Source organism: Seriola dumerili, unplaced genomic scaffold (genome assembly GCF_002260705.1).
Source record: "Seriola dumerili isolate Sdu_G_001 unplaced genomic scaffold, Sdu_1.0 BDQW01000068.1, whole genome shotgun sequence".
NCBI lineage: Eukaryota > Metazoa > Chordata > Actinopteri > Carangiformes > Carangidae > Seriola > Seriola dumerili.
In genome coordinates this window covers 10,741,198-10,878,119 of record NW_019174323.1, presented here as the reverse complement: position 1 = coordinate 10,878,119, position 136,922 = coordinate 10,741,198, and the positions used below count along the sequence as shown (strand labels likewise).

The window sequence follows — 136,922 nt, the reverse complement described above, 5'->3', positions numbered from 1 at the left end:
ACTTTTTATGCCTTACTATACTATGACCTTTTTATGCCTTAATATTCTATGCTGTTTTTGTGACTTTTTATGCCTTACTATACTATGATGTTTTTTTGACTTTTTATGCCTTACTATACTATGACCTTTTTATGCCTTACTATACTATGCTGTTTTTTGACTTTTTATGCCTCACTATACTATGACCTTTTTATGACTTTTTATGCCTTACTATACTATGCTGTTTTTATGACTTTTTATGACTTACTATACTATGACCTTTTTATGCCTTACTATACTATGCTGTTTTTATGACTTTTTATGCCTTACTATACTATGACGTTTTTATGACTTTTTATGCCTTACTATAATATGACCTTTTTAGGACTTTTTATGCCTTATTATACTATGACGTTTTCATGCCTTACTATACTATGACCTTTTTATGACTTTTTATGCCTTACTATACTATGCTGTTTTTATGACTTTTTATGACTTACTATACTATGACCTTTTTATGCCTTACTATACTATGCTGTTTTTATGACTTTTTATGCCTTACTATACTATGACGTTTTTATGACTTTTTATGCCTTACTATAATATGACCTTTTTAGGATTTTTCATGCCTTACTATACTATGACCTTTTTATGCCTTACTATACTATGCTGTTTTAATGATTTTTTATGCCTTACTATACTATGACCTTTTTAGGATTTTTTGTCTTACAATACTATGACCTTTTTATGCCTTACTATACTATGACCTTTTATGCCTTGCTATACTATGACTTTTTATGCCTTAATATACTATGACCTTTTTATGCCTTTTTATGCCTTACTATACTATGACCTTTTTATGACTTTTTATGCCTTACTATACTATGATCTTTTTATGACTTTTTATGCCTTACTATACTATGACTTTTTATGCTTTACTATATGTATTGATGTTTTTATGACTTTTTGTGCCTTACTATACTATGACCTTTTCATGTCTTACTACACTATGCCATTTTTGTGACTGTTTATGCCTTACTATAATATGACCTTTTTATGACTTTTAATGCCTTGCTATACTATGACCTTTTTAGGACTTTTTATGCCTTATTATACTATGACGTTTTCATGCCTTACTATACTATGCTTATACTATGACCTTTTTAGGACTTTTTATGCCTTATTATACTATGACGTTTTCATGCCTTACTATACTATGCTGTTTATATGGCTTTTTATGCCTTACTATGCTATGACCTTTTTATGACTTTTTATGCCTTACTATACTATGACCTTTTTATGCCTTACTATACTATGACCTTTTTATGCCTTACTATACTATGACCTTTTTATGGCTTTTTAAGCTTTAGTATACTATGACCTTCTTATGCCTTACTATACTATGCCGTTTTATGACTTTTTATGCCTTACTATACTATGACTTTTTAATGCTTTACTATATTATGCCATTTTTATGACTTTTTATACCTTATCATACTATGACGTTTTTTATGACTTTTTATGCCTTACTATACTATGACCTTTTTATGACTTTTTATGCTTTACTATACTATGATGTTTTTATGATTTTTTATGCCTTACTATACTTATGACATATATGTCCTTTTATCAAGAGTGATGTTACCATATGTGTCACTTATCATTATGACAGACATACATCCTCTGGATATATAAAGTTTATAATATACATGAAATACTCATCGTAAAATGCAACTTCTTTAAAACAACATTCTTATTAAAATTCTATAGGTTTGTATATGATTTTCTTAGTAATTTCTTATTTTATTCAATCATACATGCCTATCTTCTATATTTACATATAGAATATGAACATATACTGACAGGCTTTGGGATGGATATATATTTATGTAAGATACGTCTATAATTTAAACAGACAAACTAAAATACATGTTTCTATTAGCTAGACATATATGTCAATATATGTTATTGTTCCAATTTCCAACAGGTTTTATATGTAATTTTTACATATAGGCTGTACTTTAAATACATATATGATTTTACTTCATATGTACAGTACATATATTTCATACATTGAAATACAACACATGTACATGTATTACATTTGTGTATGGGCATTCTGTTTGGTTGACGGCATTAAAAAGTCTTTTTGTTTTGGAGGGTAGGTGGGGTTGTTGGATCCCTACCAATGTTGAGACCAAAACTACACCCTTGCAACCAACATTTGAGTTTTGATGTATATTTGATGTGTGAACAGGGTTTGTCTCACCACTTCGGTCGGCGGCCCCTCCCCTCATGATTCTGGCCACGATTACAGCTCCCGTTGCCTCGTCTCTCCGAATAGTCGCTCCCTGGTAGGAAAGACACGAAAATAAATCAGATTTCCAAACACAGATCTCATCTTCAGTTCGCTGAGTTGATACAATCCACTGATAGACTGGTAAAAGCTGCTCCTTTTGTGCCAGTTGGTGGCTTTTGCTGGGAAAAAAAAAAAAAATCAATAACCTATTAAGAGTAAATTACAAAACTCTGTGACTAGAGATTCTGATACCTCATCATCGAGATCACTTCGTTGTTTGTGCTGGTAGGCTGATACGCTAGTGATCATTTGGTTACATTTCTTATTAGTGTATCATACAGTAAGGTTATGCAACCTACTTCCTTACTTTCTGACACTGGGTTTCAGCTCCATCAGTTTTAGTCAAGAGACTTTTCCTTGGTAAGTTAACAGGGATATTTTAACATTTTGGGCAATACACTTATTCTTTATTCTTGCCGAGAGCTTAGTTTAGCATAAAGAATAGAAGCAGGGAGAAATGGTCAATGGCCAAACAAGGTATCATGTATAGATTGTGAGCCACTACACTGGGTTGGATTATATTTGATCTCCACATGATGTAAAATAACTGATGCATTATATCATATCAGTCCCACATGTGACATGTAAAAAATCAAACAGGTAGTGTGTGAGGCTGTGACAGAACAGTGAAAGAAAAGTAGTTCAAATCACTGGAATTACAGTTTACATTCTGTCACCCCTCAGTCTAACTGAACTATTACATTTAGCTTTCTGATGTAAGCCAGTTGCTGCAAAACTGGTGGCTCTTCAGCAGGTGCTTCTGGCAAGTTAACACCAAATCTATTTTTCGTCCTCTGCTTGAAGGATTTCCTTTAGCAGGGTTTTTATAGCATCCCACAGTGACAAATTCACACCCCAGAGCTCTCTGAAGCCTCAAAGCTGCTCCATTAAAGTAAATCCAGTTTTAAAACCCACATGAAGGCATAAGAAAAGTAGCTTCTGATGGTCTGAGGAGCTATTATTTTGCCATGTCTTCAGGTCTGAGGCGACTCACCAGGGGTTCCTTGTTCTTCACCAGGCGGACGATCTTCACCGACTCTTCCTCCAGGTCGTCGTCCAGATCCTCTGGCAGCGGTGGCAGAATCGGGTCAAAGTTCTTTTGGGCCACCGTGTCGTGGGCTGACAGCACTGCCTGCAGGAACAATTTACAAAGAGAAACACCGATAAATGCAAAAGTTAGATAAGATTTAAATAACCAAACAACAACGTACATAAAGAAAAGGAGGGATAACATCTCCTTCACTGATTGATTTTACAAATGAGTGTTCAGGTTTCACAAGCGTCATCTCTTCCCGCTCCCCAGAAAGCCAATAACTTGAACATAATCACTTGATAAGAATAATTAGGGGTTCAGACAGCTCTGACACTGCTGTTATGAAATAGATGATAGGAAATCAGAGCAATTCAGACTGAAAGTGCAGAGAAGCAGTGGCATTTAAGATAGTGAACCACAGAGGGAATGAGAGGGTGTCTGGGTTGGAAGCAAAAGAGACACTTCTGAGCACTTATCAGCTGCTCGATGTGCGATGGAAGACACAATAAATGTGTGAGAGTCTACCTTGAGGTGAGGAGTGCTCAGCAAGAGAAGCAGCTCTCTCTCATCGTCCTCCAGTGGCCCATTCTGAAGCTCCTCTGCCAGCTGAAGATGTGAATCAGAAAATCTCTTAAGTTGCTTAAAATATTTCAAAATGTTGTCCCACATATCCTCATAAAACAAATCTAATTAAATACCAAGTAATTTCTAAAGTAGAGTATTGTTTCATATTCAGATTTAGTTTGGAGTTGATATTTGAGAAAAGGTTGCACCTACGTCCTCTGCCAGATAGGAGGCGCTGTGTAGAACGGGAGTCGGGCTCTGTTTCTCATACTGCTTCAGTTTCTCATGGATCTGTAATGAAACAACAAATTAGCTACAACCGATTATTGTATTATGAAGGGTCGTTTGAGTCCATTGAACAATTGCATTTTCCTTTTACTTAATATTTGTTAGATCTTTTATTGATAAATAATCTTTTTTATATTTATGATTAATTTACCCAATATAAACTAATGCTGTATGATGTGTGTTTTGCACAACAATGAAAGTGAAGATGTATCTAAGTGAAAAATGTCAATTACATTTCTTTTGTAAAAAAAATAGAAATCGTTTCTTTTGTCAAAAAAATAGAAATCATAAATATGAAGAAGTCACTTCTCCTCAGATGTATCTGCTGTACCTTCATGAGGTAACCAAGGCTTTTCTCACTGAAGACATCTTTGAGGAAGACCAGGTCCTCCTTATGGTTGGCATCTGGGTGGAGCTGAGAGGTGAGCAGGGCCAGAGTCTCATGCAGCCCTATGAATCATATAAAACCAGTCATGTATTAATCACCCATTCAAACACCTGTTGTCTATCAAGAACTAAACCAATGGCTAATGTAATGCAATTTGCTGTATGATGTCAATTTGCCTCAACCTAATACCAATATTAGAGTTAAATACTGAGATTATACCTTTTGTCATGTAAACAGATGTGGTAATCTCACAGAAAATTTTGTTAAGCTTCTTTAATACTCTCAGTTCAAGCTCTAGTAATGTATGCTTGATATTATAGCATGTCCATTATTTATAAGTATATATAAAGCATCAGAGAGAATGAACAAGTAGCTTGAGCATATGTTTGGTCGTACCTGTGCTTGCAGACACGATGGGCATGGCTTCAATCATTCAGAGGAGGGTGCAGAGGGGGGAGAGCAGGGAGGGAGGGAAAGCAAAGCTGGTAAATTCTCTTAAATTCTCTTCTCTACTTGTTGGCCACAGTGATAAATCCCAGACGTAACTGAGAATGGGGGAAAAAAAAAACATAACACTCTGTATTAGGGATGAGATATGCATTTTTTTTTTTTTTTTTAAAAAAAGGGGGATAAATCTAAGGTTTCCTATAAATTATGATTTTATTCTAGTTTCTATTCTACAGATTGCTGAGATTAATCTAAAACTACACAGGCTTGAAATAATAGTATGGAGTATGGTTCTTTTTATTTGCACTATAGTTACATTTGAGACAGAAATTTTAAAGATAGTACAAATCATTTCCATGCTGGTAGGTGCAACAAGATGTTCAAAGACTATAAAAGCAAATATCTGATCTCTTGTGCTGCTCATAGGGAGAAGGGTGAGGTTACAAAAATAGGTTTTAGTACCTTGGTGGTCACTGACTGCAGTATATTATTTCTCATTTAAAATTATGTCAAAATGTAAATATATTTTGAAAGGGGACCCGACCAGCCATGCTTTGACAGTGATGAATCAACTCATTACTGTGCTGAAGTTTCCGTATGATAACAGCCGCTCTCATTACTGAGGCATAAAGCATTCATTTTATTTCATACTGTGTGACTGTCAAGAGGAAAGTGAGGTCAGATAATACTGACCACAATAGGATCCCTCTCTGTGCACAACTCAAGAGTCTTGCAGATAATTAGTTTAATTAAATGGTGTTTGAGTTGTGTCACATTATTCACTTCAGTACTGTGGTGCTGCATGCAGTGAAGCATGTAGCTTCAAGCTGCCATCAATACCAGATTTTCATTACCATTATGTTTTGTTCAGAGCTTATTTTCATTAGGATCTTAGCCTCAAAATCACTCATGTACTATTGTTAGTCTCTGCTCATATTGTCTCGGCTCAAGGTTTCCCATTTCATCTCCAAACAACACATTTCTCACCACCCTGCTCATTAACTTCCCAGTAAAGACGTGGTTTAAAGTTTTACTAGAAAAATATTAAGACTTGCTATGTGTTACTGTGACACCAGCAGTTACAAACCATTATTACTGTTCATCACAGGCAACAATGTAAAATATTTAGAACTGGTAAATAGAGCTAAGATTAGTCCACACAAATGACAGAAAACACTGCAATTGCAAAAATTTTTGACTAAAAAGGGGCTACTTGTAAGTTTTGCTATTGCTACATAATCAACATTAGCATTAAAAACTGTTTACTCTCCAGTCTAAAAGAAACGTTGTGAGTTCAGCATCAATCCTCATTCCTTTACTCGCCAAGGGCTGTCTCCAATGATGGAAAGCAAACCTCTTGTTTTGCTCCCATTTCTATCATTTCCTTTCTTCTACTGAAGTTAGCATGCTAACCAGCTCTAGTGCCAGTCTGGCCAAACTGTCTCGCCATTTTCTGAGACAGAGTCACTGTAGGCTGCCCTGAAGAAGTAGCGCTGGTCGGAGGACGCATTATAACCTCTTGTGCTGTAAACACAACGATGGCTGAAGATCTTGGCAAGACTGTTAAGTAAACAGTTGTTAATGCTAACACTGGCTATGTAGCAATAGCAAAATTCACAAAATCATTTCAGATAAGGAAAATAGACAATGCATGATCATTCAGATCAAAGTGGCATAGTAGAGACAGTATATTTGAATTGAATATTATTGTTGTATGGCAACTATAACAAACACACTTGCTGCCTTTGTATGCAAATTAAATATCTTCTTTGGGTTCGAGACAAAACAAGCAATCTGAAGACATCACCTTGGGATCTGCGAAACTAATGAGCATTTTTCTTACATTTTTTCTGATACTTTATAAACTAAACAACTCACTGAAAACAAAGTTGACAGATTAATTAACAATGAAAATAATCAGTAGTTAGAACCCTACCAGTGGTTTAATAAAAGCCTCAGTGTGAATGTTTATTACTTTAGCTTACTATTTATAATTTGGAAGACAACTTGACTTTGCTAGTCCCTTACAAAATATTCCAGATGTTTCACAAATGAAGGGCACAATCTTGATTTAAATTAAATCATGAACAACATTACATTGTTCTGTGTACGTCAACTAGGATTTTCTATGTTATCTATATTCTATGTCCAGAAGGGAACACATTTAGGCAGACTAAAATGTGCCACTAAAAGGGTATCTAATATTATAACTATCCTTTATACATGAGAGGGAATAGCACTTTTCCTCCACAGCTGTCAGTATCAAGTCACTGTGTGCACTAGTTAGATCATCAACCAGACTCTTAATTAACAGTCTCTACAGAAGAACGTCAGGTGCACAGCCCACCTGCTGTATACCTGCTTTAACCTTCTGGAACTACAGGCTGTGTAGGTGGGAGGCCGAAACACCAGGCTTGAGCACTACTAACACACATCTGTGGGAGGGTCGCAGTAATAAGATGCCAGGTGAATATAACAGTGGTGAGTGTGTGTGTATGCTCAGGCTTCATCCTACACACTATCTGCAGGATGAAGGACATTCATGCAGAGCAGTTATCCATCACATCCATCTTTACCAGCAAAACAGTATTAACTCTATCTAGGTACACAGAGCAGAACTGGAGGTACAGCTGTATAAAATCCACTATTAAATCCAATCAAAAGTCCAACCCCCACACTCGCATTGGTAAAAACAAAAGCAATAGCAACAAGCAGTGTATCTTGGTTTTTTGGTTTTTTTCTATATCTTAACCTTCCCTGCATAGCTTCACATGGCTCCTCAGCCAACTCTCCTAAGGTAAGGACCACATTTGTGTATCCAATAACTGGAAGGACTGGAAAAGGTACTCCATTAATGGGCAAGGACAAAACACTGATTAAAAAAGAAAAATATGAAGTAGTTGGAGACACATACAAATTACTTGACTCGAAGCAGAAATCTGCGTGGAGTCAACATGGTGGCTTATGAAAGTGAAAGTCTGTGTTTTTCACTGTGGGGGCAACATTTCCTCTTGAGTAGGAAATTACAAACCAATCCTGCAGCAGTGTTTTCTGACAAAGAAGGTATATCAGTCTGGCTCATTGTTAGACATCCACAGTTTCAACAAACATGTCAACAAACAGTTGGCTAAGTAGCTCTCGTCAGATTTATTCACCGTTAAGACAGATGAATGGAGACATCTATAGGCCTCATGAAACTTCCATGTCAATGCTGATTATTTTTACAAAAATCACTTGTAGCCAGAGACTTTCTCCTTTGGCATCTCAAAGTTTTTAAAAAACAATCACTACTTTATCGTTTTTCCGTCATCTTGTGTCGTATATTCTGCCATTTCTCTCAAAAACAGCAATTTACAATTGTCTCACAGTGATTATTTGTCATTTTCTGTCACTTGATTGTCACATTTTCCCCAGGGTGGGCTGGTAAAAACATACCAGCTGCCAAGGAAATTTCTAGTTTGGAAAAACACTGATTGAAGACAGGATGGCAACATGCCAAAGTGGCAATTAGAATAAGCAGCCAGACCACAAACAGATCTTTGCTTAACTGATGACAAGTGTTTATAAAGTACAGGTTGGACCCATGTGTAAAATGTTATAATGTAATGCATTTAATTGTGTCTCAGACTGCTGAGTGGTGATGAAAAACAACCTCTTTAAGCTGCTCTAAAAGAGCTATTACACATGATAATTGGCTATCTGTGTGCTCAAAGTTGCTGTTGTGGTCCATCAGCAACACATGGATGCTGATGGCATCATTAAACGCGAGAATTAAATTATCTTCCATGCAACTGACTGGAGAATGAACTGGCCATATTCATCCATTTGCATCACTTTGTCATTTAAAGGAATAGTTAGACATTTTGTGACATACACTTTTTCTTTTTTTCTTGCCAAGAGTTAATGAGAAGATCAAAACCTCTGTTAAATATGAAGCCACAGCCAGCAACCCGTTAGCTTAGCATAAAGGCTGGAAACAGTGGGAAAGAGGTCCCTTGGACCATGGTATTTACAGTATTTACAGTGGCTTTGATCTTTTCATCTAACTCTCAACAAGAACACAAATAAATGTATTTCCCAAAATGTAAAACTATTCCTTTACTGTCTTGTAATTTGGCTTCTGTGTTTTTCTGCTGCACTTCAGTAAATACACACGTTAACAGAGAGACCAGTATCACCAGTGTCTTCCAATCTACACATCTTGTCTACTCTGGATCACTGCTGGAGTGTGACACGACCTCTGACCTCTTCCTATGAGTGACCCTCAATCAAGCATTGATAATAATACCCCCCAGATTGATTCAGTCTAATGCTGCACCACCATCAGCATGCCTGTCCCTTCATTCACTCACTCAGCAGGGCATTGACCACGTAGCACTTTTAAAAAAAAAATCAATTCTGCACATCATCAGACGAGAAATCCACACACTTCACCAACCCTACTGATTTATACAGCTTCAACTAACTAAACAAGCCAAAGTGGTAATATTTATGCATGTTTCTCTATCTATCTTGTCTCTGTATCAGCAGGATGTCCATGAAACTAAACAAACAGATTCACAACAAAGGCATTGCAGATGAGTTTGTAAAACTGTGACCAGATAGTGGGACTGCTGCCATTAGATCTATTAAATCATTCAATTTCACATAATGAATTATTATTTTAAAAAAAGGTTAAAAGAGAGGTGAAGAAAGCTGAAAGAACATTTTTATATAGGCTATATCTTTGCGTCTTAAAAAAAGGCACAAAATATATTCGCTTTATGTGTTATACAGTTAGTTGGTCATCCAGAAAACTTTAAGCCAATTTTTTCTCTCAACTTCACCACTTCTGTAATTACTGCTCCAAGTGTCCTTGAATTGTCATTAAATGTTTGTTTTCATGCATTTTCCTGGTGTTCAAATGAAATTCTAGTGTGTATTTTGCTATCTGTTGGCCATCAAACAAGCCCAGTCCACTGAGAAAACTTCAAACCATAAAGCGAGCAGTTCAGGGGTAAAACATCCTCTCGCTCATCCTCTGTGCTGACCCTGCTTTGATTCAGCTCTCCTCCCCTGCACACTTGGCCCACGTTCCTGACCTTCTTTCTCTCCATCTCTTCCTCCCTCCACACTCTCTCTCTCTAATCACAAGAGGCTGAGAGGAGATTAAATCCAACATCTTTCCGCATTTTTTTTCCCTCTCTCTCTCTCTCTCTCTCTCTCACAGAGTCTACCAGTGTTATACTTAAGGTTCCCACCGGCCATATGGCGGTATTATCTAGCCTCCTTGATTTAAGACGGCAGCGCTCGCGGCTGTGTGCATCACCGAAGATTTCAATGAACACAATGGCGCAGATAAGAGAGGACTGGTAGATTAGGGGAGAAACTGAATAGCAGCAAAGATGACAGACCGATAAGAAGAAAATAACAACTTGTATTTTTAGCAAAAAGAACTCTAACACAAATAAAAATTGAAGACTGAAGCAGTTCATTGATTAAGTGATTTACAGAAAATTAATTGATGGCATTTTCAATAACCCATTTATCAGGTTAAGTAATTCATCCAATAAAAAAGGGACAAATGTGTGGAGGCTCCAGTTTCTCTAATGTGATGATTTGCAGATTTCTCTCCATCTCATAGTATTACAAACCAAATCCTTGTGAGGTTTTTCATTGTTGAGACAAAATAAATAACTAGGAAATGTGTCCTTGGTCTTTGGGAAGATCTGATAGGCCTTTTTGGAAACTTTTAGGGTCACATCGGCAGACTGAAACCCCCTCACTAACTTTAGAATAAATTAACTGTAATGTGGTCTTTCAATTAGATATCTTCACGCAGAAGTATTATTTCTGTGATGCACAATTCAGTTGTTGATATTATTAGACAAGGACAACACTAGTCCTTCAAAGATTTTAATCAAATATATAATTCATTTAATTGAGTTTAATGTGTTTGAAGACATCATCAGTGCTGAGCTTTTTTTTAGCTTGACATTTTGGGAAATAATCTTGTACTTTCTTGCTGAGAGTTTGATGAGAAGATCAATACCACTATAATGGCCATTACATATGAAGCTACACCTAGCAGCTAACCCAGTTAGCTTGGCACAAACATTGGAAACAGGGAGAAACAGCTAACCTGGCTCTGTCCAAATGTAACAAAACCCACCTCATGGCACATCTAAAGCTCGAAAATTAACAAGTTATATCTCGTTTATTAAATTTGTACAAAAGCCAAAAGTGTAAGAATGACATTTTGCTGTTTACAAGGGGTTCTGTGCACGACTATTTTTGGCTGAAAGCAGTTGCTAGGCAGTTAGCGAAGACTTGAAGTTGCTGCTCCAAAAATAGCGAATTGTCGGTTTCTGTACATGTTAAACCAAGAAGATATAACATGTTTACATGTTTTGCTTTGAACAGAGCCAGGCTAACTGCCCCCCCCCCTCCATTTTTTTTTTTTCCAGTGTTTATGCTAAGCTAAACCTTTCATCCTGGTGTCAGCCCACAGTATGAGCAGGATAGCCGTATAGCAAGTTTGTAGACAACCTAATTACTTTTACCTGCATGATCTTAACTCTGGTTTATTAATGTAGTTTATAGTTTGCCCCTTTACAGCATTTGCATACAGATTTTATTTAAAAATGAATAATTCATCATTTGTTGACTCCGGTTGGCAAGTTTTCCTTTAAATCACCTTGCCTTGTCAAATTAACGGAGGGAGTGAGGGAGCTGCTCAAGGACACATCAACAAACCGGGTGTCTGTTTATGTTCTAATAATTAACACTTAAATATTACACAGAAAACTATTATTAAGAGTTTTGACCTTGGGGTAATCACTTGATCTGCAGGGTCTCCATCGCAGCATGGTACAACTGTCAGCTGTGTGTTCTTTATTGTTGTGTTATTGGTTTTTATCATTTTCTAATCAGGGTTTTCCCCCTGGCTTCTGGTGCTCAATCATGACAACATTCCACGTCTCTTCTTCATATTGATCAGATGTTCTGTATCATGGAGCACTGAGGTTTGTGATTGATAGTCAAATCCTCACTGAATCATCCCTTATATGCTTTGACTGTGTTTTACACTGGTTAACTTTGTCCATGGAGGCTCTCTGGCTCTTTGTCAACCATACAACATACAGCCACGAAACTTTACAGGTGTGTAGTTAAAATCATGGGTGCAATCCCATTAATATTGAGTACTCATGTAATGTAGTGGTGACTACCAAGTGCTCATGGGTTGGAATGTCAACATGTTGATGGGTGTCGCCGATGGTGTCATCCCATTGCAAGATGGTCTTCAGTTCATCCTACTGCTAAACTAGGCATTAACACAATCTACAGTCAAGCGTGCTACTTTCTTACACTGACACTGTGTATGCAGAGCTAAACGTCACTGTCCTCCCTCCTCACACACACAAACATGCACGTACGCCACCTGTTTGCCAGACTCATTTGCTGTTGGACGGGTCCCGAGAGGGAGACAGAGAGGGGCGAGGTCGCCAACACACTGCTGATGCCATCTGCCCACCGCTCTGCGTGCTTTTGCGCGCGCGCGTGCGTGTGTGCGTGTGTGCGTGTGTGCGTGTGTGTGTGTGTGTGTGTGTGTGGTCCATCCACCACCTATGATGCCACCCACATGGCTGATCTGACATGTTTGAATATGACAGATTTAATTCCAATATCCGTTAGGGGAAAAAAAAAAAAAAAGTTGCATGTTGTACATTTCCCAGTAGGATTACGATCTATGCTGTAGTAACGCCACAAAAGATTTACAGAGCATCTCTCATTTCAAAAATTAAACACTTTCTATTCTCCTTCTACAAAGTAAAAAAAAAAAAAATTATATATATAGCAAAATCATCCAGAATGTCTGCATCTCAAAAAAAGACATTTATGAAATGAAATGTAAAAAAAATGTAAAAAAAAAAAAAAAAAAGGGAAACAAGAAGAGAAATATCCATCACAACTTGTCAGAGCCCAAAGTGATATCTTTAAAAAGGTCTTGTTTTGCTCAATCAAAAGTCCTAAAATCAAAGAAAGCTAATTCTCTCATTCCAGAAGCTGGAACGTGATTGTGAGTCTTTTTTTGGCTGTTTTCACAAAAAGATTGAAAGAATGAATCAATTAAAAAAAATAGTTGTCCATTATTTTCTTATGATCAACTAATCGTTGCTGCTCTAATCCCAAATCAAGGACCTCTGTTTTATGATAACATGATAAAATAATTCTTACATAGGTAATTCTGTCAATCACACTGTAAAGTTACTCTTCACTTCCATGCAGTGACCTTGAGATTCAGTTTAGATTTCAATTGTGCTTGAATAAATGCTAGAAATAACATAAAAATGTAGTGCAGAGGAGGTCAGGAGCCAGACGGCTCTTAAGAGGCTTATGAGAAGAACATCACTTCAAAACACCTTCAACACGCCCACTCTCAGACACAGCAGGATAAAGGATCACTTCTAGGGTTGAGAGATTGAATTTGGCTCCCTGTCTGAGGAAAGGAATCCCATATTTGTGTGTGCAGACAGGCCAATGTCTCTTTTTACAAGGCAAACAAGAATTTCAACAGCCAAAACATGTTTGGCTTATCATGATCATGTTGATAAAGTGCCAATCAGGCTGGTAGGAGGGCCAAGCCTTAGAGGCTTTTGACTGATGGCTAATGTTAAACTCCCTCTGAACTCATAATGATATGTGTAAATGCACAGAAAAACAGGGTTTAAGAGGGGACAATCCTGGCCACAAACATGTGAAAGGCTCCCACGCTCCACACATGGGAGCAAGACACCCAGACTCAGAGGCGCAGAGTGACTAAAAACGATGCAACCACATCGTCCATGGGCAATTTGCACCTCTTTGTATCTTTTTGTCTCTTTGAATTCATTTTTGTTCCTCTTTAATGTAGATTTAGTGTCTCTTTGACATTGTTTTTCACATCTTTGTAGTCATTTTTTGTCTCTTTGTGGTCATATAGCATCTCTTTGAGGCCACTGCATCTCTTGTAGTCGTTTAGCACCTTCATGTTGTTGTTTTGCATCCGTTTGTGATATTTTTGAATATCTCTGTGGTCGCTTTGCAGTTATTGAGCATTTTGTGTCTCTTTGTCATCTTTTTGCATCTTTTTGTGGTCACTTTGTGTCTCTTTGAAGTCGTTTGCTTGACTTTACAACCAGACATGGTAATAGTCCCTTCAGACAGAAGCTCTGGCCCAGGGCATTGAGAACACCGACTACAAAATGCCTGCCTACAAACAGTCATCTTACCAATCAATTCATCTGTTGCACTTACATAACAAATTCATTCTCACCTAAAAACACTGAAGCATAATCATAAAAATGAGCTGGGTGTCTAGACATAAGACATCCCTGTGTCCCCTGTCTGGGTTTAGAGACACTGGTGCACATTTTTCCTTGCGACTTTGTTTACTAAAAAACCACAGTGCATGACCCTGACCTTCACTGAATGTCTTTGGCTCTCCTGCTTCTTCTAAAAGCCAATAAAGCCATAAAACAGAGCCTGCCCTGCCCTGCAGCAAAGCATGACCAAGTCACAGCTAAAGGCCTGTCCTGTCAGCCAACCTCTGGCTGAGGTCACCAAGCACTGTGATCTGTTAATATTGATCAGCTTCCCCCTAACACAATGGTCATTTCTAGTCATTTAATTGGCTCATACGGTCTAAGATGGTGTACATCCACATGCAATAGTCTCTTCTATCACAGTTTAATGTAGTGTTGGAGTTGGCAATCAATCTCAGGTGAGACACACACCTCATTAACATGCAGCACAGTCAGGCTTCCACATGGTTTACTCAGACACAAAAACTGGAACGCTCAATTCATAAAAAGCCTTTAAAAAAACACACTAATTTCATAGAGCTTATGGACAAAACAGAGTAAGGTTGATTAGTCTAAATAAGAGTAAATTAACTGATATTTTGCTCTCTATCAGACAGACACACACACGTAAATACACACTGAAAAAAAACAGAGTTAAGTCAGTGCACATGAGAGAATATCCTTACCTTGTTGAGGCTTCGCTCAGCCTCAGCGTGCGTGTTTCTCTCTGTTGTCTGCCCCTCTCTAAGCCCGACACCGCTTCTGTTACAACACCAGCCTGCCTCCTTTTGTGTTTTCTCCTTCCCCTTTCTCTCTGTGTTTCTCTCCGTCTCCAGCTGACTGCCACACACCAGGTTTTATTTCTCCGCCTCGTCCAATCTAACGCTCAATGAGTCTCCCCTTCCCCCTCTGTCAGTCACTTCGCTCTCGCCCTCACTCGCTCGCTCTGTCCGCGCTGCCTTCAAGTGCTCCTCGTAAAACTCCAGTGTCCAAGATTCACGTACCATAGAGCGCAAGAGACATTAATTGGAAATGAGAAAGAGAAAATTTGTAGTAGGCAAGGATTGTTTCCTACAGCCCCTTGGGTCCCCAGGTCCAATGTGTCACTTGGCATTTGTTAAAAAAAAAAAAAAGTATACATTTTCTACATTTACCCCACAAAAATAAAGTATGAAATAAGGTGGGTCTTGCATTAGTAGCCTACACAACCCTGTGATCCCCTTGTAAAAAAAAACAAACAAACAGTTATTTGTTGTTTGCTGGCACTTTGGTTATTTAGTCAAATTATCTTCACTTGGTGGATATTCCTAAAAAAAAAGGGGCTAGGGGGTGGATGTCAATAGGGGCCCAACAGCAAATTTGGTTCCCTGACATGTTAATCCAGCCATGGTTTATGATCACTGTTGAGTGTTAGTTTAAAGTAGTTTTAAGTCGTTTCCTACATGATTTCGCTACAACTGAGAACTGAACAAAAAGTGGATATAGGGGCCGATCATATACACTACTTTTTACACAAAATAAAAAACATATAGGCTATGAAAGCCCAGGAAAAGCCAAATGATATGTCAAATTACTTTACTAGCTCACTTTTTGTATATGTCAAAGTTTTCACTTAGTATCAGTAGAGGTGAAACTGTTCTTGCAATTTTGACTTTGTATCTCACAATTTTGATTTTATGGAATGTCTGAATCTTAACTTATTTCATGTAATATGACTTAGTGTCTCATAATACTCACTTAATATTTTACTTACCACAATTAATTTTTCTACCACAATTTTTCATCAGATTTTTCTTTTCCTGGCAGAAATTAGCCTCCATACAGACTATGACCTAATGTAAAAACATTTAATATAGGGCTATTGTTGTTAAAGAAATAAAAGTGTAATTGAACTAATATTCCCTGTTTATTCAACTAAGAACAACTGCCGAGAAAAAAAAATCGTCCTCTAATTTTTGAACTTTTTCACCATCATCACATAGAATTCATTCTTTGATCGTTCACTTGGACTGTTTTTGCACAATTTCTGACAGTCCTTGAAGGTAGCACTGTGAGCACACATGCTGCAAGCTGCATGCCTGGTGGGTCCGCCCCTCTCAAATCCATCCATTGCTATTCATCCCCTCCCTCCATGTCTGTGTCTCTCAGTGAATGGTACAGCGCATGTTTTGGCTGATGGTCAGAGACGTCTTGTGGGGGAGAAAAGTGTCATCAACATCAACAATGACTCATGAACCACAACACACAAACACACTGGTCACAGCGCTTTACACGCCCCCCCCTCTCCCTATTGTTTCCAATCTTCTACACACTTGTCCACTTATCCACCCCTTTCTGCCTTTTTCACTTTCTTGTGTCCCTTTGCTGGTCGGCCTAGATGTGCAAGCCGAGACCAAGCAAGAGACCTTGATGTGTTCAGACAGAGTGAGAGGATGAGCAGAATCATTGCTGCTGCCCTGTGATCACAGTCTCAATTTGTGTCTCTCTGTGTGATTAGATGGATGATGACAAAGCATTTCATCTTAGCTCAGTGGGTCAGATCCAGTAGCTGGGGATCAGAGTCCTCTCTGTGATGAGAGAGTGGATTACACCAGTGGGAGCTTCAGTCTTGTGATGACAGATCCTCCTGTGATATGTGCACCGTCGCACCGTCCCATGACAGATAGGGCAGATCTTTGTTTAATCAAATGAAACGTTCAGTATCAGAGGCTTAATCTAATCTAAAGGGCATAAAATCTGTAATTTTAATGTGAAACCTCATAACATTAAGAGTCCAATCATTACACTTTTGCTAAACAAAAACACAGACACACAATGATGGTAATAGCAGTTTCAATATTTAACTTTCTTCCAGTCAAAATTTACAAAAATTACAAAAAGATACAAAACAAACTATTAATCATAGACACAGCATTTACAAGTTTTCATTCACTTGGTTCAATTATTGAAAAAGTCTCATATTAGTTACATTAAATCATGTCTAAGATTTTGTTTTACACAAATAGATACATTTAAATTAAGGTTAAGTCTGTATGTGACACAAAATATATATTTTTCTTTTACAAACTATCTTGGTTGATTTGTTCAAGGTCTGTCATTGTTAGTTTGTTGACCCGTGATGTTATTTCAATAATGAGGTTTCAGTCTTGAAATGTGATCCAGTCCAATCTCTGGTGTAGAGGTGACATCAAATGTCAGAGTCAGCGGCTTGTGCGTTTTCCTGCTGGAAGATCACAATGATTTTCAACAATTATATTATATAAAAAACAGACAGTGTAAGTCGGGTCCTGAACAAAACCATGCTACATAATGTCAAAAAAGTTGTGAATTGTCTCTAAGACTGTGGCTAAAAACTTTTTTAAACTTGAGTAAAAATATACTTAAATCAGACTTCATGACTTCCATGTTGTACAGGATCTTTACAGCTCAGCATGTCAGAGTGAAATCCATCGAGTCCTGCCCGCCCCCGACACATTCACTTGTTTATTGTCATTCTGGACTCACCGTGTATGTGGGATTTCTGAAGAACACAGAGCTGTCCTCCCCAATGGGTTCAAACTGCTGGGAAACGAAGCAATGAAATGCATCAACAACTGAACACATGCCGTATATATATGTAAACACACATGCAAAAATGAAACAGCCCCACTCACTCAAAGATTTCAGTGCCTTGACATCTACTCTGATAGAAGTAGTCCACTTAGATATTTCATTTCAGACTTTTACTTGCACATTTTCAACAGTCAGGCCATGTAATTATTCATGTCGCCAGATATCGAACAGTAAACATTGCATAACATTTTGACAAGCGTCTCCATGGCTACCTGTGCGCTCGGAGCAGCTGCTTGTGCAGGAGTGACGTCGACATCGTCTGTCTCTGAGCCATATGCTGGGTTCTCAAAAGCCTCCTACAATGGCCACAGGGAAGACAAATTCATAACAGTTTAAGGGAGTTGAGGATCATCACAGAACAAAACAAATAAAACTCTCAAGGGTTATACCAGTAAAACCTGAAGAGCTGCATTTGAGTATTTTATTATCCAATTAATTTTTCATTCTCAGCATTTTCTTCCACGTGCTTTGATAATTTAGAATAAAAAGCCTTGAGTTATTAGATGAATAAAAGCAACTTCAACTAAATGATGGATGTAAAACCAACCTTGTTGGCATTTGCAGGTTTGTTTGCAGATGTTGTGGGCTCATCCACAACCTGAACTTCATCCGTATACATGGGATTATCAATGTTCTCCTGAGGAGGGAAAGACAGGATCACAAGACTGGGCAAAGCCAAATTTGTCAAAATTTAAAATTCCGCTTTAGTGATGTGCTACATTGGATCAATGTCATGTTTCTGCATTATGTTTTTAACGTTTCCGTAAGCAAACTACTTAGTAGTGATGAAATTACGTTAAGTTTATATTAAATATATCAACATTAATTTGGAAAATATAGCAGCAAAATGTTACCATGCAGCATGTCAAATATATGCAGACATTAAGCAAAAGAAGGTGCAGTGTGAGCAGAGTCAATGCAGTCCACAGGCGAGCAGCCATTTGTGTTTATTGACCTTGTTTGCTCCACCAGGAGCAGCGGTGGCCGTCACCATGCTGCTGGAGGCGGGTTGTTCTCCAGCCACATATGCCGGGTTCTCAAAACTCTTTCCTCCCTCCGTGTCCACCATGGACACAGACATAGAGGGAACCTGGCATCAGACAACAAGTACACAGAGCAAGTAAATAAACATATGAGACCTCAACAGCTGAAATGGATTGACTTGAATGGTCGTTGTGTTACTGACCGCTTCTGAATTCACTCTTGTTTCACTGGCTTCTGCCTCCGGTGCATTTTGAGTGAAGCCATTCCTGAGAACCATCATCACACAAGCAGTATATCATTTAGCTGTAACAAATTGCTGTAAATAACATACTAACACATCCTGACAACTGCACAGGAAAACATATTTCAGCAATAATTTTATTAGTCTTATTTTGTAGTAGTAGATATTACTACTTCAAAAAACTGTGAACATGTCATTCAGATATTACATTTCTGACAGCAGTAACCATCTATTGTATGTTTTCTTTTCTGGCTCCATCTCACCTTAAGCTTGCCAGGGTGGGCATTGATGGCATACTGGGCATACTGGGCATACTGGGCATACTGGGCATACTGGGCAGGTTATTCCGTAGCGTCTCCAGCAGGTTAGACTTCTTCCTGGCAGCATAGACCAGGGCGACTAGCAGAACCACAATCAGCACTGTCACCCCGATGGCTATTCCAACTGAGACGGAGAGAAATGGACAGAGGAGGGGCGAAAGGCAGCTTATTAATAATACGTTTTTATAATATAATTTAGTATTTCTGGCTATAAAATCAAATATACTTGAGGAGGCGACCACGTCGAATATGTTTGTCTGGCAGTAATCTCCTTTCCATTCTGGAGGACATCTGTGAACCAAAACACAAACATTAGAGTTGTTACATTTCAAAAAAACGCTCTCACTTGTTAACTGAACTGATGCATTTGTCTGTCTTTTTACAATAAATTTGTTATGATTGCCCCGGAGGTTTCTGTCTTTGTGATGTTTTCCAGTTCATTTTCAATTTCTGGTTGTAAAGACTCAATAAATAAATAAATATAAAACTTACTTGCAGAGAGCCTTGTTGTCATCAAAGTAGCAGGTGCCTCCATTTTGACATTGACACGGTGGTGGCATGGTAGGCGGTGGATCAAACCCTGAAATATTTAAGATGAACAATTGTTTTAACTTAGAGAATGATTTTTCATGTCCTGTAGCAGATATATTCTAATCATTGGGTTGAAGATTGGGATATAAGTTTAGAAGAATATTGATAGATTTATGACTCTCTGGCTCCTTCCTTCCACAGATTCCTTTCTGAAATTTCAATACAGGAAGCTTCATGTTTTTATGAGACATTCTTAGGAAAAAGGTGTTTTCTTTTTACCAGCATCACATTCAGTGTTACTGCCGGAGACGAAGCTGGTGCCCTCGGGGCAGGCGCAGGTGTAACCTCCCGGTCGCAGCAAACACAGGTGGCTGCAGGTTCCCTTACATGGATTCTTCACTGCAGAGACAAGAAAAGTTGTTAATTCTTCCATTTCAACAACGTAAAGAGCATGACGTACTGACATATTTCACTGTTAGGTTTTAAAGTTTAAAATTTAAAATGGTAATCTGAAAAGACTGGGGATCATGGTTGGCTTCCTGCAGTTACATTTTCAAAATCAAAAGCAATAATCCAGTGATGAATGCAAAAATGCAGAAAGGATTAGGGTGACACCCTATATGCATTACTCCACAAGATGAATACAGAGCAGTTTGCGTGAATATGTGCTGTGGGTGAGTGAGCAGCTTACTGGCTATGGAGTTGTATCTCTGCTGCTGGTACACAGAGACCTGGGTCAGCCAGGGCCCAGCAGTCAGCAGCTTGGTCTTGGCTCCGCGGCCAAACTTGTCCTGCTTGAACACCTCGCCTTTCTCCTGAGTGCCCCAGTAAACATGGTCCTCGAACACACTCACACTGAAGGGGTTTCTCACATCTACACAAGGTGCAACAAAAAGTCTGGTTTACTGCCAGATGAACAAACTCCCATTTCAATATTCTACATTACTAATCCACAGTTCAAACACGTTGGTATCTGAGGTCACACATGAACATATTTTTTCCCAAATAATTTCTCATCTCATCTCAGGCTTCTTTGATGACCGTCCTTCCTAATCCTCACCTATGTAGACGGCAGTTCTACGTTCCTCTCCTGAAGGCAGAACGGACTCGATGCGGCTTTCCTTGGAGTCGGACCAGTAAATTCTGTCACCGTTGGTGAAGTCGATTGACAGGCCAGTGGGCCAACCCAGGCCGTCTGCCACAAGGACTTTCCTCTCCTGACCGTCCAGCCAAGAACACTCAATCTTGGCTGTTTCCCCGCGGTCTGCCCAGTACAACATCCTGCAGAGACACAGCACATATTAGAGCACTGGTCTCTGAGATGTGATGAGTTATACAGTAGGCCCTTCTTTTAACGTTTTCCATACAGCAGTGTTGCAGCTAAATGCTCCATTATTTCTGCTGTGGTTTATAATTGCACTTAGAAAAATAGAGAAAATATAAAATGTCAACCATATGTCACCATTTTCACTTCAGAAAAAATGATAAATGTTTCAAGGGAAATGATTTCCAACAAATTGAACTAGGTGTGTAATTTGAGGATGTACAAATTGAGCAACACAAAGTGACAAAAACTAAATAAACTGCCTCAAAATCAATTAATGCCCTAAACTACTGCGATCTGTAAAACAGTTCCTTGAAGTCAGGTGTTGTAGCCCTGACTGTCTTACCCCAGTCGTGGGTTGACGGCCACAGCAGATGGGTGACCCAGCTCAGTCTTGACTAGGTGCTTCCTGTAGCGTCCATCCAACATGGCCACCTCTAACCTCTTCACCCTGGAGTCTGCCCAGTAAAGGTTTCTAAAATGAGAAGGAATACATTATATGCTTCGACACATGCAAGCTCTCTGTCAAGAAGCTGTATTTGTAAAAGACAGTATGGTAGTATAGTGCTCACTACAAGTGCTTTACCCCTTTACTTATAATGTGGTCCTTTTATATATTTGATTATAGGTTTTAATTGGTATTACATTCATGTGAATGAAAAAAAAATATTGTCACTGATAAACTATGATTAATCTCAAGCGCCAGAGCAGTGAAGGTACTTCAGTAAGGTCAGTGAAAACGCACCTGCCCACCCAGTCCACAGCGATGCCGTCTGGTCTGGTGATGTACTTGATGCCAAGGTCAACAGCGGCACCTATGTTGTTACTGCCATCATCCACTGAAGGTATGAATGCTCTCTTAATGGCACCTGGCAGAGAGTCCTTACCGGCCACAGTGAAGTACACCATACCTGAGTAAGTGCAGGGACATCATCAAACAAGATGTAAGATTTGTCATCAGTTGTCTTTCTTTTGTCTTTCTCTGCAGTATCTTGTATTAATCTGTGTGTGTCTTACTGAATCCAGTATTGTTGTGGTCCCAGTCATAATCCAGAGCCATGATATGCTCCTCTTCTTGGAGGAAGTCATGGTAGGCCTCTGTCTGCAGGTTGAACCTCCGGATACGAATGTTCTCTGGCAGAAGCAGAAGGGGAGTCGCTCCTGAGGGAGACATGCGCATTTACACTTCACCCGTATTTGGCATTTTGCTGCATTTCTTCTAACTACAGCGACTTATAACTAAATGGAAAAGAAAAGTTCAATCTTGCAGTTCAGAAACATTTCATAGAGACATTTCAATGGAGACATTGACAGGTTGGATTAAACCTGAGATTTTTTTTTTTTGAGAGTAGTAAGACCATGGAGACCTGCATCTTCATTTTTCTTTCGGTATTTTGGTATTTATTTTCAGTATGCTAACTAGATTCACCAGCACATTATTAATGAGTCACCGACAGAAGTTTGTTGCTCGCACTTCCTCCAAATGAGGTCAAAAACTCTATTTCACTGAGCCATCTACCTAGGTCTACTTAGGTGAAAGATTGTTCTCACCCATGGCCTCGCACATGTTGCCGTCGCCCACTTTCCTGTATCCGGGGGCGCACTCACAGTCGTAGCTGCCCTTGGTGTTCTTACAGACCTGAGGACAGGTGGCGTACACTTCACACTCATTGATGTCTGAAAGGGAAAAGTGTGAGTAAGGTCATGTTTCCCTGCTCTGCAGATTTGATGGGCATGGTTTGATGGTTTTACCCACCAGGTCCTCAACTGCAATAGTGATGTTTTTAGAGAAATGCTGATCATGTGTTCATCCATGTGCAGTCGTATGTGTGTGTCTGATTGAAAGAAAAGGAGGAGCACTCTCAAAAGCCCTAAGGGTGTGTGTGTGTGTGTGTGTGTGTGTGCGTGTGTACCTAGGCAGGTGTAGGTGCTGTCTGGGTCCACTCTGTATCCAGGTCGGCAGGAACAGATGAAGCCGGTGCCGTTCAGGTTGGTGCACTCGTGCTCGCACAGCTTCTCCTCACAGTTGCGATCGTGGCCAAAATCTGGAGTCGGACAACACAGAGCGCGCTCGCTGACACATTTCAAACAGCTTCTAGCAATTTAAGACCTACTTACACATGTTTACATGGGCAGAATAATTCAGTTATTGACCATAATCCAATTACCTGTTAAATAAATAAATAGACCATAAATAAGCCAACCCTCAAAAACTATGACAGAATGGAATTAAACCCAAAATGCATTATAGATAAATTATGAGAAAATATCTTGTAATTCTGAGGTATGGATCTCCTTATTACGAGATCCCACAATTATGACATTCATATCCATCCATTATCATTATGAGAAAATTATCTCAAAGTGGGAGATTCGTCATAATTGCGAGATCCATACCTCATAATTACAAGATCTTGACTCATAATTATGAGACACCAAGTCATAATTGGGCTCCAGATAAGCAGGGGAAAATGGAAGGATGGATGGTCATAATTACACCATATGGAAGTCGAAATAAGAAGTAAAGTCTCCAATTTCTTTTTCTTTGGTGAGTTGAACACGCTTCCATACAAGACCCCATGTTCACATTATCGTACTTATGCACTACTTAATGTCATAGTTATGAAATCTTTTTTGTTTGTTTGTTTTTAACATGCTGCTGCAGTCTTGAGATTTGATCTGATCAGGTTTATATTTGCTATTATCTGCATAAACATTGAATTACTGAACAAAAACATCTTTAATCCCTGCTTAAAAATGTTGAAGACGAAGTTATCTGTAATTTTGACTCATTAGGGGAAAACTGTCACATGTTTGTCATCCACAAGGATGTATTTTCAATATTTAATAACTGATGTTGAACAAAGGACATGGCCAGAGGTTGAATTAGTGTTCTGTCGTGCTACTCACTGCAGCCTAACTCGTCAGTGCGGTCCCCACAGTTGTCATTGTGGTCACATACGTATGGCAGAGCCACACAGTGTCCGTTGGTGCATTTAAACTCTTCCAGTGTGCAGGGCGGCAGCGTGGGCTCGCGGCCTGAGAAAGACACAATCAGAACGAGTCATCAGCACAAGTATGCAGGGACGGTTGAGTGGGTATACACCCCCTCTGTGGAAACATGTCCGCCTCCACTGATTTCAGAGCTTTCTCCACAGTGTCGGTCTTCACTAACTAACTGTCAAACAACAACAACAACACACAAATAAAAGACTGTGAATTGACTGCCTACCAGATTAAACACCCACAAGCATACACATACACACATGCACACATACATGTGGACTGACATATGTGTACATACAGGAATTTTCTTACACGGTCAAGTACTCAAATTCAGGCACATACATATAAACTAACATGACAATATACTGTGTAATATCCACTAAATTACTAATTGAACTGAAGACTTCTTCTCCATATCTTCCCCTGTATCTTCACTGAGTCCTCTGTGGAATTGAATGAGCAAGCCAATGTCCACCTCCGCTCTGAACCTAACTATTTAATCTCCTCTCAAAATAATTTTCTCTGATTGATGTTTAAGCTGATTGCGTAACAATGACATAAAACAGACTATTTTCCTTATCCCTTGTATGTTTCAGGCTTTTGTGTCCTGTGCAGAAACAGATCTCATTTTGGAATCTCCCATTTCAGTGGCCTGAGAGAGGAAGGTTCAGGAGGCATTAGTGTTGTTGGGACTAATCCTCGGTGAGCCCAGAAACTGATGATTAGTGGTGCATTTGCTGAACCTGAACTTGTTACAAATCTGATTATGGCTTCATTTAAAACAGGGGGAAAGAGCCTTTTTATTATCAAAAACACAACAACAGCATTGTCCTGAAACTGAACTTAAGGTATTGCATTATAGAGGCACAATGTTTCTATGGACAATATATATGTGTATGTTTATCCGTGTCAGTGTGCATATTTGCATTTTGCTTGTTTTTGTGTGTTTATGGTTCTATTCAGTCCCTTTCTCAAATTTCTTACTTACTATCTGATTTGTTTAGCTGTATGTCAGTATCGATGCAATTGTCCTCTGCGCTGTCTTTAAGTTTACTGAGAACAAATGATAACTGGATTCAAATTCCTTGTATGTGTCAACATATTTGTCCAATAAAGTTGATTCTGATCCGTCTGAAACGACAACATCTGAATGCTTAAGTGATTCAGTCAACACCCTCTGCACTTCAGAAAGATTTAAGAAGCTGATTGATGGAGAAACGAGGATGTTAACATACAAATTACCTATTATGTGAATTTAGCACTGGCAATGCGTAAGGTGGAATATTTCTATCAAACTATACAGATTGTAATGTGCGTGTTAGCGCCGTACAGAGTTCTTCTCCCTCGTCGCTGCCGTCTCCACAGTCGTCCTTCTTGTTGCACATCAGGCCAGAGTAGATGCAGTAGCCGTTAGCACAGCGGAACCTGGACGGCATCTCACAGGTGATATTCACTGGTCAAACAAACACAAATCTGCGTTGGTACCAAAATCAAAAGGGGATAAAATATTAAAAACACACGACTACTATTAATTGTTTTCTGTTAACATCTTCAAGATTTAATGAGGGGAAGCACTGCCAGAGCTGCTATTGTCTAGATGCGCTGGTCACTTCACTGTATTTCAAAAAAATCTGCAAAATATTTGTCAGTTCATTGGTTAGGATTGGGGTTGCAATTGTAATGTGATTAAAGGGATGAATGATGATGACAATGAAATACTAAAGAAAGAAAACAAACTCACAGCATAAACTGAGCTGTTCGTCGGAGCGGTCACCGCAGTCGTCGGTGCCATCACACACCCAGCCCTGGCTCACACACAGACGGTTCGCACACTGGAACTGGCTCTGAGGGCACCATCGGCCTCCTGGGTAACGAGTAGCTGTCGGGGTGGAGAGAATTAGGTTACGTATTGAAGTCAACTGTTGGTATATTTTCACTTTCAGAAGATCTGTGGATTCGCTTTGTTTTCAGCATTTTGCACAACGAACCGGGAACTGAATTTTTCCTCCTCTTCTCTCTGATTCACGTACAAACATTCAGAGCTGGGAGCTGACCAGTAAAACCAGTGTGATGCTTACTGAATAAGATCCTATCCAATTGTTCCTCTTGATTATGGGAACATTTTACTCGCAAATCTTTTTGCTGTGATATGGGCTGTGACACTCCGAGTGCGAAAGGCAAACAAACCAACAGAGAGGTTTTGAAACTGTTTAACCATGTTATATACAGACCACATTTCTGGGAGTTGAAACAACAGATTTTGACTAAAACTATCAGTTTTAAATTACATACATACATTAAATTACATTTTCTAGAACTATTTTGTGCTTCAGCTGCTGCACTGCGCTGTAGTGAAGTGTGGTTAAATGCAATTTTACAGCTTAAAGGACAGTTGTAATGGATATTTTTGGTGTTGTTCAATTCCAGGTTGACATCTAAATAAGATGACTGGGTAAAACAGTTTAAAACCTGCGTGTAGCTTCTATAGTTGCATTTTTAGACTGTTTTGTGATTAAGTTACTTTACCCTTTAATAATTAAAAACTCAGGACATGCAGACACACACAAAAACAACATAGGAGTGCACTAAAACACTGCAGGGGCAGGGCAGTTTGCCACTTGTTTTCATGTTGTTTACTTACGACAGCTGGTCTCATCTGACAGGTCCTGACAATCAGGCCGGCCGTCACACTGCAGGGCAGCGGGGATACAGTGACCCGAGTCACATTGGAACAAACCTGGACGACACGTCTGCAACTCTGGAAGAGAGCCAGGACGTTCACATGAGTGTGTTTGGTTTATGACAGAGAACATTTCGAGGGAGTGAGTTTGTGTGCAGCGGCACGCTCACCACAATCTCGTTCATCTGAGTTGTCCCCGCAGTCGTTGTCATGGTCACACACCCAGTTTCCAGGGATGCACTGTGCGTTGTCACATCGATACTCACTTTCAGAGCAAGGCCTTGGCTCTATAGACCATAACGACCATCACAGAGACAGATATATCTTCAGTATGAGATCAGACTGAGGTGTTACTGTTTACACACCGCACACACACTCAGACTATAAAAAGTCACAGTTCTTTAAGATGATTTAAACCTACAGTCTGGGGTCTTTTCAGGACACAGTGCATAGTATGAGTAAAACTGCATAAACAGTAAGGTTAGATTAGCATTAACAAACATGACATAGATGAAGTTGTTTCCACAAGTTTTTACAAGGCAAACCTGATTAAACCAATCCAATTTTGTAACTCACGGCAGTTCCTCTCGTCTGAGCCGTCACCGCAGTCGTTGGTGCCATCACACTGCCAGCGGATGGGAACACAGCGGTGGTTGTCACATCGGAAATCTCCCAGAGGGTCACAGGTCACCGCCTCTGTTAGAGGGGCAAGGTCAGAAAGAGAAGGATTTAAAGGTTAATTCAACAGGTGGTCAATGGGCAAGCGTGCTGTGACTGCATGCTGGTATTTAAGATTTAAAACACACTGAAACAGAACAATGAACTGAATCACTGATTCACTTAATGAGCAAAAAACAAGATACATTTCCATTAAAAAAAGGTACGGTTACTAGTGTCCTCTTCCACTACATGCTACATCCTTATCTGTTTGCTTAGATGTAGTGTTGTAGTGCTTACTCTGGATAACATCACTTTAACATGGCGTGCTGGTCGACATCTTACACCTATTTGGTTTTGAAACCAAATCTCACAAGACACAACAAGTATATAATATAAATGGTACAAATGTATTTATCTACATTCTTAGCAAATCTCCAATTTCTCTTTCAAAAACTGCAACACAGTACAAAGCTCCTGCAGAAAAAATCTACATCTCTGTTCATACTGAAGAAATGTCGGTCCCTGACCCGGACTACATCTGACATGGACTCAACTGGTGCAGTCTTTGCTGCAGCCTTGCCTTCACATAACAACACGTCTGCCAACACTGACCACAGCCTTCCTCGTCGCTGTTGTCGATGCAGTCGTTGGTGCCGTCGCAGCGGGCCCACTGAGGAACGCAGCGGTAGTTTGTCTTGCAGGAGAATTCAGTGTCAGCGTCGCACTTGTAGTCCGGACCCACTGGACAGAGGAGGAGACAGACGGACACGAGGGAAGAAGTGAGAATGGTGAGATTGATCGTTTATGCCACATAAATTTAGAAAAATCAGTATGTGTAATCCAACATCATTAATTCACTTGGTCTACACTGATTACAGAAGATTAAAAAACAGATAAATCTATGTTTGATTAAACTCTGTTCCTCCACAGTGCGCTGCTTTCATCAGTTACAGCAGTGCCTTCCTTTTTTGTCCTTATTATGGACACAAGTCAAAGAGAAATCAGAAACATTGTCCTGTGATCTGCAGTGTGACAGGTTCAATTCCTGCCACAGCCCTGAAGACATCATACCTCTCTCCGGGCTCATGTGGAATCATCAGCCTAAATAATGAACTGTATAATGTTCCCAAATTGCCATCTCCGAATATCCCACTTACTGCAGGTTTCATAGGGTTCATCAGATCCGTCTCCACAGTCGTCCTGTGCGTCACACACGTAGCTCGATGGCAGGCAGCGCCCATTGGCACACTGGAACTGTCCCGGTCGACAGGTTCTCTGGGCACAGGTCTCTGGGTCCTCGTCGCTGCCGTCTGAACAGTCATTTACTCCATCGCAGTGCCAGGACACAGGGATGCACTTCTTGTCTTTGCACTGGAACTGGTTTTCCTGGCATCGGTGGTCACCTGCAGGGACAGACTGCCGCTTGACTAGAGTTTGAAAACTGAACATTTTACTTTAAGTGTGAGGGCCTCTCCTGAGATTAAGCCTGGCAATTGCCTGAATTTTTAACCAGTAACTGTAGTATTTCCAAAAAAAACAATCCAGCCAGACCAAAAATTGCCACAAAAGAATTGGAACAACTTATCCTGTAGTTTGCCAATGCATTTTAATGTCCAAGTGAATCATTTAAATCTTTTATTTTTGTACGCTAAAGCAAAAAAAAAAAAAAAAAAAAGAGAAAAGTTAATTCTCATACTGCAGAGAGCGGCATCCTCGTCTGAGCTGTCAGGGCAGTCTGAGTCGCCGTCGCAGAGGAAGCCGGGGTAGGTACAGTTACCGTCTTGACACTGGAACTGGCCGGCGGGGCAGTAACGGGGAGGGCAGGTCTGAGGTTCATCTGAGCCGTCGCCGCAATCTGACTGGCCGTCACACTTCCACCATATGGGAACACACCTAAAAACAACAAAAGCTTGTTAGCAAAAGCAGATTAGCTTATATAAAATAAATGTAAAATTCATCTGCAATAGGTTTTTTTAAATAATTTTATTTCATTGCATCTTAAACTTGTTTCACAACCGTTCGTCTTTAATATTATTCCTTTCTCTGGATCAGGAAAAAGCATCTGGACTGCAATTTCTGTATGCATTATTATTTTTGTGTTAATTTACAATATTTAACAGATACAGTTTAAGTATTATAAGAAAGATTCAGCTTAAAAACAGTACCACTGAGAATTGTGAAGACTGTGAAAGGGAACACAAATGATTTTATATCAAACTGACTTCTCATTGTCCCCACAGCGGAACTGTGTACTGGAGCAGTCAGCGACACACTGGACCTTAAAGCCCACAGAGAGGCCGATGAAGTGATCTGGACACTGGCAGGAAGCTTGCTGCCCACCAGGTGCGATCAGACACAGATGACTGCAGGTCAGGTGGTGGGAGGAGCAGGGGTTGTCACCTGGGAAATAAGATCATTATAAAATAACATTTTGAGCTGTGGTGTATTGTGATCATTGGAATATAAACACATACAGATCTAATTTACATACTTCGAGGCTGCCTGTAGGGGTGGTAGACGTGAATGTCATAGGGCCGATGTGTGTTGTTCCCCATGACTGTGCGCTGCTCGCCAGTGTACTTGTGGGCCTTCTCCACAGTGTATGTGTTCCAGTCAGTCCAGTAAACCCAGTCCTCAAACAGGGAAACAGCAAAGACATGAGGAAGAGTACCAGCAATGGCCCGGTGTCTGTTCTGGCCGTCCATATCTGCAAAGCTGGGGGTTGATACAGTGAAGAGTCAGTACAGACTGTAGGCATTTCACTTGTACTCTTATCCAGAGAAATGTCGGCTTCAGGAATTCAGAGCCTTGTTGAAGCATTTATATTTAATATGGACTCCTGTCTGAATCTCTTAACTCACTCTAAGAAGTTAAGGTGGGAATCAGCAAAGAAGATCTTGTTGGTGGTGTAGTCTATGGTCAGAGCATTAGGCCACTCCAGCTTGGTTGTGATAATGGCACTGACATTGCTTCCGTCCATGCCAACTCTGCCAATATATGCTGCGTCACCCCAGTCAGTCCAGTACAGCCATCTGGGGAAAAAAGGAGGAGTCAAAGGAGACAGGGGACAGAAGGGAAAAATGTCAAACAAACAAACTGTGGAGGCTATATTTGGTGTAAAGACAAGCCACAAGAGCTTCTGTGTGCGTGCGTGCGTGCGTGCGTGCGTGTGTGTGTGTGTGTTAGTACCCATATTTAGGGTTGACGGCTACAGCACGAGGTCGACTGATAATATAAGTTGTATTTCCATCTGTGAAGTCCCCTGACAGTAGCCTCTTCTGGTAGCGCCCATCCAGCTCCATCACATGAACTGAGCTGTAATAACCATCCACCCAGTACAACTTCCTGCAGAGGACACAAGGAGTTTCCATTAACATCTCTGCAGCCTTGTTCTGGTGATCATTACTCTTAACAACAGTGTTTACAAAAGGGTTGATATTTCTTAAAGGTGCAATATTCTCCTGCAAATTTAAAATCAGTATTAAAGTTAAATGATATATTATTTATAAACAAGAACATCTTTAATGATTGAAGTTCCTCCCACTTCACACACCTGCCCACCCAGTCCAGTGCCAGGCCTTCAGCTCCTCTGACGTCATCATCCACCAGTGTCTCCCTGTCAGTCCCGTCAAAACGCATCCTCTCGATCTTTCCTGCTCCGGCATCCAACCAATAAAGCCTCCTCTCATAGTGATCAAAATCTAACGCCATCACATTGGATAGTCCCTGCAGGACTACACTCAACTGTGACCCGTCAGTGGTCAAATTGCGGATGTAGTAGCGGTTACTATACAACACGTATGGGGCAATGCCACTGTTCTGACGACAGGTGCGTCCGTCTGCTTCGCGGATGTACCCCGGGGCACATTTGCAGTGGTAAGAGCCGACAGAGTTCTCACAGATCTGGCTGCAGACGGCTGGTGTGCTGAGACACTCGTTGAGGTCCTCACAGGCTTTGCCATCTGGCATGAGTCGGTAGCCCGGGTTGCAGGAGCAGTAGTAACCGGTGAGGGTGTCGGTGCAGATCTGGGCACACTTGTGGACCGAAGGGTTGCGGCACTCATTGATTCCTAACATATCGAGGAAAGAAAGAAGACGAAGTGGAGTTACGCATCTCTACTTTTTGTCACTGTATAATGAACTGAATATCTTTGGGTTTTGAACTGTTGTGAAACAAAACAAAACAAAACATTTAAAGATGTTGGACATTTTTCTCAATCGTATGATATTTTAGCAAATAAACAATTAAATATTAAATGTTAAGTTAAAATTATATTAAAAAATGATCTAAAAAAAAACAAAAAAAACATGAAAATAATAATTATCTGGTGCCATTAAGTACCATAAAAATGTGGGGTAAATGTGTATATTCATATATTCTAACACTTTTTAGAACTTTGATATTTGTGCTATTAATTGAAATTCCAATATCCAACAATAATATGTTAGAGATAAATTTAAGGATAGTGAATAATCTCTGCTGGTTTGGAAAGAAAGCTTTAGTTTGTCTCCACTTAATTAAAACAATAAAACATGTGAGAGAGATGCTGCTCTTCCACTGGACTCATAATAATTTACATCAATAAACAATGCTACATCTGTGCATGTCTCTCACCACAGCCTTTTTCGTCGCTGTTGTCTTGGCAGTCCTTCTGTCCGTTGCACACCTTGTTGCTGTCGATGCACTCGCCTGACTTGCACATATACTGCTGGGGAGCACAGGTGGGCTGGGGCGTGGTGCACAAGCTCTCCGCCTCATCTGAGCCGTCCATACAGTCGCTCTCCCCGTCGCAGGTGAAGGAGGCGGAGATGCAGGCTCCGTTACCGCAGGTGAACTGGCTGGTGCCGCATGTGTCGTAGGTACAGCCCAATTCATCACTGCCGTCCCCGCAGTCGTTCACACGGTCACAGCTGGGGAGGAGGAGTAGTTCATTATTCAGTGACAAGTCAATGAGTGCCCGGACTGGGGAAGAAATGTGTTTTAATTATAACTTTATTCACTCACACATCATTTCTACTTACTGATAGGGGAGAAGGATGCAAAGTCCATTGGAACAGGCAAACTCGTTCATATGGCAGGTCCGATTGGGGCAGTTCTGGAGCTCATCGGCCGCATTGGCGCAATCTTTCTCCCCATCACACACAAAGCTTGAGGGTATACAGCGTGGGTGGCCGGGGTGCCAGGTTGGGCAGGTGAACTGGTTGGAACTGCAGGTGCGTTGTCCTGCAGGGGACAGAGAGAGGATGAGAAGGGTCAGTGGGGTCTATATATACCATAAACATATGCAAAATGACACATGAAGCCATAAAGATTTCAAAAGCATGATTTTCTAGCCTCTACCACATCACACTAAATAAACACGTCTCAGTGCTATCTCACCACACTGTAGTTCAGGAGCCTCGTCACTGCTGTCCCAGCAGTCATTGTTGCCATCACACACCATTGACTGGGGGATGCAGTTCCCATTGGTACAAGTGAACTGGCTGGGGCTGCATGTCTTGATCTGATCCTCTGCACAGGAACAGACAAAGAGCCACTGAGTGATTTATGCTAATCATAGACCACTGATGTTAATAAACAGACATGTCATCATACTCCTGATTGCTACATTTAACTTACAGTAAAACATACAACTGAATATATTTAGCTTAAGACGATTATTGTCTGTTCATGAAATACTGAGCAGTAAATATCAGAATAGATATTGTTACATAGCTGCTATTAAATACTTAGCACTACTTATTACTTTCTGAACTTGACTGGTTTCCCTGATCCAGAAAATGACAGGATCAGGGAAACCAGCATTAACACTACACTCTTTATGCAATTTTGACTGTTAGTAAAGTAAAAAATAAAAAGGACAAAATTTTACTTAAAGATGTTCTCCAATGCGATGGCTTCACATCATACAAAATCATACTGCCCATATATGAATAGTGACAAGAAAGTCAAAATCTCCTTCCATCACCAAATGAGTCCACAAACAAAGCTGCAAAGACAGTGAATCTGCTCTCTGAATGTAACTTGTACCTGAAATATCAAATGAAACTGCAGAGAACTCACCACAGGAGGGAGGTTCATCTGTCCCATCACTGCAGTCTCTGATGGAATCACACACCCAAGAGTGAGGGATACACTTCCCTCCATCGCAGCGGAACTGGTTCGGAGAACAGGTACGATCCGCTATAGTAGAGTAACACACAAATACAATTTCATAGCTTGAGACTCAGCTGGTATCACCTAAACGTCTTACCAGGAAGTCTCTCGTTCTCTCTCTCTCTCTCACTCAGCAGAGAGACAAATGCTGAGTGTTCAACTTACCGCAGAAGAGAGGATTCTCATCGCTGTTGTCTCCGCAGTTGTTGTAGCCATCACACAGACTTTCAGGGTAGATGCAGATGTTGGTGCTGTCACACTTCACCTGGCCAGCAGGACACGTCCTGTCGGCTGGAGAGGGCCAAGGAGGACACAAGATCACAGACACAGGGTTAGTGACAGTTCTCTGACTCTAGATACATGCCTCTTATTTAGCAACACAGGGTCACATCTGGAAGGTGCCTAGCACAACTGTAATATTCAACTATCAGCTGATGAGAACTGTGGTTACGGAGGAAGAGGAGATGGTCACTCATGCAGAGGAACCACTGTATCGAGAGTTAAATCAGAAGGACTTAAAAACCTTTATTCCAATCTTGCTGTTGCAACATGTATAGAGTAAATATCTCATCCTCCGCCATAATCAATTCATCAGTTAATGAATCAATCAGCCTGATCATTACTCACGGCAGTTAATCTCATCAGAGGTGGCGTTGTCTCTGCAGTCGTTGTGGCCATCGCAGACAAAGGCTGCGCTGATGCAGCGTCCGCTGGCGCAGCTGAACTCAGTGGCGGGGTTACAGGTGGGGAAGGGGCAGCCCTGTTCATCACTGTTGTCACCACAGTCGTCTGTGTAGTCACAGGTGTAGCTGAGCGGCACGCAGCGCCCGCTGTCGCAGGTGAAGTCTATAGCTGAGCAGGTGTGGAAGGCTGTGGAGGAGGAATGACAGACTCTCTTTATGTACTGTTGAATAAGATTACATTCAAGCAGCAGAGGTTAAAGCCAACAACAGAATGTGTGTCCCCTTCCAAAGTTGACATTGTAGACCCATCTTTATGTGATAGAGGAGTTTAAAAATGCATAAATAACTTTCTATGTGCAACATTTTTAATTACTTTCATCTGTCCGCTCAAAATGGCAACGATACAGGGTTCAAAGTCTCATTTCTTACCACACACTCTCTCCAGCTCGTCCGAGTTGTCATGGCAGTCATCGTAGCCGTCACACTTCCAGCGTGCTGAGATGCAGTTACCGTTGAGACAGGTGAACTGCTCTGGCTGACAGCGTTTCCCTGTGTCCTGGATACAGTCTTTGCCGTTGTTTGCCAGGTACCAATTTCCCAGATGAGGACACTGGCACTCTGGGCCCGTTGGACCTACAGGGAAGATTAAAGGGAGGGAGGGGTTGTCTTTTTATTTAGTAGCGCTGTATGTCTCTTTATATTATTTAGTCTTAGTGAGCAATTCACTGCCACCCACGTTTTCACTTACCGGAAACACAGATATGACTGCAGCCTCCGTTGAACTGCTGACAGGAGCTGGAGCAGCTCTCCTGCTTGGATGCAGCATAAACGTGGATGTCATTTGGTCGGTACTGCAGGTCTTGAGCCAGCACTGCAAAACCAGAGCCATCATCCTTTCCAGCCCTAAAGACGGCTCTCTCAGTCCAGTCGGTCCAGAAAATGTCCTGCTTGAAGACAGTCAAGGCGTACGGGTACAGGACACCCTGCACAATCACTTGTCGGTTCGCACCAGTCAGAGTAGCCCGCTCGATCTTGTCTCTGAAGAAGAAGAAGAAGAAGAAGAAGAAGAAGAAGAAGAAGAAGAAGAAGAAGAAGAAGAAGAAGGGAGCGTGGAAAGAAGTTGTCAAAACAATCTGAGCAGTACGGGATCTGCTACAAAACATTATATATAAAAGACTTAACATACAATGAGGCATCAGCCCAGTAGAGCATCCTTTCCTCGTAATCCAGAGACAGGCCGTTGGGTGTTGTCAGGCTGCTGTTGATGATAGTGGTCCGGAAGTTTCCACCAAGTGTGGCCCTTTCAATCTTAGCTGGGCTGCCCCAGTCAGTCCAGTAGAGGTAACTAGGCAGAGAGAAAAGAGAGAGAGAAGTGAGGAAAGGGACAGCTACCTCAAAAACATCTCTAATCTGGAGATATTTGATAGTGAAATGAAGGTCAGTCACTTTTACCCATAGCAGGGGTCGACAATGATGCCTCTTGGGCGGTTTGCATGCGCGATGATGGAGCGATTCATCCCATTCACCCCAATGGACTGGACATTACGCCTATAGTAATCAGTGAAGTACAGACGCTTGTTGACCCAATCATACGCCAATCCCTCTGGATCATCCAAATCTGTGCGGTATAACAAAGAGGAGAGGATATTGAAATAATAAGAGACAAAATCAAGAAGGGAGATCATGAAGGAAAATGAAAAAGACTGGGCGAGAGAGGAGAGTAAGGACAAAACAATATAGCCAGAAATAAAACAGCAATGCTCAACTCACTTGCTGCTATAATGACAGGCGGGCTGGTGATGGATGTTGTAGTGATGTACCCAATCCTGCTTCGACCGATCCCCATATACTGAGCGAAGAAAATTCGCCTCTCCTTGAAGTCATAATCCAACGCCATCAGGTTGTAGCCCAAGTTCACTGTTGGATAGGGAGTGCTGTGATCCGCAGGGTCTAACCTCAGGCTATTCATCGTGTAGTCTGTGGTGAAAACTAGATACTCATCTTGCCCGTAACCGCATGTTACTCCGTTACTAAGGAGTGACCCATGTGCACAACCACATTTAGGTTTCTCCTGGCCTGGAATGGCGAAACAGAGCTGCTGGCAGCGTCCGTTGTCTTCTTGACATGGGTTGAAGCCCACCTGGTTGGCAGATGTGGGCTGGACGTGAGAATCAAAGACGGTGACGTCCATCAGCTCATCGAGACTGTCCCGAATGACCTGGCGACATTGTAAATAATGATTTTGTTATTGGTGGCATAAGCATAGAATATAATAGCAAGATTACAAAACGTCCTGAACTGAGTCGTACTGCTGTCAAAAGAAGTATTGACCGATCATTATTGGTGCTCACTGCAGTTCATTGGTCAGTGGTTCATACATTCCAAGCAAATGCACCAACAACCATCCATCATGTTATTCTTTAACCATATTAAATCAGTGTTAACTGCTATTGCACGTTTTCATTTAATTGTAAATTGAGTATCTTTGGCCATGGTCAGACAAAACAAGTCATGTCATGTCATTACCATGGATTGTAGGATTTTGTAACAGAGTAACAGAGTAGGCCAAACAGTGAATTGATTATATGAGGAAATAATCTGTCGATATAATATTTATTGTTATCCAAATCATTTAGTTAATTCTAAGGAATACGGCTAATTCTTTTTTAAGATGATTTAAATCTTACCTCTGGCTGGTCGGTATTGGCTGGGTCTTTACTGGCCTGGAAGAGCTTCCCAAGCCTTTTGTCCACCCACAGCATGTAGTTCCCAAATATAGCCATTCCTGTCGGAGATGGATATCGGCTCCCATACCTGACAATCTGCCTCTGTGTGCCATCTACCGCCATGCGGGAGATCATATCAAGAGCATCATCTGTCCAGTAGAGGAAGTCATTAGTGTAATCAACAGTTAGGCCCCGAGGTGATGCCAGGCTCTCTGATGCCAACACTGTGCGGTTGGTGCCATCCAGCAGAGCTCGCTCAATCTTGGGCGTTTGGCCACCGTCGGTCCAGAAGAGGTAGCGAAGCTTGGGGCTGACAGCCACGTCACGGGGCTGGTCCTGGGAGGACTTGAGGAGAATCATTCTGTAGGTGGTGTTGATGGCCAGCACCTCCAGGAAGGTCTCGCTTTCAAAGGCATTGCTGAAGTATAAGTTACCTGAAGAAGTGAAAGGAGAAATGGAAAAGAAGAGAATGGTAATGTCAGTGCAATCAGAGATAGATACACAGCTGAAGGGATGGTTGGATGGTTGAGCGGCTTCATACCTGCAACCCAGTCTACAGCGAGGCCCTGGATGCCTCCTCTTCCAACGCCTGAGTTAATGACAGTCCTATAACTCCCTCCATCTGTTTTTGCCTGGAAGATGCCCCTGTACGAGGTGGAAGTGGCGTTATCAGTCCAGTACATGAAGCCAGATTCAATATGGAGGTCCAGCTTGCCCTTAATGGAGTAGGAAGCTGCAAAAGAGAAATAATGTTACTTGTAGTAACTGATAATTTGGTACGTATAGCCAGCAATTAACAGAAAAAGGCTGAAGAATATGAAGCCAACATACATCCACCAACAGGCACCATGGCCTCAGAGTGGTCTGAGCTGTTTATGTGGAAGCCACGGATGTGCTTTTGGGTGGTAACGATGGCGAAGGATTCATACTGTTCACAGCGGGAGCCATCTTGAGAGGGGAAAAATCCTGATGTGCAGGCACAGGTCTTTTGATTGTCTGGTTTGGGCAGACAGAGGTGTGGGCAGCCACCATTGTTGGAACTGCAGGCATTAGTGGTCCCTGCAGAGTCTGAGGTGGGAGAGAGAAAGAGAGTGGTGGAGGTGAGCATTACTGGGTGATATGAAACCATATCAACATAATGCAAGTGGACAACTGAGCAACACTTAAACAAGGGATTTGTATTATCTATTTGTATATTTATTTATTTAGCATCTGCATACATTATTGTGCACAGTCTTAGAGGATTTAAAGGTATTAATTTCTCTATTTACCACTGTCCTATCAATTTGTTTTTTCCTATTAGTAAATAAGTAGATAATATTAAATTTTTGAGAAAGAACTATGAGGACTGTAATGGTAAAAAGCCTTTTCAACACAAGCTACACTCAAAAGATGAGATACAAGTGGTGCTCGATACTGCTGTGTGCTGTCCTTGAGGAGGACACTGAGCTCCTATTCGCTCACTCACTGGCAATAATTACCTGTTGCATAATGAACAGTCTGGATGAAAATACCAAAAAGCTACAGAACAGACGCCTCTGGATTAAATTAAAAACCAGCGAATCCACATACTGTCTCTGGCGTGCACTTTGAGAGCACGCAGGCCGGACATGCCACTCCTCATCACCACCATATTGGCACCGGTGTCCTTGTCCACCCGCTCAATGACCTCATAGTCCAGGTCGGTGTAGTAGAGGTGGTTCTGGTAGATTGTCAGCCCCCACGGATGGGACAGACCGCTGACCACCGTCACCCGGCTTACTCCGTCCATGGTGCCACTTTCGATCTGGGGAAAAAAAGGAAGGAGAGCAAAGAGGAAGAGGTTGTTGAGAGCAGTTAAATCAGGGTCATGATGAAGATTAAACTTAAGGCAAAATATTTCAACAAGAGGTGACATAACAATATGAACAAAAAACTTTTCTGACATCACAACTTTTTGCACAGTGTCAGTTTGGTAAAACTATAGCAGAAAAGAAGAGGCAGGTAAACTTTTTCACAAATAAAACTGTCCGCACATACCACCCCTGAGCCCGCCACACCCCAGTACAGTTTCCTGGCGGTGATGTCAGCAGTGATGAAGCCTATGTTCCCCATGTTGTTGCCTGTGTAGAGGTTCCTGAGGTTGCCTCCGTCCATGTCAGCGCTGCCAACCTTTGGAGGAACTCCATTGTCAGACCCTTTGTCTGTCCAAAACAATTTCCTGGGGAGGGAGAGTGTAAAAGTGAGAAACGACTGAAGAGATTTAAGCCATTGCAAAATAGATGAGTCATTCCTTATGCTGTATGGACCAAGTATCAAAGGTTTTCAATCTAGCCGTGTGAATAAATCTATTGAAAATACACAGGAAAAAAAAAATCTCCTCTTGTTCTGCTGGATTATTTTTACCAACCAGATAAAGATTTTAAGATACAAACACAAATTGTGTAGTTATTTACTCATTTTTGACTGTATTACATATCACTGTTTATGGCTTTGGGTGGGTTATTTATATTGATACTATATTGATTGATTATATTGCTCGCGTCTTTCCAGTGTCAGCAAATTCATACGAATGAACAAATACTGATCATTATCATCTGAGACACAGAAGTGCGATGATAATAATCTAAACAATCTGAATAGTTTTTACATTAATGGATTATAGTTTCTCGTATTTTATATTTTGTTCAAGGGCATCCTTGAAAAAGAGAGCTTGCTCTCAATGGCCTTCCCTGTATAAATAAAGGTTTGAATGAATGAATGATAATACAGTATGTCTGGCTGGAAGACCCACAGAAACTCACGTCATGATTTTCTCCTTTCATTTTGTCTATGTCATTGAATTCAAATAAAACAACACATACTCCATAGGTTTCTTTTGTCAGTGAAAAGATGCTTTACCCTCGGGCTGGATCCAGAGCTATTCCAATGGGTTCTCCTGCTCCCTCCGGTTTACCAGTGGAGGTGATGATCGTCTTCCTATAGTGTTGATTTCCATCCACACGAATAACCTAAGTGAATTGTTCATTTTTGTTTATTCATTTGCACAATAACAGAGGAAAAATAGAAGTTAAGTGATAAGACACTGACAAGAGGTTAAAATTAAAAATGTAAAATATGACATGCATTTAAAGAAGCTTTATAAATAAATATTAAATAATTACAGCTTTTTTAATTTAATCTAGCCTTCATTGCTTCAACTATCTGAGAATAGTTGAAGCAATGCTGGGCTCTGTTTTTGTCTCAAAAGGTGCTTACCTCTATGGTTTTGACAGTGGGATTGGTGTAAAACATTGACCGGCCTAACCAATCAAAAGCCAGACCAGATGGTGAGCCGATGAAAGCAGCTGGAGCAAACTCAGACCTGTTGGTACCGCTGGTTTTCACTCGCCATATAGAACCCTGATGTTAAAGCAAAACCAGACGCCATGCATCAAAGAAAGTCTCGTAGAAACTGTAGATACTCAAGTAATATAGAAATACCCCAGCAAGAAAAAAAAGGCAAGGCATTCTGCAAAGCCTAACCTTTTTCTTCTACTTTTATGCTATTCAAGTATAACATATTCAGTTGGCTGTAATAACACATATAAATCAAGAGTTATCCTTTTATCACAGTAAATTCATTCTGTGATAAAAACATCTATCCAATTATCAATTTAAGACCCCCACTCACAGTACTCTGCACCCAATAGACAAACTGCTCCTGGTCATCAAAGTCGATGTCCCGCCCTTGGCTGATGCCGGACACAGGGGCCATTGCGTTGTTGGAAGGGTCAGCGGGGTCCAGGGGAATCCCAAAAATCACTGAATCTCTCACCACCATCAAGAAGGGGGTGTCATCTAGAACAAAACAGGAGAGCACACGATGAGAGGAACACAACACTCACACAGAGAGAAGTACGGTATTATACTTCAACAGAAACACTACAAAAGTCAAATCTAAAAAAAATGAATATTCATCCACACAAAAAATAAAAAGCTACTGTTAAACACCCACCTTTGATACAGGTGCGTTTATCAGCATCCAGCTTCCAGCCCGACTGACAGTGGCAGGTGTAGTACCTGGGTCTCAGGCCTGACAGCAGGCACAGCTGACTGCACAGGTGTTCTCTGCACGGGTTGATGGCTAAACACACGACAACAATGTCACCTTCAATCAGACCTAATGTGACAGTTGACATACTATTTCAACATACTATCCCATTCCATTTGTCATTTAGTATAACTGTTCTCTACCTGCACTGCACCAACACGCAACATTTTCATACACTTAAGAAAACTAACAGTGTGCAAGTTAGATTTGCTGTTTAATGGGAAATTACCTGTGGGTTGTTTGATGGGATGGTCCATAACAATGCCCATGGGTTGGTAGACATTGTTCATCAGAGTGGTGATGTTTCCACCGTGAAACTTGTTGGTGCTCATCACTTTGCTGGTGTAGCGCTCCGACCAGTAGATGGTGTCCTCAAAGACGGTCATACCATGAGGGTGCTGGAGAACCTGGAGTGAGGTGGGCATGCTTTATTCTAAGCTCAAGGGCTCCTTTTCTGCATCACCCTGACTTACAGTATTTATCTCTCTTTCTATTTATTCTTTCTATTTTGATGAATGATTTCTCACCTTTTGTTTTTTTTCTTAAATAACGGAATCAAACTAAACCTACCATGTCACTTGCCATGACCTGATGGCGGTTGTTGCCATTATAGTCACAGTAGTCAATATACTTGAGGTAGGCATCAGCAAAGTAGACCCTGCGCGTGGTGTAGTCCAGGGCCAGGCCATTGGGCCAGTAGAGCTTAGTGCTGACAATGACTCGTCTCATGGCTCCATCCATGTCGGCCCGCTCGATCCTGGGGTTCTGGCCCCAGTCTGACCAGAACATCAGGTTGGTGCTGGGAGGAATGAGAGTTTATTATGTTTTGTGACTGGATGTGCAGGGGGCTCAAAGGTGTTGAAAGATGTCATTTTAAAAGAGTTATGGAGCTAAACATTCAGTAGAAAATAAAAAGCAAAGCCATGTCTTACTAGTTGCGGGGATCCAGAACCAGCCCGCGGGGGCTGGTAACATTCTTAGTGAGGAGGACTTTGCGGAAGCGACCATCTAGAGTGGACACCTCAATGTTCTCCATGACAGAGTCGGTCCAATAAAGGTTTCGACCCACCCAGTCCACAGCTATGCTCTCTGGTACCATGAGACCAGTGGAGAATACCTAGAATTACAGAGACATTGAAAACACATTATTTTGAAAATATCGCACAGTTTTGATTTGATGCATCTGTACGATCATTTCTCTCACTTCTCGTCTGTCGGTGCCGTTCTGGTGGGCGCTCCATATCTTTTTCTGCGAGGCATCGGCCCAGTAGATTCTGGAAGTCAGGCGATCAAAGTCTACAGTCACGATGCTCGAACCGCTGATCACTGGAACAATCTGGGGCGGTCTCATCTTGATCCGGTTGGCGATGATCTGGCTACGCTTGGCAACCAGAAGTACAGCTGCTACTGGGTCTAAGCGCAGAATATCTCGTTTCATACCAACATCTTATCCAACATCTTCAGCTTTGTTCACATTTCATACTTCACTTTAAGTTCCTGTATATGCTGCATTCTAAGGCTTTTTTGATCCAAGCAATTAATTGACACTATTTCTTTTGTATCACAAAGCAAAAAACGGACATGTTTCTATTCATAAACATCCAGAATATTACTGAAAACACTATTTTCCCGATATATTACAACAATTCAGTATTGTTTAATTGCAGCTTTATTTGTAATCTGATGCTTGTTGCTTACTTGTAGCTTTGCAGGTGCGTCCATCAGGCTCTAGGAAGTAACCATCCGAGCAGTAGCACCTGAAGCTTCCTCTCTCGTTGTAGCACTGCTGGCTGCAGAAACCGGGGATCAGACACTCGTTGATGTCCTCACAGGTCTTGGAGTCGTTGAGTTGCAATCCTGGTGGACACGTGCACTGAGCCCCAAAAGGTCCTTGGACACAGCCATGACTGCAGCCCCCGTTGTTCAGTGCACAGTCATCTTGGTCTTTGTGAAATGACATAACAGTGAGTTAGTGGTATTTAATTTTAGTAGTAATGTCTGTCAGTTTAGTTCAGTGGTGCTTTGTCCATGTTTTTTTTGTCTTTTTTTGCAACAATTCTTTTTATACATTTACTTGCACTGTGTGTGGTAATGTCCTAAAAACATAGTGTGGTATTTATATAGATAGATACTTTATTTATCCCCTAGGTGAAATTCATTTATTAGTTTGATATGTTTTTCTCTGATATTGTCTTGTTTTTGAAATTATAATGTTAAAATTATTATTTGCTGAGTCTTTACTTAATCAACAGTACTATTATTTATTCAGAGTAATAAAGGTATTGGAAATTTAAAAAGTTTTAATATTCTAATATGAAAGAATATTAATAAATAGCTGCTCCAAATACCCGACGGCAATAGACAGATATAGATGGATAGAGTTTCAAAATATCATTATTTTGTTATTCTGCCAAATAAAACTCACTGCAGATAGGTGACTCATCTGCTCCATTGGGGCAGTCCCTCTGGCCGTTGCACACCTTGTCCATGCTGATGCACACCTGGTCAGTGGGGCACTGCCACTGTCCAGATGGACAAGTAAATGGAGGGGTGGGGCAGTTCTGTTCATCACTCATGTCCCGGCAGTCGTTGTCGCCATCACACAACCAACTTGTCGGGATGCACATCTTGTTGGCGCACTGGAAGTAGTTGGGTCTGCAGGTGGTAGGAGGGCAGGAGTTGTGTTCATCGGATCCATCCTCACAGTCTGGATGGCCGTCACACTCCCACTCGTCGGGTATGCAGAAACCATCGGTCTGGCACTGGAATTCATCATTGTGGCAGAGGCCTGGACCTCGAGTGGCTGTAGGGACAACACACATTCAAAAATGACTGAAACTGCATTGGCTCTCTCTGGGAAATTTCAGTAACTCAGCAACAGAAAGCTGAGACACTGAGCATCAAGACAGAGGTGTAATATGTAATAATTTGCATTTTCATTGATTCACTGCAATGACCAACATTAAAATGAAAATAAAATGTATTATTATTAATAAACCTGACAGACAGAAATGGGGCAATCAATCTAATTACATTGCTAATGAACACAATTGGCATAATTCATTTTATAATATCTATCTTATGTCAGTGTTGCCAGCTTACGACAGTCTCGTTCATCAGAATGGTCCCTGCAGTCAAACACTCCGTCACACTGATATCTCGAATGGACACACTGGTCCCCGCTGGCACAGGCAAACTCATAGGACTCGCAGGAAAACTCTTAAAGTGACAAAACATAAACATGAACATCTATTGCGGAACACAAAAATGAATCTATGTGGCTCAATAAGGAGGTGTTCTGGACAGTAAACAGTAGGGTTACAGTGATTCCTACCACAGTTCTTCTCATCAGATCCATCAAGACAGTCCTGGTCTCCATCACAGACATAGGAGTTGTAGATACAGCGGTGGTCAGGACACAGGAAGTAGGAAGGTGGGCATGTGGTGATGGTTGAATCTGCCGGTCACAGATAGGGCAGTTGATATATGTATGATATTTGTATGTGCAGCATTACATGAGATACAATCTGACAATGTGACAGACAGACAGACTCAAACTTACTGCAGTTGTGTTCATCAGAGCCATCACCACAGTCATTGTCACCGTCACACAACCATGTTGTAGAAATACACCTGTTGTTATCGCAGGTAAAGTAGCTGGCTGCGCAGGTGGTAGGGACACGAGTGGGACAGTTTATTTCATCCGAACCGTCGCCACAGTCGTCCATGCCATCACAACGCCAGCTGGACATGATGCAATGCTTGTTGTTGCAGGTGAACGCTCGTGGAGAGCAGGTTGCTCCTGGTAAAGACATATGAGGAAGGCAGTTTGATTAATACAATTGATACATAATTTCCTTCCAATATTCCACAAATACACACATTTAAACATATATATATATATATATATATATATATATATATATATATATATATATATATATATATATATATATATATATATATATATATATATATATATATATATATATATATATATATATATATATAGTATGTACTGTATATTCACCTGTATCTGTGCAGTTGGTCTCATCTGTCTTATCTATGCAATCAGCAATCCCATCACAGCGGTAGGAGTTGGGCCTACAACGTCCTTCATCACACTCAAATGCATTGTCACCACAGATGTTGTCAGGTGGGATAACAGAATCATCCTTGATGCAGTCCCTCTGATTGGCTTGAAGTTTCATGCCATACGGACAGCCACACACTCGGCTGTAGGAGGGAGTCGGGAAACAGAAGTGGCTGCAGTGCCCATTGGGCACCATATTGCACCGGCTGGTGAAGGCTGTCAGGAGGATGATGAAGAAGCAGTCAGCGGGTTTAGAGATTATCATATTTGGCTGAGTCACTGCTCAACTATTGCCCTGGCCCTGCAGTCAGTGTTTATTCTGGTTTGAGAATACAATATGGATCATCATTCTCTTCCAGCTCCTCACCTGCTAGCAGTCAACTCCCCTTGGCCCTGTACACAACTGTACATATACACAATTATCTAAACTGCCTTTACTTACCACTCTACATCAGTTACTGTAGGACTGGAGTGTTAAACATTTTGCCGACTCCACTGGCTTCCTCTGTGTGAACTTACTGCTGTGAAGGTCAGCTGTGTAGGCCTTAACATTCATGATGCCAGTAACTCCTTGTCTGATCATAATGTTTCCTCCTCCATCCCTCTTCCTCATCTCGAATATCCCTCTGGTCCGTGTATCAGACACATACAAGTAGTCTACATGACAAAAATAGATGGTTAAGATAAAAGGTACTAAAAACTAATCCACATTCACAAAATACAATAAATGAGCATGAGCTGCATAACAATCATTTTAGAACATGCACATTAAGTGGCTTATTAAATTTCATTAGTGTCCTGTGTTGAATGTGCACATAAACGTATACTAAATACTATAAACTAATTTTAAAAAGTGTGTGTATAGGTACTTTGCACAGCATTCCCATATGACAGAAATAAGAGGTTCTAGATAGGATACAATGATGTCATGATATCATCAATGAAATCAAATAACCCTGTGTTCACCACTGTTTTAGTCTGAATGAAAATATTCTCACAAATAAGACAGTTGGGTTTTAAGGTGTCAAAGATGCAGATAAACCTGCATATCATATACAATTTGAATAATGTGCATGTGTGATATAAGTGCACTTGAGTACGTGGGAGTCATGAGGAGAGGCTAAGAAACCCACCTGAATAAATGGTCAAAGAGTACGGCTGAGTGATCTGGCCGATGTTGGTAAACGTCTGTCTGTCAAGGCCTTCAATGCCAATGTGACCAATCTGGTCCAAGAGGGAATCCACCCAGTAAAGCCTGTCCATGCTGTCAAAGGCCCATCACGAGCAATTCATCAGTGGGTATAAAGGTATAATACATTTTAATATTTTATCCCTTGAATCGTTTGCAGAAATCCATTAATAATGCTGCATGTCATCCCTATGCTTACATATAGTCCACAGTAAGCCCATATGGCCACCCCAGTGTTGTGTTGACCAGAGGAACAGCATTGCTGCCATCAGTGAAGCCTTTCATGATGACCGCTGGACGGTACCAGTCAGACCAGAACAAGTAGCTGTCAGCATTTGATTAGACACACAAGAGGACAGATCTGTTTATTGTCATCACTTTTAACCTTGATGTCATTTTATGGATTATAACCTCATCACGGAGCCTGAATGTATTCAACTGTATTCAACCGATACATTTGAGCACTCACCCGGCACTAGGATGCACTGCAATTCCCTTCGGGTTTCTCAATCCAGTCACAATGTCTCGCCTGGATTTGTCTGTGACTCTGAAGGCCGCCACTGACTTGTAGGTGCTTGTGGTCCAAAATAAAACCTTGGAAGTCCAGTCGTAAGCCATGGCATCGACTGTTCCCACTCTGTAGCCTGTCAAAATCTGCTGGACTGAGAACGCGTAAAGAAAATCAATACACTGAGGTGTGACACAAAGGATTCTGAACAGCGCTTTGAAAGACAAAATGTAAGGTACTGATTATATCCTATGTGTAAAAAATACACGCAGTTCTTCATTACATGAATGAATAATAAAAACTCACCGGTGCCATTGAGGTTCGACTTGTAGACAAGACCTCTAGACCTGTCGTTGTAGAAAATGGCCTCCTCGTTGCCGTCAAACTCAACAGCAGAGCCAGAGAAAGAAGTTCCGAGCCCTGTGAGGGGCAGGGTGATGTCCTCCTGGAGGGACAAGTTCAGTGGGATTCCCCGCACCCCAAGAGAGGTCGCCATCAACAAGTAGTCCTTCACCTCTGTTTAGAGGGTGAGTGGCAGTGGTTACTCACAGATAATCAGACTCTCTAAACAATTTAATCATAAATTCCTGCCTGTTTTTGTTGTTAGTAAGTAAATGAGAGGGAAATATATGTTATAGTAATGTGATGCAAATTTACAAGTCATAACAATTTTAAGAATAATTTTGGTAATGACAAGGTATGCATGACTTAATTTGTAGGCCAAACTGTACATGACCCCAGACATCATAGCTTCAACTTGATTAAGCAGCTGTTTAAAATACCTATCTTTAATGAAATACAATAAAATCGTGTTGGGTGAACAATAATGTAAATGTCACTGTTTGACTGAATTGTCAGAGGATCCGAAAGCAGAACATGTAAAATGTTATTTAACATCCCAACTGTAAAAATCTTTTTTTGCCCTCGATCAAAGGGAACTCACTAAAGCAGGTCCGACGATCAGGCTGCAGGTCGTAACCATGGCGACACTTGCAGCGGAAGCCCAGACCTTCATTGTCAGAGCGGTGACTCAAGACACAAATGTGCTGGCAGCCACCGTTGTGTCTGCCGCAAGGGTTCATCACTGTAAGACAGGACAGACGTGACAGGAAATCACTGTCATTTTTCAGCTGGGTGTAGTATTAGTTTGTAAGACTGGGAGATCTTGGAGTTTCAAAAAAAAAGACATAAAATTTCTTTTTAAATGGAGGATGGTTAAACGTGCACTTCCTTACCAACAGGTTGCAGGACAGGATGTGAGACCACAACATGTCCCGGTCTCTTTGCGGTACGATAAATGAGTGCTGGGTTGCTGCCGTTGAACCGGTTGGCTCTCACCACACCCATCTTGGTCCAGTCAGTGAAGAATACGTGGTTTTCAAACACAGCCATTCCAAAGGGATGGGGAGCCTGGGTTCCCCCATTGAGGACTATTTTCCTGGGAAAGAACGACACCACAGAATGGCCATCAAAGACAGCACAACAGAGATGCATCAGTGTTTCCTTCAACAGAGAAAATATTCAATGACTGATAACATTTTCAGCACAACTTTTACCTGTCCAAACCGTTGTAGGTGACAGTCTCCACAGTGTCAAAGTGGCTGTCGGACCAGTAGACCCTCTGAGTGACAATATCAAGGGTAATTCCTGTTGGAGTGCCGAGTCTGTTCCTCACCAGCTCGAAGCGATTACTGCCATCCATGAAGGCACGCTCGAGCTTCATTTGCTCACTGGAAATCCCCATGTCTGTGAAGAACATATAGCTGCAAACAAACAAAAAAATACAGGCTTGAATGCATGCTATACAGTCCAAGCTACATGATGCAAGGTCAAGTGGATGTAAAAACTCTAGGAGTAATAGAAATACAGAGTTCTTTAACAGGATTCATTTGAAATGTTGTAGTGTTGCCTCTGATTTATTTTGTATTTGATCATAAAGTGGCTTTAGCTGATGAACTTAAATAATAATGGCAACTTGCCACAAATGCTAAAAAAGAATACTAATATTAATTTTACTATCCATACTTACATAAATTACATACAGTGTTACATAGCATTAAAAAAAAGCATTTAAACCCACCCCATTGTCGGGTCCAGGGCGAGGCCATGAGGTGACTGCAGGTTTTCAGCTACCAGTGTTACCCGGTTCCCTCCATCGAATTCGCACATGTCGATGCGCTCCACCATTGCCTCTAAGACATAGAGTTTAAAGTTGACCCAGTCCACAGCAAGGTTCTGGACATTATGGACTGCAGCAGTCAGAACCTCCTTAATGTTATCCCCATTATAGTTGGCAGAATATACCTGGCAAAAGAAAGAAAGGGTTTGGGGTGAATGGGTTTTTTTTCTCCCCAACTCAACTGCTACCTTAGCACCCTTGAGAACCAGCAAATGGTTTTAATGTTGTGGATGATCTGTGTAAAGTGGTGAAGTTCACGTAGACAAGTACCATGTGTTTGCATTCATATAAAGAAGCTATGACAAAAGTGAAGGAAAAAGAAATCAAGACTGACCTTTTTGGTATATGTATCACTCCAGAAGACGGTGTCACTGTGCCAGTTGTAGGCTACCCCAACAGCGTAACCTTTCCCCTGGGACGGCACCAAAGTTCTGACAAAACGTCCATGTATATCGGCCATCATCACCTCACCCCCGTTTGTGAAAATGAGCTGTGGCATTCCAGCTGGAAAACAAAAATACCCAACCTCAGCAGTGAAGTTACAGTTATCTTACATAATTGATACAGTTGTAAAAAAAAAAAATTACATTTATGTTTTTGTATGCTTACGTGTCAGATATCAGAGATTGCAGAGTGATATTTAAGATAGGTCTCCTTAACTATGTCATGATGATCTTTCAAACACCCTACAGTTCGTAGTAACACATATGCATTGTATGAAGTACTGTGTGATGTGTGACTCACTATACCTGACACATTGGCTTTGCACACATGACCCTGCTCCAAGAAGTATCCATCAGCACAGCTACAGTGGTGTGTCCCGGGACGATCTTCACACAGCTGGTCACAGATCCCCCAGATCTGACAGTCATTATAGTCTGGACAATAAAACAAGCAGCCATTTTATATGTTTCAGGCATTAGGATGAGGATAACTACTAGTAATTTGCGACCAGAGTACCGTGAAATTAAATCAGTAATTTTACCCATTCAAGGCTGACTTATGGTAAAAGCTAAAATAAAAAAGACTGAGACCATTTGATCAAGTGCTCTTCTCTTTTCATCACTTCCCAGTGAGAGGACAAACTTAATGTTTAAGAAGCTTTTCCACCAAACGTAGATTATATGATATATGGCACTTACCTACACAGGAACGACTGTCATTGGCTACAATGAAACCATCAGGGCAGTAGCAAGCTCCACCTTCAGGAGACGGGTGGCAGAGGTACTCACAGCTCAATGTGGAGCACTGATCCAGGCCTGTGTGTAAAAAAGAAATAAACCAACATCATAGTCAAAGCTCAGTCAGGTCATTTAATGTTTCTACTTGTGATCATCGTCTAGGCAGCCTGTCTGCCAGAACTTTATTATCAGAATCGTGACCAGCATTATAGGCATCATCAACTGAAAATGATCAGAGAGAAAAGTTCATGTTAAAACAGATGTGTGTAGAGCCCGACATATAGAGTACACTATACTGTACACAGTATATGTAGCTATATATATAAAAGCATGAGTGATATGATGGTTGTCAGGGTTGTGTTGGAGTTACAGAAAGAGAAAATGATGGGGTCATTGTTTATTAACTTTCCAGCAATGCATTTCACAAACTAGTTGGCAACTCACCCTTGAGACACCACCTGATTCTGAATCATCACCATGCATCTTTTTTTCACATTATGTACCAATAGATCTGTGATAGGCCAGTATTGGCCGATAAATTCGGGGCTTGGGCTCTGGGATGAGGGCAGTGATTAAAAAGGCAAAAGATAGCTGACTTCTGAGGAAGGTTTATGAGTATGATACACTATAATGTCCTAAACCCTTGCACCTACATTTATAGCCCTATGAAAGTGATGAAGCATCCTACATTTTGACCAGATCTCACAACATTTAATGTAGTCCATATGTATTCAGTTCAGTTTGTTTCTTCAGATCAGGCTACTGTCACATAATTAGTAGTATAAAGTATAAACCGGCACACACAGCAGCATTGCAGCAGGTTTTTTGTGGTTTAGTGTGGAACTTGTATGTGTAGATTTCTCAAATCCATATGAAGAATTTACACTGGTGTGACTTACTGCAGGTTTTCTGTGCGGTGGAGTTGGTCTCATCTGTTCCTCCAGGACAGTCGAGTTTGTCATCACACACTTTGCCCACTGGTATACACACTGTTGAGCCCGGGCATCCCCACTCACCAGGGTAACAGTCTCGAGAGTTACTATCTAAAAACCCCAGAAACTTAGATTAGAAATATTTCCACATGCTACCTTTTGAATGATGCAAATAATGTAAAAAAAAGTTTGGTATTTTAAGAACAAGTTTTCTCACCACATCCTTTTTCATCACTGTAGTCCCCACAGTCATTGAACTTGTCGCACACCCAGTGCTGAGGGATACAACGACCACTGGAACATGTGAACTCATTGCCGCTACAGCTCTGGTACGCTAATGAATAAATAGACAGTAGAACTCACATTTATTTAGTCTTACCCATCTTGCCATAAACTGCAACTTAATTGTGGGCCTATCTAATATGAATGTCACAACAATATCTAAACTGTTGAGTTGCACCTCTGTTAAAACGCTTGTGTCAATGCAGTGTCATCCTTACCACAGCCTTGTTCATCACTGTTGTCCCCACAGTCATCCCAGTGGTCACATACGAAGGAATGTGGAATACAGTAGCCATTTGCACACTGATACTGGTGGATGGGACAGTGCTGAGAGGCTGAAAATAAAACACAGTGACTGCATTTACAACAGGACAAACATTCTGTTTACTATTAAAACCCCACTGGGAATAAAACAGCTTCTAACTAAAACTGAAGCAACCACAACCTGTGCAACAGCAGAACAAGCTTCAAATTCCTGCGTCACCAAAATCACCAAGAAGAAATTTTAAAAAGAACCAGATACTGAGGCTTCAGCACTTTTAGCTACAATATTTCTGCCACCATAAAAACAACAAACAGCTCAGCTAACCTTAACCACAAAGAAAAGGAACAGAACAAGACCTGCAGCCTTATCTACCTAATGCGGTTTAATACAACAGTCCTGCAAAAAATCCTCCTATCATGGAGGTTATAATGTTCAGTTTGGTTGAAATTGTTTTAGAGGTGTTGATTCAAACTTGGAAAATGGTTTAAAATATGTATTTATGTTTTATAATATTTTAGAAATTTTGTGAGCAGGATAAAAGGTCCTTTAGGAATCTGGAGATCTATAGATCAGTTTAGCACAGTAAATGCATTTCAACCATATCATCTTCATGTACAAATATTTACATATAGAGGAAAATGTAATTGATTATTTTTCTGCTGTTTATCTGGCACAAAATATTGTTTACAGTGTCTCCACAACCGTCACTGCCAGTGACAAACTGAGGTTTGCTGTGAGTCTCATCTACTCACTGCAGTTGAATTCATCAGAGCCGTCTCTGCAGTTCTGTAGCCCATTGCAGTGCTGGGAGTTGTTATAACAGGCCCCGTTAGCACACGTCTTCTCAGTGCATGGTGGATAGTCTGCGAAAAAAAACAAAAAAACACAAACTTACTTTAATGCCAATAAAATGGTTCCAATTAAACAAATAACCCTCAAGTTAAAAATGATCTGACATTATGAATCAGTACAATGATTTCTGGACTGTAAAGTACAGCACGCTCAGTTCCCAGTAGATGTAAAAGTCTTACTGCAGTTGTTCTCATCAGAGTTGTCCATGCAGTCCGTCACATGGTCACATCTGTATTTGCTGGGGATACACTGGCCCTCCTGGCATGTGAACTGGTCTGAGCTGCATGTTCGTCCACCTGAACCAACAAGAACATGTGAGTGCGTATTTATTTTTAAATACTACATTGCAGGACAATTACAACTTGTAATTGGGTACTGGGCAATTTCAGTTAAGGAATGCAAGACATTTTACATGTTAGTTAATGGTACTATTGATATTTATGTGTTTTCTCCTAAATGACTAAGAAGAAAAATCTCATAGAATTTGAGACAGTTGTTTACTTTGTGGTTGTTTGCAGTTTTGCTTTATTTGAATTAGACGAATTGTAAGTGTCATTTGAACTCCATGCATAGTGACAGGCTCAAGCTTTATACAGGTGTGATGTAGCCACCAAGTGGTTCTACTCGTCATTACTGCACATGAGCAGGCAGCCCTGTGTCCTCTGTGATGATACTTCAGCTTCTGAATAATATGCTCATACATGCCCTTCTCTGAATTACATTTCAGGACATATTTAGAAAAAACACACGCACAAAGTGGGTTAATAGTCAACATCATCCCAAAGAAAACAGCCACATCATTTCAGTTTTTTTAGTCCTTACAGTGAGTAAGGAAACAATCAGTCTGCATACCACAGGTTCTTTGTTCATCTGAGCCATCGATGCAGTCTTCCTCCCCATCGCAGACAAATCCAAGTGAAATGCATTCACCGCTCGTCACACACTTAAATTCCTGTGAGGTGCATGATGGAGGTGCTGCCAGAGAGAACAGAACAACTGAAGAGTTTACACATAAGTAATAGTGCTTTTGGCTCTAAGTATGGGGTTGGTTTTATGTGTATGTACAATTTTTTTCTTTGTTGCGTTATGCTGCCAAACTTTATTTTCCCCAGTTAATTAATACATGTCTATGGGGTGGATTTACAATATCAAACACACTGGAAACACTGGGTTCTTATAAAGGCTTTGCTTTGTACTGTTTGTGTTTTCAGGGACTGGTTGTAATACTTACGACAGTTCAGCTCATCTGAGTCATCTGTGCAATCTTTAGTTCCATCACACCTCCAGGCTATGTCAATGCATTGTCCACTGGTGCACTGAAACTCACCACTGCTACAGCTTCCTGCAGAAAACACACACGGAGGCAGAAACGTCTATCATCATTCATCTTTTTATGGGAGTAACGTGGCCTCGTCCTGTAAAAGTCTCTGCAGGAGAGGTCATTTGTGCATTTAATATAGTTTAAAGTACTTTCAATGATGGTTACAATGCACTTGTGAATGTCTGATATCCACGTCACTTAAGTGAAAAGAATTTTACTGTATTTTACTGTTTCCTTGACAAATGAGTTACCATGTTTATGACAGCTGTAGCGCCTAAAAACATGTGATTTGGCTTTTAAAGGATGGTTAATTCTTCACCATGAATGGACAAACTATCTTATGACCTTGGAGTATGCAGCCAAGCATTTGAAATATATAATTGATGTCTGAATCAGCGTACAGATGTGTACTTTGTATCGTATGTGCAACCATAACATTTCAGTAAAATGCAATTTAATTTCCTTGTGAAGACCCCCCCCCCCTCCCAAAAAAAAAGTCAGATTTTTTTTCTGTATTTTTTACAGCCAAATAAAACTTTTCATGGGCTACCAAACAATGTTAAATAACACTGGCATTATTTCAGGATTTCCTTCAAAATGCCAATACAGTTTAGGAGATAAACTGTTACCTTATACTCACTGTACAATATCTTAACATCACATGTCAGTGTATATGTTTCAATGTCAAAAGGAATGGTTTTAAAACAGCTAGAATTATCAATAATTAATGATTCATGATTTTTATTAATGTGAAACTTTCACAGTGTTTGTCAAACTACTCATTAAGTGTGAATCTCTGATACATTACAGCAATGATCAAAGATTGAATCCATTTAAACACATTTTGGTCAAAATCACACTGTGAGGATGCAAAAACCCCAAAATCCCACTAATCATTACTAATCATTACCTAGTACACATATTCTTCTTGCATCATTTGCATCCCCCTAAAACTTTAACAGATTGGTTACTAGAAAACGCATTGCTTTGAAATCAAGAGTATATACATACCTTGAGCAAGTTGAATTCCTTGAGACAGCAGAAGAAAAGACAGAAGATGAAGACCTCTAAAGCCCATAATTGAATTCTCAGCCTTCCTCCTTAGTTCTCTTGTGGTCATGTGTTAGTCTGACAAAGTGTGTACACACATGCTAAATCTGCACCCCGACTCTGTTAAGACAAGTGAGCTGGAGGAAGACTGTGCCTTTGGGATTGAGATGTATGACCCAGAGCAACCAGCAGACCAATAATGTGAGATGGAGTACTACAGCTTTTTATGGCTTGCTCCTTTACATAAACTTCATCTAAGATTAACTTTTACCTGTTGGTATGTTGTCTACATCAGCAAGAAAGAGTAACTACTAATTTCTGTGTAACAGTGTTGGAGGAAGGTACCACTCTGTGGTTGAAACCAGAGGTAATAAAGACAACATAGTGCCTTTTTTAATTTAATTTATCCACAAATAAAATATCAGTTCATTCCAGCACAAATGACTTGCAGTATTTACTAAATAACCTGATAAAAATAAAACCCTACTGTGGCTGAGTTTTTCTTTTCAGATCCAATTCTGTTTTTCACCAGCCCCTCATCAGGTCTTCACCTTCTATGAAGCACATTTAAGAACAGCAGGCACATACAGAAAGCTATATGTACTATACAGCAAGAATGTGGTATTATGGGCGAGTGTGACACCTTTTTAATGAATTACACCAAATACAATATGCCTACAATAAATATTATTGATAGTACTTTTGGGGGGGTGGGGGGTGGTCCATAGCAGTAAATTAGTACAGGGTTGTACTATACAAGTACTTCTTTTATTGTGCATTGACTATATTTTTCATATAAATGTGGCATAGGTATTTTTGCACAACCACGTGGGTATCTTTATAATTGCTTTATTTAACTCACACAAATGGGTAGGTTTCGATACGTACGTCTACATCCTTTTTAAGCAGAACAATAAAATGATCAGCATTAAAGGTGGTGTGTGCAGCATTTTATTATCAAATCACTGCCGCATTACTGAGACTTTATCATATTTACAATCATCAGTTGAACTGATGACTGGCAGCTTCTACTGGCTTCTTTATTGCATTTTACAGTGTGTGGCCTTGCAACACCAATATTGCTTAATTAGTTTATAGTACTGAATATTGCTTTTCAACAAAAAACAGGTGGTCGCTGTTCTTCCAGCAGAAATGAAACTAAAGATTTATGAATATCTACCAGTGGCAAATGCTGGATGAGTGAAAGCCCTGTTGAAAAGTCTTTCCTGTCACATTCATCCTCCTCAGTAGAGTGAAAGAAAATTGTAGAGAAGCTACAGTTACAGCTCAATAATGTGTGGACCATCTGCTCTGGCAAGAAGCACATCAGCAATTCAACAAGTCAGATGTTAACTTCCTGCAACACAGATGATCTGCTCCTTACAACCATGTGTTTCCAGTCACTGCAGCCTAAAATCGTGTTTTCCTGGCTGATACACCTGCTGTGCATGTAGCCACTGGTTACCTGTTGCATATTAATGAGAAACTATATTAAGGTACTATTTTTTTTAGAACAGACACATTTGTAGATCAACAGTTATGTAGGATATATTTGTCCTTAACCTAAAAAAATTACTCACCAAAGCGTATCAGCAGACTTGAGGACAGTTCAGCGATTTACAAACCATTATTTTGTAAATCAAATATATATCTGTGCCCTGTGATAGACCGGCTCAACTCTCTGAGCAGCCCACTTCTTCGTGACAACCTGGACGCTACAGTGACAAGGTATCAGAAGGTAATGACAGTCCATCTGCGCCGGTGCTAGCTGGTTAGCATGCTAACTTAAAGTAGAAGAAAAGAAATGACAGAAACAGACACAAAACAAGAGAGTTGTTTTCCACAACTGGAAATAGCTCTTGGCGAGTAAAAGAATGAAGTTTGATGCTGAACTCTCAACATTTCTTCTACACCGATAAGTAAACAGCTTTTAATGCTAACATTGGCTATGTAGCAGTGGTGTGCTGTCACGGCAAGCAAGGGAAGCAGTGCTTACCCAGCTAAAGCTAAAAATAGATTCATTAGATATGAATCAATTAAACCGATACTGATGAAGAAGCGATATCTCTTCTTACACCTGGTCTCACAACAGCTTTCTGTCCTATAAAGGATTTGTTGCCTGTCTACATTCATCATGTCATTTACTGCCCTCCCGTGGTGGCTGCAGGATATTGTCTCTGAAAGCTAGCTTGACTTCCAGCCGTTGTAACTATCGATTCTGTCATTTTCGTGGATGTGACTGTGTCCCATTGATAAGGGCTGGGGCTTGTCAAGCAGAGAACACATGTTGATAATCCTGTAATCTTTGACTGGTGACTAGATACAGCCGAAGTTTGCTCGTCAAACTGTCCTGACCAGGTCCTTGACTCAGCTTCTATCATTCTGAGATCAGTTATGATATTGCATGCATTATATGCATGGCAGATGTGTGTGGAAACTAAACATGGCAGCAGTAACATGTAAACAGCAAATTGCAGTGATTAATCACCTCTGAGCGTAAGTAAGTTTGAGACAGAATACTGTTACACAAGTAGTATGGTTCCTTTCAGGAATAGCTCAGTATATAGGTTGTGTAAGTAGAGAGAGAGAGAGAGAGAGAGAGAGAGAGAGAGAGAGAGAGAGAGAGAGAGAGAGAGAAAACATGATGCTTGTGACTGGAGCAGAGTTGGCTAGTTGTAGTTCCTTAGCAGTTAGCAGAATAGCTCTGGATTTACAGTGTGATGTATGTGCACTTTGGGCTGTTCTATAACTGAGACTACAACTGCAACTCCTCAAAACTGAAATTCCCTTGTCTCCTGTGTCCTTCCCAACTTAAGTCTAGGTGAGGCAGTCAAATGCATTGTTACTGGAGTGTCACTGTCAGTTAATGGTAAATATTTTTCATAGAAGTAGTTTTTCTTTTTATTAATTTTTTTTAGGTTTTTTTGGTGTTTCTTTATTTGTATATTTGTATACTTGTATGAATCGATTGCTTGGAATCTCTACTTGTTTAAAGATAACTGCTCTCTCCTGAGAGGGGTGGGATGTTGGGAGGGGTGGGATGCTGGGAGGGATACATGGGGAGTAAATGGAAAAAAAGGTTGGATTTACTTTTGTTAATATGTAATCGACTTGTGAAACTACATCCAATAAAGAAAATTATCAAAAAAAAAAAAAAAAAGAAGTAGTTGTAGATATTTTCCCTCCATACTGCACATTTGACATTTTTACTGTCAGCTCGGAGGAATAATCCTAACACTTGTTAAGCCAGGAAGGTGAAAGGTGAAGATGTCCAGAGCAGCAAGATGAAGGAGAGAGACTTTCAGCACCGGAAAAATAGGCAGCGCAAAATCATGAGACAGGACAGGCCCTGAATTTAAGAGGGATTTGCTACTGCTACTGTCATGAAAAGGAATGTGTCAGTCGGTTCATATACTTTACAGTAGCGTAGTAAACAGCTGAATTGCACACTGAGTTTGGGGGCTCTTAGCTCTACTTGCCTATCTGTAAAAGTCCCTGCACACCACTATGTAGCAATAACAAAATGTACAAATAGCTCCTTTGAAAGGACACTCTAAATGTCTATTTCTTTTAGGTGTTTACCTTTGTTTAATAATAAACTTTATTTGTATAGTAACAAGTTCAGAGTGCTTCACAGACATAGAAGAAAGAAAAAAGTGTTGCTATCAAAATGGACCATGTGTCATTGAAAAATAAATCCTTCAAACCATTATGCATTGTATTGTCTCAGCCGTTTTCATCTCTTGCATACAGTAACTGTTTTGAAAGTGTTTCCGTTATTTTAACTTTGGCTCCCTCCAGTGGTAGTACCAAAAACAATATCCGGCAGCACTTAAATTACTGCATTTGCCTTACTGTGTGTAAATCAAGAATATCCACGGTCTCAGGATTGAAATGTTTTGATCATTACTGTAACATAACTGTCAGTTCAACATTTAACACCGACCTGCCATCTCAGTTTTTATTTTCTTCAGTGAAAGAATCCATGAAAAATTATAAGTGGTGGAAAGTCTTTTATTTTAAAATATGGTTCCATGTATTTAAACAGTTTATAATTAAATATCATATGATATTATGAGTGAAAAAGGAAAACTAATACAATACATTACATAGTTAAATATTTCTAAGTATTGCTATTTTATCCATGCTGAATAAAAGCTTGGTATCAATCAGTCATGACAGAAGTTAAACATAAACAAAATATACTCAGTCATACAAAACAGAACATCAAACAATTTCATTGCAGAAAACATTTTACACAAATTACACTCAAATATCTAGAGGGACCTAACAGGTCCTGATTTGGAGGAAGAACTTATAAAGTTTTATTAAAAGAAACTCGTCTCATTCCCAAAAGCATGTTCAACATAGCATTAGACATAAACTAGACTCATCACAAACCTGAAATGTTTTACATGCAAAACAAATATTTGTAAATTCATAGACGAGAGAGACATTAGAATTGGCATCCCATAGCCTCTCATTTCAGAGTATCGAGCTCTAGTTCAAGGCCATTTAACAATTGTTAAATAAGTAAAATTTCAACTGACTGACAATAAAAAATATTGAGAAATCTTTGAAAAGACCCACAATGTATCTCATATCCCAAAAGTTCACAAAGATTGGTCATGGAAAGACAGGAATGATTTATAACAACTTATAATTGGTCAGAATAGGGTTGAGACTATACAGGTCAATGTAGTGAAAGGACAAAACTGCCCTACAGTACAATCATATTCAATACACATTTCTTCAGCCATTGCATAAGGCCTATGCAGCCATTTTTGGGGAAAACAAGAAGTCCAACAGGTTTTCCAACAAAACTTCCAACACTGTAGAATAAACCATCATGGTTCCTCAATAGTTCGAACGTCTTCCATCGTCGTGCACGTAGTAAGGGTTGGTCTGGCCCTGAGCATATGGGTTGACCTGAGCTCGATTCTGGGCATATGGGTTCTGGGCTCGTGCCTGACTATAGAGGCTGCTCTGAGGACGAGACTGAGTGTATGGGTTCATGTCATCCTGGTCGTCATAGAGCCGCTATAATGCAAAGAAAAAATTATAAATTGTAAAATCAATCATGTATATCCCTGATTTCCTCTTCTTTAACCCTGCTGAATGTTTTCATTATTTTGGCTCTTTCTGTTCCATGAACTAAAACTCTTTAAGGAAATTGCTTTTACATTTTATACTTCTTCAAACTATCCCTACTACTTTCCCACATTGCTGCTCTTTGTACATCAAACACACACAGAAGCATACTCACCGGGTTCCTTCCCATAGGGGTCGTGTTTTGCCGACTGTTGCTTCGAATCATCTCCAGATTGGTCCTGCTGTCCCAGCTGCTGGTGGTTGTGGCCCGTGGGATTCTAGGCACCCCAGCACTGCCAAAGGCTGACCCATTAATTGAGGGTGCCTGGCTGTTGGGCAAGCTGCTGTTACTGTTAACCAATGGTGCCTTGGCAGGCAAGTGACTGACATAATTCCCAGTGTCTGCATTTTTGTTCTTCTTAGAGCTCTTCTTTGAGGGTCTAACAAGATAAAAGAATATATTAGTGTCTAATGTTACTGTTACCACATTCATGTAATATAGTCCCTATCTAGCATTTGTATATGGGTGTTTCTTCATGTCAAACTATTCACAAAATGTGTTTGTGTCTAAAATAAAGTGACAGATTTAAAACACCAGGCTGCACTGCCACAATAAAAAAAGCTTCATAGTTAATGTATCTGGTTACATAAAGGTTAATCTGTAACATGAGTGAGAGAGAAACATGGCACAGACATGGCAGAGGCAATAATGAATGATTTAGGGTGGGTGAATGAACAGATAAGAATCTCACTTGAGTGCCAGTACAGGAAGAAGAATGAGTGTGATAAGCAGCAGTCCCCCGAGCACGGAGCCAACGATTACCAGCAACAGCTGCCATGCTAACAAGACACAACACAACGAGAAGGAAGTTAATAGCAATGCCACGCTATTAAAATAACAACTTTCCTGAGATACTTTCTTCAAAGACAAACCCTATCTATAAGCTGCAGGCTTGTAATAAACACATACTTCATACTCACATTCATTGCAGTTGAAACCAGAATAACCAAATGGACACCTGAAAGACAGGAATGGTTCATTTCTCAATTTGATTTAAACCAACACTTTCTACAAACACGGGGGGGTGGGGGGCATGTTAGGAGCACTTACTTCTCACAGCTGAGAGAATCTTTTGCTTTTTGCCCACTGGGACAAGCTGCAAAAGTAGACAACAATGAAGTAGTTTGTAGTTTTGTAAAAGTAAGATTATCATATAAGACACACACACACACGCACGCACACACACACACACTTTATCTGTCTCCCACTCACTAAATGCCCTTACCAATACATATTCTGTTACTGAAGTCCGTCTTTATGTAGTTTGTGTGACAGTTACACTTAAAAGATCCATTGTCTGTTGTGCAATTTGTACTGCTCCTATCACAGGGATTCTTGGTGCACAGGTCTTCCTCTTTAAAGGAAGGAAACACAAAAAGATTGCATCAGTAAATCGAACTCATGTATGTATAGTTACACAAAAATGCACAAAACAAAATAACAATATGATATGAAATGAAGACTGAAATGCACACTACGCTGATAGCAGTTGAGAAATAATATTATCAGTGAGATGTCACTCAGTGATACTCTGCACGCATAAGACCACTGCAGGATCCTATTGGTCACCTTACCTAACAGATAGACAGATAGACAGAGACAGAGAGATAGATAGATAGATAGATAGATAGATAGATAGATAGATAGATAGATAGATAGATAGATAGATAGATAGATAGATAGATGGATAGATAGATAGATAGATTTGTTGTTTTACCTGCAAAATATCAGTATGTGTAATAAACTTACCTGTGAAAACTGCACCTGCCAGTTGACAAGCTGAACACTGAGTAGCTTCTACCATCTTACTTTGAACATCACTTGTTTTGATGTTAGAATTTGCGCTGAAGATGATCTCTACAGATGCAGTGAGCCCCTTCTCTGACCCAACTTTGCTCTGTTTACGTGGCCTATATGGACAAAACTCACACTTATGATTATATTCTGCAATTACTGAGTGCAATGTGGTGTAAACATACTTTAGAAGTACGGTCCTTGATAGGTAAACAAAGAGATGATAAACAGCATTGTCATTCTGTGACTTACTGGATTTCCAGCACTGTAGAATTAGAGTAACCACCCAATGTCTTGTAAAAAGATGACAGCTGTGTTGTGGAAAGAAAATACCATTTTGTTTAGGTAATCATCTGACTGGGAATGAACAGGCATCTTACATCAATTTCATTTCTGAGATCATTCTGCTTTGATAGGTATTGTGTAGTGACATTCATCACCACATACACCAGGATTATTACCTCTATAAGTGTATCACAAGTGACTTAGACAAAAAAATGACTTATAAAACTTCACAAACGGTGTTTTTGCATATGCTTGTCTTCACAAACAGTGTTTTCACATTGAAATACCAAATGTCTTAATTGGACAAAATAGGGGAAGACTTATTTATCATTTCTTAACTCCTCCATGATACACCTGCCATACAGCTACTCTTTGCTGTTGCACCAGATAAACCCAATGTGTGGAAATCATGGATAAATATATGTAGACTACCTCATAAGGTAGATAAAGGGTATAAAAACATACAAGCAATGGGAATGCCTTGTATTCCAAGCAGAGAGTTTACAAAAATGTCAACAAAACCAGATGAGAAGAGGAGATAACCGATCGCTTACCTCATGAATAATGGTTTGTGAAGCATTTTTAAATGCTGCTGATTGCTTGTTTTTCATGTCTTCATCATATTCTAATGTAAGCAGGGTTAGTTGTCCAGGGAAAACTTTGGCTGAAATAGCAAAACATCATCTTAAGAAATATGTATATACTTTCCTGTGATAACTATTTATTAAAAAGAACAGTTCCACGATTTGGGAAATGTGCATATTTGCTTTCTTGCCGAGAGTTAGATGAAAACATCAATCATTTTCAAATCTGTCCACTAGGTACAGCAACAGCAAGGAAGCAGTTGGCTTAGCATTAAGACTGGAAATGCACGGTAATCACAAGACTTCAGGAAGTCACTGTCCAGGATGTACCCCCAGTCCAAGATGTCCTGGACATAACACCCATAAAAAAACACAATGTACTGTTATGACTATAGTTCTTTATATAACATGTTAATTAGTTAACTTTAGGGGGGGCTAGTTTGCACCTTTGGACAGATCCACATGAGCAATCACCCCTCATTCTGAGTCTTTATGCTAAACTAAGCTAACACCTTATATTTACCAACAGAACATTGGGCTTGTCATTTAACTCTCAGTAGAAATGTAACTTTAAATATTTTGTGAAATGTTGGTATTCTACAGTTGATTATAATTTTAACTGACCTGATACTACTAGACTCTAATGAAACAAATTACAAACAGTTTCTTACAGTGTCTCTAGGCCTTCAAAGATTCAACAGAGGACAATATACAGGCTAAACCTTTGTATTAATGGGTTTTCCTTAAGTCACTTTCTCGTGGATTAACAATGTCACAATGGTGGTATGCAACCAAATACTTACCATTCTCACAACTGTTGCTTTCATAATTGTAGTTATCACCAGGCAAGCACAAGCATACAAAGGTTTCGTTGGCACGAACCCCACAGGTGCTCCCTTGGCCACATGGGTTTTTATCACAAGGATCTTTGAAGTTAAAGGAAAACAACGACACCACACACACACACACACACACACACACACACACACACCAATATAAGCATTTACAGCATAATGTAATCAACTAAAACCAATGTACGACAGAATACAGAGGAAATACACCTGGAATTACCTGGCTTCATAGTTGTCGTGGGTGCCGCCGTTGTGGTAACACGTGTGGTCGTTGTTGCTGCAGGTGCCGTCGTTGTGGTTGGAGCCGTGGTCGTTGTTGTTGCAGGTGCCGGCGTTGTGGTTGGAGCCGTGGTCGTTGTTGTTGCAGGTCCTGGCGTTGTGTTTGGAGCCGTGGTCGTTGTTGTTGCAGGTGCCGGCGTTGTGGTTGGAGCCGTGGTCGTTGTTGTTGCAGGTGCTGGCGTTGTGGTTGGAGTCGTGGTCGTTGTTGTTGCAGGTCCTGGCGTTGTGGTTGGAGCCGTGGCCGTTGTTGTTCCAGGTGCCGGCGTTGTGGTTGGAGCCGTGGCCGTTGTTGTTCCAGGTGCCGGCGTTGTGGTTGGAGCCGTGGCCGTTGTTGTTCCAGGTGCCGGCGTTGTGGTTGGAGCCGTGGCCGTTGTTGTTCCAGGTGCCGGCGTTGTGGTTGGAGCCGTGGCCGTTGTTGTTCCAGGTGCCGGCGTTGTGGTTGGAGCCGTGGCCGTTGTTGTTCCAGGTGCCGGCGTTGTGGTTGGAGTCGTGGTCGTTGTTGTAGGTGCCGGCGTTGTGGTTGAACCACCCGAACCTGTTGCCGTTGTTGGAGAATGTTCCAGCGTTGTGGATGAAACGGGCATAATCAAATTAGACAACAAAGAAAACCAACTCCGCTATAACAATCTAATCTATTTAGCAGATCCCCTGATCTGGCAAGATTATATATGAGATACAAGGGGAAAGGATAACAACATATTAAAAATTTGTCACTTTTTCAAATTAGCCTTCCTTGATAATACAACCTTATCTCTATCACATTATTAACAAAAGCCGGTATCAGTCATGGTCAAACGATACGCCTGATAGAATTACATACAGCTTTATGATACAGCAACATGATTTATGGGTTGACGGGCAGAGAGTCTTCTTTACCTGAAGATAAAAAGTACTAATCAGGGCACTGAGAGTTACATTTTAAAGGGTGGCTGGTGAACGAGGCGTGGCACAGCCATATTTTTTACTGACAACCTGAAATCCAGCTCTTCATTGTATAAAAGGAATTTGGGTTATCATATGTTTAGTTTTGTAACAGCCTGAAACAGAAGAATAATCAGTCCACTAGTTTCATTGTTATTAAAGTTATTATCATAATCATTATATTATTAAATTAGATGAACTCCCTTCCGCCCATAAACAATATCCTAGATTCTGTAAGGCTCTCAGGAAAGTCTGTGTCAAATCCAGAAGCAGTTTATTAGTGAGTGCCATGAAACATAAATATATATTTTTTTTATTTATTATTACATTTATGGAAGATCTAAATGAAAACAGGTCAAAACAAAGACATAAATTGAAATACAATACATATTGTTATCCGTTTTTCCATTTTATGGTGACAAATTTGATACAAAACAAGGGGAGAGAAAGGTCTTTTACTGTAATTACATCAATTCATATGAACCCCCAAAACTAAAAATAACAGGTTCTACGTGTGCCCTTTAAAGTTCACTTAAACCTCATTTAGGTTTCAATCCTTTTAAGTATTAACCAGACCCAGACTAGAGGATCTAGTCTCGATCTGGATTCTTCCTTGACTGGAATAGCTTTCTAAAGGAAGGTAGGGTAACAACAGGGTCATAAAGTAAGGTCAGATTGTCTGCATCAATACACTAGTCAAATATTTACATTTGCTTGTGTGTGAACCAAACCAATCCAGATGTTAAAAAAAAAGGCTGTACAGCCGAGCTTGAGGAAATTATGCAAATTGTGCCTTTATTCTAACTGTTGGTTCATAGATAATTGGATATCTGGTTTTTGAATTTGTTTGGAAACAATAAGGTAACAAAAAAAACTGTAAACAACAAGCTTGAGAGATTGAATACACTTTCAACAGACAAAGAACTGAAGGCAGCAATGCCTAGGTTTCATCTTCCATCAAAATCTCCTTTTTATCAGCTGCTTATTAAAAACTTTCTAAACAATCAACTGTGTGGAAAATATCTTTGCTTTGGGTAGAAACTTACTGAAGCCTAAAATTCAATAAAATTTTAAAATTTTATGACGCACTCTGGATTTCTTATAATTCTCTCTCACATACTTGATAATTGAACTTACTATTATCTGAGCTACCCCCTCTATCAGAGTCTAACAACTTATGAAGATTTTTAACATGTGTAGGTTTTAAAGGTAATATTAAAATAATAACTTACCAAAACAGGCTACAACTAGCCAGAGGAAAGACAGGAGTTTGAATTTTCCAGCCATTGAAAAAGAACTTGAGGATAAAACTTCACCACAAGAAAGAAAACCGTGAGGGTTTTGAGTGGAAGTGGCTTTAGTGCCCTCAAAACTTTAAATGATGAGGGCTCAGGTGTCCTCCGCTGTTAGTTTTGATCATTAGCCACTCCTCCGAGGGCAGGACTGTCTGCTAAAGTATGTTTCCTGCCCAGAAAAGAACACTGCCATTTATCTTTATGTAATTGATTTTATCTGTCAGTTTGTGTGTTTTTGTTAATGGCTGGAAAGTGTGTCACAGAAATCAGAGCTATAGAAAGTCCGGACACTTTGGACAAATTTCATCTATTCAAAGAAAAGAAGTGTTGGCCATATTAAACATTTGACAAATGGTCTCTGGGATGCACAGTCTGAAATTATCCCAGCAACCACTTAACTGAATCTTCAGAGCTCCTCTTAAAATTACACAGGGGGCATGTGACAATACTAAAATAATTTTTTTGTTGGCCAACCTCAAACTGAACAGGGTTCATAGGCTGTGATGACCGCTAAAGACAGGCTTTGGATTGATTTTCTCTCTGATTTTCAATATGTACCTGAAATAATATTGACAAATGAAGTGTTGTTGCATTTAGTGTAATAATTCATTTATTATAAGGTAAGTAATCTTAGCTAACTATGAAAAAAATAAGTAAAGTAAACAGGTAAGGCTGCAACTAATGATTATTTTCATGATCCATTAATCTCCTCATTTTGGGGATTCATTGATTAATCATTTGACCTATAAATGTCTGAAAATATTTAAAACTTCATGTCCAAATTTGGCCCAAGGTGATATCTTCAAATGTTCTTCTGATTTACAGTATGAAACCCTAACATTTACAGTTTATTATAACATAAGACAAAGAAGAGCTCCTTACAACTGAGAAGCAGCAACCACTAAATATTTGGCATTTTTGCTATAAAAAAGATATTAAAATGGTTAATGGATTATCAAAATAGTTGCAGCTTATTAGTCTGTTGATTGACTCATCGATTGATTGTTTTACAGCTTTACAAGCTGAGGTCAGATAACATCCTAACTTCTTATATGGTACAGTTGACCATCTGAAGACTTGCAATCCACAACCTGGAATTGAAATATAATCAATAAACCATACATTCATCATCCAGATTGAAACATACAGATTAAAACCTGCACATTTGTTCATAATGTTTAGAGTTCTGCTTTACTTGAAATCTCATGACTCCCAAACTAAACTGATAGTTATTTATGGACTGTGTTCGTCCTAAAATGATTATTTTTGCTTTCTTAATATAGAGTTTCCACTCTTTACATCATTTGAGTATGAAGCTTGTAAAATGGTTCTTGAAACCCAACGTTCTGATACCAAAGTTGTGGAAAAACACAAGAAGGAAGCAATGGTGTCTGCCAGTAAGAAGTCAGTGATAAGAGTAATTACATATGTAGACCATGTTGTGGATTTGCAATGTGCCTGGGTCAAACCAAAGGGCTAATGTCAACTCAAGTCAAGACTGTGACTTCCATCTACTCCCTGTCAGAGTTGGAAAGACACCAGTATGTTAAATTAGGTGGGAGCTTTACAGCAGGGGGAAGAGTTCACTGACAGAAGTTATTATCATTGTCCTATATAAAGCGCAGCACATCACGCTGGCACGGAGTGATGTCACATAAACATTTTTCCTGGGACTTATCTCCATAGCTGGGAACATGTAAAACAGAATTGGAGGTTTTCTATGACAAAAATGAAAAAGAAAAATACTAATGACAAACAATGTGTATTAACTTGCTTTATTCATACAGCACTGCTGTTTGTCATTATAACAATGTTCAGTTTCCTTCTAAGGTACGTAGCATAGTTTCCTGTGTACATCTTGGGGTTAGACTTTATAAGTTACTGAGAGGGGCAGTAATGAAAAATGGGAACAAAGGCTACATTCCTTGCTAGTGTTTTTTAATGAATTTATGGCAGTTCCACCGGCCATCATGTCACCCCGGGACCAGCTCTGCAAACACGATTTCTCCACAGGCCCACTTAAAACATGACTGTGTCCACACAACACAACTAAAGAAGACGTTTCCATGAAGCCTAATACTAGCATGAACGAGTCTAAACATGTTTCAGAAAGTGATTCAGTCCACTGACAACAGTGTTATTGGAAACTAGGTGGCCAATAAAATGGGGTGGGATGAAGGATCAGGTGACCTTTGATTTAAAAACGTCATAAAATGTGAGATAATGCAATCCTGGTGTAAACAGTAAAACAGTAAAAAGAAAAAAAGATATATATATATATATATATATATATATATATATGTGTGTGTTGTGGTGCTTTAAATTGTCATTTTAAGAAAATAAGTCATAATTTGACATAATGTTTTTAGATTTAATGTTTAATGAGAACTTTGAGATATCATCCCTCCAACATCCAAAAATTCTATTACTTCCAAATTGACCTTAATCCCAGTTACTTATCTGAATTGACACATGAATCAACTCTTACGCCACTTGAGCGTCATCATGGGTGTCAGTGGAAAAATGACATAACTTAAAGATAAAATATCTTTTAACTAAAAGTGAAGTAACACAGCAAACAGAGGTGTCTATGCTGGTAACAACAGCAAAAACAAAAAACAAACCCAAATGTGTGAACTAGATTAATAACAACACATCTGATAACTCAATTTTGGGCATCAATGCAAATTAGCAAAACTAATAATAACATATTTTTAGCATATTGAATAACATATTGTCTGTTTTAGGCTTCCATCAATACTATGCTGGCATTTCTGACCATTAAAAACACAGCTTTTTCAAAAATGTGTTCAAATGAACTCTGGATTAGAACCTGCTGTCACTCTCTAATGGACTGAAAAGTATCTTTATACATTAACTAGCATTGGACAAAAACTACTGTATATCTTAATTATTTAGGTTTTAGGTTTGTTTAACATCAGTAATAAATAGGCCTAAAGTTTCAATAATGATAAGCTAAGAAACACATAAGACTTATTCTTGATCTGAATGTCAAACTCTTGAAATATATATTTCAATAGATGTAATTTACAAATTGAAAATAATTTAAAAAAAAACCTGTTCCTCAAGTAAAACAACATACAGTGGGGTCCAAAAGAAAGACTCACTCTATATAAATAAATTTAATTTTACATAGTTAATTACACACTATTAAGCTGATAACTGCTCACTCCGCAACAAAATTATATTGATAAAAATTTTTTCCAAATACTAATTCTTAACTTTTGAATTGGGTTTAGTTTATTATCACATTTGTTCCAAAGGAGGTAAATGTTCAAATAGAGATACATCAATTATTCCCCAGCTTCATTTTTCCCTCCCAGGTTTTATGGACACGTCGCTGTGAGCAATAACTGCCTCTGTGTCCACTTGCTAACTGTAAGTCCAAAGTCACTTACCGTTCATTGCCACCATTAACCCCACCCGACATGCTGTTCCTGGCAATGGCAGTTGGGATTAGAACTTGATGTTCATGAGGGGGTCAAGAGGGGAAGTGAAACTCTGTCTAACATGTTGCTCCAAATTCTCCCCCTAGGTTGAGCTCTAATGACTCTAAAGGCCATTGCCTATGATATCCTTCATACTCAGTGACTCCTTAGGCTCTGATGGGAAGTATCTACATTTATTATGTTTCCTCACTCATTTATTCAACTGTATGTTGACACAACATTACTACTATTACTTAGAATGTCTCCTCATCTATGCTTGAACGATTACATTATGAAAGCAACTGAAATAAGACAAGAAGCCATGATTTGCATAAATATTTACTACTGACCTGAAAAACAGGTTGTGTCTGTCTATTGCCAGACAAGAATGTCAGTACTGGACAATTCTGAAAAAAGCCCAAACTATGTTCACTGTTTTTTTTTTTTTTTATAAACAATATCTCACTTTCTACAATATCTGTGCATGGCAACTACAGAATGGTTAAGATTAGGGAAAGATTGTGGTTATATTAGCAAGTAAACTACAGTTTAGGCATAATTCACGTCAGGAAATTAAAGCTCTTGGTTAAGGTTAATGAAAATTTATGGTTATGGGCTGATTATAACTTATCTGATAGTGATGTTTGGGTCGGGAGCTACAGACAACAGTTTACTCCTTTTAATTTGAGGCTATTGAGACGTGTATTCACAAACTACGACAGTTAAAGCTGCTTATCTGATCCATATAAGAGCCAATGGCCGTAAGAGCAGTGAAACACTCTAGCATCTCTTAAGTCTCTTGGAAACAGGTTTTTCACAGCCGTCAGACGTCAACAGCATGAAGTCGGTGTGAAAGCAAAAGAATCTTGTTGACACTGCATTTAACTCTGACATCCCAGCACCCATTAACAAGGCCATTTGTACGATATGCCAATAATTCTGGGGAAATGTTTGTTTTTTAAAGTCAATGTAACTGTCAATGTTCCTCAAGGAAAACAGCTCCATCCTCTGGCAACAAGGCCTTGTGTCTAAATTACAGGATGACTGAGCGAATTGTGCTAAAAACATATTCTCCCTGGACAGATCACATGACAAATTGTAAACTGGATTCATTCACAGGGGGATCAAGGTGCATCCATTGCAAGCATGCCTGCATAAAACTCAGATTGTTAAACTACAAACCTCTCATTTGGCACAGCATGTTTATTGTGCTGCTGCACCATCCTGCCTGTTTACTCCTGTATTCTCAAGTAGTGTGAGAAGTCAATCAAAACAAACAATGCAAACAAAGGAAACTGGGGTTTTCCTCCTAACTTCAGGCTATTTGGATGTGCACTCATACAGTAGCAGGATGCAACAGTTGATATTATACTGTCAAAGAATCACACCATCACAGTCAAAAATAATGCAAAAGTAAGCAATTACCTTTACTCGTACTGTGCTGTAGTACAATTTTAAGAGTACTGGTGTTAGTTTGTAGTTTTGTAGATTGTAAAGCTCTTTGAGGAAAATTTGTGCATTGGGATAGATAAAAAAAATTACTCAATCTTTACTTTTGATATAATCTACTGCTTTGAAACATTTTGAGTGCAGGACTTTTGTTATTTTCAGATTGTAGCACTGTTGCTTTAATAAAATCTGGCTACACCTCACCACACCAGTGGCCTCCTGGCTTTCTAACACTATGATTCACCTGGACAACCAGCCCTTTCAAATCAGGGTCATGTACAACAAAGCAGCAGAAACTGGAAAACACATATCTATCTGGGCATCTTTCAGCCATTACTGACAAAGCTGAAGGTTGACTCTTGTAGGAACTTTCAGTGCTTTTACAAAGAAAACCACACACACCATGTACTTTTTTTTGTAACAAAAAGTTTTTATTGGCTTCTCTAATCCGTTCATCATCTCAATAACAGGTACAGCCTGGGAAATCATATCACAAGGGGTCTAGAACAAATAAGACAAAGGAATGGGGAGGCTTCTGCTACAAAATTTGGTATTGAGGTGACAGAAAAAAAGCCATACAAAAATGTCTTTATCATGCATACTGGAGAAAAACTCAAAAAAAAATTGAGAACACACATTTTTAGTGTTTTTGTACATTTTTGTAAACAATATCCTTCTAGAGATCATATCAAAACACATTATGGCAAGTAACAAAAATAAGGGATATAACATGAGAAAATGAATGTTCTATGAGGCATCTAGAATGCAACACTGCTTGGCGTGGATGTTTTTACAGAAAAAAAAAAAAATACATTTGCATTTTGAGTCATTCGCTCTATAATTGTAAACACAGGCAGTGTTAAATGATTATACAATATGTCGAACCTATACTACAAATATTTCCACTACATACATGAAACGCGTGTCCCTGCTTTCTTACGCTTTAGTGATATGAGGTATATTTAGGTCAATCTTATTGTCTTTTTTTTCTCTCCTTTAAAAGCATAGTGTGTGTTTGGAGTGAAGTGGCTGGTCAGTCAGTCTTTGTTCCCTGTGATCTGAGCAGCTTCAAAGTCTCTTGGCTGTGGAGCTCACAGACATAGGAAAAGGAAAAAGGGGGGGGGGGGGGGGGGGGTCTCACAGGAAATCAACTAAATTAAATATCAACCCTGGCTGCCGGGATAGAATGGCTTTAGCCACGGAAGACAAAGAAGGCCATTGTTTATTCTTGTGAGTGCAGGGCTGCAATTTGGGGAGGGAAGGTGGGTATAACTTCAGTTGCTGAGCTGTTTTTTTTTTTTGAAGCAGTTTCTTGCAATTACTAAAACAGTGGGGTTAAAAAAAAATCATTAAAAATAAGAGGAGGGAAAGGGGTAGGGGTGTAGGTCCGGTGATTACATGCCAAAAAAATATCTGCTACTGAGTTCTGTTGTGGCTAGTGGAGAATAAATAAAAGGGTTTGGGTATGCATCCAACATACCCATGGGATTAAAGATATAAGGGTTCCAGCATGTCAGCCCGTCTCTCAAAACACTTAAATACAAAGAGGTACTCTCAAAATATTGTATAACAAAATTATGGCAAATCATCTTTTTACAACATCACCCGACAAACCGTAAGAAAAAAATCCCCCGCCCCTCCCCCTCTCTTCTACCCTTGAGAAAAAGCAACAAAATACATTTAAATGCCCATGGTCATGCCTAGTCAACCCCTATCAAACCCCAATAAACAATAATCCGGCCCTCCCCTTCCTCCCTCCCAGTCACCCACCCACCATCCATGCCTGCCTCCCTCCCTCCTTCCCACCCACCCACCCCTCCCTCCCGACCCCCATTCACAGTTTTCTCCTCTTAAAATAATATTAATAATCATTAGCATAATACTCACGTATCACATATGCAAATTGAATGGGTTGTTGTTGTTTCCAATGATGATTTGTTTAAAAAGTGCTTGTTTGATTTCATTGACACAAAAAGGAACAGCAAGGAGTGGAGCAGAAAAGTGGTGACTTGTTTTTTTTCTGTTTTTTGTTTTTTTTAAAAAGAAAAAGAAAAAGAAATCACTTCAGCAACATCATGTTAAAAGATCACGGATTGGTGTGCATTGCATTCTGAGACAACCATGACAGAGCTGGGTAGAAGTTTGTCTAAGCTGTCTTTTGTACTGGCCACTGGCGGGCACAACCAGAGGAGTGCATGATTAGACAGGCGTCAACAACTGACACTGTGTGCCGATAAAACAAGTCAGTTATGTTCAAGCATCCTCTTCACCTCAGAACATGCTGTGTGCGCACCATGGGCTGAACTCCACTAAAATTTGCACTACCTCGTGTACACATGTGGCTCTCAAAAGAAATGTGGATGTCTTCACATTGACACAACAGTACCATAATCTCGACAAAGCTACACGCAGTAGAAACCAAACATGATCATGTATTGTAATTTGTTGTTCTGACGAGTTAAAAAAACAACAACATAAAAACAAAATCAAAGCTTTGTAGTCTCAAAGTACACCTGTAAAAACTGTGCTAATTGCATCTCATAATACAAAGTCTTATTACACAATTTTGCCTATTTTCCTGAGTTAAAACGTTTCTTGTAACAGACAATATATATTTTTTTGCCATTTGAATTCTGGGCCTTTCCCTGCCACAAATGTTATTATTATTGAAGTTATCAACATTATTCATTATTACTTTACAATGAATGGTATGATGATTGGTAAAACACAAGGGTTCAGGAAAGAAGTAGAAGAAAAAAAAAATCAAGCAAGTTTATAGCTACCCTCTAAATGTTTTAAATTACATTTAAATCTACGGTACGTTCATATCAAAATCACTACTCTTAAACAAAAATTAAGCGACTAAATACATAATAAAAATGAGAATATTTAAAAAAAAAAAAAAAGAAAAAAAAAAGAAAAAAAAAGAAAAATTGCATTTGAGGCCATGGAAGACCCTCCCTGGTCATTTTTGTATTAACATTTAATGGCAGTGTTTAAAAAACAAAACTTTGCTACAAGAACAAAATTAGGATGGGTATAGGGACTGTATGGACAGTAACAGAACAGCCCCCACTGGATTCACCTTGTTTGACCCTTATCTGAAACTTTGGCTTGTCGGGGTTTTTGATCCTGTACTCACTGGCTCACTGACGTCAGCTAACAAACTGGTATACCCTGAGAATTCTGACACTGGAGTCCGTATTCGGTGGTCGACCTCTGCCCCAGGATCACTGCCATAGCTCAGAGGGGTCCGGCGCCCTGACTTGAACTGGGAGCCAAAGGCCTGGGCGAAGTTCTCAATCTGGTATGTGGTTTCTTTAGGGGGGTTCAGTGGGGACAGGTCTGGGTAGCTGGAACCGTTGGTGGGTGCAGCGCTGCCTCCAGCCTTGGGCTGCTGCCCCTTGGAACCCTCTGCCGGGGCAGTCAGGTCCTGGGGAGGTAGGTTGAAGGCGCCGGGGGAGTGCTGCTTCTCCAACTGCTCAGTCAGCTCCTGAGATGGAGTCAGCTGCTGGTGGCTGGTAGATTCCAAGCTGAGGTGGTAGCCTGCCTGGGAGGGCGAGCCGACGAGCATGCCATAGTGGGACTTTGAGGAGGACGAGGAGGAGGTTGATGAAGGGGCGGCGATGGGCAATGGGGAGGAGACAGCAGGTGGGTAGCCGCAATCCAGAGGGGATGTGGTGTACACGTGTTTGTCAGAGAACAGGGGCCCTGTGGGACTGGAGCTGCTAGACAGGAGTGGGAAAGGCCCTGTTGGGCCAAGGCTGGGGAAGGGTCCACTATGGCTAGTGCGCTCCAGGGCCTGCAGAAGGAATTTTGAGTACTCGCTCATCACTGCTGTCTTATCACCACCATTGGGCGAGTCATCCTCCAACTCTGGGGTAACAGGGGCTGCTGGTTGGAGGTCAACATGGTGTGGATGGTCTGACAGGTCGAAAGTCACGTCATGGTGGTGTGTCCCCTCTGGCTTATGGCTATAATGGTCCAGCAGGCTTTGCAGTACCTCATCTGGAATGCCCGACTTGTCATGCTTGAGTTCCAAAGGCGACGAGTCCAGCATGGCCAGTGTGGGCTCGGGCCCCAGGGAGCCCTGGATTACACTACTGCCCTGGGTTGCCATGTGCAGTGAGCCAGCTCCATAGTCACTGTTAACTGCATGGAGGTAGCGCCGCTTTTTCACAAACTGCATTGCATCATCGTAGTTGCTGCTGGTGGTGGGCCCCTGCTTGTTGCCCCCGGCTCCCTGGAGTAGACCCATGTTGTCAAGGCCAGAACCCTCCACATGATCCATGGAGCCAGGCTTCTGGCCCAACAGTTTTTGTCCATCAGCACTGTCTTCCAGAGAGAGGAGACCCTTGTCAAGACCCTTGCGGCCAGCTTTTTTAAAGACCAATTTGGGAGTACGTCCCTGCATGCTGGGGCCAGAGCCTGAGGGGTGCTCCATGCTGAAGTCCTGCAGGCCCAGGTCACGGGCCATCCCCCCAGAGGATGAGGCTGCTGCCAATGATGCTGAGGCATTCTTCTTCCTCTTGCGCTCACCGCCCTCACCGTTTTTGGACTTGGCCCTCTTGCGTCCGGAGGTGGTAGAGTTTCCCTGAGTGAGTGAATAGCTGCCCTGGCCAAGCTCCGCTTCGCTGAGCTCCAGCATGCTTGGGTCCAGGCCCTTCTTTATGGCTTCTCCACAAGTCCGTTTGTGCTTCAGTAACCGGTCTGTTCTAGAGAAAAACTAAAAGTAGGCAGAGGGATGACAGACAAAAGAGAGAAGTATGAGCTTAGTTCCCACTGGATGGACTGCATTTGTTTCAAAATATTATTTTCTTATCTTAAAAACAGAAGAAGTAAGGCAGAGGTAATTGGCTAGTTTATATGACTGCATTTCATGTGAACATTATATTCCTTGACCTTGTCTGACACAAGAAATTACACTGAGTCTGGTCTTTAAAAGGGACTTTGGGTGTGGTAAGTACAAAAATACAAAATTAAGACTGTTTACATGCTAATGATGATAATGACTCAGATACCATTCAATAAAAGGACCATTTAAAAGCCATCAAAATGAAATACAATAGCGACAGGAAAGATATTTTAAAAATACAAGAAAGCGGTGGGAAGCTTCTTAGTAAACAAACTATGTTGCCTACTTGTTGGCAGGTATCGCAGCGATATGGCTTTTCGCCACTGTGTGTCCTCTTGTGTCGCTCCATATGGTACTTCTGGATAAATCGCATATTACACTGGTCACAGCTAAAAGGCTTCTCTCCTGCAAAAGTCAGCAGTGACAGTATTAGTGCATCTCTCCAGTTTCTATAAAGTGATGAACTGCAGACAAGTGAAGGCATTCGTTCCAAAACACTTCCGTTAACTACATATCCAAGTACAGAAACTCACCACTGTGGATCTTCTCATGCCGCTGGAGCAGGTACTTCTGAATGAAGCTCATGTTACACTGACTGCACCGGAAAGGCCTCTCACCTGTGCGATCAAGAGTACAACCATCCGCTCACCACATTAATATGCACCCAGCCTGTCACATAACTATGTTCACCACATGGTCACAATGACAAGGAGCCTGTGGCATTTTGTCAAGTGCATGGTTCATGAATACACATACATAAACATACATAAATAATTCCCATGTGTAAATTGTACTAAATACTTTAGACGACACAGAATGTTTGTCAGATAAAATTACACTAGGAAGAAATAAGGACAAAACAAAAAAATTTAATAAATTGAGGCTGTAAAAAAGCTGAATTTTCCTTTAAATCACTTATGAGTTCAAATTCAAAGAACCACATGAGGAATTCCCAGCAAAGAGAATGACTAAGACATCCAGAAATACATGAGTAATCACTGAGTCATCCCCGGCTTTAGTGATTGTCTGGTTTAAATAAATTCCCACTGAAGCACTGACGGGGAGATCAGTAAGACTCACAAAGAGTGCAGTTGCTTTGTTACCTGAAATTGATTTTGTTCTGAGAGTGTTATGTTTATTAATGATAAATCTTATTTGTATTTCCTCTGTCAAACTTTGGCAACATAGCCATATCCCCACTTGCATATTCAGATTCCCTCCAAAAAGATATGGGACTGAATATTTCATAAAAAATTGTCAGCTGCATTAAAGTCTGACACAACATTGTGTTATATAGAAGAAAGAAGCAGACACTGTCTCGGTATCTGCTCTGCTTTTCACTTAACATGTTATGTGTGTATCTTACATCAATTTATATTTTTTGCCATAAAAGCTCTGATCAGCAAAGGAAGTTTAACTGTGGAAAGCCTAAGGAAAAGAGTAAAGCACTAACAAGCAGCGAAAGTCTCTCACCTGTGTGTATAAGCACGTGTCTGCGCAAGTGGTAGGAGCTGCGGAAGGCAGCATTACAGTGCTCACAGATATGTGGTTTTGAGTTGGGGGACAGGCAGGCTCCATCTGCATCCAACATCATGGCCTAGAAGGAGAAAACCATGAGTACAAGTGGTACAAGTAACATTTTGTTGACCTTCTGTTAGCATAAATGTGCAGATATTTTTCAGCCACACAACACATATTTTTCTGGTGTGCTGAAGGGGAGCAGGAAAACAGAAGAGATTAACCTTTGCAGCATCGTTGCGTTTCCTTCGGGCTTTGCCTCCCTGCCCATCCCCGTTGCTCCTCCGCCCTCTTCGACCTGCGGACTCTTTTGGATCTTTACCTGGTCTTCCAGGCATCTAAGAACAAAGAACAGAGTATGTATACCAGTCTGCAGATGGCACTATTGTAAGAGTGAACAACAGTCTTTAAATAAAAGCCTTTACATTACAATTCCTGACTTTGCAGTAAAAAAGGAAACTAAGCAGAAAAAGGCAACTGAACAATATATCACTTGAAACAATATTTAGAACCACCATGCTTCCTCACCGGTTCTCCAAGGGAACGAACATTGCTGAGGCTGAGGTCATGCAGGAGCATGTTCTGGTGATTTTGGTGGTGGTTGCCGAAAGACATGTCCGGCATGTCAGTGCCACTCTTCCCCGCGCCCCCTCCAACACAGTTCACCCCTACTCCTCCGCCCCCGCCATAGAGGGGCATACGGTAATCCAGCTCACTTAGCCGCTCCTGCTTAATGCCCATGCTGTGGAGGAAGCCCCCTGTATTCGCAGCAGTGGCGCCCTGGTGTTCTGGGGGTGAGTCACGTTCTTTCTTCAGGATCATCTCCTGGGGAAGCTCGCCCATGACGGACTGGGAGGCCAGCCGTGTAAAACTGGTGACGGGTGGCAGGTGGCTGAACATAAGCATACCTGGTGCAAAATTGGGGTCCATGCCACCGTTGCGCAAAAACTCATTGCCTAATTTGTCTTGGATAATACTCATGGTGGTGCTTTTGCTTTGTGCAGGGGAGAAGGAGGGCAATAAATCTAAAGAGGAATGCAGGAGGAGAACATCCTGAAAGAGAGGGAAGATTTAAAATGTCATGTTAAGTATTGATGATTACAGACATGAATAAATATATAAAATCCCAAGTAATTGTCACATGTTGTCTTTGCTATAAAATCTCTTACAAGTATTGCCAGTTAAGTAAATTTAGTCACTGCTACATAGCCTTCACAGTGTGTACTGCATGCACTACACTGTTCTCAGAATTTCCCCTCAGTCAACCATTAATTACTTGATTGGATTTATTGGGCTTAGCACTGGGTTACGTTACTGGAAGCCTTAATGAATATTTTGCACAAAATACATTTAATTTACACTGTTGGGGGAAAAAAAACAGGAGATACCTCTAAACTGAAATAAATTCTTTACTTTGTACAGGTTTGCTGAAATATGGCAGAGCATATTAAAAAAATTTAACAGTGGAATAAATAAATAAATACTGGTAATAATTAATTGTGATTTATGTATCAGTGTAGAAGAGATAACACTGATCCACTCAATGTACTGTACACATTATCAACAAAATCAAGGCTATTACTAGACTTCTCAAGTCTTTATCTTAACCCTTCCACCCAAAGGTTTTGGCACAGCTTACTCAAGTAACCTTCCAAAGCTTACACGCTAGAAAAATCAGTATCTCACAAATATGTGAAAGAGACGCAACCATTACCACCTCTTTACCAAACTGAAAAGGCTGAGGTCAGCCATCTGAGCTTGAAAGTGAAAATACTTCTCTATAGCATGCATCAAATAGAAAAGATTAATTAAAAGAAAATTGTAAGAGAAGATAAAGTAATGTGGTTCATGTATACCTAGGTGTTGGTTAAAAAAGGTACAGAGAAACATACATTAGGGATGAATGGTGTCAGTGATCTATGGGGTATGAGGGTTTAATTAAGTGACTTTACAGTAAAAATTGTGAATTGTGAATCCCTGCACACCATCAAATAAGTGAAGTTTCAGAAGAGAAATGTTTCAGTCAAATTTGTTCTATTAGAAAAAGATTGTCTCTGTATTATTTAATCTACATACTGTTTTGTTTTTACCTGCGACATTTTGCACCACATGTGACTTGGATAGTAGCCAAAATAAAATCTCTACTAAAGATCACTATTGTTTTTACCCTTTGAATCATGCTAGACAACAGTACTTGCTATCTTTGGCTAATAACCCCAAATGAATGCAAAAACTAGCGTCATTGGTTCCAATACTGGCAAATGAATCGGTTCACTACACTTGCCTAAAACAAACAATATTTAGGTCAAATCCAGCGAGACATTTCAGTGATTTTAGGCAGGCGCAGTCGGATGACTAAGCGGGACGTGCATCGAAACGAGTACAGCAGAATGACTGGAGTGAGAATTTATTGTTTAGTCTAGACCAACCGACCATTTGGCTGCGCGACACTGAATTCAACAGAAAGCGGATGAGCTTTTGTGATGCATAATAGTTAGCATAGTTAGCTAGCAGGCTAGCCACAATGAGACACAATCAGCGTTATCTTTAAGTCTTCAATCAAAACAATCATGCAAGATGTCCCACAAACCATAATCACGCGTTCAAATAAAGTCAGATCAACACTCAAACTTATTGGAGCTGAAATTAGCCGTTTGCAGTCAATACATTTATAATTTGATCCGTTATGGCCAATCTAACGTAACCCAGTGTTGCTATCAAGCTAGCTAACGCTAAAACAAGGATCCATGATTTGATGCTATTAACTCATATAGTGACTATTTAAACGGCGATACAATGTGGTGGAAGCAAGCTTAACCCAAATAGCATGAAATCGTCAGAAAGGAGTGTAATAGCCGTCGATAAGATGAAATTAAACAGCCAGTTTGCTTTGAAGTCAGGTCAGCGGCATGAATTGCTCATTCTCCAGTTCCCAAGCTTTGATGACGCTCGTGAAATCAAATCTGTCTGGCTGCGAGCAACGCTGGCGCTCTATTTATTGATAGCTAACTTTAGCTGTAATTACAACGGGATAATGCTCACCAGCACACAGAGCTAGAAAAACATTCCTCGGCGCTTACGGTACATGTTGACTCCAGATCCTGTGGCCAAGCTAAATAAAACTGTAGGCTTCGAGGCGACTGTGTTTATAACAATCAAGCTGCCACGAGCTAGCTAGCTAGTTAGCTGCTAGCTGCCCCGTCTGAAAACCCGCATTACGGCCCATGCAACAGAAACAATGATGCTGGCTCTCACTGCATCTCCCGTTTGCGCCGAGCCAGACGTCTCCGTCGCCTAAATCTCGACAAAGGCCGAGCGCTCGCCAAAAATAAAAAGTCAATTTAGTTTCCCACTCACCTACACATGACCGCAGTTGGTTTCAAACGTGCCTGTATTGTCTCTGTATTCGCCGCTTTGGGGTTTTATTGCCAAAACATTGTTCTCCGGCGGTCGCTGCTTTCTTCCATCTTGTCCTGGCGCGGGGAATTATGGGTGTAGCGGACGGGTCGTGAGAGGAGACAGGCGAAGGCTGCCGAGGTTTGAGCAAGTCTTACTGGACAGTGATGTAAACACACTTAAAGGAGGTGGACCTGAGGTGGACGCATTAACGTGAGCATGCAGTATAGTGCAATACAATAGGCTTGCCACGAATTTGACCTTGTTTGCTAAAACGTTTTGAAAGGTACTGAGAACACTGAACTCACTGCTGTTTATTTAGACTGCATTTGCTAAATAGGATTGCATGATATATTCATGTTTATTCAAGTCTGTCTCACCATATTGCCTCATTCAATCCTAATGAGGCTTGCACAGATTTATTTCACATTTCTATGTCAGTTAGATCATTTCTATCAGGTCAACCAACATGAGGCCTTGGATTGTGCTGCTAGAATTTGAGTTAGCAGCATGAATGAAGGAAACACCAAATATTATCATGGCTCGATAACCAGCCCCTGGGCTCCCCTTCCAAAACAGATTTTCATAATCTAATTAACTAAAAAATTAACTAACTCTAACCCTAAGTATTATTACTTAACCTTGCAGAAGGTCAGTGTGCCAACATTTTTCAAATTTAAAGTTAACACCTTTTAATAGTTGAGATTAGGTTTATTTTTCTTGAGGTTTATCTGGATGACAGACTTAATTGACTGAACAGTAACTATGGATAATGAATAGTCTAAATTGTCCTCAGGTTTGTTTTTAGATGGAAACTGCATAAGCACACTGCCTGTTGCTGTGAATGTGTAGTTTGAAGTCATCACAAATTTCATAAGGGAATTTGCACCACAGAAGTGCAATATCAACTTAGTTGGGTCTTACATTGTGGACCTGCGTTGCAGAGGGACCTTTTGTGTCAAATCTCTTTTTATACTTTTTATTGTATTTGTTTATATTGTCCTCTGTGCATACCTCTAAATAAAAGGTGATGGTGGGGGTCAATATATACCCAGTTTTTGCCCTTTGGCCCCCTAATATGTTAATCCAGCCATGACAAAAGCATGCATGAAGTAGTGCCCTTAAATGTGACAGTTTTATCACCAGTTCAGATTTTTATTACAGTAAATGGTGAGTCTGTGTTCATAGAACTTTGTTATGTTATTCCTTAGATCGAGCAGAAAAGATTCTGTTGGTGTGAGATGGACTCATGTAATCAGAGTGTCCTTTCCTTTGAAATGTTGAGGCACTATATCTGTGTTTGAGTAGAACTGGTTATTTTGATTGCTTGCATAATAATTCTTGAAAGCTTTTCTTTTCCCAGTGATGCATTTTTCATTTAATATTTAATATCAGCAAGTATTAGAAGAATATAAGACAGTGTTTGGATTTTTTTTTTTACTGCACTTCGAGCTCATTTAGCATTGTTTCCTGAGGACAGAGTCAAGAGTCAACAGCAAAAACAGTCACAATGCAAAACAACACATCTTTAATCATTGACTGAAGAAACAAACATGGTTTTCATCATCAGTTTAATTGCCAGGTATCCAATTAATGTATCAAATATCACAATTTTGTTTCGGGGGATCTTAAAGCAATAAAGTGCTCACTTAACAGTTCAACGTGACAAATTATGATATTATTATAATCTTGTTGAATTTCATTTTAATTGACTCGGCATATCACTTCCCCGCTGTATGACTAATGATACGATAAAGACATTTGTGTTAGGTGAGTTATAGTGTTTCTGATAATAATGATCAACCAATTTAAAGCCACATACTTACTTACTGTGAAAAGGTTAAAGACCTGTGTAACTAAATAGACATTTAGAGTCTTATCTTTGTGAAGTTTAGAATGCTGAGTTTTTTTCTATCAGTGAGATTATGCTGTTGGTGTTACCGGTTACATTAGGCTACATCTGTCTGATTTTTTTTGTCTTCCATATTCACATTCATGTGTTTAACATACTCTTCATGAACATGGAACAGCTGAATAAAAACTGAAATTGATGTTTTGACAGTTGCATTTCATAAATGATAATTGAGAGTTGTGTGGATGTGAAAGAGCGTCATTGTTTATAAGAAGTTTAGCAGCTAAAGTGATGTCATGCCGTGTGAATTGTCCCTTTGTGCCCAGAGTTCAATTCCATGTCCTCTGCTGATATGAAAATCATCATTATTGTGTTGTGTAGTTGTTGATTGTCTTTTCGTGATCATTTCTTGTTCTCAGGTCTCTCTTAATCTCAATGAGACAGCCCGATCAAATAAAGATCAAATAAACAAATTATGTCCAAATTCAAAACCTCTAACCAGTAAAATTACTTTAACGTGCTGTTTTCATTGCAATTTATTTTGTATAAGCAGTCCTCAAACCTAATACTGAAAAACTCATTGTGTTCAGCACTTAATTTCCTGCTGGCCTGGGACCAACTGTCCAACTGCATGTTTCCTTCTTTCTGTACTCCTCATCAGCCTCATAGCCCTTTGTACTCAGTTAATTATAACAGTGAGGTAAACAGGATGTTCTACAAAGTGGGAGATGTGATATATCACTGACAGTGATGAAGTAATTAGAGAGGAAATCACAATATTGTAAAATTCTCAAAGCATTACAACTTGATACTCTTTACCTACTTTTACAGAGACATCACACAACCTTACAACTGGTCTATTGAAAAAAAATACACACTACAGATACAGTGTTGATGACATCATTGCCCTCATTAGAAATGTACTCATCCACAGAAAATCACAGCAATGATTCCATGCTCCAATTGTTTAAATTGCTTTGACAACAAATATATATATTAATATTAATGTGATAATATAGGGACTGGGGTGAAGAATGCTTATAGGCTATGGTAAGCCTACTATATTTCTTGAACAACCCCTTTAATATTCCAATAAACATGTAGTTTTGTTGAGACATCCCTTCACAGGCTGTCTGAAACTATAAACTGAGTATTCCCCTGTGCATATACTGTAGTGCTGATCATCTACAGTTACTGGCATCGCTCAGGTTTACTTCCACTGCAGTTACACTAGGGGGAACCAAATAGCCGCCAATCACCACGAGTACCTCGAAAAACCAATTTTATAATACAGCGTTTTCCTCAAGATAGAGATAATAAGGCGACAGGAAACAAATTTCAAAGTAATGTGGGGGAAAATAATAAAATGAAAAGAAATTGCTCACGGTTGATTTCATTGTGACATTGTTTGCTCGCTCTGATGCTTTTACCTGATTGGATACAGGCCAAAAAAAAACATTTCCCTATCTATAAGCCCACATCAGGTCCCCCACCCTTCTGTGAAAGAGAAAATTGCCACCCGTGCTGCAGTTCCTCCACAGTCTTTAATTTGAAGTCACTCCTACCAGAGCGTGTTCCCTCAGGCAGAAGTGCGCACTGTAGCCTGCCATTCACATTTAAAGGGTTACTGAATAGCAGCAACTCAGTGGATCGACCAAGGACGGACCTTTGAAATCAGCTTTTGTGTAAAATGTGTTTTTGAATGAGTTTCTTTTTTTTCATGCATGGATGACACCTGAACAAAAAGTTGGCAGATGCAGGAGACTCATTTGAGTAAAGGACCGAGTCTGAATCATGTATTGCGCAGAATCTCTGCTCATTTAGGATTCATTTACACGAGAGGAGCGCATCTCCATCTCACAGGATGCGAGTGGCGCGCTGAATGTTATTGCATGGTTTTGGCCAGGGGGGTACCAAACTTGCGTAAAGAGCCTAATTCTGCACGTGTATTGATTGCCTGTCACAAGTAGGAGATTGATACCATGTCAGCCATAAGGAGGAAATTTGGAGAGGACTACCAGGTGGTAAACACCAACCGGGGCATGACTTTTTCCGCCCCGGTGAAGAGAAAGAGGCAGCGGTTTGTGGAGAAGAACGGCCGCTGTAACGTCCAGCACGGTAACCTTGGCGGAGAGACCAGCCGGTACATCTCCGACCTCTTCACCACGCTGGTGGATCTGAAGTGGCGCTGGAACCTGCTCATCTTCATCCTCACTTACACAGTTGCATGGCTTGTCATGGCTTCAATGTGGTGGGTGATCGCTTACATCCGCGGCGACCTGAGCCACGGCGGCCACGACTCGTCCTACACCCCGTGCGTCGCCAACGTGTACAACTTTCCCTCCGCGTTCCTGTTTTTCATCGAGACAGAGGCGACCATCGGCTACGGCTACCGCTACATCACGGAGAAGTGCCCGGAAGGTATCATCCTCTTCCTCTTTCAGTCGCTGCTGGGGTCCATCGTGGACGCGTTCCTCATCGGCTGCATGTTCATCAAGATGTCGCAGCCCAAGAAGCGCGCGGAGACGCTGATGTTCAGCCAGGACGCGGTGATTTCGCAGCGGGACGGGAAGTTGTGTCTCATGTTCCGAGTGGGGAACCTGCGGAACAGCCATATGGTGTCCGCGCAGATCAGGTGCAAACTCATCAAGGTAGGCTACAGGTTATACAGCGGAGGAGCTCATTGTCTCCAAAACCATTAAACAAGTAGGCGCACTTTGGCGCAGTGAGCATCTGCCTCCTTCTTCATCTCAACTCTACAAATGCCATTATCAAGGCTGCGACTAATTGACAGTCTCTTCATTTGTTCTGAAATTGCTCATTATGTTTTATGAGTGCTTTCCAAGTCATGCATTGAATTCCCATTCATCTCCGGAATTGATTGCATTCCCGGAGGGTCTCTGTGATTTGTAGAGAGGCCATGGTTTTAACATGAGGCTCCAACATCGGATGTATTTTAATAAGTGACCATTTACATTTACCCCCTGCAGCACTGTGGGATTTATCAGGAGTCTTCTGTTTCTTTCTGCTCTCCTCCCTCTTAATCTCTGAGCTGCTGAGTCTGTTGCCTGGTACACTCAGGGTCATCACAAACTAACCCCCCCCCCCCTCTCCAGTCAGCAGAATCGCTGTCAATAGGCTGTATATCTGAGTTAAGGCTCTGCTTCAACTGTCCACAGATGAGATGAATGGTCCCCCAAGGGACAGTAGGTGCAAAACTACGCTTATTGAATAAAAGATCTATTGAACCAATTCTTATACTTAGTGGGCAAAAATGAGGTAAAGACTGTGTTTCCTGAGGCTACTCTCACCTAAAGACAAAAATACCACTAATCTGAAGCGCTGGGTGCTCCATAAGATAGTATATATACACCTATACATACATATAACCTTTTTTTTATGAAGAAGTCCTGCATTCACTTTCTCAAGCAGACTTCAACACATCTCATACACACAGTCCAAACACTGGTAGATATCTGAAAGCTCTGTTGTGACAGGGAGACTTAGTTTTGCTTATGTCGTCTCTGCGGAGTAGTCTGATGATCTCAAGATGTCACTTTACTTTGCAGGGTTCTTGCTCTCTGGTGGTTCTCAAGGGAGAGCCATCATTAAGCTCCCAGTAGGCCTATGTTAGTATCACCATGACTGCATTAATATGGTCACACTTAATGCTTTGTGCTGCACCCTGATTTTATCCAAGCATATAATTTCATTTAAAGTATCATTTTCTGTCCAGTGTCGGACATTTTTTCTTTTGATTAGGATGAAAATAAACTGAAATGGTACCCAGCAGAGAAATAAAAGTGACTCAGTTTAACACATTAAAAGCTGTGATTAAATAACTTATTATCTCTAATGTTTCAGCCCTCTCTAGGACGATTTTCATTTCATTTCATTATCATTTGCTTTTTAATTAATAGCCCAGAAAGGCAAAGAAAAAATATGTTCTGCCTTGCAATTAACAGCAAGGCAGAAATGCAATATCATCAACTTTTCTCCTGCCACATAGAACAGTAGTTTCATTCAGGCAATTTAATATTCTGTTATAGTTTTCTGTAACTTCTACTGCTTTCATCCTATTAATTCAAAACGACTGAAAGCAGTTGGATGTCCACCCATGGGGCACGCTGTCATGTTTGAGCTCGGTCAGATTTGTCTGCACATGATGTTGCCTCAGTAGAATTACCTCTTTTTTAAGGCACATGGGACCACTTCAGATTTATTATTAAAGAAGAATTGTTGGGATAGTTTAAATTATGTTCTCTGTTTGATACCGTAACACAGTACAACTACTTTGAGCTGAAATTTGATTTGCACCTAATCAGCTCTCATTCATAACTTTTAAAGCAGAACATGCTGCAACAACTGCTACAATACTGCTGCATATCAGACACATTAAGCAGAACCAGCAGAGTACATCACCTAATCTTTATCTCTAAGGTCTTTTTTAATGAACCGGCCTGAGTGTAACATAATTACTGCAAACCTAAATACAGTGGGAACATTTACTGTTTGAAGTGCTTTCACCCATCTTTTTTTATTTTATTTTCAGTCCTTGGCTTTCTATCAGAGATCAATTGATTCGATTTAGGTGATGATCCTGATCTGGGATTTCTGCCAGTAAATAATGATCTTTTAAATGAGCATTAAATTATCTTTTAAGCCAGAGCTATTCATGTGTTGGTCGAAGGTCAGACATCCAGGACTTTCCTAATTGGCTGCTAAGGAGCATCAAATTCAGTGGCATCAGTCATGCCCAGAGGACAAACAGTAACCAACCAAAACATGCTCTCCGAGTTCACTTTTATCCACTGCAGTTTCTGATGTTCGCTGCAGGATAATATCTTGAAACAGATGTAGTGATTTGTCATATTTGGATTGTTGATTAAATGTGCAGGATACCACTGTAGCATTGCCGCTGAATGGAGCATTCCAATATATCTTTTAATCTATATTAAAATTGACATTGTAGAGCCCATAAAACTATGCCATCGTGGTGTCAGACTGTACAGTGTATAATGGGGTACTGTAGAATAAATTGACTCTACATCACCCGGTAGTACTATACCTGCACTGTAGAAACAACACCGTGGCTCGTGTTCAGGTAACACACAGCTCAAGGTCACTGTCAGATGGGTTGCCCATAAAGCTGACTGGAGAAATGAGGCATGCTGCAGTAAATCCTAATGATGGAGCTGTGTAAACGCACTGTGGCATGGCACCTGCTATCAATTGTCAGGGATACTCAGGGATAGGCGTGGGCTGTAAATTCTTATGGGACCTGGATACTCTGGATTTTGGCAAAAATTAAAGTTTGTCAGGTTCTTGATCAGCACTTGTGTTGTTTACAAATCATCAAGCAGGGATGCAGCTATCTTTTGCAAATTTTAAAACAGCAGCTTGCATAAAATAGATGGCATGTACGTAATAAGCAACTCAAGCACATTATACTGGTGCATTTTAACTCTTTTCAACTTTATTTTGTTCACAACTGTATATACTTATCCAGGAGGCAGTGAGAGACCATAGGCATTATTTTTCCATTGGCTATCATTAGTGTCAACCTTATTATAAGTTGTTATTATTAGTAGTTTTCCAAAAGATTGTTGCTCGAAATATTTTATAAGACAAAAAAATCCACCAATCACAAGGTTCTGCTGTTATCTTGTGATTGGTGGGGTTTTTCCCCCACTGTGTTTACATGTGATACCGGGGCTGTTTGCTCACATGACTTTTACCAGTTGAAGGTCTGAGAGTAGAGTGAAGTTGGAGCAGCTGCTGGTTCTGGAAGTGTTTTTCTCCAGTCTTAATTCCCATTACAAACAGTATCCTCACTGTCACTTAATATGGAAGCACTGTACTCTCATGAATGGTGTAACAACCACATTGGTTTATATTATGGTACCCAGTTTTATATATTTGAACTTTGTTTCTGAGAAATCATCAATTTGGTCCAGTACGAATACTACAATACACATGAGCCTTGGCCACTGTTACTATGGAGAAAGTCAGATGTATGAATCTGAGCGGTAGCAAATTCAAATTCAATGCTTTGTTGTTGAATCCGTGAAGAAAAAACGCTGCCATAATTGCTGAATTTATCCAATTTGACGAGAATCCAAAAGTGAATTGATTAAAGCTGCAGTTGTGCTGTTTTCTCAACAGATTCTTTAGCTTTCCTCAATCGATGGCATCACACATGTCAGAAACTTTTATGCACCAAGCCTTGTACCTTGAACTTTTTTTTTTCTCTTTTTTTTTTAAAGAACCAGATATTTTACATATCTAACACAACTGTCAAGATTGTCAATGTCAATAGTTCCTCACAACTCTATAACATGTACAAGTGTGATCCCACACAACCGTCACGAAACCTTGCTGGAATGCAAGATCTTTCTAGTAATTCATACCTGCCAGGAGGGATCTTGTTAAAAAGAATAAATAAATAAAGGTACTTTTTGTCAAAACAAGGTAGTAGTCAAAGGAACAGGGACCCTGTTTCTGAATGTGAGTAGAAATTATTTTTAATGCAGTTAAACACACATTTTGTGTCAAGGGTAACGAAGTTGCAAGTGCCTAGACTTGTTACACAATTTTTTGACTTACATACAGTTTTATTTTGAAACATTATCCCTTGGCAGGACTCTCACATTTCTCTATAACCATAATGCATATTAACTTAAAAAGATAACCTTGAATTCCCATTAATATTAATGCACCTTTCATTAATAAACCAATAGAATGTAGTGGTGCACTGACCCCTGCAGCACTAGCAGAATATGATTTTAAAACAGGGAAACATGTTTGCATCTGGTGTGGGGGGCAGCGCGGCAGAGGAAACCCACCCACACTCTAACAAGACAAAAAAAAGTGCTCAGACAAGAGAGAAAGCAAGCAGCAGCAGCAATATGGAAAACCGGAGCCAACAAAAAGACAGAGAAGCAGAGGGAGAGAGTGACAGCTGGGCGGTGCTCGTCAGTGTCAGCAGAAGCTCGTCGCAGTAGGTTGGTCCACAGCGGGAGACAAGTGATAAGGGCTAGTAGTAGCAGATAGACAGGCATGGATGCAGGGGTTTAGCTAGACAGGCAGGCAGACTTGTCAGCATGACTCGCAACATCTGCCACTGTCTAACTCTGAAGGACAAGCAGAAAGAGGAGAAGAAGGAGGTGAAGGGACAGATGAATTAGCTTTAATGGTGCTGTCAAAAGATTGGTAATATGGTAGAGCTCAAATGTGACGTCTGTGTGAGCTTTATGTCTGATGTCCAGCTTAAGCTTCAAAGTCTCCAGCTGGACACACACGGGCATAAGCACACACACATTGCACATGCATGGTTGCATTAAAGACACACAAACATACAAGGACATGTGTGCGCATGCGCGCGCGTGCACACACACACACATACACACTTGTATAACTTTGGCTGTCGCTGTTTGTGTTTCTTTGCATCTCTCTCTCATACACACCTGCACGCGGGCGCACACACACACTGTCAACTGAGGAGGAAGTGAGTCACCAGGGATTGGGCCTGCTTTCACTCAACCAGAATCTCAGGTGGCTTGGTAAATTAAGCACTCCCTCTATATCAGGTCCTCTTACAAAGGCCATTAACTTTCCCCTTGTGGCAGTGACTGGTTAGTGGCAGAAGGAGAACAAACAAGGCTTTCACTCTGTTAAAACCATTCAGTGTTCAGTGTCGAGCAGGTTTCTCCTTCCTTGGAAGAGGTATAATTTTGTTGTAACACCATGGTGGTAGTCAATGGAGCCATGAACGAATGGCCTAAATATGACTTACCAGGAAATTGGTTTCCAATCTCACTGACTTGTAGGAGCATTGCTGACAAACGCAACACGTGCCTGCAGCATCTCAATGACAATTTACATTTTTAAATGATTGGGGGAAAGAAATGAATTAATATAAAGACACGGCAGGCTTTTAAAAATGATTTAATGTGCTTCTCTCACTTATAGTAGAAGGAGGAAGCTTTTCCTGAAGCAGAGATTAACAGCAATATGGAAAAATCAATTGGAAAATTATCACACTTGTATTTAAATGGTATTAAATTCAGAATTTTGCCTGTTTTGGACACTGCTGCAGGATGGGGCCAACAAGCTGATGAATTAATATTTAAATAATAACTGCAACACTGGGTTGCATTTCACTGTACAAAAGTACAATTGCATGAAAATATGAAAGGGAAATCTGAACTACCTAAAGGAGCATCAACTGGAAAATCTACAGACATTTCACATATCAATGTAAGGAATAACAGTAGCAACAAAATGACAAGAATACCCTGAAGACATGTACTTTAAAGCACAGGCAGGTGGTGTGGCTTTTTACAGTCTTTCTTCTCTTTATTTTAAATTTTTTTTTGTCAGGCGTCCACACTTTTCAACAGTGTTTATCCTGATTTAACTTCAGTGGCCATGAGGCATAGGCTCCCTGGCTGCGTATTTCGGGAGCACCCATCATTGATACAGCATGATGGGTGACACGTTCCCTCACCGAGGCAAGCCAGAGATCTGTGGGCACAGACGTCTTCCTGTGAAATGTCACATCCCTCTGTCCTCAACATCACTCTGAATACAAATGGCAGTCTGTTTGCCATCTGTGGACCAAGTGGCTCCTCACTCAAAGGGCCAGAGAGACTACTCTGCATTCAAGTTAACATGAGGCGACAGGGAGAACTATTAGAATTGAGCCATTTAGGAATATAACTTAGTTAAGGTAATAAATTTTATCTACTGGGACAGAGGATTTAATTTTCTCTCTTTTTTATGCTTTTTATTCACTCGTACTGATAGTGGAATTCATATAGGTTTCAGCGCCGTCTGATTGAAACAAACACATTTTTCTTTGTTAATCATTCATTCTTGACATATCAACTGGATTAAGAGGTTTGCATTTGACAGGACAAGAGAATTTATAAGCTCTAAGTTTCCTTTTTTCCACTTCCTTGAGCTTCCTTTCTAATTCCATGTTTTAATTTAACAGCTACTTTATTTGATTGAGCTTGGTTTCTGAAGAGCGAGCACTAGTGTCTTCTCCTTAATCTAATGATACTTGCCTTTGAGGACAGGCTTCTACAGAGAGTTTTTAAGTACTCTAATGTTCTGGCAATGAGGAGGCGTGTACAGAATAAATGATTAGGTCAAAGTGTCTTAAAATATAAATCGTAACCATGCTCATGTTGTCTGACAGAGATGTGAGGGAAGCGGGAGGCCACTGTTTTTCACACCCTTGCTCTTTCCTTTACCCAGCATGTTCACCAGTCAGTGCACAGAGAACAACATCAAGGTCCTGTGAAGTGTTGTTCCTCCCCTGGGTGTATTGTTCCGCTCTCTATCACTAAATGCCAAAAATATGTCCAAATGTTCCTTTTCAAATCAAAATCTACCCCTGCCTCTGCAAGAAAAAACAAAAAACAGTTTTGTTGACTCATCCTGAGCTGAGAGAAAAAATAGATTTTTGGGGAGATTCAACCACCTCTTCTCATTTTACAAAACATGCAGGTGTGTCAGCAAACTCTAAAAAAATCACACTTAAGCAGCTGTCACAGGAGTGTGTTTGGGTGCCATCACATCAACATGAAATCCTAAGACCAAAGATAAAAACGTCTCCTTCTACTTCTTGATCCCCTTCCTCTCTACGTGGGGATGATATAAGAAATCCTTAACAGCTATGATCACTTCCAGTTTATAGGCTTTGTCCCGCCTGCTTTTCGGCCCTAAAATCAACTCCCGCCTAAAAGAGTTATTTATAAGTTTTGCAATTGCTACATAGCCAACGTTAGCATTAACAGCTGTTTACTTAAGAGCCTTGCCAAGAGCCATTGTGGTGTTTTCATTGACCTCTGACTCGGTATCAGAAAATCAGAGTTTTTCCAGTCAAACCGGGGCTAGCTGATTAGCATGCTAACTTCAGTAGAAGAAAAGAGGTGATGGAAATAGAAGTAAAACAAGAGTTAACATTATTGCTTTCCACCAGTGGAGAAAGCTCTGGGCGAATAAAGGTTCAAGTTTGATGCTGAACAATTTTTCTAGACCAGTAAGTGAACAGCTGAAAATGTTAATGTTGATATGTAGCAAAAGCAAAACTTACAAATAGCTCCTTTAACTCCCAACCCAACATCCCACTCCCATTTCACATGGAACCATATCGAATCACAGAACAAAATTACCTTCTTGAAGTCATTTTCATGCACACTGCTTCAGTTACATTCCCATTAGGGTAACATCTGCAAAACATACATGCACACGTATCTGTATTGGGTACTGGATGAAAAATATCTATCAAAGTGGCACAAATTATACAACAAAGATACATAAAATCTCTCCCTGCTGGCGAAGCAGGCCTCGTAGACTGCACACCAGCAAATCCTGTGGGTCATAAAAACCCTGCAAGATATAAAAAACAAGGCCTTGAATTTTTGGAGGGACTCCATTCACAGGCTTGTTGATAATATTCATCCCTGCCGTCTGTCAGGACCACTTGCTTTATTCACTATATTGTCAGACACCAGTGGTTGTGCTTTATACAGCCGAACCGACTGATCCATAAAAAGGACAATAATGATTGTGCCTTTAAGCGCTGGTCAGAGAGGTCAGAAGCAAAGTGAGTTACACCTCTGTTATAAATTCTCTTCATATTTTTTTTACTCAAATGAATAATTTTCCCTTTGCAAAGGTTGACCTTCTGTCAAAACAAATAATAGCTATAATAATTTAAATCTTATAAGCAACTGATTTGTATTTATTTATTTATTTATTAGAAAAATTAACATTGAAAAAAAATGAACACAATTTTCTATCTGAATTTGTGAACCCTTAAGTCTTTGAAACTGCACCACTTGAAGATACCTGCTGGGAAAATCAAAGAGGGGAATTTAAACCACATTACTACAGAAGCATGGAAATATTTCAGTGCTATAAATAAAGTGCTATTTAAATTCAAAATTAAGCGGTGGTTAAATGTCACAATTAGGCATTCACTTACTAATACGATTATTATTTGCTTTCATAACCCTGTGCTCTGACCCCGCTGTGGAGGAGAAAGTTGAAAGAATTATCCTGAATCGTAAGTAAAAATGTAAATGCCCTGTTTGTTTGTTTTTCCAGTCCCGGCAGACACCTGAGGGTGAGTTCCTGCCCCTGGACCAGTGTGAACTGGACGTGGGATTTGGGACGGGGGCGGACCAGCTCTTCTTGGTGTCGCCTCTAACCATCTGCCATGAAATCAACACTAAGAGCCCATTCTTCGATCTGTCGCAGCGCTCTCTCATGAATGAGCAGTTTGAGATTGTTGTCATCCTAGAGGGCATTGTGGAAACCACTGGTTAGAGCTAATTATATTTTCTTACACCAATAGTGTGTTTAGTATCTACTTATCTATCTATCTATCTATCTATCTATCTATCTATCTATCTATCTGTATATACATACATACATGTATATGTATGTGTATATATATTTAACTCTGAATAAGCATTGTTTCATCATCATTTAGCCTGTGGCCTAGGCCATTTCTCAGTAATATTTAACAGAATATTTAATTTCATGGTCTTTAAATATTCAATAGCACAAGCTCTTCTTCTTTTCCCTGAAAGGAATTCACCACTTTTCTTTTCAGTTCCCTGTCTGGCTTTCTGTCCATTTTTATTTAATAGCCCACTTTCTGAAGTAATATCTCCTTTTTGTATTTTTCTTGTCTGTATTTGAAATATTCCTCGACAGTAATGTCTCTTCTTTCATTCATAGGTATGACATGTCAGGCGAGGACATCTTACACTGAGGATGAAGTCTTATGGGGTCATCGTTTCCTCCCTGTCATGTCACTGGAAGAGGGCTTCTTCAGAGTCGACTACTCCCAGTTCCACAACACCTTTGAGGTCCCTACACCTCCCTACAGCGTCAAAGAGCAGGAGGAGAAGTCCTCGCTGACGTCACCCAACCCTCTACCTGTTGCACCCAACCCCTCCTCTCCTCTGCTGGGCAATGGCGGCCGTGGAGGCCGCAGGGAAAGACTCCTGTCAGCCGACTATGCAGATCACGTAGAGGACCAACCCTCTAGACTGCCCAGCAAACTCCAACGCATGAGCTCCACCAAGGAGGAGCACCTCTGGAGGGGGCTGAAGACAGGGCCAGCATTGCCAGGGGGGAAAGCCTCCAGCACAGGAGACTTGCCACTTAGTATTCAGAGGCTGAGGTCCAGCTCCATCCCAGCTGCAAGGCAGGGACATCCAGAGGAACAGGTCCAGCTGTTGTCCTTGGACGGAGATGCCGAGGAGGGTGAGCTGGAGAAACACAGACTGCCAGCAGCCAGTAACACCATCTCTGCTCCAACCCCAACACCAATCCAGATCCCTTTGGTAGGGAGTCGGCCGGAGGACAACCTTCCCCCCAAACTGCGCAGAATGAATGCTGACCGCTGAATTCTGCAGTCTACCTTTAAGACTAAAAAAACATTTTGAAATTGAATCAGGCTTGATGGGCATTGTATATACATAAAGACTACTGTGATATAAGTTTTATTTTTTTTTTGCAGATTTTGTCCAGTATTTTACATTTACTTACTTACTTAGGCTCTCTACTAGGTTGTCCATTGCCACAGATAGAAGGACAACACCAATAAGCCATCCATCCGCTCATACTGTGAGTCGTTTTTTGATAGATCACCATCTGTGCCCCCTACTGACTTTTAACACTTCTGCCCTTTTGCTTGTTTCTTTCACTTCTGTTCATGGAGTTGCATCAAAGACTTTCTGAATATCTCATACAACAAATATTTTCAATTAATCAAGCACCAAAGAGGCAGTCATAAATAAGACTGACCTGAATTGACTTTTCACTAAACCCCTCCACCAAACAGTGATTGTCCAATCAAAGCATAGTGACCATAGGCCTGTCAAGCTCTGGATTTTCCCTCAATACTCAAGCGGTGCACATGGGGCTGTAGCAAGAGTGATAGTCATTTAAAGAGTTTGGATGGAAGTGTCTTTCTGTTAACTTTCAAAAACACAAGAGCAAAAAAATGTGAGCAAATGATTAAACTGTGTGTTTGACTGCTCTGAAGCAAACGTTAGCATGTCCTACTAACAAGTCTACAACCTGCAGCGCTAACCAAACGCGACTTTCAAGGCCAAGGAGCTTGGAATTAACTACCTACTTTACAGTTGTTTGTACAGGTTACATTAAAAAAGAAGCCCAGTTCATGACTAACACATTCACTGTTAGTAATTTTTCACTGTGTGGGCATGGAAGCTGTCAGAGTTTAGGCTAATGTTAGCAGCTGTTGCCTGCTCTTTATTTGATTTGGGAAATGTTACATACCATTAACCCCAGCCAGTCCTACTACCTATTGTTATGTTTCCCAAACACATTAGTATTCAATCTAAAGCCTTTTCTCTTCTAATAATGATAATCTTAAAACTGAAAATATATTTTGTAAAAATAATAATTGGTATGTGAGCTACGCAGTCAAACAGGGTTATGTAAGAACAAAATAAAACAGCGATGATCTCACATCTTTCCTTCACACTTGAGTGACTAGCTCTACACAGCAACACGAGAACAAAGCTATTTTTTCTTTTATCACACAATCATGTACAGTATATAGCCACCAAGTGTGTAGTTTTAAAAAGAGTTAGACAGAGTTTTCATGGAGCTAAAGTTTTGTATCTTATGTACAAAATCGACGGTTACTGGCTAGAAATGAGAAACCTGCTTTTGTCTACCTCTGTCTGAAATCAACAACCCATTGTTTCTAAACTTACTGAGAAATGTGAGTGATAAATTACCTGTTATCACTGTAAACTGCATACATGCTGTGTGAGAACGAAAGCTTGGTAGGCATGGGGCTTAGCGAACGGTCAATCAACATGAATTGGGTGAAAAAAAATTCCTCAAAACTCTGGCACACAAGTCAGGTTGATACACTATATTTGCTTATCACTTGTACTGATTATTTGTGTATTTGAATGCACATTTGAGTTGTATGTTTACAACTATACAATTTTAACTATTTCTACCCTTTGGTGCAGTGTTTGCATTGGCATACGCATGGGTGACCAAATGTAATCACATGTCAATTTTGGACTACGGACTTTCTTTCATCATGAACTGATTTATTAAAATGTAAAACAAAAATCTGGGAATGCAGGGATGCTGACATCAGGGGACACATATTATTGCCAATATAAAGGTAAGATAAAACTTCATATTGCAACTACTAAATAATAAATTCTTTGAAATCACACCTGTGTCTATGTGTACAGAATTTCTTTCCATATGCTGCATCACATTTTCTGTGGGACTCCAGTTGTGTATGTGCTGGCTCTGTCAACATTTCAGCACCCGGAGGTATTTTAGCCGTCATTATGCATCAGTAGCTTATGTGTCGCCCACTGTGATGGTTTAACCAACATTCATCAATTATTAAAACCTTAAATGTGAGTGTGAGTAGCTTCTATTTTGAAGCAACTTACAAGAGGGCAAGAGTTCAGGGTAAAAGAAACTTAAAAATGTTAATTTACCAGGTTAACGTATGTACTCCTTCCTCTGCTCACTTAACGTCAAAGCCTTTACCTTTTCCTCTGAGCTATGATTTTGTTGTCTGGCTGTTTACCAGGCTGCTCTGTGGCACTTCATTTTGTCTTGATTGTGCCTATCGAGGTGGAAATGCTCTAGAAAAGGGCGATTTTCCAGACATTACACATCTGAGGATGTCCAGAGCTAATTAGTCATACTGTGAAGAACAGCAGAAAACAGAAATTTGATTATGTAACTCATTGACAGTACAAAATGACCTCTGTCCAGCTTTAGATAAAATTAACTCAGATAAATGATAGGAAGACGAATAAATCACAGACCATTCTTCACACAGACATAATATTGTATAATGATGGATTCAGCTGTAAAGAAAAATCTGTTTTGCTTGTTACTCAGTCATTAAATTATGCTTGGGAAATAGATTAGTCTAATTTTCATTTCAATTGCACTTCCTTAGTGGAATGAAGGTCATTACATCTATAAAAAAAGAATAAAATATGCTATGTATAATAATAAGCATGGCTCACTGTAAGAAATGGATGAGATCCAACCAAACGTAAAAACTACATTTGAGCTGATTAAAAACAGAAGGTGGAAACAGAAACTATAGTTGATCATTACACACCAATGCATCTACTAGACATAGCTCACACAACTCTGTTCCAGACAACTTTTATCAAAGTTTCATAAACAACTCCTACTGTTAGAGACAGTTCAATTAATACTTCAATGATGAAAAGTAACTAAGTACATTTACAAAGGTGCTTAACTTAAGGTGGATTCTGAGGTACTTGACCTTTACTTAAGTGCTTCCATTTTATATTATTTTTAACATCTACTACACTGCATTTGAGTAAAAACTTCACCTAAACCAGCTACAAATTTAAGTTTACACATGAATCCATTAGCAATAATGGTCAAATAATACACACAAACAGGACTTATTCTGCCAATCATGTACTTTTACTTTTGATACATTTTGCTGATAATAATTCTGTACTTTTACTTAAGTAAACATGTGAATGTAAGTCTAGTATTGATAAAACAGTATAGTGTGGTATGATGTGAATACTTCTTACTGCACTGATTGTCAGCAAAATATAATTGTACAATATTAGATTGTTATTTAATGACTGCATTAACATGGATGCAGAATTTTAATGCATATGCTTGAGGCAGAGTTGATTTTAGCAAATCATTTTATAAACTGCTCAGTAGTTGAATCTTAATGCATCATAGTGCATGTAAGTTTTATATATAAAATCATAATCTGCAAAGTACCTATTTAGTATAGCTGTTGTAAGTACAGCTATTGTAGTGGAGAAGAAGTACAAAAACTCAAGTGAAGTACAAGTACCTCAACACCAATGCATTTCCACTAGTGCATACTTTTAACAGCATCTAAAGGCATGATATTCAAATCTGCATTTTCCCAGTTTATAGACTCACTGCAGATCCAATTATGTGTATGTCCTAATGAAAATTTGCAAGCAGGTGTGTCCCATTAAATCACCTAGGTATATAATCACATGCCCAAGTCCATCAGATAAATCGGCTTCCAGAGTGATGCTGATATCCTTTTTGTTACAATTTCTGAATGAGTGTGAAAAATTAACCAGTGTAAATCTATGAATAATCAGTGTAATGCCTCTTCACAAGCCCATTTTGCAGTTGATAGGCTCATTTATGTTTACAAGAGCTCCAGTCATTGTCATATAGGCTAAAGTTGCATTTGTATGCTACCATATAGGCATATGTGGGTGCAGAACGTGACTGTGTATCTACATGTTTAACTATGTGCTTAGGGAAAAAGAGAAACACTCTCAGGAGGAGCACAGTGATCAGATCACACATCCACACTGACCAGATGCTCATCCATAGTCAATGAGCAGAAAAACTGTCGCTTCTCTAAAGCACAGTGCCATTAGCTTGGTGAGCTGGACAGGCTTGTGAATTGAGAGATCATCTACGATGTGAGGATGGAGCTCTGTTGTATTTTGACCTCCTTACATGGATGCAGTCATTTACAGGCACCAGCAGCTGTGAATAAATCTATATCTACGAGCTAAGATCACATGTAAATCGCCCTCACGGATGAAGAGACCATCAAACTAATGAACAAGTTGGAGTGGGAGTTTCCCGCCCTCACTGCACCATGGACACTTTCTCTTACTGTAAATACACACCACTTCTTTTCTTCACATGTTTCAGCAAAAACAGACGCAGACATGTTACAAACTTAGAACCTTTATCACAAATATTTTAATTAGATGGTTTAAAGTGTCCAAGAGAAGAGTTTCCAATACCCGTGGATATTTTATTAAACAGAAAATGTCCAAATGTTCAAGAGAGAACAAACCAGATTTTAAAATTTCCTTTTGATCACCACCAGAGACTGGAGTGGGCATCATTCACTCGTGGTGTCAGCTGTGTTGTGCCCACAGGCTTGCTCGGGGCAGCCTAGGTAAATATTGTTCAGCTCTCCCCTGCAGAATCTCAATTGCTTTTCTTTCTTTGCTTTCTCCATGCGTCACCATACATCAGTTCAATTGCTCTTTATTGCTGTGGTGTCCTTTCAGCCAAAATCCCACACTGAGGAGTGTAAGAATTAGTTTTGGTGACTTTATAAAGAAAGCATTCTCCACTTGAAAAATGCTTGTTTCAAGATCAATATTTCTCCGCTTTTCACATCCACCCGGAAAAAATGCATACTCTAAAAGCAATGCAATCTCAAGAGGTCTTTTTCAACCATACATTTACAGTGTCAGCAATATTGTGACCAAAAGTTATTAATTAAATAAAATGTTCTTAAAACAATGCAACAGATAAAGCAGGATAATAGAAGAAAATAGTTTGTTTCTCTGGGAGAAGGATTCATTTGATTCAGTTTAATTAATTTCAACTGCCGTGTCACTCTACACCTAAATCTAGTTCCTAATCATACCACATGGAGTTAGATAGTATCTTTTTGCTAATAAACCAAACAGTGTGATAGGAAAGTTTTGGCTGAATACATTTTCTTCATGCAAACTGTTAATATTCACAGAAAGTTTAAGAATGTCATGGAAAGAACTCTTAGAATCTTAAAAGCGTGAAAAAGTCTTTGTTATCTATAATCAGCATTTTTATATGACTGCAGGTAATGTGAAAGTAGTAACAAACGCAAGCACAAGTATCACCTGAAGAACTCTTTTTACAGTGAAAAAACCCACTGTACAATGCCTGCTCAGCACCAAATGGTAGACAGTTAGCAGCTAGCTGGTGAACATTGGGGAGAATTTAGCAACCAAAGAGCAGATATTTCCCTCAGGTGTTGGTGGAGACCAAATATAGAGTATATCATGAATACAGAATATAAAAAATATATATTGGACTGACATTGAGCAGCTGGCCAGAAACACGACTCCAAATGAATGATAATGTTGCTGGATGTGTAAACAAGCAACACATTAGTCACATCAACTTAAAAGCTGATGATGCGTGACTGTTGGGTTTACAGCTTGTTCCTGCTGCCCCCAAGTGGCAGTTAATGCAGGTTAAATATTCACGACTAAATAAGCAATAATCAAAGTTGATTCCATATTATTTCTCGTGCTGTACCTCAAACTTAAAACAAGTTTATTTGGTGGTTACAATGAAAGAATATGTCAATTTTCAATCATCCTACTTAATCTTGTTTAGTTTTTAAAATACTGATAATATCTGTCATAAGCCACAAGTGCAACGTGACAGACCAGAACAGCTGAAAAACCTCACACTTGAGGAGCTGAAACCAGTAAATATTTGTTATTATAGGAATAAACTGCTTACACCATCAATGGGTTGTCAAAATAGTCATTGATTTGATTTTCAAGCCTTTTCTAAAATAAAGTTTTGTTCATTTGTTGTAGAAACTGCAAAATGAATCACCTGTCTTAAAAAGGTATAATGCGTTTTTATCATAATTACCAAACCAGGAGGGGAGGGTGTTGGATCCCATTTTCAAGGCAGATGATGCTTCCCAGGATGACCCTGATTGAAATCTGCTCAGAGTGAGAGCTCAACATGGGCCCGCCTTATTACCTTCCCCGTCACTCCATTACAGAGTGTCTGAATCTTATTACATGCCCCTTCTTGGCATCCTAATTGGGTTTTCCCGCTAAGACTTTTTCTGAATTACAATCCTACCACTGTGAATACGAAATCACTCAGCGCACATTAGTGGATGATGCACCTCGGGAGCGAGTGCTGCTGCTTTGAATGAGTAACTGCCTTCACAAGGCTTCCTTTGCTTTAAATGGAAAGGTTCCTGAATTGTTTAAGACTTTAGTGAAGAGTTAGTGAAGCAGACAGAATCATTTATGCTCTGAGTCAAACTGCTACATGGCTGAAAATTTATGAGCATGTTAGTCTCTTGTGAAAAGCGTGCTTGTCTAATAAATATTTGATTGATCTTTTAATAAGTGAAAAGCACTGCTTGGGGAAGACATTCCTGCTTAAATGTGTGACTTCATCTGTCGACGAAGAACACTAGACAAAAAAGATTACCTAAATATTTTAGATGCAATGCTATGCCTCAGATATTACACAATAGGTGATCATTTCTCATTACTTTTTTTGGTGACAAACTTAAGGATTTGGTTACAGAAAAGAGGAGTCCTTACTCTGCATTTCACTATTTGCAAAGCTGTTAATTTATTTCAAGTGTGCGTATCTTTCACTGAAATAAATTACACTCTTTTCTGTCTTTTCTCCCACACACCAGCTCTGCTATGAGCCTTGATTCAGGTGAGACCTTCAGTGAGTGACAAAGACATAATTTTCCTGTCTTTCACATGTAGAAGAGAAAAATGCAGCTCCAGCACTTGAGGACCTTGTCCAACTAAAACTAGCACCTTTGATCTTCCAAAAGGACTTGCATTGCTCACTTAGTTTGCAGTCTTCATCATATTAATTCATCTTCCCCCTCTGGATTACCTAAGTAACTCATTCAGTAAATACCATTTGGGATAATTTAGTAATCTTCAAAGAGAAGCTCGAGAATAAAGACTTGTTCATGTCCTAGAAAATTTACATATTTTCAGAACATTTACATATCTTGGGGAAATTTACATATTTTCTGGGACAAAGATGTCTTAGCTCCTCTTCCTGATTTCCATCATCCACACAACTTTTAGACAGGAGGTTTTTTGTCTAAACTGTAACACATGAGATGTCAGCTAATCATTGTCTGTGTCATTTGGAAGGATAAAAGTGTAATTTTCCCTCAGCACAAGAGGAGGCAAACTCTAAGGTACGCACACAAACATCTCAATATGAGAAGCATCAATGTACTAAAAATATTATAACACAGCTTTTTTGTTGCTTTCCAAACTTCTGACTCCAATTTTCAGTCTCCCTCAGATTTTATCATCCCACACTAAGTTGGTACCAAATTCAGCAGGCTTTAACACCAGGCTTTTCTCTGCCCGGTCAGTATTTCTCAGCTTTGTTCAGGTGCATCCTATTAAATTAAACTTTTAGAACACAAGTTAATCTGATTAACTGAGCACATAGACTTGTTCAGCACAGTGCTGTGACAGCTGATTCAGTGGTGGATGTTTCCCGCACACTAACTTTGATAAATAATTCAAACTTTTATTAAAGCCAGATGCTAGGAAGCAATTCCTTGAAGAGCTGGGATGAGACAACAGTGGCGGCTGAGGAGGCTGTAATAAGTGCTTCTTTAAGGAAGTGAAGCGCAACAAATAACATATTTTTTAACCCCTTGTGGCCCTGTTCTGTTTGAAGGCAAAAATAACATATTTTCAATCAAAATTCATAGAGAATAGTTTAGCGGTGGCTCCCAGCTCCCAGGGTGACTTTATATCAGGTATTATTTAACTACTAATGATAAAATAATGTTGTAATGTTTTTGTAATTCTGTTAATGTTCGACTGCATTCATACTACCTTCAAATAACTTTATTTATCTGTTATGTTAACCTAACTTATTCCACTGTTCAACCATTACTTTTAGCTATTTCAACCAAATCATTACTTCTAGTTATTTTCTATTCTATTTCAATAGCTTTAGCTATTTATATAAGTTACCATACTTATATATATATATATAAATTTTTATATTTCAGTCATTTATCCACTGCTTTTAGCTATCTGCTTCACTATTTATACTTTTAGCTATCAATTTACACCATTTATTCACTACTTTCAGCAAACTTTCTCAACAATTTATACTTTTAGCTCACTTGCTGAAACACTTTTCAAAAATGAAACAAAACAACAAAAACAAAAACTAGTTTGTATCTGAAGCCATATGAAAGTAAAGGAAACAACCAACAAAGTGATATTTAGGTCAAACACTTACTTATCGCTGAGGGTTTTTGGACAGTATACTTGTCACGACTAAGCATTTGACTGCCAGGCTGGGGAAGCCTGGGAACAGATTTGCTATCAGTGCAGCAGAATAATGACCAATAAAACGCTGTTTCACACATTCGCCAGTTTCAAGAAAAAACAGCAGCTGAGCAAACAGGCTCTTCAATCTGGCAAACACACAAATGTTGAGTGCACATGTCCCAGACTGGCCACAATGCCAGTCTGTCTTCTGGGAAAATGATGCAGTGCTAGCCAGGATGTAAGTTGTGCAGAAGCTGCATATGTGCCCTCAACCTCCTTTCTTATCCAGCTCCTGCCAGGCTGATTTACAGCCTCTGGGTGAGGTTAATCACGGCATGGTTTGGGGACAAATGGTAAGGCAGGAAAGTGAGTCATTTGTACCGAGGATACTGACCTCTTCTTCATAGTCTTACCTGACGAAGCAGATTATTCACTCACAGAGTATTAGTTTGTAATACAGTGACAAAATCAGCCAGTTTTGTGGTGCAGCCATTTATTCTGTAGGTAAAAATAATAATAATCTTGATTATCTATTGCTCTGTTGTACCGCAATAAACAGACATAAAAGGAGAGCATGTGTGTGAGCCTTTACCTAATGTCTCTCTCTCACATGCCAATGGCAGTGACTTCTCTAGTTTATTACACTGGCTCCAGTATCCCAATCAATTGGGAGTAGTCCCAATCAATTAGCTCTGCATTATTTACCCAGCAAGTCCCCATGGGATTCACTCAGACAACAGCAATTACTGTATCGCTCATCCACTCCCTGGTGCTCCGGCAGGAAAACTGATTGCTGGCTTATACTATGACATGATTCCTGCTTGGCACAGACTATTTATTATTCATCACTCACTCTGTCCACTTGATGAGTTTCATCTTGGAAAATGGAGTAAATGCCTTTTTTCTACTGCAGATTAAGCATAAATAGAATAAAAAATTGTCTCACACACATACACGCAGGATAATCATACAGTCTCAAGCAAAACATTTTCTAAAGACCAATGTCACTCTTTTTGAGTTGGAATGAAATAAAATTGTTGTAATTCTTAGCCTGCTCTCTGCTTTGTGACGTTCAAATAGTCCTCCTGTGCACTTGTACTGACCATCTGTGACTAAACTGTGAGCAGCAGCGGGGGGCAACATGCTAAAACAGCTAATGCAGTGACACGACTTGTACTTGAGGGAATACCATTAGTCTCCAGTTAGTGATGGAGATGGCCATCTGTGGTTACGAAGCAAATTTTAGTGTGTTCTGTCCTCTGGCGTTAAGGAACATTTGTGACAAAATTCCTTGTGGGCTCAATATCCAGACGTTGTTTTTGGCTTTCGCATAATTTTGCTTTTCACATTTTATTTTTATTAAACCAAAGCACAACAGAGTGACTCTTGACCTCTTTTGAAAACGAAGAGAGTAATGGAGTTTTTGGTAAACATATTTAAAACAAGAAGCATATTAATGACAGAGCTGCAGAGCACCAACTCAGATAAAAGCTTTAAAGCTAAGAACACGGGTGGGGCAGCTATACAGTGTGCCCTTGCATTCACCCTATGGCTGCTGTTGAGGCCAAGCCAAGTCTATTATGGGAGACTTAATAAAAACTTAAAAGAGAATTAAAAGTATGTCCTCGGGGAGGTTCGGTGACCTTTGGTGACCTGTGATGTCTGATATCTTTTGGCAGTAAAGTGGGTCAAGTGATCTGCTCACACCAGGATTTAATGAAAGCCTTTTTCATTCCTGAGTCTTGTGTTAATGTTACTGCAGCATGGCCTGTCATGGTAATTATCAGCTGAGGAGGAGAGTGGCTTATATGTTGTGATGCCCTTGAGAAAAAAAAAAAAGCTGCATGCACATTATGCTCTCATGTGAGTTTATAATAAGACAATATAGGAGCTGAGATGGTGTTAGGATGAAAAAAAAAATCTTTGTCATGCTAAATGCTTTCCCAGCAGTTCTTTGCCATCTGTCTCTACTGAACTCAGAGGTAATTGTTTCGAAGAGGCAGGTTTGTGTAATTAGGATAAGCAGAAAATGGTTTTGCATGATTGAACAGTGCAACCATGACCTACAGCACATACACAAGGTAAAACTTATAAAGCACAATGTAATTCGATGAAATTAATCAATGTCTTTCATTCACGCTGCCTTCATCCTTGGAGTATGAAAGCAAATTGGGAGTTTTATGTTGTGATGCTTGTTTAGAAAATGTTCTATCTGATAGGACAGGTTACTGCACTACTGCAAAGTGGAATTTTTATGTAATTAGTGAGAAATTCCACTTTGTAGTCATACAAGTTTTGTGTACCACACAGATTGGCATCTAATTGATTAGAATGAGCTCTTGCTCACTGCCCACTGATCAATTGCACTTTTACGGCCAAGTGCAAAAGCATATGCATGGTCTACAAATATATAATAAAAGAGCATTGATGTCTAACTATATGGTCAAATTTGGTCAGACAATGGAGCAAACACATGAACAGAAATGGATCCAGAAACACTGTTATAATACATGGGCAATAACAGACCAGACTGGGCAAGTGCAGACTATATTTAATTAGGAATGATTTCCTACATTGAGTGGATTTACCCTTTAACTGACTCAGCTCCAGTTTTAGGGCGGGAACGTCACACCTCCCTCTCTCTCATTAGTATTCACAGTGAGTCTCATGTCCTGAAATGCACTTGATAAGACTTGCCACGCTCTAATTTACCATAGAGGGGAAACAGGCAAATGAAATTGCTCCTCAGAATATCATTCCCATGACGAATCAATATTCCACTAAAAACTTTGTTGTTTGATTTTTTTTTTCCCCCCAAAGATGGCCTTTTGAACTGCTGCAAAAACAAAAAACGGTGATCTTAAAAGCCATTTGTTAAAGCTACCGCACAGGTTATAAGAGGAGAGGTGGGTGCTGACTGCATGGAGGAAACAAGTGCTTAATTGCAATTGCTACAGAGGCATTCATTCACTTAACATGATCTTTAGTAAGTGCTGAATTCAGGAAATGATCCACCATGTAACACTATACAGCGAGGAGGAGTGGAGCTCTTGTGTTTTATGTGTTGTTTTATGGTTCCACGCTATCTACAGCTGGTGACTTTATAAGTATGAAACACGAGCAAACACGTTGAATAGAGAAATTTAGTGTCCACAGTGGTGTCCATTGCTTTAATAAAAAATAATGATAAAAAAATCCCTCCCTTTAGTTGCTGCACCATACTGGATTCACTGTTGTTTATGACAATCCATAGCATGATTATCTATGGTGAGAGCCACTACAGAAACATGTGTACACAATACATAAAATAAGCCTGCAGCTCAGCACCTTTTGCACACTGATAAGTAAATGAAAATGTTGTTTCATAGTGAGTGCAATCTGTATAAAGAGCTGCACAATGAGAGGAGGGAAAAACATTTTGTTCTCTTCTCACTGTGAATATAAAACAAGCATTATTCTCCTTATTGGCCTGTGTACTCACCTTCTGTTTCAGGGCATCGTTCACAACTCAGATGTAATTCCTCACATCAAGGGGTCTGTCAGAGCTCAGCAGAGTGTCGGTAATATCTGTGACAGTCGAGACACAGGATGTTCGCTGACTGACTTGTTCCTGTGGTGCCATTACCTGCTATTGGCAAGTGTGTCATCAACATTATGACAAGTCGATGAGTCTCTCACTCTCTCTCACACACACACACACACACACACACACACACACACACACACACACGTCTCCCATGACGCCAGCAAATATATGACTCCATTTCATCTTTTAGGATGAATCTGATCACAGCTGTTGACACATTGATGCCCTCAGTGACAGACCTGTTACTGTCTGGTTCAGCTGTCAAAGTCACGACAACATTTTGTGCGGGATAACTTGGTGGTCGACGGATCCTCCTGCAACTAAAATGAGGCATTTTGTATCCCCACAACTACCAGTGCTTCCTATTTATTCAGGTCTGTATTTGCAAGCTTCTCTAGACAAGAGCCTCAAGTGTCAAATAGAGAAATGGAAATAAGGTGGTGTTGACACTTAAACGCTGCATTGACAGCGGGGATATGTGTTTACATTCAGGTAAATGTGACTGGACTAACTATGCTGGCTCTGCAGCCTCACTGGCCTACTGTTGAAACAGTGTGTGGAGGCAGGTTACATTCATTTTCATTAACAGTGGACAAATTGTGTTTGGGAGGAACTTAATCAGATTGCATGTTCTGTGGAGGTCTGTGGTTTCTTATACAACCTTGTGCTCTATCAGTTGGGGAAATTTTTAAATCTTATTACTTGATTGATTTGATTACTCGCTGATTCAATCAACAGAGCAACTACTAAGAAACTGGAACACTTGCTCAGCTTGTCGAGAGTGTCCTCGATTTTTGGCAGCTACTAGAAACAAATTGACTGTATGAAAAACTCATGAACTTTTGCTGCACAATCGGCACAAAATGATACAAAACCTACACTTTAACATACTTTAATGACATATTTATGTTATTATGTTGGTACCGTTATGTAATTCATATTGATTCTTGAATACACATTTGCTACTGTACATCATAAGAACTTTAATAAGATGCTCTGACAATAAAAAAGTCCATGAACACTGAGAAGCTGCAGTGAAGCTTTGAGGTCGTTTTTATGAGCAGGATAATTGGATTGGATTTTTTTTTGTCCTCAGGAGATTTTATGTTTGGTCTCTTCTTACTCTTTTATGAACATTACACACACATATTCCTACACTTGTGAAGACTTGCAGATGTTTTCTGCCTGATCTGAACCTGTTACTACAATTCAATTAATAAATTTTGACCTAATTATTGCAGATACATATATTTGTAGATATATGCCAGTGAGGCGAGCGTGCATCGCATGTGCAGCCAGACTTCTATGTGACAACAAAGAACAGGAAAAGATTAAAGACACAATCAGATGATGTTTCTATCTTTGGATTATAACTCGTCCAATAGTTGGTATCACGACCCTTATTCTACAACAGCTTGTGCACTGTGTTCTTTATGGTAACAGCAAACAAACAACATATACAGTATATCACCTTTATTTAATCAGGTTGTCTCATCAAGATTAAGATCTCTTCAGAGAGGGACCTGAGTACAGCAGGGGAAGCGTTTTCAGACTGAAGACTGTACAACATACTATACAAAAAACAAACTTCAGTCCCACTTCCACTGAAGCACAAACAGCAATAAAAAATTTGAAATATCACAAATATCTATCCCAATCTTGCTGAATTTAAAGGTTTAAAATCACCCAATGGGATGAGGTGTTCAAGTTTTAAAATATGTTGTAATTTATTCCATTTATCAAGTAAAAGGCAGTGGAAAGCAGCCTTTGTGAGTTCAGTATTTACCCATGGGTTATCTAAAGTCAGTCGGTGGGTAGGAGGAACATTTAGCATGCAAAACTTCACATAAATAATCAACTGGTAAAAATAACAAGCCCACAGAGAGGTGTTCACTATGTAAGAAGGACTTTTAAATACTAAATCAGGTTGAACTGTCTATAACGAAAGTCATGATATATGGTACACCACTGCCTTTTGAAAAGCTCACTGAAAGACCACAAAACTCACCGAAACAATCATGATGTCATAACTCTATTAATCTATCAATACTGCTATTATATGTCTTATGAAAGCTACTTGTGTACTGAACATAAACCAGGAGCAGACTGAACTTTACTACTGAGCTGAAGAAGCAGTGTTGAACATCAAGGCGTGTTGCGATCGCTCACTGATACAAAAGAATGTAATTTCCTCTGCAGATGGAAATTCTGTTTCCCTTTCTCCTTATACTTTCTTCTCCTATTTTCAACCAAACCCATGCCCCTGGTGTATGTACTGATGTTCCTCGGCGATGTGATTTCTTACTTAGAAAAAAAAGAAACAACAAACATACAAACAACGTAGACTAGGAATTTTTTAGTCAGTTGAATGAAACAAGCAGTAAGGTGATTGCTAATTTTTATCTTTACATAGATAAACTTCTTTTTTGAAGAAAACTGCCGCTCATCAACATGTTGGTATGTAGCGGTGCAAAGAATGAAGTCTCACAGGCTCAATCTGGTGCTAGACATTTAATGAAGATTTTCTGTAAAGTGCAATAATATCGCTTTAGGTTCACAGTCGCTACACATCGTTATCTGCTTCCATCTTGCAGCCAGAAATTCTCAATGTCTGACTTGCTCACGCTGAACAATAACAAAATACCATAAATGTACAAAAACATAACACCATATTTCTTCATAACAGTCACATAAACAGTCAACAGTCACGACCGGGACTCCCTCCTCTGAGGGCTCATTGTTGAGGCCACCTCCTGCGCTTCGACTACTGCGATGGCGGCCGTGAACTTAACATTGGCTGCTAACTGGCTAAAGTCAACACGGTTGCTAATAAACACTTAACAGAACTTAACACAGTGTCACAGAAGTACAGTGTGAAGTGCAGTAATATCGCTACACAGCGTTATCTGCTTCCATCTTCCACACAGAGATTCTTCTTGTCTGACTTGCTCTCGCAAGACTTTCCTGTGACGACACCTGTACATATACTGCTCACGTAGCGATACTGACACCTGCTGATGCTACTGCTGGTAACACTGGTAATGAGTACACTGTACCATGAATCCTAACTACAAACGCCTTCTTCCTATAAACACATATAGGAAACACATAACACATAGGAAAACATAAAAGGAAACATAAAAAATACTTTAACTCACATTACATCCCAGGGATTATTGCACATGATTTATTGTGCCACAGGTACAACACGACTATGTAAAATAGGCTGGGTTAGGCCGGGAAAAATGAGAGTGGGATTGTCACCACTGAATAAATACAATGACATCAGACTCTGAGGTCAATCTGGTAGTACTTTTTACAGGAAGACACATTGCTTCATTTGGCCTCACTTATGCGCACTGATCCTCAAGGTCACACACACGCCTTTACCTAAATGCTTTTGAGCTTTTTGTACTGGAGTAATTTATTCCTTTTCTTGTGGACAGAATTTAGCCTGTGTGTGCAAGAGGAGCACCCGCTTTTACCTTAATCACCATCAAATCCTCTGTTGTTGTTTGCAAGAGTAAGTTATGCAGCACCATTTGGTAACATAACATTCATTAGTTCAAGTAATGTCCTTTAGTATTTCCATTCTGTACAGGCACCGACTCATCTCATCAGTATCTTAATTTTGTGTGTCTCGCTGTCTCATTTAAAAAAAAAAAAAAAGTTCTCTAAATAAAACCACAGTGTGTTGATTGTCTGGGGAATTTTTTTTTTAAATTTTGCCTACTGCGAATTTGTACCTCAGCTGACCTTCCAGAGGTGCTCACATAGCATATCGCTGCTATTGTTTCAAGGTAAAACCCTGGTTCAGCTAAACCAGTGAAAGGTCATGATTCTTCCCCCAAGGCTTGAAGACAGTTGGTGTGATTTCTGTCTACTATTCATTTCTTGAGCCTTATCCCAATATGCTGCAGCATGCTAATGTCTTAATCGCTGTACCACAGAGCAACACAGACCTTGTGACATCCTTGAGAAAAGCTGCTGGGACAGACGGGGGAAGGACGGGGCAAGATAAGATACAAAGAGGCTAAAAGAGGAAGACGGAGAGTCATCTTAAAAAAAACTATATTTAATATAGAGGAGCCACACCGGAAATGTGATAAAGATATTTAGTACAAAAGCTGAATTCTGGTTTGTCATGTCATGAATGTCTGTAAAAAACTGCATCTGAGAGCTGTCAAGATATTTCATTCGAAACCACTAATGTGAACCTCCTGGTGGCGCCTGAGGAAGTCAGGGAATCACCGAGGTCCGTAGGGTTCATCATCTAGGAACCATGAATGTCTGTGCAAAATTTAATGGAAATCCATCCAGCTGCTGTCTGATATTTCAAAGCGGTGGACCAAAATACAGACTGACACTACTATCCTTAGAGTCGTGCTGCTACTGTGGCTAAAGATGGGGTAATTTCAGGTTTGTTAACATCAAGATACTGGACTAAGTGTCTACACTAATTGATTGTTAGAGGTGCCACTGCACAGTGACATGCAATGATTTACTGATGATACTGAATGTTAAAGCACAGAGAGCAAGAGACACAAAGAGGAAGGAGAAGGAGAGAAGAAGAAGAAGAAGAAGAAGAAAGACATGAGTGAGACGATAAAAGAACACATTCATATTGCATGTGAATATATAAATGTTCAAACAAGTACAGAATCGTCACACAACGCTTGTTGTGTGGTGTAAACATTGGACAGAAGGTTTCTCCGCTCCTTCCCCCTCCCTTCGTGCCTGAAATCGCTGAACTGAACTGCAGGACACAGATGAGACTCGAGATATGAAAAAAACAAATACATTTGGAGACTCCTGCACTCAGTACAAGAGATGTTGTTTAAAAATGCATTGGCCATTAAAGTAAAAGACGTTCTTTTGTACCTCCAGCCCAGAGAAAGCAGCCGTATTTTGCTGCGAGGTTACAGCTGGCAGTGCTGCTCTGGCCCTGCAGGAGATAACAGAAGATTGCTCAAGCGAATCAACGGCTACAGCAGAATTTCAGCTGACACCAGTTTTGTCTCATTCTGTCAAGAAAATCTATTTGTAAGCCCATATTCGGCTTTCTGCAAGGTGGTAAAGTGAAACACGGGGTAGATATGTCGCTGTGGTCAGAACCACTGCCAATGAGAGGAGACAGACCTTCTGATTGATAATGTAAGCAACTTGAACTGAAAGGGAGACTGTTGATTGATTGGTTGAACACTGGAACTGACTTGCAACTGTGTCAACTGTTGCAGTGATATAGAAACAAAAATATACAAATATTATAGGTTATAGGTTATACATAGTATTTAGATATATACAGTATACAGTCTTTAAAAAATGTACCTCCATTTAGCTGGAAGTTAGGTTACTAACCATTCCAGTTCCTCCAGGTGAGGGTAACTACACAGAACACAAATCACATTACGCAACAAGACTGGGCCAAAACCTAATACCACATAATAATTGCATTCTGCCTAGTGTCTGCCAGTTTTAGCCTTTGATCTGTTTGCTTCTCTCCTACTCACATATACAGTGTTTTAAAGCAGCCAAATTCCCAATAAAGTTGTTCTCATTTATGTTTTTCTGTTGTCAGACAACAAAATATGTATGAAATAATAACTGAAACGCGGCCCAAGACTACATGTTGCCAGCAGTCACTTCCAAGCCATTTCCAAGCTGCTGCTCTGCAATGCTAAATACTGATTTTATAACTGCAACGTCATCTGATGAAAATCTCCATACACATAAATTAAAGACAACAGCTGTGCTGTAATTTTGACTATATTTACACTCAAATCACTTACAAAGAAAGGTAGAGAAGTAGAGAAAGTAGAGAAGCTGCCTTGCAGTCAGCATGGAGAGGTATGCCTTCAGAAGGAATGTCTGACCTCACGCTCACAAGGCGATCTTGGCGATTCTCTTCTATGGAAAGTAGCCAAGGTTTGTCCAAAAAGTTGCTAGATTTGCCACTAGGTGTTTTTTTGGAAAAGAAAGTCAGTTAATCTAGCAACAAAGGCACTAAATTGGCGTTCACACCAAATCATTTTGAAAGAGCAACCAACAGGGAAACTCCAACACTCAGCTAGGGGTGATCAATGGTGCAACCTAATCACTCAGTCAGTCATTCAATCGGTCAGTTACCAACATTTGCATTCAGGGCTGGACCAGCCAACAACCACCCTGAGTTGAAATCCCTTCAACTCTTTCACAGGGTTGTAGGTTGATTTTTTTTTTTTTAACATCTAAGGTCATGAGTTCAAATTTCCACATCGCAATCCCAAATTGTTTTATATAAATTTTCTGAAAATGTTGTTTCCCTATGTATTGACTAGTTGTCACAATTTGTCACACAAAAGACTTTTCACAACAGATCGTTTTATTTGTATACTTTTTAGAGGCCTAAAGATGATAAATTATTCAGTAATTAATTTTTAAAAAGCACGAACAGAGATGTGTTTTTTTTCCACTTCCACTATTCTCTTGGGACCTTGGGACCCATCAGATTTATCTATCTCCTCAGTGCTCGGAGCCCTCATGTCAAGATCTGTCAGGGTCAGTCCTAAATATTACTATGTGTTTTCTGTACTTGTGAAATTTACCTCTGATATGGTCACAGAAATCTCAGTGGCAGATATCTCAAAACCAGGACAAATGAAGCTGAAACCAGTCTACAACTGGTTTCTACCGTGGCATGGGTAAACACCACTTGGGGTTGAGAGAGAAAATGTAATTTCGGTGAACTGACCCTTTAAGCGCAATTACTTGCTTCATTGGGTAGTATGAAAAATAATTGTCAAAGAAGAAAGGAGATGATAATAAACTAGATGTTCTCAGCTCAGGATATCAGCTGCAGATACAGAAGGCACATTCACACCATGCAGGTTTGAAACAGCAGCACTTAAATTCATTCGTTACTTAAGTAGTCAAATAAAAGAAATCACCCCAAAACATAAGGTTTCATAATGAGATGAATGCTGACATCTGACACTCTGCAGTTACTCATGCAGCTAAAATTAAAATGAAGCGCAAAGAGCAGGCTCTCCGCTGAAGCAAATATCCACCTATTCCTTCATTTGATATTAACTAGTGTGAACACGGACAGGGTAAATTATAAAAGAGTGCAGTCCAGTGTTATGAGCTGAAGTGGAATATGATTTGTTTTGATACCAACAGCTTTGAACAACTCCTCACTGCAGGGAAACTATACATTAATCAAGGCAACAGATTTCGAGTATTTGAGGCACAGGGAGGAGTATCACTCCAGGTCTGATGATGCGGTTTTTGCTCAGAGGATGTTTAGAGGCGCTGACAGTTGGAAATTTGTCCTAGATGCATCCTTTAGTGGTTAATTAAAGAAAGGAATCAAGGTCTGTATCTTCCACAAGATGAATGAACTGAGGGCTTTAGCAGTGCTGCTCACACACCATAAGCCTGAAGACAACAAGCACGCATGTAACAGCTAAGGTAAACACCCCGAGATGCCTCTGTGCATACGTATGTACGAGTGTGAATATACACAGAGAAATGTGCACTCATGCAAAACACATACATGCATACAAGCGTTCCCCTCGAGGGATTTCCCTCCTGTCGACCACCGCTCATTCAGGCGCATATAAAACCCATAATTTTCTCAGAAGCGCCGCACACATGCATCAACTTTAACTCCAACACCACCACACACACACACACACACACACACACACACACACACACACACACACACACACACCTGATCTCATGTCGTTCCTGTTCGCCCCCTGGTAGTAATAATGAATGAAACATGAAATGTACAATGTCCCAGCTCGTCGTTAATTTCTCTGACTGAAACATCCACAGTTCCTTCACTCGTTTGTCCTTACACAGGGTGCTGCTGTAATAATGTAATAACCCCCACCCCCACCCCATCTAAATCCGCATCTGACATTACTGACACACACACACACACCGGGTCTGAGGGGTTAAACGGTGAAGTGGAGCAGAAGAAGTAGGAGTCAAGCTGACCTTTGCACCTGAATATCTCACCGCTGAGGTTCGGATAAAGGAGGAGGAGGCGTGGGAGAGTAAAAACTGGAGGGGACATGTGTCTGAATCTCCTTCATCTTCTTCATGTGTGCATGTGTGCGCACACATACGCATACTTCTACTTAATAATGCAGCAGGTGCACAGTGTACCATACATACTGATCACAGTAGGGCTCAAAACATATACACTATGGTTCGTATCGTGCGGATGAACCCCTCCAACACACACTTCCGGATTTCTGTACTTGTGAGGACTGAACAGTCGCTTATCTAATAACCTTACCTTACTGTTAACCTAAACCTGAATTAATCCTACAAACAAGTCTTAACCCTGATACAGCTCCTGAAGAACTGAAGACCACCACTCTCCATTAATGTCCACACAAAGATAGGATTACAAGAGCACATGCACACACTGTGAAACACACACATGCATTGCAATTTTCTTTGACGTGTCAGTCAGCGCTTCCTGCATCTGCCTGTCACAGCTGTTTAGCATTAATCTTCACGGTTGTTGAAGCCCCGATCCACGTTGTGGTTGTTTGTATGCTGCATGTTCATAGTCGTGTTGACTTGGTGAACAGTTTTATATAATCTGTCCTATATTTACAGGTCTGTTGTATGCAGCTGCAGGACTTACAAGATGACAGGAAAGAAAAAACCCATCTGAATCAAATATAAATCATAATATGCCAAAATGATCTTATCCTACAGCGTTGTGACAATGAGACTGTGCTGGCAAGAAGACTCTTAAACATCTCAGGGTGAAAAAAGTGTTGAAAAAAACTGAAAAAGAGAGGCCTCTGTTTGTTTTCCATTTCCTATCAACAGTAAATGTTATTTTCTGTTGTTATGTGTGACTAGAGATGCGCCGATACCGATATATCTGTGATAGGCCAATAAATCATAGCTCCATAAACATGCCCTGAACATACCATACAAGCTAAGAAAAAAAACAAAAGTAAACATTAATATCCTTTTATATACTAACTGTATACAGTATTGCAATATGGCCTTATCCTATGAAACAACAATTCTCAAGATCTTGAATTATAAACCTCAGAAAATCACTTTTAGCCTTTTTTTTACTTAATGATTATCTCTGACAGAGTGCTAAAATTCAGCTAATCAAAACTTAAAATGAAATGTTTATCACTCGTTTAGGTTCAATTAACATAGAACATAGGAAAGTAGACAGCGCAAAATCACAATGGATCACAAAAGGAAATGCAGCTTTAATCTCCTTCATTCAAGCATGCTTCACTCTATTTACTTATATACTAAACTTTTATATTTCAGCATTTCATCAGACTAGGCCTAATTTAACCAAAGAACCTTAATTGTTTGTTAAGCACAACAGCGTATCGGTGTATAGTGTTGATATGTGGTTTAACAGTCTTGCATTACAGGCGTTACTCACAATATGAAACTGACAAACCTTATTAGGCAGTTGCAAACAAACAAAAAGTCAGGCGTTTTTCTTTTTTCTTTTCTTTTGCCTCCTACCAGAATTACTCATTCAAAATAACAGCTTTAGCCTTTGTAATAATAATAATGGGAAAAATAATAACACAGCCTCAAGAAAATAAAATGAACAAACATGAAAACCACAGATCACTTTAACACATGGGACCACACTTAAGGTAATTTACGGTGGTTGTTACCTAATCTTAACCAAGTTATGTCAGAAACACAAAATGTTCTGTTGGAACAACTAATTCCCATTTATAAACCGATTAATGAATATGAAATCTTAGTTAAATGAACAATACAAAAAAGCACCTCAGGCCACCACAAGGAGGTTAGACAGTGGAAAGACCTGCGGCAGTAAACTGCCTTGGCATGAACATGACCTTTGAAACAGTGATAAGGGACAACACTTTACATCTGCATGAATATTAGATGTCACTAGCCAGCTGTTAGCCACACGGCTGGTGAAGGAGCTGCTGATTGTGAAGCATATGTTATGACTGCGGTCCTATACTGTTATTTTGTTGTATGTGTTCTTCTTTTTGTGGCTTAAGAGGTGGCGTGACGTGTGTATGCAAATAGGTGTGTGCCAAAACTAGCCAGTGATTGGGGCACAGCTTTCGTGGTGGCAGCTGATTGGCTCCTGTCAGATGTCCACCACGACTTAAAGAGCCAAGATGGAGCAGCCAAGCAGCAAAGGGAGAGACCCACTTGCTCACTGCCATGCCCTGTGTTCCTTGTGATAGAGAGTTAGTAGGGGTGGACTACCTTTTTTTTTCTAATCACTTTTTCTCATGTTTTTGTTAGATGCTGCGCTTAGTTGATGTATTTTGGTTTGGTAAGCTTTGGGCAAGTTGTGTTGATGTCTTGTTTTCAGGTAAACTTGTTTTGTTTGTTATTTTGGCCTGTGTCCTGAAGCTATAAGTCACTCTCTTCTGTAAATAAAGACACCAGCTGATAAATCTAGCATGTTTTTGGTGGCTACTTGGGACTTGGGGAGGATGGGGTATTCCTGTTGTGTCCTGGCCACCCCTAGACTGGACATATTACGCATATTACACATAATATGTTTATTATCAACCTTAACTGAGTACTTTTTACGCCTAATTTAACATAATCAAAACCAAAGAGGCAGCAGATCTGAAAACAGTCATATAAATAATGTATTGCATGTTGTGAAAATAGTGAGTCCACACTGTGAGAATATTATAACACATATGATCAAAACTTCATCATCTGCAAAACAGATGCTGCTTTCTCCTGCTGAAGAAACTTAATCAAAAAACACCAATAAAAATAACGCAATTTCTGCAAATGTACCATATTGTATTGAAGTGAAGAGAGTACCAGGTAATATGCTGTGGCAGGTGAACTGTGTTTTTGGCACTGAAAGAGAAAAGTAATGTATCAGCACTGTGACACTGACCTGGGATCCTGCACCAGCGCTGGTGTGTTGAATCCCCATAGCAATTATTCAGACCTCGCAATCCAGATCACTCCAGTTACTCTTATGGGTGGAGGGAGAGGAAGCTCTTCCACATGAAAGTACAGTATGAGCTGAAGCAAACACACACTAATGGTACAGTAACTACATGAATAAATAACCTAATTACATCCTCAAAAGCAAGTGACAACAAATGCACGAGCTGGCACAGGAAACCACAAAACACACAGGCAATAATATGGATTTCATATGATGGGATTACAATAGGCATGGGATGAATGAACACACACAATCACACACACATATATGCACACAGCTAATTCTCCCCCCCTACTTGTCGACATGCAATTAGATAAGCGACTGTTCGACAAGGCACTTGGCACCCACACGCTTCCATTTCAGAGCTGCTTTCATAACTGTAAAGCTCAACTCTATCAGCCCACTTTGACCAAACTCTATCAAACGGAGCCCCTTATCCCTCTCCAACACAGGGAGTCACATCCCACCCGCCCACTCCAAACCAACTCTCATTTCCCCCGCTGTCACACAATGCCTAACCCTAATGGAAGCGGCCCACCTCCAACCAACCCCCCCCCCCGAGTGATTTGCTAACACTCGGCTAAACCATGTTCCGTTATGGAGGAGATGAAAATTGCTTTGAAAATCCAATTCCTTCCATTTTCTGTAATGGGTGTAAAAAGTCAAATTTAGAGGGTTGAGCAGTTTGATGACTTTGATTTGATTCTCATTCCCAAATGTCATCAGTGACAAGAAAAGGCTGTGACTTCAGTGTAAATTCACAGTGTCTTTTACACACAGCCTTCAGGCAGATTGGGCAGATGAGCAGCAGTGAGAAATTACACAGGATTTCAACCCCTCTCTCAAACTGCCTTCTGTCTCTCTTCATACGTCTGTCACTTTTTATATGTTTAAACAAGAGCAACGACATGAATGTCTCTGAGGAGAGACTGCCTGAAAGTTTGCTATTGTCCCTGTTTGTATGAGTCATCTTGTATCACCCTTCTCTGTCACAGAGACCTCTCTCCCACCTTCAAGGTGTGACAGCTCTGAACAGCTACAAAGATTTACCTCCAGATGTGTCTGGACGACACCTCATATGAATTATCTGATTTCAGGTAAAATTTCATGCCATGATATATGAATAGTGTAATGCTTTGGGGGACATGTAACTGTTTCTTTTATACTAATATACTAATAGGTAAAACTTATATAATGTTTGTTTTTTTTAATGTTTTTTTTTCTCCATTTCAAACCTCCCTCCGGTCAGGATTTGAATGAACCAATCAGCTTCCTTGATGTGCATGTCTGCAACACATGTTGTTGACATTGGGAGGGTGTGTGAGCTGTCCCTTCTGAAAACCTCTGCAACATACATTTCCCATAAACACCCCTCTCTACGTAGGTTTGCAGAGGTTTACTCATCTTAAAATAAATAACAGTTATAGGTTGTCACAAGTTTAATCCCTGCACCAATGTGACTCTGAGCAGCCTCTGTCAATTCAGTGCCCTCTCTTTATAAATGAATCCTTTTAAAGGTTTGATTTCTTCTGCCAATAACCCTGCTAAAGGTTGATGGACTGTACTAGGGGGACACAATGAAATGTGTTAACTGTGCTCCCCAGAGGCACCAGCTGCACATTTGTTCATGAAGTTCATTGCACTTGTAATTTGGATCCTCGCAGTCGCAGTTGAATGTGTGCAAGGGCACCTTGAGGGTCGATGGAGGGCCGCTGCCCTTCGAGAGGCTGACAGAGTCATTTGTCAAACGGGAAAGGCCATGAATTTACTGCACCCGCTGTCTTATCCGCATGTTTAACCCCCTGCACTCCTAACACACACACACACCACCTACCCCTGCAATGTACGCAAGGGGATCCAGATCTGATGGAATTAGAGTGTGATAGAGAGAGAGAGCGAGGTAGAGGGAGACAGGGAGAGAGAGTTTATTAAATTAGGGGGAGACAGGAAGAGGACTGTGTGACATCATTTCAATGTCGCCTCTCATACTGCACCCCCACACCAAAACAGTTCACTGTCAAGAGCTCCATCTGGTAGACACGGGACACACATATTCACTTCCACACATACACTGCCACTCAGTAACTACACAGACCGATACACTGCATGCTCCCTCACAGAGTCAGCAGTTCAGACAACAAAATCAGCTCCTTCATTGCCACCATGCGGCTCTGACAGTCTGTCCATGTCACTGTTCATGCAGGGGTCCATCTAGGCACCACTGGCAGCCCATTCACACGTCACACACACGTCAGATACTGTACCACATGGCTGGTTCAATTTAAAGGGGTTTTAAGAGTTTTGATTTTTGATATATTTATTTCTGATAGTAATGAAAATAAATAGGAAAGACACGTACACAGTGGAGTTGAATCACATCAACATTTCACTAGATAAACACAGTCACCTCAGAGTTTCTCACATGACAGCACACACAAAGCTTACATAGGTTGTGTTCAATCAGCCAGTCACAATCTGGTGATCTAAAGCAGCTGTGATAGAGTTACCACATCTATCAGCTATCACCAGTGCACATCAAAGAGGCATTTTACGCACTCCTTGATAAAAAAAACATCACAAATATACACCTTCATCTCTAGAATATCCAAAGCAAGGTCTATTAAACACAACATATCTATGAGAATGTCCTCAGACCTCACCAGGTGTAAGATTGCTAATGAATGAAGTGAATTCAGTAGCTCTTCCTTCTTATCAACAGATTTAACACTTTCAATTACAAAAAATATTGAAAGAATAGTTTGAGATATTGGGAAATATAATCATTTGCTTGCTGCGACTTGGATGGGTTGATACCAATCTCGTGTCTGCAGTAAATATGAAGCTAGCACCAACTGCTCATTATTTTAGCTGAGGAAGTCCGTGACATGTGGCTCAAAAAGGCTTGTAACCTTGACCTCGAGTTGAGATTATTTTGTAATATTGGAAGACTGTCATCTACAGAATGTGTGATTGTTTAGTGATTAGAGTAAATCATGTTGCCCCAGCAGACAGTTTAACATATGGGACCACACTTAAGGTAATTTACAGTGGTTGTTACCTAATCTTAACCAAGTTATGTCAGAGACACAAAATGACAGTTTCATAGCCTCCTTGGAAGCTGCTCAATGTCATAAAAAAGAACAATTCTTAAAAAATCTAGAAGACCATGTTAAATAAGCAGATTGATAAAAATAAAATAAATAAATAAGGAAATGTAAGACATTTTGAACTGCTTAACAGTCTCACTGACGCCAGTTGTGTGGAGCACAGCAGCTCTCTGTCACCTGAGCACTAACAAGCCTGCATTAGCCACCTGTTGGTCCATATGGAGCTGTGTGATACTGAGGGATTTGATTTTTTAAAAAGTCTAACACTTGAGATATATATACATAATAAAACAAGCCATGCCAGCAGCCGTGTGCATGGCGTGCATAGTATGCTAACATGCTACATAGTTTAGCATGTTAGCTAACATTTGCTAATCAGCACACAACGTACTGCTGAGGCTGATGGAAAATGACATTCATTTTGCAGATATTTGATCTTAAATTGTGCAATGAGAAATGTTTAAATCGTGTTGGTGCTTAAGGAAAAGTCAGGGGCTCCCCAACATCAGCAATGCATGAATATCTGTACCAAATTTCATGACAATCCCTCTGACAGCAGTTAACTATTTAAGTCTGCATAAGACTAACGACCAATGACCAGTTCACACACAAACAGTGCCATCCCTAGAGCCATGCCAGTAGCATGACTAAAAAATATAGGTGAGCTCCAGGAGGACACTTGTATGTCCTGTCTCTCAACGAGCTGGCAAAACGTGCCAATCCATTGAAAACTTGAAAACTCTTTAAAGCTCCAACTATCGCCCTACTGAGTTGATGGGGCTACTGTAGGGTACCTGCACTGATTCGAAGAAGCGTAGAGCAGACGTGCGTGAAATTTTAAACCTCATACAGCACGTGTGTTGTGTATGTATGTTTTGTGAGTGTGGCTGTATGGGAGTGTATGTGTAACAGTGTATGCTGGAGGTACAGCAAGTGTTTCCCTGCCTAAGTGAGTGAGTGCGTATGTGTATGTGTGTGTGTGTGTGTTCGTTCATCTCAGCATAGAGGGGATTGAAGGAGCCTCAGTGGAGAAGCACACAGAGGGTGAAGTGTTCAGTGAAGTGTGTATTTCAGTGTGTGTGTATGTGTGATGACTCAACCTCCAATGGCTAGATCAGTGGCTAACCACAGGGGATGAGGTGTCCGTGAGAGCTGTGAGTGAAATCCAGCATGACCGCATTTTACGCATGAGCAGGTGACATTTAATGTATCGGCTTGGTTTACACAGATAGAAAATATGACATATTTGTAAGAAACAGACCCTGTTATTGTGTAAATCAATTAAATCTCCCTTTAAGGCACAATTGAGCTGCTGCTTGAAGAGAATTTAAAAGCAGACAGAGGTTGGGTATTTGTACCACTTGAAACTTAAACTTACATCAAAGAAATCTTTAGGTAAGAGTGTCCTTGAAGTTGAAGTTACTGTTCCACAGCACAAAAAAAAGGCAGTAAAATGCAATGGCCAGCAACCAGCGAAGATTCAAAGACGTCACTGATCCTGGCTGAGTAACAGTTCAGTACATGACCCCCATAAAACAGCTTATCATTATTTTTATGCTTTAAGTTTTCTTCTCATCTAACTGTTGGCAAGAAAGCGAAGTGTAGCATCCAAAATGCTGAACTGTCCCTTTGATGACAAGGCAACTAATTATCATGTATGATGGGGGTTACAGTAGGGCTATAATGTGGTTTCTCAGTCAGAAAGATGCGTATAAGTTACATGGCTTGTGTACAAGGGCGTGCTCCTAACTTAACATTGAAGGACTTGTATGTATGAATGGCCTGCATTCGCTTATAAGAACTGTCATAGTTCTGTAAAGCGCCTCTTTGTATGTCCACATTGTTTTTCAACAACTGATGTTTTACTAATCAAGGTTCCACAGTTAAACAGTTTCAAGGTTCAGCATGAGAGACGGACCAGAGACAGATGCAATATGTATCACAAGGGTCCTTCAGACTAAAGGAAACCACAGGAATGATTCTGTAAGCAATTTGTAATATAGACAATAATTTCAGCTCATTAATCTCTTTAAAAAGAAATACTGAAGGTTGCACTTATGCAGAAATCGTAGGTGAATTTATCTTCGAATGCACATGCATGTGTGCTCATGCATGTGAGTATCCGTAATAATGATAAACTACATAAATGTGGTTTTTCCACTCTATGAGACAGTTTATTGAATCCCTGTATCCCATCCATCAAAGTCACCCTAACCAGTGACAACAAACACACAGATTAGGCTTCTTTTCAGCGCATGAAAACGCTGGCGTGGCATTACAGGAGGACCTAGGGGTCATGCTGAGACGGATCGAGGGCACACAACAAATGCAGCCTGCCAGCAGCTCTAGAAGTCATCAGGGAGGATGTGAAACAGCAGGAAATGGCTTTGTTCATAACCCCTTTCGAGGAGGGGTCACAGCGCAGATTATTTTACAAACATGTCAAAGTGTATGTGTGTCATTATAGGAAACACGCGCTAGGTAGTGGAAATGGAGGGATCATGGTGATTTTTTTGTTTTTTTGCCAGTAATAAACTCCCTTGATAGCAAATGCTTGTAATGGACTGCACTGAGGTGAGACGTGGAAAAAAATAAGAAAAAATTGCAGCTATAGCGAGCACCACAGAGAATCCCCTCTGCTGCTGCGGAAATTGAGTTTCTTGTGGAAAATTGCTGATGTTGTGTCACATTTATTACATCACTCAGATACATGAAACAACAGAGGTTTCTGCCAAAACAAATCTCCCTGAACATTTGTAAATATTGAGGAGAAAGGGAAGAATGAAAATCTAAATCATCTTCTGCAGGTTTCACCTTTACATTTTCTACCTAAATGCACAAAGACTGACATTACAACCAACATTAGCACAGACATGAAAAGTAAGACATAATCAAATAACACTTCTGGGGAAAATTGCAGTTCAGTGGAGGAAATAAACAGAAGGTTTGGGACTGAGAGGAAAAGACAGCTCTATGAAGTTGTGAAATTAAACTTCATGTTGTCTGTGGCTGAAAAAACACTTGACTCTCTCTCCTCTCTGTAGATATGTGAAGATGACGGGTAATAATTTTTACTGTAAAAACATGAGTGTGTCTGTCAGGGCAATCTGTGTGAGCGCATACATGATGCCAGGCTGCGCAATGGTGTGTCATCATGTATGTACAGCACAATATTGAAATCCTTTGTGACAGTGCACGCAACACATTCTAGGGGAACTAAATTAGCTGCTTGAGTCTATTACTTCCTCAGGGCCCATGCAGTGAGGATGGTTAGCTGGTCAGCTAGCTCAGAGGCTAGTGTTTCCATTAGTGCTACATGTTGACACACAACATTCATCACAATTACACAGTCACCATAATTTTTAATAGCGCTGCGATCCTGTCATCTGGACTGCAACAGAAGCCTGCAATTAAACTGGGATATTTTTCAGCTGTTTATAGCCTGTGACACTGCAAATGCATTTTACAAATGGGAAAAGCCGGTAAAGGGAAACCATTTGAGGATAATTAGAAAGCAGTTTTCAACTCCAAACCAAATTAATCAAGTTTGGCAACAACAAAGAACGCATGCACCCGTTGACAAAAACCACCATCTCGAGGGATCAAGAAGGAAGATCTTATATAAACTACAAAACTCAGCCCCTTCTTTCAAGCAAATAAAACAAAGTTCCACTCTAAGACGTTAAGGGGAAGCCTGTTAGTCACTGTGGAAACCCATCCAGACCGTGTTACTCACATTTCCTTTGTCCTGAAGGCACTTTGAGGTGTATACAACAGCACCTCTGACCCTAAATTGCAGATATTGGTGATGGCACACAGCTGGAAAAAAGCTTTCCCACTGCTACTGATTGTTGAAATTTAACAGAGATGGAGAAGGGAAGCAGGATGGAGGGGAGGGGAAAGAAGGAATGGAGGCTGACAGATTGAAAGAGAGAGAGGATGAAAGAAAAGGTAGACATGAGGGAGTAAATGGATGGGAGAGGATGGAGATGGAGGGAAAATGAGTGAGAAAAAGGAAAACATATACAAAATGAAATGCATAACCACACTGCTGCTCTGATAAACACCTGCAGTGAAACTGAAACCCATCTGAGAATATATAAATATAAACTGATACAAATTTTGAATATTCTGAGGTCATATGTGTGAGTACTCATGCAACATGTACGTGCATGTATGGGTGTGTATGTGTTTGTGACTGTGTGTGCATGCATGCAGTATGCATTACAGGCAAAGGTAAACACAAATATGAATGCAATTTCACACCATCTGTGTAGGAGAATGAGTTTGTATAAAACCACAGGAGACGCGTATACTGTAGGAATAAATTATTTTCAAGACTGTTGTTCCAGTGAAAACATCAGAAACATCTAATCTGGGGAAACATATCAAAGCTTTGCAGCACAAAACAGATGACTGAAGCCCGAACCCCCTGCCTGACTCTAACAAACACACATACACACACAGTGACAGCTTTATCACGCACACCTCTTAACATCCTCTCTCCTCACTCCATGTTAGACTGTGTGTCATGGATGAATCGACCTTACAGTGTCCTTGATGAAATCTAGGTACAGTATCAAACCCTGCTCCAAACCCTTAGCTGCTGTCCAATTACAGATCCAATAGAGAGTGTGGTGGCCAATCACTAGTTAGCACTCAGAGGTTCAAAGGAATTGCATTTGAAGGGTTTCAGTTCAAATGAGATGTGCTTCACATTTTAATAGTAAACAATAGTGAATTTAAAGGTTCTGTAAGCAATCATCACTGCCACTAGACCACCAGCATCTCTGCCCCCCCCCCCCCCCCCCCTCGCCCCTTCACGTTCTAATTTAGCAAGGTGTTATGGAGCACAGTGAAAGTGGAAAGTGGCCACTTAACACATAACATGTAGCACAAGTGTATTGAGAGGTCACTGTGACTTTGACCTTTGACCACCAAAATCTAAGCAGTTCATCCTTGAGTCCTGGTGAATGTTTATACCAAATTTGAAGAAGTTCTGTGAAGTACTGAGATATCGTGTCCACGAGAATTGGACAGACAACCCGACAACAATATGCAACAATAATGTAAGAAAGCGCAAGAAATGTGGAACATAATATATTACCTCAACAGTGAAAAGGGAGAAATTTACAGCTAAGGATGGACTGAGAAGAAGAGGTGGAATGAGGATGAAATGGACATAAAAGACCAAATAGGCAGTAGGAGGGAGTGGAAATGAATTCTGTTAAAAAGCACTAAAATACAGATGTGATTGCAAAGTTATAGTTAAAGCTTTATAAAAGTGTGACCATTTTGGCACCTTTTGACATTTAGTGCTCTCTTCACAGTTTGCTCAGATTCATTCATCAGGAAGTAAAAGAAGGGGTGCCCCTATTTTCACAATGGTGAAAGTGTCATTTTGGAGCAAATCAATTCATATGCTGTAAAAAAGTAGGTCTGGAAGTATTATATGGGGACTGAAGGTGAGACGGAAGAGAGAATAAAAGTGGTGGCAGGACAGAGACCGCAACCTGGCAGAACTATTTCAGTTTCCTCTGCCACATAGAGGGTCACTCCATATCAGACAGTGAACAACCCCATTTAGCTTTGCCAAAGACCCCGATGGGCTTAGCAAGGATTAGATGATAAGAACAAAAAAGCTCACTGGATGTAATAAGTGCAGGCAGTACAGGGAAGCTGAGTCCCATCATCATACAGAAATTATGGTTCAATTACAAAGCTGTCTCCTCCTGCTAAAATCTCAAAGACACACATTGGCCTATGAAAGACCTTTCTTATAGCAAAGTTTCAGTCTGCGTTTAGAGATTAGCAAAGCGCAAAGCACACCAACTAGGACTATGCTGTTGCTAAAGATACACAGCAAACCTACAGTACATTGACTGGGTCTCTTGATTCTGGTTATAGTGATTTACGATTTTATGATTTTAAGATTATTTTTATTGAAGCCACAATTCAAAACCACAAAATGTGACCTAATGACATCACTAGATGAAAAATCAGGGGATCAAAGTCTGTAGCAAATTTCATGGCAGTGCATCCAATTCAATCAATACATTTCACTAACAACCAAAACTATCAGCCTCATAGTGGCACAAGATGAGAAAATCAAGAATGTATGTACAAAATCTTGTGCCAATTTATCAAACAGATGTTTCACTGAATAAGTGAAACCTTTGATCTTGTTGTTTTTTGAAAATGTCTTCCTTTAGAAATGAGTCCCATTTCTTTTTCATTTTTTCAAAAAGCATACAACACTTTGTTACAGCCATATTTCCCTAGTGATATTCTCTTCCACATTATACGCTTCCACATTATACACCGACACAGATTTGTTACCAACCGCCCCACTGTGATGTCTAAAAACATATTTTATTTTGCTCTAAGCTCTTACCGAGCTCTTTTTACCATGGCTTTTTCATGTCTGTGTCGAGGATACAGGAGTGTTTGCATCTGTTGGCAGGGTGCTCTACAGCTTTGATGCCGATATTCCTTTCTAATGGGTGTCTGACCTAGAAGTCTTGGTTTATTGTACTGTTGTGTTCATTGCTTGTTTCTCTGGATAAGTACCTCATAAGTCATTAAAATGCTCATCTCACTGCAGACATCCAAGGCTTGTGGGCTCTCAACACGTTGTGCTCTCAAACCTTTTTTCAAACCTATTTTTGACAGTTGACAGAATTTATTGCATGTGGGTTACTCTGTTTGTTTTGTATTTAAAATAAAGGTTTATAAAACAATATTAATCGGTATGGGACAATGACAAAGTATGTGTGGCTGTATGTGTTGTCACAGTGGTTGCCAACACTTACCTTTACATGATAGTATTAGTAGCAAATCTCTCTTTAATTCAGGGCCTGTCCTGTCTCACATGTGCCACCTGTCTTTCCTGTGCTGAAAAGCTTTCTCCTGCATCTTGCTGCTCTGGACATCTTCACGTTTCACCTTCCTGGCTGAAGAAATATAAGATTACTATTCCTCTGATTTCTGATTATTGAAATGTAGAGTATGCAGGAAAAATATCTAAAAATCACTTCCATTAAAAATATTTACAATTAACTGACAGTGACACACTCCAGTAACAATGCAGAATCCTGCCTTTACCTGCTTCACCTTTCCTGGCTCCTAGTCCGGACTTTAGTTGGGAAGCACAGGGGAGACGCGGGAACTTGCACTTGTTTGTTCAGAGCTACACTGCTTACTGCTAACTAACTAGCTAACCTGCACTACTTATGTAACAATATTCTTTCTCAAACTTCTTAAACTTCATGATAAACCGGTGTAATTTGCTCGTTTACATGCTACTGCTGACTCTTATCGCCTTTAGTTTCCACACACGTCTGCTCATGCCTATAATGCGATATCATAACCGATTTCAGGACAGTTGAAGCTGAGTCAAGGAGAGCTTGACAAGCACACTTTGGTTATAGCTAATCACCCTTCAAGGAGCTAAGGATTGTCCTTAATGCGCATGCGCAAAACCGCAAAAACGGGACACACCCACAAAAGAAAAAACAAACACGAAACGGCTGAGAGTCCAGTTAGCTTTCAGAGACAATACCCTGCTGCTGCCAAAAGTGGGCAGTAAATTACCCCCTGTTGGGAACCATTGTGCTATAGGATGCACTGTTCCCAATACAAACTCTTGAACTTAATAACTACTGCATTTAGCTTTAAATGTTTAGCTGCTGAGTCAGTTTGTTTGCCCACACGGAACCTGTGTGGGTGTTTAATATCTATCAATCTCAGAAAAGCCCATCTGTGCAATTGTTTATGAGGCTGTCTTGGTTGGTGCACAATGCAACATATTGACAGACATAATAAAAGAGACAAATAAACCAAGATATTAATGTGAGTGAGTTTTAGATCTAAACCTAAAATAGGTTTGCCTCACACACATATGTTGTTGTTGTACCTACTTTTCAGGTTTATTTCACCATTTATCTCATGATTGTAATTGCAAAACATATTGGTAAGATGAATAGAGTCAAAATCCAACTTTCACACAGCATCAGCTGAGACAGCTGAGATTGAGCAGCTTAGACAAATCACACACACATACACACACACACACACACACACACACACACACAGACCTCATGTCTCGAGATTAAATTTTGGGCTTCTCTCAACCTCACTCAGGTAAAGAACTTTTGGCATTAGATTATGAAGCAGCTCAACCGCCACAGGGCTAATAACATTCAGTCTACATCACCATCAGGAGGAGTAGGTCTGCTACCTTTACATTCAGAGAGGCAAGGTCAAGTAAATGGCACTTTGTATTAATCCAAGCCAAACAAACTGTGATCCCCATGTTTTCTGTAAGAGCGGAGCCCCAGCTGTGTGTTGCCTAAAACCCCTCTGGGTGACTTGATGGTCAGGGCTGGCCTAAATGGTTTTCTCTCTCTTTGTGGCCAATGGATTGAACAGGCTGAAATGATGGATGAGAGGGGGAAGAAGATCTTTCAATCAATCTGTCATCCGCAGTTCTCCTCTCATCCGCGGGAAACAGGACTGATGTCATGGTCGATACAGGCAGGCTTTCGTCACTGGGAGATGTGTGTGTTTGTGTGTGTTTTTGTGTGTGTGTGTGTGTGTGTGTGTGTGTGTGTGTTCATGTTTGTGTGTGTGAAGGAGGCGTTTATGCATGCAAGTGGTGTAGAGCACCTGCTTTTGTCAGAGGATGGTGTAGGATATGAATTTGTTTGTTTTCTCTCCATGTGATGGAAGCTTGTATAGTTAAGGTGTGTGAGTATGTGTGTGTGTGTGTGAGGGAGAGAGAGGGAGTGTGGTGAAGTTAAGTAGGCAAACTGTCACCATCTGCTGCCTGGAAATACCCACTGACATCACACATCAGACTATATAAATGCTCACTTCAGCTGTTGGCTCAGTGTGAACAGCTCTCCTAATGCTTAACATGTGTGCTATGCAAGTGTTTGCTTGTTTGATTTTATTTCATTCTTCATTTACATTCCCTTACAAAGAGATTACCTCTTAAAAGACTCTCAAGACTCTACTGAAGGCACTTTAGAAGTTATTTACTTAATAGGTCCTTTTCACGGTTGACATTTTGGCAAGTCACAGCAGCAAAAGCATGAGTGTAAATAAATGGTTTAATTCCATTTGGCTGCTTCAGTTTCAAGGTCTCTGTATTGTGCATGCTGGCTCACTGTCACACTGCCATGGCTTACCAGGACACTTGAACAGAACAGAGCCATGTTGGCTTGCAGTATTCCCTAACTGGCTAATTTAGGAGGAACAAAAGTGGATAAACTCAAAATAATGAGTGTGTCAGTTCTGATTTAAAGATGGAATTGGTCAGAGAGTAAATTGAGCAGAAACCAGAAATACGGCACTTTAATTAGTCACAAAATTTGAATCATTACATGTTAAAGATTTTTGTGCAAGAAATTTTTTAAGTTGTTACCTGATGAATTTAAGAGCAAATTAAATAAACCAAAGTGCTAAAAGAGGCATCCATATCTGTCAATAAAATAAAAAGGTTTGCTCAACTCCAAAGGATAATCTGAAGACTCAATCAATGGCTTCTACTGGCAATCCATCCTGTAATGGAGTCCATGTTTTTACAAGATTTATTGATGTCAAAGCCAACAAAAAATTTCAATTTGTTGAAGATTGCCTGGATGCATCATTAGTTTTGATAAATCTTCAGCGCGTCATCTCATTTGGGGATGAGGTGCAGCTGCAGCCTGAAGGATATACATCTGTAGCCTACTGAATAAAAAACAGGTCAACAAGGACCAGGAGAGCTCAGCTATCCACAGATAAAGCTGCTCTGAGTAGAGAAAAAAAGAAAAAAGAAGTTGATTCTTGACCTTGAGAACAGAACGTGCTACACAATAACCCCAAGTCCAAGGTCCATTTATCAGAGCTTTCACATGCTTTTCACAGTCTGTGTCAATGAATTAAGTTATTCGTCATCATGACACAGACATTCCACATTTAGGTCCTGACACAAGGATTCCTGAGCCAGCTCTGTTTGCTTATAAAAGGCCATTAGCTACCACTGAAAACCCTGACAAATCTAGTATGTGAGCCTTTGAGTTGCAATTACTTTGACACACAAAAGGCAATTATTGTCAAGGAACTATCAGAACTATTAAGATGCTTTAATACCACAGTGTAAATACAGTCTGTTACAGGTAAAAGTCCCGCATTCAAAACACAAGTAAAGAAAAATGTACTTTAAATACCAGAAATAGAAAACAGAGAGTTAATCCCACCATAGCTATTAAGCAGTCTGTGAGAACTTGGCGAGCTGATCCAGCTCCAGAGCTGCTGGGAGGGAAGCCAGAGAGGAACATTGATTATCAACATTATCACCTTTATTCCCACTGATTCTCCTCAGGGCACACACACACACACACACACACACACACACACACACACACACACACACACACACACACACACACACACACACACACACACACACACACACTCACACACTCACACACACATTTACAAACATCCAAGGTTATTGCAGGTTCTTCTCTGTTCAACACTGGCTCCTGCGGTCGGAGCGAACAATTAATATTTCAAGGTCTTTGATTTCCCACATAAAAAACAAGAGTTTTACTTTGTTTTTCCTTCCAGCAGAGCCCAGCACTATTGCTTTGTGAGTTATGAGAATCCGAAGGACTCACTTGGTTTTCTCCATCCAGAGTTCATCTCTGCTGCTCCAGCTAATACACATCTTATCTTATAATGAAAGAAGACCTCAAAGAAAAGCGAGGGGACATGTACAGTATTTTGCAGATTAGCATTGTTTGGCTCTTTCTGAGTGAAATCACTTGCCTTGGGAAAATTTGAAGTTGGCGTCTATTAAACGCCAAACGCACACACACATACACAAATCAAATAACTCTGGTACTACTTTTATCTTTTTTTTTTTAAGTTTTGAAATCTGCACATAGAGTGCTCTGAATCACCAGTGAATAGAGGTTGGCAAGGACAGTTTTAACAAACTGCAGGAAGTTATGGGGTAAAATGCAAGAGAGTCTAAAAGTCCAGCCTAATGTTGCCTGGAATGAACTGTGGAAAACACACTCGATGTTTCATGTTGTTATGGTTGCCTCCAGTATGTTACTAACATTTCCAGAAGTCTCTCCCCGTTCCACCATTTTTACAAAGAACTTAAAGAAATGGTTTTTTGAAATACACTTTTCCACTTTCTTGTGGAGAAGATTCTCATTCAAGTACCATTAAAATAAAACTACAGGAAGTGGTCTGTTGGCTTGGTTTAGCTAATTGATACAATATATTTAGTTTGTAATTTAAAAAAAAAAGCATAAAAACGACAACTTATGGTTTTATGCTCTTTCTTGGCTGGGAGCTGTGACTTTCTGAAGTCTGCCAGGAAAACATCAGATACTCCAGGAAGTTTCTGCTCCCAGCCAAGAAACATTAGGGGCACATAACCTTCACAACACTGTAATGTCTAATTTCTTCCCTTTGATTTAAAACTTTTAAAATATACTGTGATAAACTTTAGAGAATTTAATTACCTGTTACCTGTTACCAGGCTATAGCTGTTTCTCCCGTTTCCAGTCTTTATGCTAAGCTAAGCTAAGTGAATGCTGCCTTAGTTAGATATTTACCGTACACACGAGAGTTATGTTGGTCTTCTCATCTCCATAATGTCCTAAAACTATTCCTCTAACTAGTGTGTTGACGCTAAAAGTATTGTCACCTTGGTAAAACTTCACACAACCCAGAATGTTTTATTTTGAAAGTTCAGTCTATAATTAACATTCATCAGTATAGTTAAGGAAAACAAACAGGATTGGAGGGTTGCAGTTATGAAGTTATAAGCACACCTACACACATATGGAGAAGGGAAATTTTTGTTTTTGAATTTTGTTTTACTTCATGAAGAGACAGGTTCAGACTGAATTCAGGAACTCTTTGGGCTCATGCTCAGTCAAAATCTGGGGCCTGATCAAAGCTCTAGACTGTTTTGCCCAACGAAGCTCCTCGTCCAGCTCCATCAGCTCACATCCAGCGCGTTATTACTCAAGCTAATCTACCTTGTATCAGCAGCTTCAGTGTCTGCCTCCCTGTCAGCCGCATTGTGGGCTGCTGTGGCACCTGAGCCAGAAGGCAGAGCGATGCAGGTGATTAATGCTCGCAGGACAGAGTTGATAATAAATAAACAAACCAGCCGCCCAGTTGCTGTTGGAGGAAGCAGCGGATACCTCCTGCCATCTGTTGTGGAAGTAACTTTAGGGCTGTTTGTTGGCATCAGTGTGATATGTGGCTCTGCAGGGAAGAGATGCAGAGCTCGTTTATGTTTGAATAAATGTTTCCTTTATGTAATACATGCCTATCTCTGAGTGTTTATATTGTAGGCTATGTCAGTGACCCTGGGTGTGTTATGCACAGCTGCACTGCATCCCAGCCATGCAGGTGCTGTTTAAAATGGCCAGTGAAAGGCATGAGTCAGGCAGAACTTAATGGATACTTATGAATGTTTATGACACAATGTTCGAGATGTACCTCCTCAGTCTAACCTCCACCCACAAACAGAAATGTTCATTCTGCCTCACAAGTTTGTTTTGGTTTGTTTTAAATGTCTAATTTTCTTCTCATCCCTTTTTGATAATGCACAACACAAAAGGCTGCACAGATTTACAGAAAAATGCTTCACAGAAGGTAAAGGTTGGACAGACAACACCCCCTGGTGGTTAAATATAAGCATGACTGTCATGATTACCTTTTACCTAATGCAGCAGTTTGCAAAGGTGCAAACATAAGCAGACTTCAGGATGTCCTCAGAAAAATTGGAAGTAGAGAACTACATTGTAACGCAGTCACGGATGTAGATACTGAGGACACCGGGGTCTTGTATAATCAATATTTCCATTATGTAGATCAATGAATGCTTGTATATGAAAAAGGTCAATCATCAGGCTGAACCCACAGCGAATTGTCACTGGACGCCGCAGAGGCCACGTTTTTGTGTCCCCTGGAAACACTTGAGTTGTTGTCTGTGGTACTTGATGTGCGTTCTGTATGTGGTTTGGTTGCGTGTATTTGCAGCACACACGTGTTGACAAATTGATGAGGATGTTTTCTTAATTTGCATACATTTTCTTAAAGTGCATTGAGCTCTCTCAGCCACCATACTCTGATGCTGCCTGCCCAGGAGATTTTTCATAGGATTTGAGATAAAAAGGAGAGTGAATATTGGACTTACATCAGTGAAGTGGACAAACATAGCTCCAGATGAATTCTAGTGTCACTCTACCGTGTGCTCAATGCATAAATGTGCACGTTGCCATTATCAATGTAAAAGCAACATTTTGTCAGTGTGTTTACAGCTCGTTTTCTCTGCCTCCAAGTGGCCAAATAATCATTGGCTCCCAGCCTGTGCACAATATGATGACAACAATGAGCTTACTGAATATCTGAGTGTGATGTCCCAGCTGTTTTATTCACCGTAGTTCTAAATGAGCCAAAACTAACAACATCATTCTTGCCAGATGTGGCTCCTTGAGATATTTTGATGAAATGGCCATTTGTGGTCTAATGGCTTTATAGATTTTAAAGCATCTAATCTAACAAAGCTGTAGAGACCTTTCTCATGGACCAGACTGTGGACATTTTTGACTTGTCCAACACAGGTGTTACTAATAACATTAATGCTGGGCTTTATTCAATTTAGGTGGAGCAGTTCCAGCTCTGGCATTGTGCTTGCTGGCTCACTCGCAGAGCTTTCCGACACCCCTAAATGAGATGGAGGCGAGGTAAATGTGATTAGTTCCACCTGTGCTTCTCCTGATATGACAAGTTTAAATCCCTGCTGTGAAAAAAAAAAAAAAAAGGCCTATGAAGATGTTTTGAAAAATAGTTGCTCTGTAATGTTTTACTGCTCCACTATAAGAGTTCACAGCCTGGGCAGGATTTTGGTGTTTAGATTCTTTAGCTGGCATCATGTCCAACTACTGTAAAAGCTTGTGTTGCCACAATAGATTCTTGGCTTTAAAGCAGTACAAGGAACACAGGTTGGAAAAAGTAAACTTTTCAGGCCCACAGCAAAGAACGCATCATTTTACTTTTAAAAACTGAAGAAAAAAAACACAAACAGCAATAAAATAAATGACTGTGATTAGCTATTCCAAAGAAATAAACTGTTGTGTTTGCAATGCAGTAACTGTTGGAATATTGATCCCAACAGGCCTTTTCACAGCAGACATTATGACTTGCCATAGTAGGTTGAGCACTAATAACATCAACAATGCCTCTGTTCTACTCAAACTGTTCCAGTGAGCCATTGTTCATTTTCATCATGTTTCTGTCTGATGTGATCTCTGATGGATCTTGTTCGTGAGGGTGATGTTACTATGGCATTCACGCCGGTGCTGCTGAAAAGATCAGAAGCAAACATTTTTTAAATATTTTATTTAAAAAGGGAATGAGCATCTCATTTCCCAACCACCAATGTTCATTTTTATGTGCCAAGAAATAAAAGCTGGCCTGGTCGCCATCTCCACATATAATGCAGATCTTAGATATCACAACAAAAGATGCATATTGCAACAAATTCATATAGGATTGTTAAGCAAAACATGTTCGTGATCATGCAGAGAATTTCCTAAGTCACACATCAAAGTATGGTCTATACATAAACATACTGTTACAAGGAGCACAGCTGTTGCTACAACACGCAGTTTCTACTGCACAGTTTCTCTCACTGTCTCTCTTTCATACACACACTTAATACTTTTAGTTGTACACACACACACACACACACACACACACACACACCCACACACACACACACGCACACACACAAACGCACCCATCCACAGATTCACAAAACACTTATGACAAGACAAAAACATTTGAATTGGTCCCAAACAACCGGTTTATCAGAGGGCTGCCACCACTGGCAGGAAGTTATTCATAAGAGCGAGGAAATATTCAGTACCAAAGATTATGGGCCAGTTTCAATGACACTGACTACAGTATCAGTTTAATGGTTGAAAGTCAGAGTTTCAGTTTCATGTTTTAATTTGGACCAATTTCTGCTCTTCACAAGGTCACAATCTGATGCGACAAAAATACCTCATCACACAAATGAATATGGTAATCTTTTTTGGTCAAAATAGATAAAAACTAATATTTTTTCCATTACAATTAAAGCACAAGATGTCTGGCATACAGCCTTTGTTTGAAACCACCAAATTTCTTTGAAACAACCACATATTATAGGGATTGCTCTCTGAACTTTCATTTGTTTTGCTTGTCTCTGTCAACCTCAGAGTGGAGATATTGTTGACGCTACACAGGGCTGACTTTTTCCATGAAATGTAAAAATCGATGAATATCTCCCAGTTTTAAACCACTGGCTACTTTCATACAAACACATTCTCACCCAAAAATCGACATGTCTGGACTAAACATAAAA

The 136,922-nt window shown here is 40.1% G+C and overlaps 5 protein-coding genes across 6 annotated transcripts in view; 1 reads left to right on the top strand and 4 right to left on the bottom strand.

The window, feature by feature from the left end:
• Positions 1–15,207, bottom strand: part of LOC111219736 (MAGUK p55 subfamily member 3-like) — a 31,205-nt gene extending 15,998 nt beyond the window's left edge. The window contains exons 1-7 of one of the 2 annotated variants that reach the window (XM_022742495.1): positions 15,068–15,207; positions 5,008–5,156; positions 4,555–4,673; positions 4,149–4,226; positions 3,897–3,977; positions 3,333–3,470; positions 2,249–2,330 (exon numbers count right to left, since the gene is read on the bottom strand). In XM_022742495.1, coding sequence (XP_022598216.1) covers positions 2,249–2,330; positions 3,333–3,470; positions 3,897–3,977; positions 4,149–4,226; positions 4,555–4,673; positions 5,008–5,044 — 535 coding nt within the window. In that variant the 5' untranslated portion in view covers positions 5,045–5,156; positions 15,068–15,207. The remainder of the gene's footprint in view (positions 1–2,248; positions 2,331–3,332; positions 3,471–3,896; positions 3,978–4,148; positions 4,227–4,554; positions 4,674–5,007; positions 5,157–15,067) is intronic. The other variant, XM_022742496.1, reaches the window with a different exon arrangement.
• A 2,132-nt stretch (positions 15,208–17,339) lies between these two features.
• Positions 17,340–55,257, bottom strand: LOC111220094 (low-density lipoprotein receptor-related protein 2-like). Its single transcript, XM_022743061.1, is given in 81 exon segments — positions 17,340–17,601; positions 17,886–17,942; positions 18,206–18,289; positions 18,541–18,630; positions 18,949–19,083; positions 19,180–19,243; positions 19,482–19,662; positions 19,765–19,829; positions 20,031–20,118; positions 20,349–20,468; positions 20,761–20,943; positions 21,130–21,350; positions 21,740–21,868; positions 22,139–22,304; positions 22,411–22,554; positions 22,945–23,070; positions 23,307–23,438; positions 24,304–24,432; positions 25,730–25,852; positions 26,141–26,278; positions 27,041–27,157; positions 27,250–27,366; positions 27,656–27,775; positions 28,352–28,480; positions 28,897–29,142; positions 29,436–29,632; positions 29,962–30,139; positions 30,231–30,454; positions 30,601–30,771; positions 30,929–31,084; positions 31,293–31,809; positions 32,355–32,650; positions 32,762–32,963; positions 33,120–33,251; positions 33,804–33,923; positions 34,062–34,187; positions 34,524–34,800; positions 34,980–35,212; positions 35,328–35,617; positions 35,766–35,924; positions 36,032–36,197; positions 36,350–36,797; positions 37,267–37,739; positions 37,847–38,038; positions 38,137–38,373; positions 38,878–39,091; positions 39,325–39,505; positions 40,186–40,295; positions 40,543–40,686; positions 40,958–41,124; positions 41,282–41,410; positions 41,607–41,784; positions 41,948–42,176; positions 42,310–42,494; positions 42,582–42,790; positions 43,076–43,321; positions 43,803–44,180; positions 44,480–44,596; positions 44,712–44,834; positions 44,940–45,179; positions 45,408–45,686; positions 45,990–46,127; positions 46,604–46,734; positions 46,859–46,984; positions 47,129–47,321; positions 47,474–47,683; positions 48,111–48,251; positions 48,403–48,605; positions 48,724–48,930; positions 49,248–49,471; positions 49,681–49,850; positions 50,096–50,224; positions 50,489–50,605; positions 51,427–51,570; positions 51,677–51,793; positions 51,960–52,076; positions 52,759–52,869; positions 53,038–53,154; positions 53,711–53,833; positions 54,090–54,200; positions 55,191–55,257. Coding segments are annotated over 81 exon segments (13,956 nt in total). The 3' UTR covers positions 17,340–17,568.
• A 3,968-nt stretch (positions 55,258–59,225) lies between these two features.
• On the bottom strand, positions 59,226–66,458 carry LOC111220352 (mucin-13-like). Its single transcript, XM_022743415.1, has 12 exons — positions 66,328–66,458; positions 64,116–64,709; positions 63,848–63,970; positions 63,015–63,124; positions 62,428–62,486; positions 62,131–62,291; positions 61,607–61,735; positions 61,432–61,477; positions 61,302–61,339; positions 61,073–61,160; positions 60,496–60,760; positions 59,226–60,269 (listed from the first exon to the last, which is right to left on the bottom strand). Exons 1-12 carry the CDS (start codon positions 66,380–66,382, stop codon positions 60,087–60,089), a joined length of 1,851 nt encoding a protein of 616 aa, XP_022599136.1. The 5' UTR covers positions 66,383–66,458; the 3' UTR covers positions 59,226–60,086.
• A 7,795-nt stretch (positions 66,459–74,253) lies between these two features.
• On the bottom strand, positions 74,254–81,087 carry LOC111220068 (zinc finger protein 281-like). The gene is made up of 7 exons (XM_022743016.1): positions 81,019–81,087; positions 78,190–78,714; positions 77,886–77,999; positions 77,617–77,740; positions 76,677–76,760; positions 76,430–76,548; positions 74,254–76,014 (listed from the first exon to the last, which is right to left on the bottom strand). Exons 2-7 carry the CDS (start codon positions 78,640–78,642, stop codon positions 74,386–74,388), a joined length of 2,523 nt encoding a protein of 840 aa, XP_022598737.1. The 5' UTR covers positions 78,643–78,714; positions 81,019–81,087; the 3' UTR covers positions 74,254–74,385.
• Positions 81,088–84,598: 3,511 nt separating this feature from the next.
• Positions 84,599–97,085, top strand: LOC111219890 (G protein-activated inward rectifier potassium channel 1-like). The gene is made up of 3 exons (XM_022742729.1): positions 84,599–85,560; positions 94,031–94,247; positions 94,670–97,085. Exons 1-3 carry the CDS (start codon positions 84,892–84,894, stop codon positions 95,341–95,343), a joined length of 1,560 nt encoding a protein of 519 aa, XP_022598450.1. The 5' UTR covers positions 84,599–84,891; the 3' UTR covers positions 95,344–97,085.
• The last annotated feature ends 39,837 nt before the right edge of the window (positions 97,086–136,922 follow it).

What these genes read in the sequence shown, in the direction of transcription:
- LOC111220068 (XM_022743016.1), bottom strand. Translation starts at nt 78,642, where the DNA reads ATGAGTATTATCCAAGACAAATTAGGCAATGAGTTTTTGCGCAACGGT. An exon ending in TTCGTTCCCTTGGAGAACCG is followed by an intron (nt 78,000 to 78,189) that starts GTGAGGAAGCAT and finishes CTTTGTTCTTAG; the next exon opens with ATGCCTGGAAGACCAGGTAA. An exon ending in GCTGCGATACCTGCCAACAA is followed by an intron (nt 76,015 to 76,429) that starts GTAGGCAACATA and finishes GCCTACTTTTAG; the next exon opens with TTTTTCTCTAGAACAGACCG.
- LOC111219890 (XM_022742729.1), top strand. Translation starts at nt 84,892, where the DNA reads ATGTCAGCCATAAGGAGGAAATTTGGAGAGGACTACCAGGTGGTAAAC. An exon ending in TCAGGTGCAAACTCATCAAG is followed by an intron (nt 85,561 to 94,030) that starts GTAGGCTACAGG and finishes TTGTTTTTCCAG; the next exon opens with TCCCGGCAGACACCTGAGGG. An exon ending in GGGCATTGTGGAAACCACTG is followed by an intron (nt 94,248 to 94,669) that starts GTTAGAGCTAAT and finishes TTTCATTCATAG; the next exon opens with GTATGACATGTCAGGCGAGG.
- LOC111220352 (XM_022743415.1), bottom strand. Translation starts at nt 66,382, where the DNA reads ATGGCTGGAAAATTCAAACTCCTGTCTTTCCTCTGGCTAGTTGTAGCC. An exon ending in TGGTTTCAACTGCAATGAAT is followed by an intron (nt 61,161 to 61,301) that starts GTGAGTATGAAG and finishes GTGTCTTGTTAG; the next exon opens with CATGGCAGCTGTTGCTGGTA. An exon ending in CTTCCTGTACTGGCACTCAA is followed by an intron (nt 60,761 to 61,072) that starts GTGAGATTCTTA and finishes TTATCTTGTTAG; the next exon opens with ACCCTCAAAGAAGAGCTCTA.